The following is a 121,896-nucleotide window of genomic DNA, read 5'->3' as shown; positions in this document are numbered from 1 at the left end:
CCAGGCCAGGCCACTGCCGCCGGTCCCAGTCAGCCGAAAAAGCCCACGCGGGGAACCCCTGGAATGCCCAGGAGCCCTCAATCACTGAAGCCTGCCCTGACCAGAATCGCGCGGGCCCGCCCCTAACGTGCGGCCCCCAACGTGCGGCCATCCATTGGCCCGGAGGGCGCCGGGCGTGACGTCAGGCTCCGCCTCGCCGCTCCTCAGGCCCCGCCCCGCGAGGTGGCCTGGCGGTTTGGTCTGGAGCAGCTGAAACCGGTTTGAGCGGAGCCGCTTCCTGTAGCTTGGTGCCGCTGCGGGCTGCCTGAGGGAGCGCTGGCGAGGTGCTGACGGCCGGCACCCGGCACCTCGGCCTGCGACGCTGACTGTCGGGCGCGGCGTCGGTGGTGGCGCTGACCCGTGGACCCAGCAGGTGAGGTGGGAGGCCGGGCGGGCTGGGCGGGCTGGGCGCTCGGTGCAGGGGCCGTGGCGGTAGCTCACGTGGCGGCCGAGCTGTCAGGGCTATACGCGGCGGGGCGGGGGGCGAGTTGTGGGCAGGATCCCCCACCCCAGACGGGCAGCCGGTCGGGGAACAGCGGCCTGGCGGTTTGCTCCTGTAAATCGGTGGGTTACACATGTTTATTGTATTTATCGTTTGCTGCCGCGATTACGCTGTGCTGCCTAGTGCTTAGTTCCCGTATGAAAATTCTGTAGCGTTTTCGGTAATACCAGAATGCATAGAGGGTGAGACCACCTAAGTATTGGAAGAACAATTTAGGGAACGAAGAAACGTAAATGCAGCAGAACTCGCTCACCGCCAGTCTCTGACTTCATCCATAAGTAATTCGTAGTGTTTTGACAACTGCTGCTTTTCTGAAATTGCTTATCCAAGTAGTCTAGGGCGTGCTTGTATAATTCAGTTATTCCAAGAAACCGAAGTGCCTTGCTTTTTTAGGAAAAGGTTCTAGTAATAGACATCAATGCCCTTGATACAATTTTAAGACAGCTGCCCCTTTTTCTAAAGCTCTACTTTTTCCAAGCTCTAAAGATTACCTTGTGGTAGAAAACCTAGTTCATCGACCCCCCTCTTTCCCCCTCGCCCGGATATAAAGGAAATCAGGCATGAATCATGAATTCAGTCACGAAGTGTGGAGATCTTTCACCATTGAGACAGCAGTCTAGTCTGATGTAACACATAGAGGAACTGGTTGGATGTTTGGGCTTGATGTACTTTTCTGTTGCCCTTCCTATTTCTGCTCAATTTTTATCCACTACTCCCCTCCCGGCCGCTTCTCCACCCCCCCCCCCCCCCCTCGCCTTACCTCGCTACATTTCTGATAGTTGTGGCTTAACAGAAATAAATACAAGCTATCAGTCCTTTTTCCAACGCCTAACATTCTGGGTACAAGTAAGTAACATAAGGTAAAACAAACAGGTAAAACTGCACATGGTTCGGTCCTGTTCTTCACATCACTAGCGAGAACTAATACTCTAGTAAAGATGAGATTAGAAAGTGAAATCGCTCAGTCGTTGTCCGACCCTTTGCGACCCTGTGGACTGTAGCCCACCAGGAGTAGTCCTCCGTCCATGGGATTCTCCAGGCAAGAATACTGGAGTGGGTTGCCATTTCCTTCTCCAGGGGATCTTCCCGATGTAGGGATCGAACCTGGGTCTCCCGCATTGCAGGCAGACACTCTAACCTCTGAGCCACCAGGGAAAGGTCGACTCAAATAGTGAGCACAAATGATATTTCAGTGGCAGAGTGAGTAAAATTTGGTATGTACAAAAGTAAGTTGATGAATCAAGTCTTTGTGTATAATTTAAACCAGGAAAAAAAAATATAAAAATAATATCTAGACGTAATGAAAAAAATTTGGAATGGTTTTCTGGCATTGTGTAGAAAGATGATTAATGAGTTTACTGGCTTTATGAAATCTTCAGAACTGCTTTCTTAATAAAAACCCATCATGTCTATGTACACTTGATTAAAGTATTGACTCAGTATACTGGGGTTGGACTAGAGGGGGATCATAATGATCCTCCACCAGGAAGAGCAGAAGTTAGCTCAGGAAAGTATAGGCATTTCATATATTGCTTTCTAATATGCACTGAGGAGGCAAAGCTGTTGGAGCCTAGAGAATTGGAAACAGCTTTTTTCTTTGAAAAAATATTTGAAGGAAAACAGTGCAATACGTATTTTTGGCTAGGAAAAAAATACAATTTTGCTGAAAATACCTGTGACTTCAGTTTAGCTCTAAATTGTACCTCTGTTTGTTTAAATCTCTCTTTTGTTCCCTAAGCTGGCAAGCTAGTAAAGGAATATGTTAGGATAGTTTATTTGATAAAAAGAATAAAGTAAAACTTACTTTGCCAGGTAGTATTTTTGAAGTATTTTTAAAATGTACATTACAGTGTCATTTTGCAAATTATTTGAGTCCTTAAAAAAGTGTTAAAATAGTGTTAAACGCAACTCAAAGTCTCAGATGAGAATGCTGTTTAATACTTAACCTTCAGAAAGCAAAAATGGAGGTTATGTTTAAAACCAAAGCAAAAACATAGCTCAGGAAGCATGTTTTGTACTTGAGGGTATAGGTGAATTAGTTAAATTACATATTCAGTCAGCTCATGTATGTAAAATGACTAGCATTTTCCATCTTATTCTTGTTGTATGTATCTAGAAGACCTGTCCCTGTTCAAGTTTAGATTTCCTTTGCATGTTTGGAAGAAGAGGAAATTTTGGTTGTGTAAATTTTTTGTTCCATAACAAAACAATATTTTACTTTGGTGGTAGCAGGGTGCCAAAATGGTACACTTCAGTCCTGCACCAGAATTTTGGCCTCTGTCCACCGTCAAGTAAACTGCTGTAGGAGCAGCTCTGCAGGCTTTTGTTTGGAATGGCCTTAAATTTGGGCATTGCGGGGAGTGGAACTTAAACAGATTATATGACTTTTTTGGCAGTCCAAGTTGGAGATGATGCTTTGTTCACACCTGGTGAGTTTTTTTTGGAGGGGTGGGGTTAATTTTGTGCTTGTGTATGCAGCTTTGGTATATAGTACATAATGTAAACTGCAGCTGTTTCCTGCCAAGTTACTATAGCCACTCTTACAAGCAACCTTAATAATGAGAGGCTCAACTGTAATCAGCTAATTTCCTTTTCATAAAATTTAATGCAGTAGAAATTCAGAGATTTTTTTTTACTAGGTGTTGATTTTAATACATAGGAATAATTACATTTGTTTCCCTAAAATTGGTTAAAACAGTTACTTAAAATTGATCAACAAATAACCAAGTACCAATTTTAAATTATATATATGAGATTGTTCTTAGTAATTGTGGCAGTAAGCATTGGGTGAAAGTTCAGGTTATATGTGAGATTGGTTATTCAGCAGTTTGCTGGATGATAGAGCTTTTTGCTTTGTCTCACTTCAGTAACTTAAAAAGTCTAGTTTTTTAGATAGCCTTAAGGTTTCTGCTTGATATGATTGATGTAGATAAGTGTAAGATAGATAAATTAAAAGTAGATTGCAGGGCTTCAATGAATCATTTATTTATTAGGAAAGGAAATCGTTAAAACATTATTTGGCGGTGCTCGAACTGGATGTATTAATATATGTTTTAAATAGATCAGGTTTACTCTTAGACATAGAAAGTAGATTAGCATATGTGGTTTGATCAAGGACAGGCTTTTTTCCCCTCCAGTGTGGAATCTTGGGTTTTCTTACTGAATGGAGTTGCTAAATAGGGATTTCTTGAGCCAAGTGACGTGAAACCACGTTGACTGATGGTCTTCCTGGTGGCTTAGATGGTAAAGAACCTGCCTGCAATGTGGGAGACCTGGATTCGATCACTGGGTTGGGAGTATGCCCTGGAGAAGGGAACAGCTACCCACTCCTAGCCTGGAGAATTCCATGGACAGAGGAGCCTGGCGGGCTACAGTCTGTGTTGTCACCAAGAGTCCAACACGACTGAGTGACTTTCACTTCACTTGATTATTTACTATATTTACATTTTATAATTGATGTAGGTGAGGTGGTGCATAGTGACTCTTGATTTTCATTGCAGCCCCCACTAGGGTTAGTTATTAGAGATTCCTCATCCTTAGCCCTCTTGATACTTGGAGCTGGATAATTATTTGTGGAGAGCTGTTCTATGCATTATATGGTGTTGAGCAGCACCACTAGATGCCAGGAGCATCACCTACAGTTGTGGCAACCAGAAATGTCTCCTGACATTGCCAGATACCCTTAGAGGACAAAATTGCTTCCAGTGGCAACTGCTGCTTTAGATTTATCTGCTTTGACTTGAAAGTGTGGTTAACTGTGGGTGTTCACTTCAGTTCAGTCGCTCAGTCGTGTCCGACTCCTTGTGACTCCGTGAATTGCAGCACGCCAGGCCTCCCTGTCCGCCACAGACTCCCGGAATTAGTGTTCATTAAATGACCATTGTGGAGTTGTGCATGTGTTCCCAGGGAGGGGAACGGAGCATAGCAAAAATGGAAAAATGAATAGCTGAGAAAGGTACTTCAGGATTTTTTTGGAATAAAATGTGTAAATGCAAATAAACAATATTTAAGCTGGAAAATTAATTGATATGACATAAAGACATTGGAGTTCTCTTAGGAACATTGATGGATTGAGGGTACAAAAGTTTTATTGGAGGTGTTGGGATAGGTTATGTACAATATGATGTGGCCTTTCGTGTGCAGTATGTGTTCTTTCTATATTTAAATTCTATAAACTGCGTGAGAATTGATGTACATTAAAGTCTTTAAAAATTTCTTATCTTAAGTACTTAAATAAAAAGATGGTAAGGTGAATAAGTTGGTTAGGCTGGGAAAAACAGCAAAGAAATTGAAAGCAAGCTGGAGCGAAGATGTGGCTAAAGGAGTAAAGGACACCAAGAGCTTAGGGGTTTAGATTTCTGTAAAATAATGGAAGTGATTCTAAGCCAGGGATGCGAGAAACATTCTAATTGACATAAAAATGTATTGTTGGAGAGCGATTGGAAGACAAAATATAAGTAGGAGGCTTGAGTTTTTAAAGAAGTTTAAACTTAGAAAGGCGTGTATGTAAGATAAATTCATATCTACAGGGTTTGGTAATAGATTGCAGAGTTGAGACTTCGGGACTGTAGTAATGATGGCCCTATAGTTAATAAAGAGAAACTCAAAAAGTGATTTGTGGGGGAATGGGTTTTGTCTTTTTTAAGCCATCAGGTCATTTAGAAGCAGATTCTCAAACTTGTTACAAAACATAACCAGTTTGTTTCAGTGGATGGTCCTTAAGTTCTTTGGTTGTTTTCTTGTTATTAAAATTGGAACCTTCTTAATTAAAGTAAAAATACTCTTGAGCCAAGCTTTTTTCTGTCTGTAGTTGTGTGTATGTATATTTCCCTCCACTGCAAACATGAGCCTGGTCAGGAAAGATAGGTGGAGTTCAAAACAGCTGCTTATTGAGGAGTAACTGTGTGATAAGATAGTTTTGAATTCTAAAAAAAAAAGCTTGGACACACTTGTTTTGAAGCTTTTTCTGGTCCATGCATTCTTACAGAATAGGTTTGTAACATTAGGCCCTAAGACTTGCCAGGTGATTCCCAAATAATTCAATCTCTCTATATAAAGTCTCTGAAATCTTCATTTTTGTTTTGTGCTTTTTAGCTTATTTCTTGGTGGTAGCTATCTAGATATACTATAAATGACATCATCTTTTTCTTTATAGCACGACATCCTAAAATAAATCCATCAGAATGACACCTTCTCAGGTTACCTTTGAAATAAGAGGAACTCTTTTACCAGGTATTGTAAAGCTTTACTTTTAAACATTTTTAAAAATTGCATTTTTCTCATCTGGATTATCTTAAATATAGAGTTGTTACTAGAGTGGACCTAATTTTTACTTGTTTTTTAAATATCTTTCTAATTTTTAGATGAAAGTATCTTCAGGGCATGCCTGATAACTGAAATGTGCTTGGAGCATAGTAAGCTCAAGGAAAAAAACAAAAAGCCGTCTCAAATAATGTCTTGTTCTCATATTTTCCAGGAAAGCTGTGAATTTTGCATAGGATAAAGATATTTGAGCCATGTTTTTTTTGGTCACACCCACAGCTTGTGGGATCTTAGTTGTTCCCTGACAAGGGATTGAACTTGGGCCCTCAGCAGTGAGACAGGTTTTAAGTTGCATGAAAATGATGGAAATGTTTCTAGTGTGAAAAGTTGGTTAAATATTTGGCTAAGATAAATTTGTTCCTTACTTGTACATCTATTTTTTAAAACTTCATTGTATTTTTTGCTGTCTACTAAAGCAGTGTGAAATAATTTTAGTATAAGGTGGCACATCACAGCAATCACACCTTGGGACTTCCCTGGTAGTACAGTGGTTGAGACTCCTTCCTGGCTTCCATTGCACAGGGCGTGAATTCTATTCTTTTTCAATCTCTGGTCAGGGAACTAAGATCCTACATGCCTGCATAGTGTAGCCCCAAAAATGAATAACAGAAAAATACAGTATCATGCCTGGGTTATATACTTCCTTGTTTAATGCACTCTGGTTATTCTGGCCAGTCCTCAAATCTGTTGCATTCCTTTCTCCTTTGGAGCTTTCTCAAATTGTTTCCTTTGTTTAGATCTGTGCCCCTTCCCACCACCTCTTAACTCACTCATTCTGTATATCAAGCATCTTTGATCCAGTAGCTATTATAGCACCTGATAGTGTGTGTTTGTCTAACACACATTCTTAGCCAAGATGATCTTGTACAGCTCCATCTCTGGGCAAGATTCTGCAGGTTGAAGATTGCTGGTCCTTTCGGTCCAGTACTCACCTCTTATCTAGTGTGTAACCTCCTTTGTGGAGAGAAGACTGCAGACCTGTATCTTTTATTGACTTTTGTTCATAGGCAGTTTAAGCTAGAAGGGGCTGACCATGTCAGACAAATAGGATAACCGCAGAATTAGCTCTAGAGGAGTCAGCTTGACAAGGTGTAATTCCTGAAGGACTAGAGGGAAGATAGTGGTAGATGTAAATGTAGGTGAATCTAAGTGGGAGGAAAGGAGGTGGAGGGACAAGAAGGACTCTCACCTTCTGCCTAAATATTGTGTTACCTTAATTTCCTCCCCAAAGCAATAAGGAAGTATTCTCTGCTAAATGTGGAGAGAGTGCAGAGAGGGGTGAAGTTAGAGGGAACAAGTTAAAAAGAGTATGTGGCAGTACTGTTTGAAATTCCTTTAGTTAGCATTCAAGTCTCTTGATAAATGAAAGCCAATGAAAGAAAGCGGTCTATTCTAGTAAAAAGTTTCCCTTTTTTCCCTCATAGAAGCCATATTCAAAGGCAATCAGCAGAAAGAGTAACATTGTAGGAGGGTGTTGGTAAAATGCAGGAGCTTTTATATAGAAGGAAAGTAACCAGGTTTGTCCAAGTTTCACTTTTTTCTATGTCTGATACATGTTCTTTCCAGAGCAGAGAGTAGCTACTGTTTTATGTGGGAATAGGAAATAAATGAGTCCATGAAAAAGTTTGCTGAGACGCTCCTTTATAAAAGAAGTATAACAGGCCTGAGCCAGTGATTTTACGGTAATCTATACTTTGAGCTAGGAACCATCTCATATGCTATACATATGCATAGCAGCATATGTGATCTTGAGAATAAATATTTGTGCCTTGTATTTAACAAAAGTGTTTATCTTTCTTTAAATCAGAAAAGGTAGTGATAAGCTAAGTTAATTGCAAAAAAAAAAATCTGATTACTTTAAGGATTGGTGAATATTTTAACATGAAATCTTTATGTATAACCACCATATGCCTTTATAGACATGTATTTAGAACCCTGAAAACTTCTGAATGACTACCACACTTGTGATTTTAGTTAAGTTTTAGACAGTCCAAGTATACAAAATGCTCATGCAGGTCGCTAAAGCCAAGTATAGCTTCAGTCTTACTAGAATAGTGTCCAAAGCTTGGAAGCCAGGCTACACAGAGTGTGAAGGAGTTTGTCCTGAAGTTTTGTTCATTTGGGCTCAGTTCATTGTCTTTTTCTTCATGGATTTTAATTACAGTAATTCAGAATGTGTTGATACATAAGTTAAAGACTTCTGCATACTTATATTCAAGAATTTGTAGACTTTTCCTAAATGTATGAAATTAGCAAATATAGGTGATGTTGGTTTGTGTGTTGAGAAGTGTTCAGATCAAGTGTGATAGTCTTATTTTTTTTTTTTTTTAGTAAGGAATACTAGATTTTTTGCTAGTCTTGTATTGAGGGTTTTTTTTTTTTTTTTTTTTTTAAGTGATGGTTACATTGCTCATGTCCCATTGATAATTTTCTTGATCTTTAACTTCTTGATAGCCACTGTTTGAGTTCCTGGAAAATATCAATTATTTTTTCTCTAAGATACTTATATGTCTTTAGTGTTTGCCCCTTTAAGTTGGAAGCTGCCTTGAAGACAAGGACTGTGGTTTGATCACTTTGTCTTCTTGGTGCTCATTATTGGCTCAGTAAGTAGTTGAAAAATGAAGAAAATTCTGTCCCTGTACAACCTTCTTTTTCTCTGCCTTTGGTTCTGTAGAGGTGGGTCAGATTAATACTGCAGGTGTAATCAAAACAGAACCCCACCCCCCCCCCCCCAGCCAAAAAAAAAAAAACCCACACACTAGTGTGTGTGCCACCTGGGTTTAAACCCATTTCTCCAGTGAAGCCCTTTCATCTCTGTTAAAGGGGACTCTGTAGCCTGTTAAACCAGTGCAACATCCTAAACAAAATGAGATGTTCGTACTTAACCCATTATGTTTTTTTAGGAGAGGTTTTTGCAATATGTGGAAGCTGTGATGCTTTGGGAAACTGGAATCCTCAAAAAGCTGTGGCTCTTCTTCCAGAGAATGAAACAGGTGAAAGGTAAGCATGGACATGTCATAGTACCAAATAATTGTGACATTCAGATTATAAACTTGTTTTTTTTTTTTTTAAGGTATCTTGGTGTATTTTTCTTTTAATTTTTAGCAAACTTATCACATATGCATAGAGAGTAAAGTCATTTTACAAACTTTGCTGTGAAAAACAAGTTCCTTTGTTTCTCAGTTTTGACCTCTCAAATAATTTCAGGTCTTGGCTGTTAGCTGTATCTTTTGGTACTAATACCATGTTTCTAAACAGGCTCATATTGTTGTTTCTTATTTTAAAAATCTTTTTAAGACATTGTCTTTGGCTTCTTGTTACATAGTCTTTTTAAAGATCTAATTTTTGCTTTAGTGTAAGAAATAATTTTCTTGAGACATGTATACTATTAAAAGCAGAGAGTGGAACACATCATTAGAATTTTTAGCTAATGAAATGAGTTCACTACTGACATTAATTGCAGCACTAAACTTAGCATGGGTGTGTTGGTGCATTGGAGTGGAGAAAGGAGGGCCTGGGTGCCAGTTTCAGTTCTGTAGTTAACAGTGATTTGGGGCAGATTCTGTATCTCTTAAGCCTCAGTTCCCTCATCCACATGGTTAAGAGGTTAGGATAGAATCAGTGATTTCAACAATGGTAATCCTTCACTTGCAGATATTTTGAAGTGTTACTGATTGTCAAGATGTATGTGTGGCGGTAAAGGAGAGATGAGATTATAAGTAGTGTACAAATACATGCAGTGCCCCCAGGGAGAAACATCAGATTAGATGATTATTAAGCAGTTCTACTAAAACTGTGGCCTGTAGACACAGTGTTAGACAAAAAACATTTTTTATTAGTGCATGATGTGAGAAATGCACAAATTGAGAGCAAGTGTTTTGAAATGCTTAACGGCAATTTGACATTGCTAGGACACCGATACATGTAATGGACTTATTGAACTGGATATGTTGTTGTAGACGAAGTATTGGTAGGGTACCACAAACAAACAGAAACTGGTCCTTCACAGCAGATAGTTTGAGGAGCACAGGGAAATAACAGGGAAAGTAGAACAAGACCATAATGTTAGCTTAGGAAAAGAAAACAAACACATAGAATACCATTTTCTCTGTCATTTGTGTGACACGTTTTCTCAGCCAGTTCTCTTCTGTTTATATATATAAGTTAAATTCTGTTGACAAATGATACTGGGATCACAGACAAACGAAATATTTATTCTCTTCAAGTGGCTATTTTTTCCTTGATTTGTGGATCCGTCACTCTTGTCTGAGGTGAAACCTCATGTCCTTTTAAACTTGTTTACCTCTGCTCTGAATTCCTGAGCTGCCCCATTATCTGTATTCTCATTGCAGTGCCTTCTCTTGTTGTGAAGCAGGGCGCTAGGGCCTCAGGGCTTCAGTAATTGTAGCGTGTGGGTGCCATTGTTGTGCATGGGCTTAGTTGCTCCCTGGCATTTGGGATCTTTTAGGACCAGGGTCTGAACCCATGTCTCCTGCATTGGCAGGCAAATTCTTAACCACTAGACCCAGGAAGGTCCTGAAACCACTTAAAAAATTATTTAAAAAGATGATGATTTAAAGCACTTTTAAAAGAGGCTTTTAAAAAAAAGTACATATGCTTAGGCCCTACTCCTGGAAGATGGATAAACAGTGCACGGGAGAGGGACCCCAACACATTTCTAAAGCTTCATATTAATTCTCCTGTGCACATCTAGGGCAAGTTTCACTTAATCTGGTTGATTCTATGTATGAAATAATACTGGACATTTGCTATAATTTTGGTAGCAGAGATGGGAGCTAAGTTTCACCCCAGAGTTGGTAGAATCTGTCAGAGCCCTGTGTTGAAGAGGATTCTGAGGCTTATCAGGGAGAAGTCGTCAGGGCACATGTGCTGAGCATTCGATCTACCCTTGCTGTGCAGCAGTGCTTCTCAGCCAACCGTATGCATCCAGTGTATCGAGCTCCATGTGACCAGGCTTCACCCCAGACCTATGAAACCAGTCTCCCAAGGTGGAGCCAAGACATATATTTTATTATTGCCAGGTTAATCTGATAGTTGTAGCTGGAGACCAGGGGTGACAGCTGGTTGTGGATATTTGTTAGAGACCAGAATTGAGTCAGAGTAAGGGTAATGCCTTAAGTCTGTCTTGGCAGAGCCAGGTGGGGAGCAGGGCTGACCATCTGGTGTCATGGAAGAACACTCGGAGCTCCTGTTTAGTCACTGAACTATTCATGCTGAATTAATGTTTGAGTAATGACCGATGATTTGGACTCTCAAACTCAAGTGTTCATCATCAGAGTCTGGAGGCCTGTTAAATTATAGAGTGCTTGGACCCTCCCCGGGAGTTTCCAATTCAATAGTTCTAGATGTATTCTGAGATTTTGCATTTGTACAAGCTCCCAGGTGATATGATCGTCCTGAGACCACACTTTAAATGCTATTGGTCTATGATTTGAGGTTAAGAATGACTTGTAATCTTGAATTGTAGTGAATTCTTTCACTATTGAGTCCAAACTTTAGAAATAGCATTTAGAATATGTTAGAATAGCATAGTTCAAAGGAAGACATTAAGTTGTAAGACTTACTTACAAAACAAGTAAGACACAGACTCTGCTTGACTAGGGGGTAATAGCTAGAGGCTGGGCAGGAGAATAAGAGACAGTGGAAACAGTTGGTTAAGTCAGTGACCTTAGCCTCAAAGCCTCTTAGCAGCCATGTAACATCACTAGCTAAGTGAAAAGTGAAGAGATGCAGAAGTCTGCAGTGCTTCTTGCCTTTTTTTGTTTGGAATATTTCTGGTTTCTTTGTATGACTCACTGTTTTGGTCTCAGCTCAGATGGCTCTTGTTGAGGTCTCCCTCCAAAATTTGTCCCCTCAGATCACTTAGTCCTTCCTATGTTTGTTTGTCTACTCATGTAAGCAAGCAGTTCCCTTGAAGATAAGACTTTTTCTTCCTTACTCATCATTATGTTTGATGCCTAAAGCTCAGCTTCTCTGTATATCAGTGCCAAAATGAATCTTGGAGACAGTTTTGGTTGAAGTAGAAAGGGACAGCTTTATTGCTTTGCTAGGCAAAGCAGGTCACAGTGGGCTAATCCCCTCAAAACTATGTGTCCCAAATTGGGAAAGATAGCCAAAAGTTTTACAGTAATTGCCCAAAGAAAGTGTGATCAACTCTGTGGACATTTCTTCTGATGGGTGAGATAAATGGGAGTCATCTTCATCAACCTTCAGGTCTAACGGGATTGGGGTCTTCATGCTTGTGGGCTGCATGTCATTAACTTCTCCCACCTGGAGGGGATTTCAGTATCTGTAAAATAGCTCAAAGATAACTGTTGTATGTATCCTTAATAGGGAAACAGGACCTTGCCACTAGGCTGCTCTTGACTGTTCCTTTCTCCTTGGTCTTCCATCCCCTCCATTCCCGAATTAAGAACTGCTGGGAAAAAGGAACCCTCTTACACTGTTGGTGGGAATGCAAACTAGTATAGCCGCTATGGAAAACAGTGTGGAGATTTCTTAAAAAACTGGAAATAGAACTGCCATATGACCCAGCAATACCACTTCTGGGCATACTCACCTAGGAAACCAGATCTGAAAGAGACACATGCACCCCAATGTTCATCGCAGCACTGTTTATAATAGCCAGGACATGGAAGTAACCTAGATGCCCATCAGCAGACGAATGGATGAGGAAACTGTGGTACATATACACCATGGAATATTACTCAGCCATTAAAAAGAATTCATTTGAATCAGTTCTAATGAGATGGATGAAACTGGAGCCCATTATACAGAGCGAAGTAAGCCAGAAAGATAAAGACCATTACAGTATACTAACACATATATATGGAATTTAGAGAGATGGTAATGATAACCCTATATGTAAAACAGAAAAAGAGACACAGATGCATAGAACAGACTTTTGGACTCTGTGGGAGGAGGCGAGGGTGGGATGTTTCAAGAGAACAGCATCAAAACATGTATATTATCTAGGGTGAAACAGATCACCAGCCCAGGTTGGGTGCATGAGACAAGTGCTCGGACCTGGTGCACTGGGAAGAGCCAAAGGGATCGCGTCGAGAGGGAGGTGGGAGGGAGGACCGGGATGGGGAATACATGTAAATCCATGGCTAATTCATGTCAATGTATGACAAAAACCACTATAATATTGTAAAGTAATTAGCCTCCAACTAATAAAAATAAATGAACTGCTGGAATCTGTCCATTGGAACTCAGGGAAGGTCATGGAGACTGAATGAAGGTTGTTTCCTATTAATCAAAGAAATGGGGGACACAAAGGTCTTGTGCCCAGGAGCTCCCTGGGGCCTGGCATGGTATTATGTTCCCAGTTCCCAATTGATATCAGACCTCGAGTAAAAATTTTTGCAGGATAAATGGTATTGATTACACATCTTACTTGAAGGATTTTATGAATTAATGAAGTCTTGCATTTTAGTTTGATACTGATGCTGCTGCTTTCTTTTTTCTCACAGCATGTTATGGAAAGCAACCATTGTACTCAGTAGAGGAGTATCAGTTCAGTACCGCTATTTCAAAGGGTGCTTTTTAGAACCAAAGGTATGTTTTCTTTATCTAGTTTCCAGTTTCTTTAGAACACTTCTTTCAAAAGCAAATAACTTAAGTTTGGAAACATTAAAAGTAAAATGAGTTTGTTTTGATCAAATAAGGAAAAAAGAACTCTAGATTAATAATGTTTCAGTACCCAAAAGAAAGGAAATAGCCACTTCAGAGGCAGACAGTGTGTGCAGTGGAATTTTTTAAAGACTAATAGTAAGTATGTTCTGCAATATTCTTATCATGAAATTGGTTTTAATGATAAATGTTCTTGATAGGGGTGCATTTTCTATAACTTTTGTAAACTAGTTAGTAACCCAGTAGTAAGGGTTTTTCTGTTTGTTTCATGTTTTTAATTTGTCTGTGGTAAAATATATTTAGAGGAGTATATAGCCAACTCTTAAGTAACTGTTTTAAAAATTATTTCACTGCAGCCAACTCTTAGTGGCTGCATTAACTGCTATCAAAACTGAAGTCATTCTTTATAGATTTTTTTCAATGATGGTGTTGATAAATCAGGATCTTTTCTAAAGGCTTTGGAGTGTCAATTAGCTCTAAATCTGCTTGCTCACAATGGCTTATTATTTTGGGATCGTTTTCATGTTTAGAAAAGAAAATCGATTCTTATTTTAAAGATAGTTGCTTGCTGAAAGGATTCTTTTCTTTCAGATTTTTATCTGAGCACACATTGGGCTGCATGTGAAAAAGAGCTTAAGCAGGAGTCTAGGAAGCAGAATGTGGATTAGATCTTTTTAAAAATGTATTTCCCTGTGGGGTCCTTGAATACTAGTTACCTGTGAGAAAAAAAAATGCAAGCAGCCATTGTTTCCTCAGTCTCTTTAGCCACCATTATAAAAAAAAAAAAAAACACAAAAAAACTGACAAACCCACTTCAGCTGTCTTTTGCACCTATTACGTTTCTTATTCCAAAAATATATTGTGAATATATTCAGTAATTAAAATTAAATTACATTATAGTTGATCATTATGTTGGCTTATCTTGACAATAGTCTCACTTTAATGGCTTGGGAAAAGATCATTTATTTGGCTGAAGGGTTGTTCATTGTGGCAGAATTCTTTAGTATACAGTGAACATTTGTGCATAGAATGTTGATCATAGCTCTCATGACTAAGCTTATTTGAGGATCCTAGTATATGAAATCTGTAACATGTGAAATTAACTAAATTTTACTTAAGGGGGCATATGGACAAGAAAAATCATAATGAATCCTTTGGGCATAGTTTCCTAAAGTAAGACTGTTGGCAACACAGGTCAAATTAAGCCAATCTATTTTCTCTTTTCATTGAAGATGTAACCAAAAGCAGCAAATCAATCCAAAATGTCTTTTCAAAAAATTGGCAAGAATTCTGTTTACAGTAAGAAACAAGTTTTTCCCCTTGTAATACTTGCAAAAGTTTACAGTATGTGTTGGTGAGTGTGTTTCTTTAAGTAGGTGCTCTGTATCGTGTACACATGTACCGTGTGATGCAGGGGCTGCCATGGTAAGTATGTTTTTCATGGAATAGAGTAAATAGCCACATAATAAATTCCATGCATATGGCTAGAGATTTTTTCCCCCCACATGCCAGCTTAAAGTGACGCTTTTCTTTTTAAAGTTGGTGGCACTTTTTAAATGAATAATGATTTTAAATAGAAACTTTGTCTCAATTGTGCAATGATAGAAACAATGTGCAAGGAATCTTAAATTGTGAAATGATGTAAATCATTAGAGTATATATTTTATGAATATAAAGAATGATTGGAAAGAAAAATAATTATAAAAGCATTGAAAAACTGAAATGGGTAATAAGGTTAATTTTACTGAGTCAAAAGTTTTTGGTAGTCTATCCTGGCAGTTGTAGAACCTAAGCCAAAAATCTTGTAATGTTGTCACTTGACCTTCAGAATTCAGCTTCCTCATCTTTAAAATGAAGGGTTTGAACTGTAGATTTTTTAGGTTCCTTTCATTGCTAAAACTTTTCTATAGAACATTTTACCATTCATAGTTTCTCTTCATAATTTGCTCTTTCTGGCATATTCCTCTTAGTTTAGAAGAGTCTTGAGGTCCTTTTTCTCCTAATTTTTCATATTCTTATACTTTGTAGAATTAGAATAAGGTATTAATAATTGAATTTTAAAATAATTTTACAGGTAACATATATTTTATTTAAACATAACACACAAAAATAGTAGATATTCTTGGAATGGAAACATTGCTGTGAGTCTGCAGATAACCCATTATTTTCACATCTTTACCAAAGATAATTTTTGAATTAACATGTAACTTAAACATTTTAAAATCCATATTCACCCCTTTTTATTTGTGGCTGGAATTAAGGATTGTCTCATACTGAGATTATATTGTCTTTGAAATTTTTCATTCATTTCAGTGAAACAGCTCCTTATTTTACAGTAACATCTACTTTTAATTTTTACAGGTGTTAACATTCACTCATAATTAGATTCATTATAAATTCTTTTATCTTGTGGTTAATCTCCCTTGGTTTTTGTTTAAATCTTTTAATAGAAGAATCAATCATCTGAAAGGCACAGTTGTTTCTTACTGGTCTTATTAAAAATAGTGATTTTTAAATAATTATGTATCTGGCCTCTGACATAGATTAAAAATTCTTCAGAGCCCCTTTCTTTTTATTTTTCTTTTTTATGGAGACATCAATAGTTTAATGGATGGGGAAGCTTGCATATATGAAACAAATCTTGGAGCAACACCCGACTGTGTGCAAACCTTGGCAGGCAGGACATGGTAGCAGTCTTCACTGTGGGTGGGGAATGGGGGAATTACCAGTTGCAGGGAAATTGACTTCAGGTGTGAGCTCCTTTCACATGGGCATTTGTTTCAAAATTGTAGAAAGAAAACAGTGAAATTTCTAAACACTTAACAGTTTTTATGATATTTGAAAGCAGTGATATTACATGATAGTGGTAATTTTGCTTGGTGGTTTGTTAAAAGCAAAAACTGCACTCTATATGTTATATAACCTTTCTTGTTTCTTAGTGCTTGATGTAGCTGAATGATGTCAATCAATAACTTTAAGAAAGCAGTCAATATGATGTTTTTCTGGAAACTTTTTTTTTTTGTATTTTTGTTAACATCCATTTTGAAAAGTGTTCCAGCAATCATCTGATTTGATAACATGCTAAGATGGGCTTCCCTGATAACTCAGTTGATAAAGAATCCACTGGCAATGTAGGAGACCCTGGTTTGATTCCTGGGTTGGGAAGATCCCTTCGAGAAGGGAAAGGCTACCCACTCCAGTATTCTGGCCTGGAGAAATCAAATCTATGGACTGTATAGTCCATGGGGTTGCAAAGAGTCGGACACAACTGAGTGACTTTCAATAATAATAATAAAAATAAGATGTGGAATAACTCTAACAGTACTGTTACTAGAATACTGTCTTGGACTAATAGTTACTTTTTTTCTCCAAAGAGCCACCTTGCGTTTCACTCCAAAACACTTAACATTTTGATAGTCTTTTACAGAATGGAACTCTTGTTTTTTTCTAAGATCTTGAAGAATGACTTATTACATTTAGAGTATTAAAAAGGACTACATGTTTTGAAATTGTTATTGAGATCTTTAATTTCCCAGTGCCCAAGTATTTTAAGATTACCTTCTAAAGTTTAATAAAGTAGGCATTACAATTTTGGAAATTCAGTGTGTTTTAAGATTTGGTTCATTTGTCAACCAAATTGGTACATTTTATGTACCAATCATGAATTTTTAGTGTGAATGCTAGTAGACTCACTTACAAGCCATCTATTGAATTGGCCCTTTGGACTGCTCCTCAAAAGTCCATTCTATTCGAGCCTAGTTTGCTTTATGCTATGATTAGAGGGTTTGTTACTAAAACAGACAGGGGTGAGGTTTTTAAACTTAATCACTAAAATATGTTCACTTTCAAATGTTTAATCCATAGGGTTATTCTTAAATGATTATAGATACTGCAGTCAACACTTTGTGAAATTACCCTGATACCAGAATTAAAAAAAAACAGACTCTCTTCTACTCACTTTTAATGCCCACTGGTATTTACTGTTACATTCATGGCACCCTTTCAGGTCACATTTCATTAGTAACTTTTGTAACAATATGGATCTATACCATTTTTGTAGCAAAGAGGATTTTTTTTGAGGTGCTGCAGAGGACATGGGGGTTTGGAAGAAGGGAATAGGTTAGTTAGTTCTGGCTCCCCGTTATTGCGAAGAAACATTCCTATTTTTAATGCGTATATGCATCTTTTGAGATTATAAAGTTTTATCTGTGAAAATACAGAAAAATGACAGCAAAAAGTTTTAGTAAAAAATATCTAACAGATGCAGGATCAAATATCCCTTGTTTCTAAACATAATTCACTGTATTTTAAGATGAACACTTTCACATTACATTTTTTAAAAATGTCTACACAGTTTATTATCAATTCACAAGTGAACACTTACAACAAGGATGCATTCAGCCGGAGAAAATGAGTTCCTGAATTGTCCCAGGATTAAGGAATTGAATGTATATCTAATGCAATGTTAGTTTTCAAACTTTGAAAGTTTGCAAGTTTTGAATAAGGTTTTAGCCTCTGGATATTTTAAGTAGAAGAATTCTCTCTTGCCTAACTTGTTACATACTTACTCTCATTTGGCACATTTATTACATCAATAATGAAATCCTAGAAAAAGTTACAAAGAGTATTTAATGCCATCTGCAGATGTACTACAGGGAGAAATGTAAATGTTCCAGACTTAAGAGTATGTATAATACATACCTAGAAAAGAGTTTGAATATGTGAAAATAGTGATTGTCTGTAAGTGATGTGATAATGGGTGATTTTGTTTTCTTTTTGCTTTTTTGTATTTTATTAAATTTCTTTTTCAGGAGGAAAAAAATACCTTGTTAGATTATAGGTTGAAATTTTGCTTTTAAAATATGTAAAGGATTGTTTTTGGCACATACGTTTAATTAGTCAAGTTTTTTTTTGTTTTTTTTTAAATGAAAATTAGGAAGCACTTCATACTTTAGTTCCTTAGGAACACTCAAAGGCGTCTTTGTGGTAGTTCATTCTAGGTTTTAAATTGCTGTAGACATTATCAACAATACATAAGGCTGGGCTTTCGGTGGCTCAGATGGTAAAGAAACTGCCTGCAGTGTATAGGAGACCTGGGTTCGATCCCTGGGTTGGGAAGATACCCTGGGGAAGGGATTGGTTACCCACTCCAGTGTTCTTCCCTGGGAAATCCCATGGACAGAGGAGCCTGGCAGGCTACAGTCCATGGGGTTGGCAAGAGTCAGACATGACTGGACAACTAACACTTTTACTTTCACTTTCTTTTTAGTAAGACAACTTGATAACAGAAGACAAGTATTATAATTTTTCACACTGTATGAATTTATAAACTTCGAGGCATGAAGAGTAAAACTGGATGCCTACTCCCATTTAATTAAACTTGTTTTTCAGATTTACCCATGCATGTTTCCTTTCCTGAAGGAAAGGGCTTCTTGTGCTTCTTAAAAGCACTGGTTACTCTGATATGAGGATCTGATATTTTTCCTGTTACCTACTTACCTGTTTTTAAATACATGAAATGAAGAACTTTATGATGCCTTCTAGTTCCTTGCATACTTGCGATAATTGATCTTGCAGTATTTGTTCTTACTGTTTATTTCTCCCGGAGAGTTTCAGCTTTTTCCAAACCCTTGAAGAGTTACTTCAGATGAGATACTTCTTTCAGTAATCACATTGACTGCCAACATATGGAACATAATGTATATTTGCTGTTAATTTAACTCAGAACAGAGTATCAGTTAAAGACTAAACTGAGTATTGTAGGCAGATTAAAGAATGGGTTTAGAACGGTTTTATGTGCCAGTTCATCTCATTTTTCTTTGTTTACTGCCTCATCCTCATTTTCTTCCAGCATTCATCATGTTTTGTGACCTGTTACATTTCTGATTTGGGACAAATAATATTGATATTAACAGGATGAATCTCTTGGTTTCATGCTTAGTATAAGACTTAGGCCACAAACATCTAATGACATCATGGGTAGAAAATAAGATACAAAAAATTATTGCAGACGTTTAACTTTTAAATTGCAGACTATCGGTGGTCCATGTCAAGTCATAGTTCACAAGTGGGAGACTCATCTACAACCACGATCAATAACCCCTTTAGGTATGGGCATTAACTGCATCTGTTTGAGGCATATGCATAAAGTTACTAATATGCTGCACATTGGCTTAGTGGGATTTAATAAGTATTTATTTTAAAGTTTAAGGTAAATGCATTGTCAATACTACAAGTTTCACTTAGTCTTACTTTCAAAACTAAGCAGTTCTTAATTGCCTTTCTTCATAAACTTAATTAGAAACCTTTGCCTAGTTATTTTTAGTTTCTTGGATTAGATGACTTTATGGAATATATATTTCCATTTGGAGTAGTTAGAAAAGTTTGTAAAATAGCATTTTTCTTAACTGAGCATCCGTCTGTGGCTTTGATTACTTGCTCAGAGAACTTAAAGAACATTCAAGGAAAGAACTAACACAAAACAGTGGTTCTTTTAACTTTCAGTAGTATGTTATTTTATTTATTGTGTGTGTGTTTTTTTAAACTAGTGAATATTTGAATAAACTTGTATGAATGAATTCAAATTTCCTGGTTGTAGCAGACATTTTCCCCCAATACCCTGCTGCCTATGTTAAAGTTGCTATTCAGATAATTTTTTTTTGTTTGTTTAAATGTTATTTAGTTTTTGTATGCCTAACAGTGGCATTTCTCTTCATACAAGTATTTTTGAATTTCCTTTTCCATACTGAGATTGAAATTTGAAATTCTTTTCACATACATTAAATTACCCACTTGGTTTCGTGTATAAATTAGTGCTGAGAAATCTTTTAGTTTCTAGAGAAAATTATAATTTAAAGATAATAAATGGCTTGTTAGTTACTAGCTTAGATTAGAAAATAATGAGTGATTCTGCTTTACCCTGCATCAAGGACACATCTCTTTAAACAAATATCTTGTTCTATCCTCTGTTGGATTTTCTTTTTGCATGTTTTAATACATTTCTGATATTATATTTAGAATTGTTATGATAGTGTACTTTAGAATTATACTGAGTTTGGAAATTACTAGGAATTGCATATTTTAAAAATGCATTTTGAAGCATCCTGCAATTAAATATATTTTCTTTGAGAGTTAGGATGGTTTTGTTTCTGGTCTTTTTAATAAATTTATTTTAAGCTTTTGGGAAGTATAACTTCTGAACTTAAGAGCTGTGTGAAATATACCAGAGAATCTTTACTGAGAACTGTCAAACTTATTTTGACAACTACTTCAGATTTATGTTTAGAATAAACTGGGGAATGAAGTAGCAGGGAAGATAATCAGTATTTTACTTAGAGGGTGGGGATTAACAGTTTTTCTCATTTAGTTGACATTTCTGTTGTAAGGGAGCACTTACCTTTTGGTAGTTCCTCACAGCTCTATGTATACAGGTAAGTTTAGCTGTTTGAAAAGCTTTTAGCTGGCTGTAGAGAATGGTTGGGGTTTGAGGAGCATTATATTTTAGTTAAGATCAGAATAGGCACTATGTGAGAATAAGCATTTTAATTGTGCCAGTACCTTTCGTTTGAAAAAAACCAGGCAATATTGTTGTCCAGCAACTTGTCAGTCTCATACATTGGTTGTATAAACATTTGTCCCAGTGCCTCTAGTTTGGAACACCTCTCTGAGGAGTTTTCTTTTCTCTTCCTTGTAACATTGTGAATAATCACCATGAGTGTAAGAACTGTTACTGTCTGATAGCCTCCTTAAAAGGGGTTTCTTTATTGAGGGCTACAATAAATATGCTTATTCACTTTGGGATGCTTTTATATTTTTAATTAATTTTTAAAAAAATCCTTAAGGTGGGTAATTTCTCAGTTGTTCATTCAGTATGTACATCATGAATTTTAACTAAGTTTTCTATTTTCCTTCAATTTTAGAAAGTGAAATTATTATTGACGATGGACAATTTGGAATCCACAGTAAGTGAGACTGAGTTTTTAAAAATCTTCATTCACATGGTTGAGATCTTACATAACATTTCATTAGAAACAGCACAGAGACATAAGAGTATGATTTTTTTTTAGATTATTTGTCTATTTGGTTTTGGTTGTACTGGATCTTTGTCTAGTTAGGATGAGTGGGAGTTGCAATATGTGGGTTTCTCATTACAGTAGCTACTCTTGTTGCAGAGAACAGGGTCTAGGCACAAGGGCTTCAGTAGTTGCAGCTCAGGGACTCATTAGTTGTGGTGCATGAGCTTTAGTTGTCTGTGGCGTGTAGAATCTTCCTGGACCAGGGGTCAAACCTCTGTCCCCTGCATTGGCAGGTGGACTCTTAATCCACTGGATCACCAGGATCTACTGTATCACCATGCTGCTTGTGGAATCTTAGTTCCTCAATCTGGGGGATCAAACCTGTGTCCTCTGCAGTGGAAGTGCAGAGTCCTAACCATTGGACCACCAGGGAGTTCTCTCCAGTATAATTCTTATGCTTTATAATTTCATCTTTTTGATTTTTATTTGGCTGGTAACTTTAGGTGTATGAATTAATAGAATTAAAAGTATTATACTTAATGGTTACTATATCATCACTTAACACTACTGTGTTTGAGAATATTAATTGTTCTAAACTTTTAAATGTGAACCATTACTCATAAGCTGCATTTTTGCATTGTTTGTATGTGCATTTATACTAAAATCCAGATTAAGGAGAATGTTCTAGTCATTCTGGCTGAGTAAACAATTTACAGTGGAGTACAGTCTCTAGGCTGGTGGGCTCTAGTTGTGGTGCCAGGGCTTAGTTGCTCTGTGGCATGTGAAATCTTATAACCAGGCCAGCAAACGAGCCTATGTTCCCTTCATTGGTGGATGGACTCCCATCCACTGAGCCATCAGGGAAGTCTGCTGCTGCTGCTGCTGCTAAGTCACTTCAGTCTGACTCTGTGTGACCCCATAGACGGCAGCCCACTAGGCTCCTCTGTCCCTGGGATTCTCCAGGCAAGAATACTGGAGTGGGTTGCCATTTCCTTCTCCAATGCATGAAAGTGAAAAGTGAAAGTGAAGTTGCTCAGTAGTATCAGACTCTTAGCGACTCCATGGACTGCAGCCTATCAGGCTCCTCCATCCATGAGATTTTCCAGGCAAGAGTACTGGAGTGGGGTGCCATTGCCTTCTCCGTAGGGAAGTCTGGGCCTGAGTGTATTGATTGTGGTTTTACTAGGTACATATGTTTATCCACTTTAGAGATGTATATGCTTTTGCAGTGTTTGGACAGTAATTTAACTTATTTTCTTGATTTTGTTTGGGATTATTTATATTACATCATAAAGTAGTCTAACACTTGAGATGGTAGTGGTTTCTCTTTATATATAAATTTTGATAGTTAGGAAATCAGACCTAAGGAGAAAATTTCCTTGATTTTTTTTTTTTTTTAAATCCTGTTGATGGAAAACTTAGGTCCAAAACAGTTCGCAGCTCCCTGGTATTTATGACAATGTTATTACTTTTATTAGTAAGAAACTTCAAATTAAACAGTGCTAGCAGTGTTAGCACAATCATGCAGTTTATCAATGACAGACTATGTAGGTGGATAGTACTTTTTTTTTTTCACTTAAAACATTTATTTTTCATCGAAGGATAATTGCTTTACAGAATTTTGCTGTTTTCTGTCCGATCCCAACAATGAATCAGCCATAGATACACATATATCCCCTCCCTTTTAAACCTCCCTCCCATCTCCCTCCCATCCCATCCATCTAGGTTGATACAAAGCCCCTGTTTGAGTTTCCCAAGTCATATAGAAATTCCCTTTGGCTATCTATTTTACATATGATCATGGAGGTTTCTGTATTACTCCTTCCATACATCTCATCCTCTCCTCCCCTCTCCCCATGTCCATAAGTCTATTCTCTATGTGTTTCTCCATTGCTGCCCTGTAAATAAATTCTTCAGCACGATTTTTCTAGATTCCGTATATATGCATTAGAATACTATATTTATCTGTATCTTTCTGACTCACTTCACTCTGTGTAATAGGTTCTAGATTCATCCACCTCATTAAAACGGACTGAGATGCATTCCTTTTTATGGCTGAGTAATATTCCATTGTGTATGTGTTCCACAACTTCTTTATCCATTCATCTGTCGATGGACATCTAGGTTGCTTTCATGTTCTAGCTACTGTAAATAGTGCTGCAGTAAGCAATGGGATACATGTGTCTCTTTCAATTTTGGTTTCCCCAAGTTATATGCCTAGGAGTGGGATTGCTGAGTCCTATGGTAGTGTTATTCCTAGTTTTTGAGGAAATCTCCGTACTGTCTTCCATAGGGGCTGGATCAATTTACATTCCCACTAACAGTGCAAGAGTGTTCCCTTTTCTCCACACCCTCTCCAGCATTTGTTGTTTGTAGACTTTTTGATGATGGTTGTTCTGACCAGTGTGAGGTGATATCTCATTGTAATTTTGATTTGCATTTCTCTAATAATGAGTGATATTGAGCATCTTTTCATGTGTTTGTTAGCCATCTGTATGTCTTCTTTGGAGAAATGTCTGTTTAGGTCTTTTCCCCACTTTTTGATTGGGTAGTTTGTTTTTCTGGTATTGAGTTGTATGGGCTGCTTATATATTTTGAAAATTAATCCTTTGTCAGTTGTTTCATTTGCTACTATTTTCCCCCATTCCGAGGCTTGTCTTTTCACCTTGCTTATAATTTCCTTTGCTGTGCAAGAGCTTTTAAGTTTAATCATGTCTCACTTGTTTACTTTTGTTTCTATTTCCATTACTCTAGGAGGTGGGTCATAGAAAATCTTGGTTTGATTTATGTCATCGAGGGTTCTGCCTATGTTTTCCTCTAAGATTTTTGTAGTTTCTGGTCTTACATTTCGGTCTTTAAGCCATTTTGAGTTTATCTTTGTGTATGGTGTTAGGAAGTGTTCTAATTCCATTCTTTTACATGTAGCTGTCCAGTTTTCCCAATACCATTTATTGAAGACGCTGTCTTTGCCCCATTGTATATTCTTGCCTCCTTTGTCAAAAATAAAGTACCCACAGGTGCATGGGTTTATTTCTGGGCTTTCTATCTTGTTCCATTGGTCTATATTTCTGTTTTCATGCCAGCACCATACTGTTCTGATGCCTGTAACTTTGTAGTATAACCTGAAGTCAGGAAGGTTAATTGCTCCAGCTCCATTCTTCTTTGTCAAGACTGCTTTGGCTATTTGGGGTCTTTTGTGTTTCCGTGTGAATTGTGAAATTTTTTGTTCTAGTTCTGTGGAAAATGCCATTGATAATTTGACAGGGATCACATTAAATCCATAATTGCATTTGGTAGTATACTCATTTTCACAATATTGATTCTTCCTACCCAGGAACATGGAATATCTTTCCATCTGTTTATGTCATCTTTGATTTCTTTCACTAGTGTCTTATAATTTTCTTTGTACAGTTCTTTTGTCTCCTTAGGTAAATTTATTCCTAGATATTTAATTCTTTTTGTTGTAATGGTGAATGGAATTGATTCCTTAATCGCTGTTTCTGATTTTTCATTGTTAGTATATAAAAATGCAAGTGATTTCTGTATATTGGTTTTGTATCTTGCAACTTTGCTAAATTCACTGGTTAGCTCTAGTAATTTTCTGGTACTATCTTTAGGGTTTTCTATGTCCAGTGTCATGTCATCTGCAAACAGTGAGAGCTTTACTTCTTTTCCAACCAGGTTCCTTTCTTTTTTTTTTTTTTCTTTGATTGCTGTAGCTAGGACTTCCAAAGCTGCATTGAATAATAGTGGTGAAAATAGACACTCTTGTCTTGTTCCTGATCTTAGGGGGAATGCTTTCAGTTTTTCACCATTGAGAATAATGTTTGCTGTAGGCTTATCATATATGGCCTTTACTGTGTTGAGGTAGGTTCCTTCTGTGCCTATTTTATGAAGAGTTTTAGTCATAAATAGGTGCTGAATTTTGTCAAAGGCTTTTTCTGCATCTATATGGATGATTATATAGTTTTAATCTTCGAATTTGTTAATGTGGGGTATCACATTGATTGATTTGCGTATACTGAAGAATCCTTGCATCCCTGGAATAAACCTAACTTGATCATGATGTATGAGCTTTTTGATGTGTTGCTGAATTCTGTTTGCTAACATTTTGTTGAAGATTTTTGCATCTATGTTCATCAGTGATATTGGCCTGTAGTTTTCTTTTTTGTGTGTTGTCTTTGTCCGATTTTGGTATCAGGGTGATGGTGGCCTCATAGAATGAGTTAGGAAGTGTTCCTTCCTCTGCAATTTTTTGAAAGATTTTTAGAAGGATAGGCATTAGCTCTTCTCTTAAATGTTTGATAGAATTCTCCTGTGAAGCCATCTGGTCCTGGGCTTTTGTTTTTTGGGAGATTTTTGATCACAGCTTCAATTTCAGTGCTTACAATTGGATTGTTCACAATTTCTATTTCTTCCTGGTTCAGTCTTGGAAGATTGAACTTTTCTAAGAATCTGTCCATTTCTTCCAGGTTATCTATTTTATTGCCATATAGTTGTTCATAATAGTCTCTTATAATCCTTTGTATTTCTGCATTGTCTGCTGTGACCTCTCCTTTTTCATTTCTAATTTTGTTGATTTCATTCTCTCTTTTTTCTTGATGAGTCTGGCTAAAGGTTTGTCAGTTTTATTTATCTTCTCAAAGAACCAGCTTTTAGTTTTATTAATCTTTACTGTTTCTTTCATTTCTTTTTCATTTATTTCTGCTCAAATTTTATGATTTATTTCCTTCTACTAATTTGGGGGTTTCTTTCTTCTTCTTTTCCTAGTTGTTTTAGGTGTAAAGTTAGGTTGTCTATTGACTGTTTTTCTTGTTTCTTGAGGTAGGATTGTATTGCTATAAACTTCCCTCTTAGAACTGCTTTTGCTGCATCCCATACATTTTGAGTTGTGTTTTCATTGTCACTTGTTTCTAGAAATTTTTTTGATTTCCCTTTTGCTTTCTTCAGCAGCCTGTTGGTTATTTAGAAATGTATTGTTTAATCTCCATGTGTTTATGTCAAATCTGTTTTTTTACAGTTTTTCTTGAAATTGACATCTAGTCTCATAGTGTTGTGGTCTGAGAAGATGCTTGATATGATTTCAGTTTTCTTAAATTTACTGAGGTTTGATTTGTGACCCAAGATGTGGTCTGTCCTGGGTAATGTTCCATGTGCACTTGAAAAGAAGGTGTATTCTTCTGCATTTGGATGGAATGTCCTGGAGATATCAATGAGATCCATCTCATCTAATGTATCATTTAAGACTGTGTTTCCTTATTAATTTCTGTTTTGATGATCTGTCCATTGGTGTGAGTGGGGTGTTAAAGTGTCCTACTGTTACTGTGTTACTGTCAATTTCTCCTTCCATGTCTGTTAGTGTTTCTCTTATGTATTGAGGTATTCCTATGTTGGATGCATAGTTACTTAAAATTCTTATGTCTTCCTCTTGGATTGATCCCCTTAATCATTATTAGTGTCCTTCCTTATCTCTTCTAATCTTCTTTATTTTAAGGTATAATTTGTCTGATATGAGGATTGCTACTCCAGCCTTCTTTTGCTTCCCATTTGCATGAAATATATTTTTCCATCCTCTCAGTTTCAGTCTATATGTGTCTTGAGGTCTGAAGTGGGTTTCTTGTAGACAGCATATTATATGTGTGTTCTTTTTGTAATTCAGCCTGTCTGTATCTTTTGGTTGGAGCATTTAATCCATTTACATTTAAATTAATTATTGATATGTATGTCCCTATTGTCATTTTCTTTATTGTTTGGGGTTGATTTTGTAGATCTCTTTTCTTCTGTTGTATTTCCTGACTATATAAGTCCATTTAACATTTGTTGTAAAACTGGTTTGGTTGTACAATTCTCTTAACTTTTGCCTTCTGAAAAGCTTTTCATTTCTCTGTCAATTTTGAATGAGATCCTTGCCGGGTACAGTAATCTTAGTTGTAGATTTTTCCCTTTCAGTACTTTAAATATATCCTGCCACTCTCTTCTGGCCTGCAGTTTCTGCTGAAAGATAAGCTATTAAATGTATGGGGTTTCCCTTGTATGTTACTTGTTGCCTCTCCCTTGCTGCTTTTCAGTCTAATGCTCTCCTAACTGAGCTATTCCGGCTAGCTCCTTGCTGCTTTTAATATTCTTTCTTTGTGTTTAGTTTTTGTTACTGTCCTGGTGTTTCTCCTTGGGTTTATCCTGTCTGGGACTCTTTGTGCCTCTTGGACTTGATGACTCTTTCCTTTTCCATGTTGGGGAAATTTTCAACTATAATTGCTTCAAAAATTTTCTCATATCCTTTCTTTTTCTCTTCTTTTGGGACCCCTATAATTGGAATGTTGGTGCATTTGATATGGTCCCAGAGGTCTCTGAGACTGTCCTCAGCTCTTTTCATTCTTTTTACTTTATTCTGCTCTTCAGAAGAATTTCTGCCATTTTATCTTCCAGCTCACTGATTTTTCCTTCTGCTTCAAATATTCAGATATTGATTCCTTCTAGAGTATTTTTAATTTCAGTAATTGTGTTTGTCTCTGTATGTTTATTACGTAATTCTTCTAGGTCTTTATTTATTGATTGTTGCATTTTCTCCATTTTACTTTCAAGATTTTTGATCATCTTTATTATCATTATTCTGAATTCTTTTTCAGGTAGTTTGCCTATTTCCTCTTCATTTATTTGGACTTCTGTATTTCTAGTTTGTTACTTCATTTGTGCATTATTTCTCTACCTTTTCATTTTTTTTTTCATTTATTTTTATTAGTTGGAGGCTAAATACTTTCTGTTTGAGGTCTCCTTTTCTCAGGCTTCAAGGAAAGTTGAATTCTTTCCTTGAAGAAGGTTGACTTCTTTCTTCCTTTTGGTTTCTGCCCTCTTAAGGTTGGTCTGGTGGTTTGTGTGACCTTCCTATAGGATGAGATTTGTGCTGAATTTTTGTGTTTTTCTTCTGATGCGAAAGGCTGAATGAGGTGGTACTCCTGTCTGCTGATGATTGGGTTTGTATTTTTGTTTTATTTGTTGTTTAAATGAGGTGTCCTATACAGGATGCTACTGGTGGTTGGGTGATAGTGGGTCTTGTATTCAGGTGGTTTCTTTTGTGTTAGTTCTCACTATTTGGTACTCCCTAGGGTTAGTCTAGGGTCTTGGAAGAGGCAGTGCTCCCACTCCAAAGGCTCAGGGCTTAATCTCGTTGGAGTCATGAACTATTTCATGGCTCAGGAGACAAACAGCTCCAGAAATGGGTGGGTGTTGTTACTCGATAAAATCTTTCAGCAAATATTTGTTTAGTACTTGGTGTATGTCAGGCTCTGTTCCAAACCCCTTTGCCTGTTAGGCCTCGGCTACCCTCTGGGTGGAAACCACCTCTTCCCTGCCCCTAGCATCTCCCAGTACATTTAGTTTGTTTGATTCTTACCTCCTGGTATCTCCACTGCCAGCACTAGTGGAATAACTAGTTTTCAGCTGAGTATCTCATGTGACACTTTGGAAGTGTAACCATGGTCACCAGTGGAACAACTGCTAGGTTATAAGCCTTCTTGGGATATGTATTTTTTCTGAGATAGATTTGTATTACTTTGATAATATATTCAATAAAAGTATTTTAATTTATTTAGTTCTTAATGTTCATTTAGTTTTTTCGCCCTTCATATGTATATACTTCATATAAAAGTTTTCTTTTAATGACAAATTTAAGACTACTTGTATATTTGCTCTGAAGAGAAATACCAGTGATAGTTAACCTGAGTGTATCAAACTGTGAATGTGAATTGGAACTGTCAATGTGTCTTGTAGTTATTGGATTGTTTTTTAAAATGTGTATATTAATTAGTGTTCTTCATACTTTTTCTAGATGGTATTGAGACTCTGGATTCTGGATGGCTGACATGTCAGACCGAAATCAGATTACGTTTGCATTATTCCGAAAAACCTCCTGTCTCAATAACCAAGAAAAAATTTAAAAAATCTAGATTTAGGTAGGACCATGTGTATTTGTTACTTGACTTATTTATTTTAATCATTGCTGTAGATTTCTGATCCATCTGGTTATAGGCTTTAAGTGTATCAACTGAGGAAATAGCATACTTGTATTCTAACAAACAACAGGGTCTTGTAAAAGTGAATTTGTTTCCTTTCATGAAGATTACTACAGTTAAATGTACTTACGTTAGTCTTTATCTCCAAGTGTGAAACCAGAACATCTTTTTTTTTAACCTTACATAAGTGATTTCTAGGCTGACATGTCTTTGTAGTTCCTACCATTTGAAATTTCTTTAGTGTAGCAATAAGTATTTGTTTTAAAATTGATGTGATGAAATGATTTTGTGTTAAATGAGGGGAGAATGTCATAAACAGAAAAATGGTCATTGGAAATATACTTCAGTGTCCTAAATTTTTCTGTGTCTTAAAAACAAAAAACCTTTTCATTAAGGAAAGGTCGCAGTTACCATAGCAGTTCCAAATTAGTGCAATTTTAATCTTAATTTAAGAAATAGATGTCAAGCTTTGTATAAATAACTAAATAGTAACTTAAATTTTTGTAATGTCACCATGTATATCTTTGAATGAACTGATTTCTTAGGAAACCAGGCAGCCTTATCATTTGAATTTTTTTAACTTTGGGACCGAGAATTCTAAGTATGCTATTATGTAATGCAGCTTTTTCTAACAAAATGTCAGGACTGGGTTGAAAGGGTCATTTCCAGTAACTAAAGTAGTTAGTAATAATAGTTAATATCTATTTTCATGATAAAATTAATAATGTTTCAGTTTGTAAATCCATAAATGCTTTACAGTAACTGCTGAAAATATTATATTATTTATCCTAGTCATAAAATACATATGGGAAAGGGTGGGTGACACTTCTCAACCCTTTCCATTGGCGTGTTCTGAGAGTGAGTAAAGTGTTTTGGGTGTACCTTGTCTCTGTTCATTAGCTCTTTTAGGCCTCTGCTTTGCTTCTGAGAAACCTAGGTAATTGGACCACATAACTGATCTGCTCGGTCAGTTTGATTGAAAAGATTTTCTAACCAGATAGTCATAAGTAATTAGATATTTTATTTACATGTTAAAAGAAGCATATAAGTTGTGTTACAGCTATTAAGTGTCTTTGTTTTATGACCTTGAAATAATGATGGTAGGACTTCTTGTTTCCACTGTAAGGGATGTGGTTCCATCCTTGTTGGTGAACTAAGATCCTGCATGCTGCGATGCAGCCAAAAAAATTAATAGATAATTAATTGTGTTCTGATTGGCTTGCTTATGTATACTGAGTCCTATGTTTTTCTTGTTTATATAGAAGTTGAGTGGTTGTATATATTGCTGTGTTGCTTAGGCTTAAATTGGAATATTTTTATAACCATACTTATTTGGACACTACAAATTAACTGATTCTTACTGAAATAATTGTGCATAGCTTGCAATTGATGTCTGTTTTGACAATCTCTTTCCCCCAAATTCATAGTATTGATAGGTTAAGCCTTCATTTGCTAGAAAATAATTTATCTGCAAATTTATCATGACTATTTTAAAAGCTTAGCAACAGTGTTTGCATTTTAAATAAAACACTTGACATGATTTTTTTATCTCCTTAGCACCACATTTTATTTATTTTTAAAGACACATTTATTCAGTGTCATGATCAGACTGTTACATGTAGCAATCAACAGCATGGGTGCAAAAGAAAGTCTAGCTTTTAAAACTCTCTCCTGGAATGCTTTACACAGAACAAACTTGAATAATCTGTTACACAATTAGTCACAAATACAGTCCTCAAGTTTTTTACCTATACAGATGAGTATTGTCTAAAACATCTTTCTTCATGGCTGCTGGGCCCTGCCACCACTGTGCTTGGTTGAGTTCACAACTCTGTTGCAACCTGTGGCTTCCCTGTCACTTCTCTGGCTCTCCTCTCCTGCTAAGCTTTGTTTCCTGGCAGTAATTAAAACCTTCTGCCACTGCCATAGCTACTGCTGCTGCTGGAACCACCAGAGTCACCTTGCTTTTGTGTTTTGGCAAGGTATTGGCCTTCAGTACCATATGAGCCAGAACTTCTCCCTCCAAAAGTTTCATCCTTTCATGAGTCCAGAATTTGAAGATTGATGTTGTAATTGCCAAAATAATTGTAGCTTCTGCCACCTCCAAAATTGTTTCCATTATTATCAAATCCATAGTCATCCTCACTGCCACCATATCCACCACCACCAATGGCTATCACCAAAGCCACCTGAAGTTTCCTCCACAACCAGAGTTGTCATCCTCACCACAGCAACCTCGTTGATTACCACCAAAGTTTCCAGAACTACTTCTACCTCTTTGGCTGGATGAAGCACTAGCTATCTCTTGCTTAGATAGGGCTTTCCTGACTTCACAGTTGTTGCCATTCACAGTATGGTATTTCTGAACGGCAGTCTTATCTACAGAGTCATGGTCATCAGAGGTTACAAAAGCAAAGCTGCTCTTTTTGCTACTGCCTCAGTGATTCGTGATTTCGATCACTTCATTTTTCCCATACTGTTCAAATTAATCTCTTAGGTGTTGTTCTTCAGTGTCTCCTTTAATGCTACCAACACAAATCTTTTTCACATTTAAGTGAGCAGTTTGAGAATCTTCTCTTGATACAACCCTCTTTGGTTCCACAACTCTTCCACCCATCTTGTGTGGTCTTGCATTCATGGCCACATCTGCCTCTTCCACTGTGACTTACGTGACAAACCCATGCCTCTAGAGCGCTTGGTATTTGTACCCCTCATGACCACAATGTCTGTGAGCATTCCCCAGTGCTCAGAATGGCTTCTCAGACTCTCCTCGGTTGTTTCAAAGCTCACTCCTGATGAAGAGCTTCTGCAGCTGTTCGGGCTTTCTGGGAGACTCTGAGTTGGACTTGCCTTCAGCACTGCTTACTTAGCGATTTCCACAAACCAAAAGCAGTAATCTAACAAGCAAATCTCACCACCACATTTTAAATACAAGTTTTTCTTTCACTTGATTCCACCAGAACTTGGAAGGCAGTGTTACTTTACTATAACATTTATATATTCATTCAAATTCCAAAGAAAGGCAACATCAAGGAATGTTCAAACAACCACACAGTTGCACTCATCTCACGCACTAGCAAAGGGAATGCTCAAAATTCTTCAAGCTAGGCTTCAGCAGTACGTGAACCGTGAATTTCCAGATGTTCAAGCTGGATTTAGAAAAGGCAGAGGAATCAAGAGATCAAATTGCCAACATCTGTTGGATCATAGAAAAAGCAAGAGGATTCCAGAAAAATGTCTACTTCTGCTTTATTGACTATGCCAAAGCCTTTGACTGTGTGGATCACAACAAACTGTGGAAAATTGTTGAAGAGATGGGAATACCAGACCACCTTACCTGCCTCCTGTATGCAGGTCCTATATGCATACCTGTATCTGTATGCAAGTCAAGAAGCAACAGTTATAGGTAGATATGGAACAACAGACTGGTTCCAAATTGGGAAAGGAGTATGTCAAGGCTATTGTGCTTATTTAACCTATATGCAGAGTATATCATGCAAAATGCCAGCCTTGATGAAGCACAAGCTGGAATCAAGATTGCTGGGAGAAGTATCAGTAATCTCAGATATGCAAATGACACTACCCTTCTGGCAGAAAGCAAAGAACTCAAGAGCCTCTTGATGAAAGTGAAAAAAGAGTGAAAAAGCTGGCTTAAAACTCAACATTCAGAAAATGAAGATCATGGCATCTGGTCCCATCATGTCATGACAACTAGATGGAGAAACAATGGAAACAGTGAGAAACTTTATTTTTTTGCACTCCAAAATCATTGCAGGTGGTGACTGCAACCATGAATTTAAAAGACACTTGCTCCTTGGAAGAAAGGCTATGACTAACCTAGACAGTGTATGAAAAGGCATAGACATTACTTTATCAACAAAGGTCTGTCTAGTCAAAGCTATGGTTTTTCCAGTAATCATGTATGGATGAGAGAGTTGGACCATAAAGAAGGCTGAGCACCAAAGAATTGATGCTTTTGAACTGTGGTGCTGGAGAAGATTCTTGAGAGTCTCTTGGACTGCAAGGAGATCCAACCAGTGAATCCTAAAGGAAATCAGTCCAGAATATTCATTGGAAGGACTGATGCTGAAGCTGAATCTCCAGTACTTTGGCCACCTGATACAAAGAACTGACTCCTTGGAAAAGACCCTGATGCTGGGAAAGATTGAGGTGGGAGGACAAGTGCATGAATGACAGAGGATGAGATGGTTGAATGGCATCACCGACTCAATGAGAACATGAGCTTGAGCAAGTTCCAGGAGTTGGTGATGGACAAGGAAGCCTGGTGTGCTGCAGTCCATGGGGTTGCAAAGAGTCAGACACAACTGAGTGAATGAACTGAACTGATAACATTTATATAGCTATTTGAAGAAAACCTTTAATATAAATGAACTAAATTCTTTCACTGATCCCTTTAAACTTGTTTTTTGGGGGGGAAGAGAGAGAGGTAGGTAGTTGTACACTGCTATTTGTAGACTAGCTTTTTTTTTTTTTTTTTTTTTGGTCACAGCATGCAGCATCCTAGTTTCCTGACCAGGGATCAAACCCCTGTTGCCTATGTTGGGATCTTGGAGTCTTAAACCACTGGACCACCAGGAAGTCCTGAAAATAGTCATACTTAATCTTCTATGCCTTCCTTGCCAATTCATCACAGTCCATTTGTGGTCGTTTTTTATATGTCCTGGTAGAGAATGTTTGTTCCTTCAGGCTCACCAGCAAAATCAGTTGTTCAGAACTATTCCTAAGGGTTTGGAGAGAAGAAAGAATCTTTTTTGTTTGGATTATCAAAGTGGTGCTACTTTTGATTTTACAGTATGACTATGGCACATTATTACTAATTGAATAATCATGTCCCCTCTGGGATACCTTGGAATATGTGCCTGTAAGATAAGTCTGCACAGTTGTTGGAGGCAGCAGGTCATTTAGAGAGAACAGGCCTCACTAATGTAGTTCTATTACTTGTATTATTAAGTGGATCACATTTAAATCTAGAATGAAAAGCTTTCCTAGCTCAACTGCATTTTATACAATAACACTGCTCCTACATCATTGGTATTAAAGTTATTTGATCTAGGTACATTCCAGTTGGTGCAAGAAATATTCTAGAATTGAGTTAACTTATTGGCATTACAAGTGTTCTCTGCAGCTGATTGCTTCTCATTGGGAGTAAATTAGTCTTTGTGACCCAGTGGCTTTTATTTTCATTGCTGTGGGAGTTATGACTCTTGGCTTCTTATTTTCTTCCTTTGTTTCATGAAAAAGTACATATATGTAAATACATAAAAGCCATGCATACATGCAAATGTATATATGATACTTTTAAAACCATTAATACCATAGTTTTCTTTAATAATCTGTTCACAAAGTACCTGGTCTCACTGTAGTGAGGAGAAGTAGGGGAAAGTAAAGAATTTACGACCTGGAAGTGTGCTCTTCGGCCCCGCGGATCTTTCTCTTGCTTCAACAGTGCTTGGACGGAACAGACCTGGGGACGCCCCTTTCTCCAGCCTCCGACTACCCTCCAACCTTTTTTTCCAGTCGCAACCTCCGGAATCAGTCACTCAGCAGTCTGCGATCACCGGGACCAGCCACCATTTTTTAACTCCTTATTACCGACCAATCATGAGCTCCCAGATTCGTCATAATTATTCTACCGAGGTGGAGGCCGCCATCAACCGCCTGGTTAACATGCAACTGTGGGCCTCCTATACCTACCTCTCTCTGGGCTTCTATTTCGACTGCGACGATGTGGCTCTGGAGGGTGTGGGTCACTTTTTTCGTGAATTGGCCAAGGAGAAGCGCGAGGGTTCAGAGTGTCTTGAAACTGCAAAACCAGCGTGGCGGCCGTGCCCTCTTCCTGGACATGCAGAAGCCATCTCGAAATGAGTGGGGTAAAACCCAGGACGCTATGGAAGCCGCCCTTCTTGTAGAGAAGAACCTGAATCAAGCCCTGTTGGATCTGCATGGCCTGGCTTCTGCCCACGGAGACCCCCACATCTGTGATTTCCTGGAGAACCACTTCCTAGATGAGGAAGTGAAACTCATTAAGAAGATGGGTGACCACCTGACCAACCTCCACAGGCTGTCTGGTCCCCAGGCTGGGTTGGCAGTTTCTCTTCCAGAGGCTCACCCCTAAGCATGACTAGGAGCTTCTGGAGACCAGTGTCGTTTGAAGAACCCACCTAACATCAGGGCTGCCTGAAGCCCCTCCCTGCAGCCACTAGGCAGCTTTTTAACATGTTGGAGTCCTCTCTCAAGCCTTGGACCAAATGGAAACAATAAAGCTTTTTGCAGCATAACAACAACAACAACAAAAATTTACGACCTCCAACTCTTAACAGGCTTTTTTTTTTTAATGTTTATTTGGCTGCATCAGGTTTTAGTTACAACATTCAAGATCTGGTGGCATGTGGTCTTTTCTAGTTGAGGCATGAGGGCTTTTCTCTAGTTGTGGTGCTCAGGTTCTAAGGCCCGTGGGCTCAGTAGTTGTGGTGTGAGCTTAATTGCTCTGCGGCATGTGGGATCTTAGTTCTCCAACTAGGGATCCAACCTACAAACCATGCATTGGTACGTGGTTCCCCACTGGACCACTGGGGAAGTCCCTGTCTAACAGTCTTTTAATGCACATTGACAGAATATGGTTCAAAATTTTGCTTGTTATATATATATTTGTGAAACTTCTCATAAGAAATTGAGATAGCCAGTTATAAATGAATAATAGTAAATGCCTCTTTAGATTTCACTTTAAAAAACTCAAAGAATAATGAAAATAGGCTTAGGCATAATGAGCATTGATCTCATTTTAATACTTGGCAAAAATGTGTGGAGATAAAAACACCACTATTTTATAAAATATAGCTAATGCCTTAACCTGTAGTATGTATAGTTCTTTTGTTATTTGAGGGTTTAGCATATAAAGGGAACACTTTTAAATATACTGTTTAGATAGCATATATATGGATTTTCTTTCTTCACTTTTTGCATTTCATCATTTTTTCCTTTCATTTAGGGTAAAGCTGACATTAGAGGGTCTGGAGGAAGATGACGATGATAGAGTATCTCCCACTGTTCTTCACAAAATGTCAAATAGCCTGGAGATATCCTTAATAAGTGACAATGAATTCAAGTGTAGACATTCACAGCCAGAGTGTGGGTATGGCTTACAGCCTGACCGTTGGACAGAGTATAGTATACAGACAATGGAACCAGATAACCTAGAACTAATATTTGATTTTTTTGAGGTGAGTATATTTCACTGAAGAGGGTGAGAGACAATGTAGACATGAGTTTATTTTTACATGTGTTTTGATTTTTATTGTAGCCTAATTTATGTAAACGTGTGATTCATACAACTTTTTAGATGTTTACTCCTCTGTTCGTGTTAGCAGACTTTTAAAAACTTAGAGTTGGCAGACTCATATTATTAAGAATATAATTGAGAACTTCAGAATTGCATTCAAATTATGACCGAATGTCTTGATGTCTGTGTGTATTTTAAACATAAATGAATGTATCTAAAGGCACTTTGAAGAATAGAGGCTGTTACTTAATAGGCAGGCTGATGTAACAAGCATGATTGAGCCTTCTTCATGATTGAAGTTTTGTTTATTGAAGCATTTTATAAGAATCCATTGTAATAGTGAACTCATTTTTCCAACTTTACTTGATATTATAAATATGTAAGACAAGATAGTTGCTGTGAAAATTGTGCCAAGTTATTCAGACTCTGTGCTGACAACTTTCTAGAGCTGCTTGTGATGCTTATCTTGGTTTTTGAGCTGTTCAGCTGCTCCTCACAAAAAAAACTGGGTCCTCCCCTAAGGTCCTGGCTCTTTGATATTTCCACTCACATTTACACTAGATTAGAGTTTGACTGTTTGAGGGTGGGGAATAAACCTTCCCCAACAGTAGCACCTAGCCACTGTTTCTGAAAAGAGCAAAATTCAGGATGGATTAGAACCCGAGTAATTCTTATAGCTTTATAATATAAAGTTATATTGCCTAATTAATAAGATCTGTGAGACATTTACTATAAAAATATGAAGTTTTGGTTGAACATTTCCTTTTTCTTTTGGTACCTACCTATTAATCTCTTGAACAGCCTGACTTCTCTTTCATTTGGTTAGCAGTTTTGGAAATACTAATTTATTCATAGACTAGGTGGATAAAACACACTATATAATATCAAGTATTCAGTGTCCTAGAGGTTACTATCCCTCTGTGTCATCTGTGTAGATGCATTTGTAAAGAACAAAATATACATTAAAAGTGAAAATCGCTCAGTCGTGTTTAACTCTTTGTGACCCCATGATATAGTCCATGGAATTCTCCAGGCCAGAATACTGGAGTGGGTAGCCTTTCCCTTCTCCAGGGGATCTTCCCAGCCCAGGAATCAAACCTCGGTCTCCCTCATTGCAAGCAGATTCTTCACCAGCTGAGCCACAAGGAAAATAATTACAGGTATATCTTGGGCTTCCCTAGTGCTCAGTGGTAACGAATCTGCCTGCCAAGCAGGAGACGCAGGTTTAACCCCTGGGTCAGAAAGATCCCTTGGAGAAAGAAATGGCAACCCACTCCAGTATTCTTGCCAGGGAAATCCTATGGTCAGAGGAGCCTGGCAGGCTTTAGTCCATAACAACAACAGGTATATCTTAGTCTTTGAATGAAAAAGTACTTAGAAACATTCAGTTGATACTTTGTTTGCATAATATATGTTAGAGGATCAGAAATGCAAATCAAAAGTTATGATTAATGAACATAAAATCTTAAATATACTGTGTATTAAATATCTTTGCATACTAAAAGAATATATGTTACTTGTTACAACAAATCTATCTAAATTACCTGAATATAAATTTGGTTGTATTTCTTATTAATTTTCTTCCATAGATTCCAAGTTGGTTTTAAGGGTGTCTTTTTTGATCTTTTAATGGAGAATATTGAATTATAAGAATCTGGGTTATTCTTATTCTTATTTTTCAGGAAGATCTCAGTGAACATGTAGTTCAGGGTGATGCTTTTCCTGGACATGTAGGTACAGCATGTCTCTTATCGTCCACCATTGCAGAGAGTGGGAAGAGTGCTGGAATCCTTACTCTTCCCATCATGAGCAGAAATTCCAGGAAAACAATAGGCAAAGTAAGAGGTAAGCTTAGACAAGCATGGTGACCCTTTACAAATAAGCAGAGGTTAAGTTAGGATTCTAATTAGTTTCAAATTGTGCTTTTGAGAATGGTAAAGAATTAAATTAATAAGTTGTTGCAAAATATTAACATACATTCCCTGGTTGCTCACTGGTAAAGAATCTTTCTGCCAAGCAGGAAACATGGGTTCGATCCCTGGGTTGAGAAGATCCCCTGGAGAAGGAAATGTCAACCCACTGTAGTATTATTGCCTGGTAAATCCCATGGACAGAGGATCCTGGGGGCTGATAGTCCATGGGGTCTCGAAAGAGTTGGATATGACTTAGTGACTGAGCAACAGCAATTTACTGGAAGCTTTACTTTGAATGGACATTGACTTGATTTCTCTCTGTTTGATCAGTTGATAAAGCTGGTTTGAGTGATATTTAAGTGTAATTGAGTTCATCATAGACTTTTAATTGTCTTTTCTTTTCCCCTTCCCCCTTTTTTCCTTTGAAAGTTGACTATATAATTATTAAGCCGTTACCAGGATACAGTTGTGACATGAAATCTTCATTTTCCAAGTATTGGAAACCAAGAATACCATTGGATGTTGGACATCGAGGTGCAGGGAATTCTACAACAACTGCTCAGTAGGTTGAATATTTGAGTAGTACTGCCATTTGGTAGGAGAAGGCAATGGCAACCCACTCCAGTACTCTTGCCTGGTGAATCCCATGGACGGAGGAGCCTGGTAGGCTACAGTTCATGGGGTCTCGGAGGGTCGGACACGACTGAGCGACTTCACTTTCACTTTTCACTTTCATGCATTGGAGAAGGAAATGGCAACCCACTCTGGTGTTCTTGCCTGGAGACTCCCAGGGACGGGGGAGCCTGGTGGGCTGTTGTCTATGGGGTTGCACAGAGCTGGACACGACTGAAGCGACTTAGCAGCAGCAGCAGCAGCAGCATTTGGTAGCTTATGCTTGATGATAAGGTTTAACCAAGTAAAGGTCAAAGGATCCTTTTAATTATTACCCTGGATTTAAATGTAATTTGGTAATTGGGCTTTAAATTGGCTTGTAAATACCTATGATTATTAGAGCTTGATTTAAGGAATGCACACACCAACCAAGTAATGGTCAGTCTTATTTTGGGGATGGTAAAGTTAGCCTCAAAATAGAGAATAAGTACTGAGGCCATTATTGAAAATATAGTTTACTAAATATTACTAAATTTGTCTTTTCTTTATTAATGATAACTATATTTCTATATGTTTTCTTTCAGGCTTGCTAAAGTTCAAGAAAATACTATTGCTTCTTTAAGAAATGCTGCTAGTCATGTAAGTGAACCTGTCTTTAAAACAACTTTGGACTGGTGGTCCACAGGTAGAAAAGTAGAGAGTTATAGGTCGGGGCAGCCTCCTCCATTTACATTAATAGGGTAAAAGGGAGAATATTTCTGCTTTTTCTAAATATATTTCTAAGTGAAGATAAAATATCTCTAGGCATTTTAATTTCATTTCATGGTACAGATTGGAATTAAAGCAATGGAATCCTAATCATCCTCTTAAATGTTAATTAGGTGATTTGTAGTATGGTTGATGTATATTATTATAAATTACAGATATACAGTATAATGATTCACAATTTTTAAAGATTATGCTCCATTTATAGTTACTGTAAAATGTTTGCTATATTCCCTGTGTTGTATCCTTGAAGCTTGTTTTAAACCTAATAGTCTTCACCACTTAATCCCCTATGCCTTTGTTGCCCCTCTTGCCTTCCCTCTCCACTGGTAACCACTGTTCCATGCAAGTGATGTCATATAGTATAGTCTCTGTCTGACTTAGTTCACTTAACATAATACTCTCTAAGTCCATCCATGTTGTTATAGATAGCAAAATTTCACTCTCTTTTATGGCTGAGCAGTACACACAGCTCATGTGTGTGTACATACATACACCATATCTTTATCCATTCACTTCAGTTTCTTTATATCTTGGCAGTTGCAAATAATGCTACTATGAACATTGAAGAGATATATGTTTTCAAATTAGTATTTTTCAGCTATGTATCTAGGAGTGGAATTGGTGGGTCATATAGTAGTTCTCTTTTTAGCTTTTTGAAAAACCTTCATAACTTTTTCACAGTGTCAATACCAGTTTCCTTTCCCACTAGCAGTGTAGGAGGGCTCCTTTCACATGCTTGCCAGCATTTATTTCTGTTCTTTTTGATGATAGCCATTCTTTTGATGATAGGTGATAACTCATTGTGGTTTTCTTGTTTTATATTTCTTTTCGGCTGTGCTTGGGTCTTTGTTGCTCTGCAAAGGCTTCTCTAGTTGTGGCAAATGGTGGCTACTCTTACTGCAGAGCAGGAGCTCTAAGGCATTCGAGTTTCAGTAGTTGTGGCAAGAAGGCTTAGTAGTTGTGGTGCACAGGCTTATTTGCCTCGCAGATCAGAGTTTGATCCCGTGTCCCCTGCATTGGTAGGTGGATTCTTAACCATTGGACCACCAGGAAGTCCAGTTCTTTGGTGGTTTTGATTTGCATTTCCCTCATGCTGAGTGTTATAACATTTCCTGTGTCTGTTGGTCATCTGCATTTATGCTTTGGAAAAATGTTTATTCAGTTGTTCTAACATTTTAAATAATTGGATAGTTTGGGTTTTTTTTTTTTTTTTTTGATGCTGAGTTGTAAATTTTTATATGTTGGATATTAACTCCTTATTAGTCATATCTCTTGGAAATATTTCCTCCTATTCAGTAGCTTGTCTTTTTGTTTCATTGATGGTTTGCTTTGCTGTCAGAAGGTTTTTGAGTTTAATTCGGTCCCATTTGTTTAATTTTTAAGTATCCTCCCCCTTTTTTTTGAGATAATGTTTTAAGTCTTTGACACATGCAAAAATGTTCCCCATGAAACATTGCATTTCATCAATTGAATTACTCTGTAAATATTGCTTACAGAAGGATTTGATAGTGATTTTATGTAACACTTGGGCTTCCCTGTGGCTCAGATGGTAAAGAATCTGCCTGGAATGCAGGAGACCCAGGTTTAATCCCTGAGTTGGGAAGATCCCCTGGAGAAGGGAATGGCTACCCACTGCCAGTATTCTTGCCTGGAGAATTCTGTGGAGAGAGGAGCCTGATGGGGGTCACAAAGAAAGACACTTAGTATGTCCGTTTGCCTCCTGTATACCAACCTGATTATGTTGAACTTCTTAACTTTTTATAGTACTGTGTGTGTGTGTGTATAAAACTCCTTATATATATATTATGTATATATTATACCTATATATATACAACTCCATGTATATATGGATATATATATATCCATACTGTATACCATCCTGATTCTAACCTGATTATGTTGAATTTCTTAACTTTTTTTATATCGTTATTCAGTTAGTGTTTTTTTTTTTTTTTTTTAGCTTTTAGTTTTTTCAGTACCTGAAGTTTGACATTTTAAATCAAGAGCCTGTGTGTTTCCTCCTCCCTCACCTTCTACTGTACCTCAAGTTAAGTTTCATGTTCTGAAAAAAACTGAGAAACTCTAATTATATTTCAGTTTTTTCCCATTGTCCTCCACATACATGCCTTAAGCTTTGCCTTTTTAAAAATAGTTCAGCAAATAAACTTGATTTGTTAGATTTTAATTTTGTCACTTATATGAAGCAAACAACTATTCTAAGACGTAGTTTTCCCATATTTTAAGGTCTCTAAAATTGGGATATGGTTTACAACTGTCTTAACTTGTCATGGTTTGATTGGCATTGTTTTTTCTCCCTCTTAGTGGTGTATAAAATAATGATGCATTTTGTATTGACATCTTCAGTTCAGTTCAGTCACTCAGTTGTGTCCGACTCTGCGACCCAATGAATCGCAGCATGCCAGGCCTCCCTGTCCATCACCAACTCCTGGAGTTTGTTTACTCAAACTCATGTCCATAGAGTCGGTGATGCTATCCAGCCATCTCATCTTCTGTCGTCCCTGTCTCCTCCTGCCCCCAGTCCATCCCAGCATCAGGGTCTTTTCCAGTGAGTCAACTCTTTTCATGAGGTAGCCAAAGTGTTGGAGTTTCAGCTTCAGCATCAGTCCTTCCGGTGAACACCCAGGACTGATCTCCTTTAGGATGGACTGGTTGGATCTCCTTGCAGTCCAAGAGACTCTCAAGAGTCTTCTCCAACACCACAGTTCAAAAGCATCAATTTTTTGGCACTCAGCTTTCTTGACAGTCCAACTCTCACATCCATACATCACCACTGGAAAAACCATAACCTTGACGAGACGGACCTTTGTTGGCAAAGTAATGTCTCTGCTTTTCAGTATGCTATCTAGGTTGGTCATAACTTGCCTTCCAAGGAGTAAGCATCTTTTAATTTCATGGCTGCAATCACCATCTGCAGTGATTTTGGAGCCCCCCAAAATAAAGTCTGACATTGTTTCCACTGTCTCCCCATCTATTTCCCATGCAGTGATGGGACCAGATGCTATGATCTTAGTTTTCTGAATGTTGAGCTTTAAGCCAACTTTTTCACTCTCCTCTTTCACTTTCATCAAGAGGCTTTTTAGTTCCTCTTACTTTTCTACCATAAGGGTGGTGTCATCTGCATATCTGAGGTTATTGATATTTCTCCTGGCAGTCTTGATTCCAGCTTGTGCTTCTTCCAGCCCAGCATTTCTCATGATGTACTCTGCATTTGAGTTAAATAAGCAGGGTGACAATATATAGCCTTGACATACTCCTTTTCCTATTTGGAACCAATCTGTTGTTCCATGTCTAGTTCTAACTGTTGCTTCCTGAACTGCATACAGGTTTCGCAAGAGGCAGGTCAGGTGGCCTGGTATTCCCATCTCTTTCAGAATTTTCCACAGTTTATTGTAATCCACAGAGTCAAAGGCTTTGGTATAGTCAGTAAAGCAGAAATAGATATTTTTTTTGGAACTCTCTTGCTTTTTCGATGATCCAGTGGATGTTGGCAATTTGATCTCTGGTTCCTCTGCCTTTTCTAAAAGCAGCTTGAACCTCTGGAAGTTCACAGTTCACTTGATGTTTTAATTTATCATAATTATTTATTTTAATGTTTAAAAATGTTTAGTTGATAATTTTGTGTTGAAAGGATGTTAAGTATACAAGTATGCTGTGCTGTAGGTCATTATTTGTAACCAGTTTCAGTTCCTCATAGTTAAGTAATCTAAACATGGTTTTATTAACTGTGAACACATGAAGATCCCTAATAGATAGAGCTTTCAGGGTGTCTGCTTTTTGAGGGAAGATTCTATTGAGCCCCTTTCTGTTGAAACTTTTTACTCTTAGGGATCACATTATAGAATGTCTTACGTTAGTTATGAAAGGCTGGTTTGGTTTCATGTTAAAGACATCCTTGAAAAGGTTTCAGTTATTATTGGCTTATTTCTTAAAGCATCCTCACATTAATTTTTTCTTTTTCTTTTTTTCCTTTTTAATTTTTGGCCACGCTACACTGCATGTGGTATCTTAGTTTCCTGGCTAGGGCTTGAACCTGGGCCCCCTGCAGTGAAATGGGGAGTCTTAATAACTGGACCACCAGGAAAGTGGTGATCAGATTTTATCCCTTAGTAAATTTATCTTCCTAAAGGATGGTGATCATGTAAAACTTTAAAACTGGAAAGCTATACTTTATGTATAATTGTTTTAACTCTTTAAGGGGGTATAGGTTTTTTTTCTCTTTGGTAAAAATGATTTGTGTTATTTTCTTGTTGACAATGGAAGGAGCTAGGCTTATTTCCTGCTTCAGAAGTTACAGAGGAAGCAGGCTCCTTTGGTTCTAGCCTATGATCCATATGTACTGATAAGTTAAGCATCTTTCTTGACTAAAGCTAGGGTAAGGGATGGAAACATGTCCATCAGTTCTTACATAGCACTTCTCTGGGCCATGGATACCCTCAGACCTTGTATCCTTTGATCCCAGCTGGTTTTCTTTTAGTGATCACACAAATTTGTATGTCAGTTTATGTTTTTAGCCTTTATTTGGATTAATTCACAAGTCATGATGGATCTGACTTAAGTCTAATTGGTGTACATATTTCTTCTGTTTAGGCTTCTATTAGGAAATTTGGTGTATATATCATTCTTGTTATCCATTTCTGTTTTCTATCTTCAGCAGAAGTTGTAGTTTCCTCTTTAATCTGATTATTGAGGTTTTATTAAGAAAGGCTGTCAAGTGTGTTGTTCAAATGCACCAAGTAGCAAAGCTAAGAGCTTGCAGCTTTTCTTGTTCCCACCTCACCTTTGAGGTTTGACTGTCGAACTGAGGTGTGCAGGGGGCAGCAAGATGGGGGAGGTAGCCATGCCCCAGACTCCTCATCGGCTCCATTTCTGCTGATAGCAGTAGCAGAGGCGACACTGGTGGAGGCTGTCCACTGCCACAGAAAGGCCCTGGAGTGTGTTTGAGTGGGGTCAGTGCCAAATTTTTTGCCAGGAAAAATTGTTGTGCTGTTACAAAAAAGAACTTATAATTGTTTTAAAAGATTACCTTTTAGAAAAAACTTGAAGTATAGCATTAAGTAATTCATGAGGAAGTTTTTGTGTGTATAGGTCTATACTTTTACAGTAAACAATAAATTTGTTATGTTCTTAGAGTTTTAGATGTATTGTGGGCTAGATAATATTTTTTAATTTTCTTTTCCTCTCAGGGTGCAGCCTTTGTAGAATTTGATGTACATCTTTCAAAAGATTTTGTGCCTGTGGTGTATCATGATCTGACTTGTTGTTTGACTATGAAAAAGGTATGTAGAAATTCCTTTAACTCTTATAGTTAGACAAAAGTTTAAAAACTAGCAAGTTTTATATACACATGCCATTATACATAAGAGACTTGAGCCTCTGTAGATTTGGTATCCATGAGGGGTCCTGGAACCAATCCCCAGCAGATACTAATGTGTGTGTGCTCAGTTGCTTTAGTCATGTCTGACTCTTTACAACCGCTTGGACTGTAGCCTGCCAGGCTTCTCTGTCCATGTGATTCTCCAGGCAAGAATACTGGACTGGATGGCCATGCCCTCCTCTGGGGGATCTTCCTGACCCAGGGATGGAACCCACGTCTCCTGGCATTTTCTTTAAAACTGTGATGGATATCATTTTCAATTGAGTTGATCTGAAATTAAGACTGAGAAAACTGGAGAACTACATGGAAAAGAATGAAGTTAGAGCATTCTCTAACACCATATAGAAGAATAAACTCAGGGCTTCCCTGTGACTCAGTGGTGAAGAATCCATCTGCCAGTGTGGGAGACACAGGCTTGATCCCTGATCCAGGAAGATCCCACTTGCTGTGGAGCAGCTAAGCCCATGTGCTACCATCTATTGAGCCTATGCTCTAGAGCCTGGAAGCCACAACTACTGAACTGAAGTCTTTGTGCCCTTGATTCATGCTTTGCATCAAGAGAAGCTGTCTCTTACTGAACTAGAGAAAAGCCCATGCAGCAGGGAAGACCCAACACAGCCAAAAATAAATAAAATTATTTTAAAAAAACAAAAACCCTCCCAAGTGGATTAAAAACCTAAATGTAAGACTGGACAGTAAGTATAAAGCTTAGAGGAAACAGAACACTCTTTGATATAAATTGCAGCAATATTTTTTTGGATCTGTCTCCTAGAGTAATGCAAATAAAAAACAAAGGGGATCTAATTAAACTCTGAAGCTTTTTCACAACAAAGAAAACCACAGACAGCACAAAGACAGCCTACTGACTCGGAGAAAATATTTGCAAATGATGCTACTGACAGTGGATTAATTTCCAAACTATACAAACAGCTCTTATAATTCAATATTAAAAAAAAAATCAAAAAATGGGCTGAAGACCTGAATATACTTGTCTCCAAAGAAGACATACAGGTGGCTAACAGGCATGTGAAAGATACTCAATATTACTGTTAGAGAAATGCAGATCCAAACTTTAGTGAGGTACCACCTCTTACTGCTCAGATTGGCCGTTATCAGAAAGTTGAGAAATAATAAATGCTGGAGAGACGATATAGAGAAAAAGGAACCCTCCTGCACTGTTGGTGGGAATAAATTGGTGCAGCCACAATGGAGAACAGCATGGAGATTCCTCAAAAACAAAGTGAGTCTATATGATCCTGCAATACCACTCTTGGGATTTCCAGAGGAAATTCTAATTTGAAAAAATACACACACCTTAATGTTCATTGCAGCACTATTTAGAGTATCTCACACATGGCAGCATCCTGAATGTCCATCAACAGATGAATGTGTTAAGATATATACATGTACAATGGAATACTACTCAGTCATAAAAAAGAATAAAATAATGGCACTTAGAGTGACATTGAATGGACCTAGAGATTATCATACTAAGTGAAGTAAGTCAGAAAATGAAAGACACTTATGTGGAATCTAAGATATAATACAAATGAACTTACAAAATAGAGACTTGGAAAACAAAATTATGGTTACCAAAGGGGGAAAGGGATTGTTTCATATAAATTTGGAGTTTGAGATTAGCAGATACAAACTGCAATATATAAAATAGATAAACAACATGGTCCTACTCTATATCACAGGGAACATTATCTTAATTCAATATCTTAAAATAACCTATAATGGAAAAGACTAGATATTTATATATATATATATGTTTGTGTGTGTATGTGTGTGTGTGTGTGTGTAACTGAATCACTCTGCTCTACACCTGAAACTGATACAGCATTGTAAATTAACTATACTTTACGATAAATAAAGTTTGCTTTGCTACCATGTACCAGACGCTGCATAATGTAGTATAAATCTGTGACAAGTCACTTGACTCTGCCTGCTGGTGGATTCTGTTATAATCAGTCATATGGGTTTGGATTATTTTCATTTATAGAAAAGGATCCTTTCCTTTTTGTGAAATGGTATTAGGAGAAGGAAGGAGATGCACCTGTTTATTTAAATTATTTGGGGAGGGCACCATGCTGTGTGGCTCAGGGACTCTTGCTTCCCTGACTAAGGGTTGAACCCAGTCCCTCAGCAGTGAGAGTGCTGAGTACTAACCACTGGATCGCCAGGGACTTCCCAAGATGCACCTATTTAGATGAAAGAAGTAGAATTACTTAGATTTAGGGCAGGTTGTTTTTGCTGTGGGGGAAATGTTAATGGAAAGTGAAACAAAAAACGGATGGAATGGTAAAGGAACTCACTAACCAAGATTGAGATTAGTGACTAGCTGTTATTTCTTAAAATCCATGAGGGTTAGTTGAAGAGTATAAACTGATCCCTCATTTTTACCAGACTTTGATTGTTCTTATATTGAACCTGATTGAGTTAATTGCAGAATGAAAACAGTGAATTGGTTTTTTTTTTAGTATTCATTTTTAAGTTGGTATTTTCCTTATAAAACAATTTATGTTCCTTTATAAAATTACCAGTAGTTCAGAAGATTATGAAATGGGTCTTCACTGGTGGTCCAGTGGTTAAGAATTTCTCCCTGCCAGTGCAGGGGATTAGTGTTCAATGCCTGGTCCAGGAATATTCCACATACTATAGGGCAACTAAACCCACTTGCCATAGCTACTGAGCCCACTGGCCACAACTCTGAAGCCTGTGCTCTCCCATAAGAAGCCACAGCAGTGAGAAGCCTGAGCACCATAAGAAAGTCTGCACTCGCCACAACTAGAGAAAGCCTGGGCATAGCAATGAGGACCCAGTGCAGCCAAAAATAATAAATAAAAATTTTAAAAAGTAAAAAGATTATGAAATGAAAAGTAAATCTTCCTTTTTCTCCTTGGTTGTACTCTCTTCTCTACTTAGTAGTTTCTTTTGTATCCTTCCAGAAAAATGTACATAGACTCATACTATATGTACTTGGTGTGAAAATAAATAGACATACACTGGATTTTAATTTATTTGTTGGATTGATGATTTACTGGTGGTACATTAACTCATTTCCTTAAGATAGAAGTGCCTGAATAGTGTGACTTTTGATTTATTAAAATCTAATGAAACAGATTTGCTTATTGTGAAAACACCTATTATACAGTTCTTATTAAATATTACTCCTTAGAGGTCATCAATTTTTTTCATGACACTTGATTTCTGTGGCTGTTTTTAACCAAACTTAAGTTTGAAAGGTTTTGAAATGTTTAGAAACTTGACAGAAACTAATCCATGCTTGGATCATGCTTGCCTGTTGATTTCCTAGTCATGTAGCATGGATATATGTCAAATAAATGTATATAGCCTGGCAGGAAACTGGAGAAATTACTGATGTATGGCTTGGTTCTCAGTGTGTCTTCAGTGCTACAGCTTCTTCCCAGCTGTTTTTTTTTTTTCACTAAAAAAAAAAAAAATGTTTTATCTACATTGAAAACAAATAAGCCAGAATTTTAGGAGCTGGAAGGTGGTGTTAGGTAGAAAGAGCTCCCCTTCATGGGCTCACTGTGGCCACCAAACAATTATTCTTATCGGTAAATTGAGACACAGGGACTGTCTAGAGTAAATATTCAGTAATAATTTATGGCCCATTTTTCTTCTTTTTAGAAATTTGATGCTGATCCAGTTGAATTATTTGAAATTCCAGTGAAAGAATTAACATTTGACCAACTCCAGTTGTTAAAGGTAATAATAGTGTGAAATGTTAATCTTTCTGGTTTTACATTTATCACTTAGTTTTAGTACTATTTGTACTTGTCTGTATATGCTAATGTTCTCTTTGCCCGTGGGGATGACTATATATACAGCATGTGTAGAGTTTATGCTTTGGTTTTCTGTTCTATTAGGAAGAATGGGTTTGTGCTCATCCATCTGTCATCTTTAACAGTTTCCGTGCATCCCATCGGTTTTTGCTTTCATGAAGGAGACTGGGCTATAAGTCTTTATAGGCCATGGGGACTAGCTATAATTTTAGGTTGTCTCTGGTCTGTTTTAGCTCTTTTTATTTCATACTTGATCTTCTATGCTGTTGTTGATTTTTATACTTATGTTACTAAGATCCTTCTCTATTTTATTGATACCATATAATTTTACATGGTGATCCTTCCTGTTCTCATTAGATATCTTAAATAAATAAATGCTTGTTTGAGTGTAAACGGTTTCCTAATCTATTGATTTATATATTCTCCCCTCGGTTATTTGATCATGATCTTTTGTGTATGTGTGTAAATATAAAATATATACACTGATAAGTGCTTATTCTTATTAAAATAATAATTCTACATTTTATAAATTTTTTCTAACTTGCTAGCTTTTCAAACTATAGTTCTGTTAGCCATATCTTCATAAGCTAAGGCCTATTTTTAATGATTGCGTTTTGTATGTGTGTGTGTGTGTTTTCCAGCTCACTCATGTGACTGCACTGAAATCTAAAGATCTGAAAGGTATGTACCAATATGAAAACTTTGTTTTCATTTCACAATTAGCATAATGAATTTTGTTATCCATTTTAATGTACTCTTTGTGACCTTAATATAATACTCAGTTATATAAATGTAATGTTATAGATGCGAAGGCTTTACATATAATACTTGTCATATGCATATTTGTCATGTGTACAGAAAGCATGATTTTTTATTTTATGAGTTTTTTTAGCTTGATGATCAAAAATCTTTATTATTTTGTACCTACCAATCTTTCCACACATTCTTAAGCATTACAGAGTAAATATAGAATCTAGCCCTATATAGGTGTTTCAGACTAGCTCTATTTACCAGCTATGACCTCCATCTTTGTGTTTAACCATTCTGTGCTTCACTTTCCTCAAAGGATTATAAAATCCCTTTGTAATTCCACTTTGCTTTCTGCCCCCATAGAACTTAATAGTGAATGGCATTCATCTCAGTCTCAATATGTCCTTTTTTAACCCTTTATTTTTGCACATGTCTTATCTTTTCCACCAGAATGTAAACTTCTCAAGGATGTGAAAATATTTTTATATTCCCTGAAAAATTTATAAGTGGTTATAGTAGGTATTCATTAAATGTTTATCTGCAATTAGGATAACAAGATAGTTGTAATGCCTTTATAAAGACATTTTGAGGTACCACAAACTCCAGAGATACCCCCGGAGCATAAATATGACTTTGCAAGTTTGTAAATGTTTCATAACTATTAATAGTGAATGAATTTACTTTTAACTTATTTTACTGGAAAATTTTATATGACTTAGTTTTTGAATTTGTATTGCACAGGATTAGTTACTTGTTGGTTTTGTTTTGCTTTTTGTTAGTTGGGAGGTTTAAATCTTGATTTAAAAATTTTTTCTCTAGGAAAAAATTCTGCGTACCTTGACATAATTGATTTTGAATTAAATGATAATGCTAACAAAGACAATGGTACTTGTAGAATCTCTTAATTTTTAAGTTGATATTTCAAGTAGAAGTATTAGCAAGATTACATAGCCCTTAATCTCATTGAGATATAAAAAATAATTGCTTGTAACTTCTTTTTTTAACTATAATTTTTATAAGAAAATAATCACTGTTGAGGTCATAAACTTAGATGTTCTTATTAAATGTTGTAAAGTGGTCTTCATAAAGGATGCTTATTTTGAAAATGGGGGTTTTATTGGTTAAAATTACTAAATACAAGAGCCTTCAAAAATACTGTATGTGAAAGGATCTCATGGCTACTTCCTAAAGAATTTAGGGGAAGGTCTTAGTGATAAAGTGTCATTAATCTACTGAGTTTTTATAATTTAAAATTTCAGAATCTATGGTTGAAGAAGAAAATTCCTTTTCTGAAAATCAGCCATTTCCTTCTCTTAAGATGGTAAGTTCTTTAGATAAACTTAGGGTAATGCTATCATTAATTCTTTTATATCTGAATAATTTATTTTGTTCTTTTAAATTGCCACTAAAAATGCTGTGTAATGTAAACTAATGTTTGATGCTTTTTAGAGAAGATACAGTCTTGTGTATTTCTGCACCTTTTTTTTAAATGAGAAACTGATTTGCTCAGATGAATAAATTTCCTACCTCATTGGATTAGTTTGGTAAGAACAGGAAATTCACATATTTCTGTATATAAACAGAGAGAAAAGGACATAGAAAAGGGGGTGCAGGGGGAAGTGTGATGATGGGAGAGGCATTTTTACAAAATTTAAGGCTGGTCTTTGGCTTTTAGAGAGAAATTCTCCAACCAAAGAATATAGGTACCCTGGTTACTTAAAATGAGATACAAATTTCAAGAATTCACTCCGAAAAAATGTAACAAAAACTGGCATGAAGATTTAAAACTAGACAATTCATAGAGGAATTCCCTTGACAGGCAGGTCAAATACCCTCTTTGATCATGCTGAATCTCCTTTTGTTCTTGTTGGCTCCATTTCCTATTTTTTCCTCTTCTCTGCTGTCTTTCTGGTTATGTGTCAGCTACAGTATTTTTCTTAGGCAAAAAATAGGTAATACCAGTTTATCATGATTATTTACCCTCTAAAAAAGGATGCTACAAGAGAACTCCTATAATAGTCATTGTCCTAATGCCTTTAGGTCATGGTTTGAATAATTTTTCAGATATTTATGAAGCCTAGCTAGAATCATTTGGTTCTTAGGAATTTCATTTCTGGAAATGATTTCATAGAACAGAAAAACAGATTTTTAAAAAATTGTGTATTAAAGGGTTGTCATTACTTTTCTGATTGTGCATTAGTCCAGTAAAAATATGGCAGATATATTAAGTATGGCTGAACATATGAGAGGACAAAGTAAAAAAACCCCCCAGGAGATTGAGTACAGCTTGTTTTAGGTATTATATTTTTCATGCAGCAGGTTAATGGAGACCAGGGCTATATCCAAGGTCACCAGAATTCCAGGCTATATTCTTTTTCTGTTAGCATTCTTCTACTTGCTATTATAAAATTAAATACCATATAAGCTATCCATATTAAGTGGTTTCTAAACTTTGAAATAAATTGTTCTAAATTCATTTTCTGCTTTAGTGTGCTTGAGTATTTGACAAAGCAAATTGGTATTTGAATAAACAGACAAGCTGCTTGTAGGTTATAAACAAGCTTCATATTTTATTGTTTTTTTTCTTTTTTAAATTTGGCTGTGCTGGGTCTTCATTGCAGCCCATGTACATTTCATTGAGGTGTGCAGGCTTCTCTAATAACTGTAGAGCCTGCAGGCTCAGTAGTTCTCTAGTTGCTCCATGGCATGTGGGAAGTTAGTTTCCTGACCAGCGATTGAACCCACATCCCCTGCATTGGAAGGCGGATTCTTAACCACTGGACCACCAGAGAAGTCTCAAGCTTCATATTTTAGATTATATTTTCTAGTTATGCTGGCCAAGTGGTATTACTGCATAGTGTCTAGATAATTGAGGTAAGTTGATACTCTATTATATAAAGACTTTTTTATTTATGAGCCTCATTAACTTTGGAGATAACATCTTTCCAGGGAGTTATCACTGTGGTACAAGTTAAGTATCACCACCTTCAAAACAAGCTAGAAATTATGTTTTTTTTTGTATAACTATATCTTAGTAGATTGACATGCCTGGATGCGATTCAGAAAATATGACAGATGTCTTTTTTTAAATTCATGAGGCTGCTTGTCTGTTATTACTGCTCACTTTAGTTGTTTAGTAACTGTGAAAAGGATTTTAGGTTAGGATCATCTCTATGGTTAGTAGTAATCAATTATCACATGCTAAAGACTGCTGTCTTTGCTATTTAATTTGTTTTGACTTTCTTATTCAGTTTAATTGTTATTTTCCATTGGAGTATAAGAAAGATAGTGGTTTTTCCCAACGGCACAAAGCACTTTATCCTTACTAGTGATATGTTTTCTTACAGATTGCTTTTTGTAATACATTTTTCTTTTTTTCCTTCTTATTCTACCATTCATCTCACCAAAAATGAAACAATTTACCACCAACAAACGCAACTCTAGGTTTTAGAATCTTTGCCAGAAGATGTAGGCTTTAACATAGAAATTAAATGGATCTGCCAACAAAGGGTAAGCCCTTCCTCATGTGACCCATTCTTCTTTCCTCCCTCTTGCTTCTTTAAATGCATTGATTCTTGTCTCTTTGTTTTAGTGGAATAAGTGAAACTGAAGTCTTATGGCTTCTACCAGCAGGCACAATGCTTGTTAGACCTTTTAAATAAAGCATAATTTACACTTACTTATTTGAGTTCTTAAAAGTAGTTATGGAGTGGTAGCCTTTCCCATCTCCAGGGGATCTTCCTAACCCCGGGGCTGAACCTAGGTCTCCCGGATTGTAGGCGGATTCTTTACCAGCTGAGCTACCAGGGAAGCCCAAGAATACTGGAGTGGGTAGCCTATCCCTTCTCCAGTGGATCTTCCTGACCCAGGAATCGAACCGGAATCTTCTGCCTTGGAGGCAGATTCTTTCCAACTGAGCTATCAGTTATGACGAAGCCCAGTTGTGATTACATTATAGTAGAAATTCCAATTTACATGCATCATGCGCACAGTAATATGGACAATTTCTAGGACTTGTAAAAGGAACAGTGAGAAATCTAACAAGTCAGAACTTTGTAACTGATTAGTTTTTGTTTTTTTACCGCTATCTCAATATATACCTTAAATAATTGCCAAAGTAGTTTTCTGTTAAGTGGCAGTAGCTAGTAGTAATTAATTAGGAAAAGAAATTTCTGCACACGTATCTAAAATTTAGTCATTCTTTTGTTCAATAAAGAATTATTTATTGAAAAGCTGCTATGGGCCAGACATTTTCTGTGCTTAAATGGTGAAAAAAAGCCTTGACTTTGTGGAGCCTGGTAGTGTTCTACTCCAGGAAGAAAGTCTTGGATGTATCAGATGGGGCTGCATGCTAAGAGCACTGGTTGGGGTGGGGGACATTGGAAGTAGTTAATCCAGGCAATCCTGGTATTTGTTTTGGTCAGATTAATCAAAACTGTCCTCATTGCTATTTATGATAAGCTGGTCCCGGCTAACATATTTTTCTTAGTACTTGATTTTTAGTTTTCAGAAGCTTTAGAATAACTGTAATGACTAATATTTTAAATTTTTAGTACTTGGGTATCAACAGGGCTCTTAGTATTTTAGCTATATTTAGAAAATTATTTTTTGCAGGTACTTAATATGCCTAACACTCAAGACTGAGATTTTTAACTGGTAATTCTTAATTATCAGGGATTCTTGGCTAGTGAGTTAACAAATAAAATGGAGTCTTTTTGTCTACTTACAGTTTATGAAGATTATATAAAAATAAAGTCACAGTAGATTTCAGATTTCCAGAATTTTAGCTTTTATTTTGTTAAACTTTATTAAAGCAAAAGTCAATTGATGTTATAACCACTTTGTATGTAAGTGTCTATATCTAATTATAATAATTGACATAGGGCTTTGCTTTTCTTATCTGTAAAATACTAGTTGGACCATTCTCAAGAATTTTTCTTAGTACTGTGATTCTAGGGTATTTAATGACTTTTGTTTTCCTTTTCTTCCATAGGATGGAATGTGGGATGGTAACTTATCAACATATTTTGACATGAATCTGTTTTTGGATATAATTTTAAAAACTGTCTTAGAAAATTCTGGAAAGAGGAGAATAGTATTTTCTTCATTTGATGCAGATATTTGCACAATGTGAGTAGTTCAGGTTTTTTCTCCTATATACTTAGACTATAGCTAGGATTTAAGAGTAGGATTACTGCAGCAGGAAGTAAGGAAGTTGTCAGACTTCACCCTTGATTTGTCTTCTGTATGGCCTTTTATATATTCTCTACTGAGATGCCTTGTACACCACTGGTTGGAACACCTCATACCCTGTGTTTCATTTTACAGGCGTATAAAATCCTCCTCACGGAATTGTGACCCCCTCAGGGGCTTTCTTTCTGCCCATTTCTGAGAGCACTTTGATTCTTGTATAGAATAATTTTTTCTTTTTTTTTTTTAACTTAAAGGCAATATATGTTAATGTTTGTTATACCTCTGTAACGAGTATGCCTTTAATTTTTTTTGTTTATATTTTAGTATTTTCTCAAATTTAAAAGCAATATGTTATGGTTATCTGCCCAGTGAAAAATATTTTTTAAATTGCCTTTTTTTAGGGTTCGGCAAAAGCAGAACAAATATCCCATATTATTTTTGACTCAGGGGAAATCTGATATTTACCCTGAACTCATGGACCTCAGATCTCGGACAACCCCCATTGCAATGAGCTTTGCACAATTTGAAAATCTACTGGTAAGCTATGCTTGAATTTTTTTTTAATATTTATTTTTTGAAACATGTTTTAGAGTAATAGTAAGTAAAATTATATATTAATTTAACATCTGAGTCGTTAGTTTTGACCTATGTGTAATGAGCAGATAGCTCTATGTAAAATGAGAATATTAAATCACAGACTGAAAAGCAGTTAAGTGACCACCATGACAAAAATTTTCTTGCAGGCTTTGGTTAAGTATGTTTTGTAGTTTAGTGTTCTGAGTGGGTTTTATGAATCATCTAAAATGGTTACATTTGTAAACTGGTTTGATTTATTAAATTTTAAGAAAAAATTCTAACGTTTTCTTTCCCTGTCCATTCTGCTTTACAGAATACTAATATAGAGTATGACCATTTAGAATTTGTAGTTAATAAATTACTTTTTCATGAATAACTTATTTTTCATCTTTTAGGGGATAAATGCACATACTGAAGACCTACTCAGAAATCCGTCCTATATTCAAGAGGCAAAAGCTAAGGGACTGGTCATATTCTGCTGGGGTGATGATACCAACGATCCTGAAAACAGAAAGAAATTAAAGGAATTTGGAGTTAATGGTCTAATTTATGATAGGTATTTGTTTTTTATGAAAAATTTTCATGGATTGTTAGAAGAAGAAAAGTAGTAAAATTATCTTAACATTTATTTGTCAGTGAAATTTTTTCAAACTTTGGAGTATACCACAGTCAATTGGAAAGTTTGTTAAAAATTCAGATGATTGGTCGCTAACCTAGATATATTGACTCATCTTGCAGGGGGAGATGGCTGTTTGCCCTAAACCTCTTCTCTGTCTGCACCAACTTTCTTGGTGGTCTCATCCAGTTCTGTGGCTTTTCATACTTTGTACATCCCCAAATATTTATCTCTAAGTCAGTCCTTTCCCTCCATGAGGGTAACGCTTTGCCTGTTTTGTTCACTTTGGTATTGTCATATTTTTGAACAATACAATAGCTTAAATAATTTGTTTTTAAATAAATTCTCTGGTTGTTTAAAATGTAAGTCTGAGATCTCTGAGAGATGAAAAGGTTGCTTAGTGTAAAGAAATCTGGGGTTAGAAGGTTTACTCTGCTGAGGGGGTTTAGTGGGCTTACTAATACTTGAATAACATCAAGTAAGTGGTAAAATTTGTTACTGGACCTGCTTTAAAAAAATACAGTCCTTGGATTTAGTTCATATTATTACTGTTTGTTTTATAGTTATATCGCTTGTTTAATAAAGCTTTCCCCACCCCCGCTATTTTGTCTGAATTAGTCTTGTCTTAAAACTACAACATGGATGCCTGCCTTTTAAAGTATTTGGTTAATATTTCTTTAAGCTGCATGATTCATGATTCTTTCTATTAGATATTTCCATCTAATTAAAAGAAAATTAAAATTTTTAAATTACAATATGATAAAAGTGCTTTATTTAGCAAATTTTGAGGGACTATTTCTTTGAGGAGGAGGAAGGAATGATTGCAAACATTTTCAGGTAAGAAAAGTATATTGTGAGATTATACTATGTACAGCTATTGTAGAATGTAGAAATTTTAGTCAGATCCTTCATCTGAAGGGCCCTACTTGGTTGTAGCCAAACACTGACCTTGCAAGGAAAACAGGAAGATACTGTGTGATTCATATATATCATATATAAGGCCAAAAGAAAGTGAGTGCTTTCTGGCACAGGGTCAACAAAAATAATTTTAAAGAGGAAGCAAGGGATAGATTTGCGTATGGGTGGTGGTGGTTAAATTTGCTCTGACTGATTTTGCATTTTAGGCAGAGGTGGGAGCAGGCACCAGGGCAGGACTGTTGAGGGTGTGTGTGGAGGATGTTGAGGTGGCCCAGCACTGGGCTTCTGCTTGGGCCCAGTGAGTGGTGAGATATGGACTGGGTTAGTCAATTTTTATTATTCTTGGAAGTTTTTTCTTCTTTTTTTAAAAATTTTAGTCAAAGTATTACATGTATATATATAATCAACCATACTTATATATATATGAAAACTACATGTATGTCTTCTCTGTGTGTGTGTGTGTGTGTACGTACGTCAAATAGTTTGAGACTAATAATAAAAACTTAACAGTCCCAGGAATTACCTTGCACTCTGTAGTTAGGAGTTAGTGCTTTCATTGCCAATGGCTTAGGTTCAGTTCCTGGTTGGGCAACTAAGATCCTTCAAGCAATGAGGTGCAACCAAGAAAAACCTAGCAATCTTTCCTATCTCTTTCATTGTCCCTGAGTCCCTGTGTAAATTTTTTTTTTAACTGTTTCTTATGGTATTTAATGTGTTTATTGCTATTATTTTTTCATTATCAAATTTAAACATATTGAAGATTTAAAATGATTCAGACCCTTTGTTTCATTTTACACGGGGAGAATTGTGATGTGTTTTAATTTATCAAAAACCAGTTCTCTTTTTACAAAGGCATTAACACAGATTTTAGATTTAATCATGGTTTTGTGATTTATTATCTTATACAAGCTGCTGTGCTTAATTTGCTGATATTTGGAATTTCTGCATTTGTAGTAATGAGTGAGATGGCCTTTAATTTACCTTTATCAGATGATTGTCTTATTTTGACATGAGGATAATACTCACCTCATACAGTAAATTGAGCAATGTTTCCTCTTTGTATACTGTGCCTGCTCAAATGATTTAAAAGAATTCAGTAACAGAACCCACATTTAAAGAAGATTATTATAGATATGAACTCCCTTGTCTGCCCCTCTCTAATTCTATTCCCTTACTCCCTCCCTCAGGTATAACTGATTATCAGATTATTCTCTTAAAATTTTTTAAATTCTTATTTTTATTGCTAGACAATATAGCATTTAGTTTTTCATGACTAAACTTTATTTGTACTCTTTCCCTACTTGTTACATTCTTAAAGTCAACCCATTTGTTGCATGTTATAATTTGTTTCTCTTCATGGCTCTATGATTCTACCACAATTTATTCTACTATTGGAGAATGTTGAGGTGGTTGAGGAGTTTGGGCTACTTTTAACTCTCCCTTTTCATTTTTTCAACTACTAGCTTGTGGTTTGGACTTTTTTATTCTGCTAACTGAAGTACTTTATTACTTATCCATCTGTTTTCCAGCTTCCAAAATTTTGTTGCTGTGTCTCTTTGGTTTTTCTCATATTCAGTGAATTTTCTCTCAATACCCTTATTTTATTTCTAACAGGATATAAGGACTGAACTTAGATGCTTCTATTCAGTCTGATACCTTGATCCAGAGGTCGCTTTTCATTATTTTATATATGCCTTTAATTAAGTCTTTGTGTTAGAATAGTTAAATATTTAATAAAATCAGTACTTGAAAAATCTTGTTTAAGAAAATTTTCCCTTTTCTGATGTCATAGTAGCTTCCCAGGTGGCTCAGTGGTAGAGAATCCACCTGCCAATGCAAGACATAGGAGATTTGGGTTTGGTCCCTGGGTTGGGAATATCCCCTGGAGGACCGTATTCTTGCCTGGAAAATCCCATGAACAGAGAAGCCTGGCAGGCTACAGTCCATGGTGTTGCAAAGAGTCTGAGCACTGGTGAGTGGCTTGATGTCATAAAGAGTTAGTGCCTCACGTAAATTGTCTGGTTTTTTATATTTAAACAGTGAAAGGCCTTCCTTGCTGTGCCAGTGGGCAGTGCTAGTACTGTCATTGTCACTTGGGGCTCTCAACTCTAGGTACATCTGTTAGTACTACATAGCTTTAGCATAATTTTCACACTGGCGAGTAATCTTTTTTTAAATTTTAATGTTTTGGCTGCATCGTGTGGCATGTGGATCTTAGTTCCCCAACCAGGGCTGGAACCCATGTACCCTGCAGTGGAAATCTGGGTTCTTAACTACAGAACTGCCAGGGAAGTCCTGAGTAGTCATCTTGATCTTTTGTGCTTTGAAGTCAGAACCGGGTATGAATTCCAACTCTGTGCACTGTAACCTACCAGGCTCCTCAGTCCATGGAATTTTCCAGGCAAGAGTCCTGGAATGGGTTGCCATTTCCTTCTCCAGGGGATCTTCCCAACCCAGGGATCGAACTGGGGTCTCCCACACTACAGGCAGACGCTTTACCATCTGAGCCACCAGGGAAGCCCAATTCCAATTCTACCTTGTAGTAACTTCCCATCTGTCAGATAAGGCATTGCTGATTGATGAACTTGGAGAAAAGATACTTGAAGAATCACTAGTAAGCTACAAATTTCATTTTCTGATTCAATTTATAATCAGCTCTTTTGCGTCAGGGTTGCAAAAAGGTAGTAAATAGACTGGAAAAAGAGAAATATTTTTAAATAGAACTGATGCTTATATCTTTTAAAGAAAAAATTACGACTTTGTAGTATAGGTATTTTAGGCATTCTGTAGGTTGTCAGATCCTAAGTAAGCCATAAAATTACCTATGTTATGTTTTGTGTTTGTCTCATCATAGGATATATGATTGGATGCCTGAACAGCCAAATATATTCCAAGTGGAGCAGTTGGAACGCCTGAAGCAAGAATTACCAGAGCTTAAGAGCTGTTTGTGTCCCACTGTTAGCCGCTTTGTTCCCTCATCTTTGTGTGGGGAGCCTGACATTCATGTGGATGCCAATGGCATTGACAATGTGGAGAGTGCTTAGCATTTACTGGGTGGAGACCATTTGGGGCATGCACCGCTATTCTGGGTATTCACTTTTCATCACTAAGCACTGTTATCTATGCCTTTTAGGTTTTCAGTCCAATGAAGCAATAATGAAGTATTTTCTATTTCATTACAGTTCTTGCTAGAATTTCAAGTATGCTATTTAAATCACTTGGCCAGGTATAATTACCAGTCAATCTCTTTACAATGAGAATATTTATTGGTTGGTAAATATTTTAAACTAAATATGTAAATGTATAATGTTAAACATAGGATTTTGGAATTAACTATATAAATATCTCATATTTACACTTACTACAGCTTTTTATTTGATCAGGTTGGAAATACTTAGCATTTGGAAGAACATGACTATGCATAATTATACCTGACCATGGGAAAAATAAGTACCTCAAATGCATGTATTTGCACTGGTGATTCCAACTGCACAAACCTTTGTGCCATCTGTGTGTATATGTATTTTTCACATGAATTGACATGCACACCATTTTCATTCAGTATGAACCTTGAGGCTGCTGCCATTTTCCCATTTAACCAAACCAGTACCTGTGTAAATAGCCTAAAGGTGATCCTTGAAAACTTGTTTCATAAATCTTTCAGAAGTTATTTTGCATAAATATTAAAATTCAAAAAAGCTGCAGGGTAACTTAATGTACAAAATATTACAAGTATGGGTTGCAGACTTCATACAATAGATGATAATGTATAAATTCTATTGAATGCATGCTTTCTGTTTTAAGCATGAGACTGTACACGTTTACTGTAAGTCCTTGCATCTGTGGTGCTAGGTGAGTATGAAAAGGTGTCAAGGACTGAAAAAATACTTTGTTGCTTAAAAAGAAAAAAAAGAAAAAAAAAGGTCTGTAGGCATGTTAAATATGCTTAAGTGTGTCTCTCACTACCTATTACACACCATTGCTTTGTGAATTTGTTTCGTGTATGTGTGTGTTGTACAGTAGATAAAACCCTGTGTAAAAAATAAATGTCCTGAATTCTCATTGGTATTCTTTATTGGTTAATGAATATCATGCTTGTAATTTATTTAGAAATGTAGATGATTCTACTAAATGTATGCATATTATTATGATTATACAAAGGTATCTTTCATTAGAAGCAGATTTTTTTGGCATAACTAACTTATGAGTGAATATTAAATAAAATACACAGATTTATTTTCTTCATTATAAAATGAAATTTCAAGATGTTACTTTTGCAGAATTGGTCTTTTATTATTATTATGAAATATTGGAATTTAGTGTCCACCCTGAAAGGATGGCTTATTTGCATATAGCTTTTACTGCATGTAGGCAGTTTATTCATTACTGATATGATTTGGTAGTAGCTGAGAACCTAAAACTTGGGTTGTATGTTGTATCTTTACTTTTTTAAGCTGAGTAATGTGGTTTTGGTCAGATCTTAATTGTGTGAAGATAGGCTTTAAAATCCTATGGTACTGTGTTTGTAACCCTGATACTTAATGGAAAATAGTTTAGGAAATGGAGTTTTCTGCAGGGATTTTATATACTTTTCTCATGTTGAAAGAGATTTTGGAACACTGTGTGTGGAAATTAACTTGGTGTGAATTAGGCACTTTTAGAAAACTTCTGAAAAAGAATTACTTTTTTTGATCTATAGACCTGGTATAATACAGTTACCATTACTTTATGGTAACTTGATTAGCCATATGTGTATTTCTAGTCCTCTTTGTTTGCTCCTCCCCTGTGCCTTTTTAGTTCCAGCTCCATTTTGAAGACTTGCAGATCATGAATGGACAGAAGAGAAACAGGAAAGGAAGTGATGTAGGGGTCAGTTTCCTCAACAGTGTAATTTGCTGAGTAGAGCTTACAGCCACTGCTTATGACAAGGACAGAACCTCACTGCTCACTTTCTCCTGTCTCTGATCTTATAAACACCAGGGTTAGTAGATGATTAACTCATAGCAAGTAGTAGCTTCCCTTTTTATAGGACTAAGTCCTGGCTTCCATATCACTAGCTGTTGCCCCATACACTCTGCTCTAGCTACACTGTGCCTGTATTAGGCCCTAGCCATGCCGTATTCCTACACTGCTCCCTGTGTCTAGCCATGTGCCTTGCCTGGAAGCCTTTTCTGCCCCTGATACATTTTCCCTGCTCACACTCATTTCTCCTTTAGCCCTTCATCGACCTCTCTGCTGCACCCTTGCCAAAACTTAGGAAGGGATGAATCCACCTTTTTTTTACTCCATGGCCGAATGTTCATTCCTTTATCATGTCATTCATCATGGTACATTCTTGGTAGACACAGTTAATTTTGCCTCACCACACTGCAGGCTCTTCAAGGGTAGGGACCTTGTTTGACAAATTTTTATTTCCACAGTACATGGGAACATAGTAGAAAAGAAGTGTTGGAATTTTGAGGATAATATAATTTGTATCAAATGTACTTTTGAGTTAAGAGATTTAATTTACTAAGAACGTAAACTTTGAGTTGGTTTACATTTTGGCAGTGAATTGGTTTACATTTTGGCAGTTGGGATAGTTTATTAATGTCAATTTTAAATGTAGAAGTGTAATGTTAAATTATTTTATATTTTTTGGAAATCGAGTGAAATGTTTGATAAAATGCTGCCGTTGTTCTTTGATTTTTCCATTATCTGGGATTATGTACTGTAACTGACTGTAAATATGAGGAGCACAGTTCATTCCTGTGTCAGTGGTGCCGGAGGGCTGCCACCGCCACCTGTTTACCTCACTCCCGTTGCTCCTTGTGACATTTGTCTTTCTTCTCCCCTCCGAAGCCCATGCTTAGGCCTACCTCAGCACCGCTTTCCTTGACTTCCTTCTGCGTTCAGCTCAGGTGCCACCTCCTCAAAAACCATTCCTCTGCTTTTGATCAGAATCATGATGCAAACAAGTACAGAGAGCCTCTAAATCTCACTATTTTGCAGCTGGGGTAGTAAACCCAGACAGGTTAACTGACTTACTGGGTTGGGACTAGAACTGGACTTTGTGACTCCTAGCCCTGTGTTCTTGAACAGTGCTGCCCTCTGAATTTTTGTGGCATTTGTTGGCATATGCTTTCTTGTAGTCCCACTTTTTATGTGCCTGTTCTATTTCCCTTATAAGATTGTAAGCCCCCTAAGGGCAAGGACTTCTTTGCATTTCTAGCACTACCATAGTGTTCTATACTTAGATATGAACTAGATAAATAAATGGTGGAGACTACAATCCTAGTTTCCTAACTCAGATTGTTTCACAGTATACATATGTTTTTGTATGGTGTGCAGCCATGTTGTCTGGAGTGTGTGTGCTCACATGTGCATGCATGTGCATGTATGTTGGCATGTTTAAACATGGAGTTCTCACTCCACCCCCAGTTTCTTGGGGTCACTTAGTTTAGGGGTTACTATAACTAATTTTTTCCTTCATGCTGAATGAGGACAGTCGTGGGAATGAGTGGCAGATAAGGTAGTTTTCTCCCAGGCCTCTCCCTTCCTAGGGCAGTATACCTATATCCTACAGCGGGTGGCTGAATCAGGAACTGCCTTGGGTAGGACTTGCATGACCTGTGGGGCCAGTGTTCATGAGTCTTGAAGGACCATCATTATCCTTTGTTCCTTGACTCTCCATACCCTGACTGCATTCCTCCCCCTACCCTGTGTGCGCGTGCATGTGCACACACACACACAATCACTGGCTTGGTACTCTAGGTTAGAGAGTGGAGTTCTATTCATTTAGATTTGAATACAAGTGCTTTACTCTGTTTTAGGTTTGGATCATGTACTTTAGGGGTAGAAAGAAAGTATACATTCTAGAAGTAATGTATTATTTGGTGTTCATGAGTGGAAGTTTATCAAAATCTCTTAGTGGGTCTATATGGAGAAATGGATTTGAAATGTTTAAGCATATGGTTAAGATCCAGAAGTATGTATTGGAGGAGAGCTCATGGATTGGAAGAGTTTTCATGAGGCTCTCAAGCCCTTGCAGAATGGAGTGGCAGTCAGTTTGGGGCACAGCCTTTGTAAGTATGGCCAAAGTAGTAGTATGTTCAGAGAGGATCATGGAGCCATCCCAACAATGGAAAAGGATTTAGGGATGTCAGAGTATGTTCAGTATGTTCAGTAGTGTGTTCACTATGGCCTTACTTTGTAAGGCCAAAGTAGTAGTATGTTCAGAGAGGATCATGGAGCCATCTCAACAATGGACAAGGATTTAGGGATGTCAGAGGCCTTGCATCCTTGTAGGAGATAAAAGTTTATTGATGATTTTTAAGGAAAATGACGTGAAGGTGAGATGAATTTTTAAATAATGAAGAAAGTAATGTTAGTGTAGAAATAATAAACCACTGATGGCTCAGCGGTAGGGAATCTGCCTGGCAACGCAGGAGATGCAGGTTTGACCCTTGGGTTGGGAAGCTCTAGAGAAGGAAATGGCAACCAACTCCGGTATTCTTGCCTGAGAAATTCCATCAACAGTCCATGGAGTTGCAGAAGAGTTGGACATAATTTGGCAATGAATGGAAATTGTCTACTCCTACTAAATTGATCCAAACATACCTCTGCCTTTTCCCTCAGAAAACAAATACATATGGGATGAATGAACTTCTGAAGCTTACTTGCAGAACTAAATAATTCCATGGGAATTATTTACATAATTACTTAATTTACATAATCACATAATTCCATGGGAAAGAAACCAAACCTTCGTAACAGTTCCATGTTATCCCATGATTTCAAATGTATTTCTCTGTAGCCCAGACCTCTCTAAGTCCCAGATTCATATATCCAGTTGTCAATTTGCATCTTCAGTTGGAGATATAATAATGGGCATCTCACATTTAACACACCTCTACAAAGATTTTTCCTTTCACCAAACCTGCTACCATCTCACTCCCTTCAGTGTTCTGTCCAACACTATGGACCATACACTGTCCAACAATGTATGGTCCAAATCACAGCACATTAAGCAAAGAATACTTTTTGCTGACCAAGGTCCATGTAGTCCAAACTATGGTTTTTCCAGTAGTCATGTACATATGTGAGAGTTGGGCCATAAGACTGAGTGCTGGAGAACTGATGCCTTTGGATTCTGCTGCTGGAGAAGACTCTTAAGAGAGTCTATGGGACTGTGAGGAGATCAAACCAGTCAACTTTAAAGGAAATAACCCTGAATATTAATTGAAAGGACTGAAGCTGATGCTGCAATGTTCTCAATAAGCTGATAACTTCACAGATTTGTGTCACGTGATGGTAAGAGCTGGTTCATTGGAAAAGACCCTGATGCTGGAAAAAATTGAAGACAAAAGGAGAACGGGGCAGCAGAAGTAGAAACGGTTAGGTCAAATTATGAACTCAATGACATGAATTTGAGAAAACTCCAGGAGATAGTGGAGGACACAAGCCTGGCATGCTGCAGTCCATGGGGTCACAAAGAGTTGGGACACAACCTTGTGACTGAACAACAAAGCAATCACAGAGTACGTACACTTTTGCCCAGGGTACCAACTTTTCTCCCCTCTGCCTCTTGTACTTCCCAATACAACTAAAACCCCTGACATCATATGAACAATTATATGCAAAACAAGCATAAGAAGACAGATGGAGAGAAGACAGATTTAGCAATGGACTTTAGGAATCAAGGAAAAACGTGAATTCTCTGGGTTTTCTTATTTTCCTTATCTAAGACAATTTTGGTGAAGTTGGCTACCAGGGTTTCCTGAAGAAGATGTAGGCAAAAATGAAAAAACACCAAAACCCAGTAAAAGCCTGCTCTCTTCACCCAAAGGACCAGGAAAAGGGCAACTTAAGTCAGAAATCCTTTAGACAGTAACTTCTCTATTCTAATCAAATAGCTCATGAAAGATTGCAATTGTATTCTCACCCTCACCAGTTAAGGCCAAAGGGATGGCCTAGATTCCACCCCAGGAGGCTTAAACTTATTACTTCAACCCTCTGCCAGAATGGTGTCAGAGAAGGTCTAGTGAGGAACCTGGACTCCAACCTCCTTGCTTTCTGGGATGGAAACAGGGTACTCAAAGAAGAATCAGGGTTTTTACCACTGCACAGTGGCAAAGAGATGGCCTGCACGACAGTGTCGGTGGAGACTGCACAAGGAGCCTAGACTTCATCCTTAGTAACAGGTGCTTCTCACCCTGTGGTGTCAGAGGAGGTCTAGTGTAAAGCTTGAACTCCCAGCCCTTCTGTCCTCAGGTGTCAACAGGAACCTTCTACCTGGCAGTAATGAGGCAATGCTGTGGCAGAGGGGACCTGTTAAAGATTTAAGTAAAATTTAGTAAGAGTCTTATAATACCAAAAACGTCCAGGTTTCAATCAATAACCACTTGTCATACCAAGAACCAGGAAGATCTCAAACCATGTGAGAAAAGACAATACAGATGACACATATTATAATTATCTGACAAGGATTTTAAAGCAGATGTCAGCAGATGCTTTGGCAAGCAGTTAGAAACATGGAACAAATGGAAACAATTTGAAACAAATGGAAAAATGGCCTCAGCAAAGAAACAGAAGATATAATGAACCACGCGAAAGTTTTAGAACGAACAAATTTAAATAAATGACCCAATCAAAAGATGAGCCAAAGAACTAAACAGACATCTCTCCAAAGAAGAAATACAGATGGCTAACAAACACATGAAAAGATGCTCAACATCACTTATTATCAGAGAAATGCAAATCAAAACCACAATGAGGTACCACTACACGCCAGTCAGGATGGCTGCTATCCAAAAGTCTACAAGCAATAAATGCTGGACAGGGTGTGGAGAAAAGGGAACCCTCTTACACTGTTGGTGGGAATGCAAACTAGTACAGCCACTATGGAGAACAGTGTGATTTCTTAAAAAACTGGAAATAGAACTGCCATATGACCCAGCAATCCTGCTCCTGGACATACACACTGAGGAAACCAGATCTGAAAGAGACACGTGTACCCAGAATAGGACAGAGGGTAAAATCAGAGAACTTAAAGATAAAATAAAAATTACCTAATCTAAACAGAAAGTAGACTGATAAAAAATGAGCATGACCTCAGAAACACATGGGACTAAAACAAAAATCTTAACATCATCAGAGTCCCAGAAGAAGAGGGAAAAGAGGGTGGGGCTGAAAAAATGGTTGTAAATGCCCCAAATTTGGGGGAAAAACTAACTTGTAAACCTAGAGATTTAAGCTGAGCAAACCACAATCAAAGCCAATGAAATCCACACCAAGACATTGTAAGCAAACTTCTGAAAATTAATGACAAACTTGAAAACAATTAGATGGTCCATTACCTACTGGGGAAAAACAAACAGCACATTTCCCTTCAGAAACCATGGAGACTAGAAGGACCTGATATTTTTCAAGTGCTGGCTGAAAGGAAAGTACCGACAACCCAGAGTTTTATATCCTGCAGAAATAATACTCCTAGATGTGAAGAGGAAAACAAGGATAAAGGAAAACTAAGAATTTGTTGCCAGTGAACCTACACTGAAGGAATAGCTAAAGTGGAGTTCTCTAAAGAGAAAATGGTAAGAGGAAGGTTAGGGAAAATATTAGGAAGGAAAAAAAGCTTGGTAATAGCAAAAATGCAGACAAATGTAATAGAATTTCCTTATCCTATTGAGTCTTCTAAATTATGTTTGGTGCTTACAGCAAAAATTATAATACTGCTTAATGTGGTTCTCAGTGTATGTAGGGGGAGTTTTTGGGAGAGGGAAAAGCATGCAAATGGAGGTGTTTCTATACTCAAATTGGTAAAATGGTACCAATGGACTTTGATAAGTTTTGGGTTTTTGTGTCTGTGCTGGGTCTTTGATGCTTTGTGTGGGCTTTCCCTAGTTCTGGTGAGCAGGGGCTACTCTGTGTGGGGCACAGGTTCCTTGTTGCACTGTCTTCTGTTGCGTACATAGACTCTAGGCTTGTGGGCTCAGTACTGGCGGTGCACATGCTCAGTTGCCCAGCAGCATGTGGAATCTTCCTGGACTGAGAATCAAACCCATGTCCCTGCATTGGCTTGTGGATTTTTAACACTGGATCAGCAGGGAAGTCCAGACTTTGATAAATTATATATATAAAATGTTGAGTAAACACTCAAAATGCTACACAAGGAAATACACTCAAGATATATAAGTAAAAATGCAATTGTAAAAAATGTCTAATTAACCCACAGGATGTCAGGGAAAAGAAAACAAAACATCAGAACCAGTAGGAAAAAAATAGCACATTTAAGCCTTTACATCAGTAATTACATTAAAATTAACTTGTCTAAGTGTACCAGTTAAAAGATTCATAGAGTGAACATGCTATTGATAAGAAACTCAAGTACAGTGATAAAGGTAGACTGAAAGTAAAAGAATGGGAAAAATATGGCATGCAAAAAAAACCCAAGACAAGTACAGCTATTAATATCAAATAAGGTAGACATTAGAGCAAAAGTTACCAGAGACAGAGAGGGACATTGCATAATGATGAAAGTGTCAGTTCAGCAAGAAAACAGCAGTTTAAAGGTGTCTATCTCCAAAACTCCCCCCAAAACAAAAAGCAAAGCCATAAAATAGGTGAAGCAAAAACTGCTAGAACTGAAAGAAGAAAGATACACAACTATAGTTGAAGATTACAATATCCTCTCAAAAACTGATAGAACAAGACCATCCACCAACAGGATGTAGGTGACATTCCAAAATTTGTGGGATACAACTAAAGCAGGGCTAAGAAGGAAATTTATAGCACCCAAATGCATATGTTAGAAAAGAGGAAATATCTCAAACCAATAACCTAAGTTTGCGTCTCAAGAAATTAGAAAGGAAAGATCAAAATAAACCTAAAGGAAGCAGAAAAAAAGGAAAAAAATTAGATTATAAATGAGTAGATTTGGAGACAAAAAGAACAGAGAAAAATCAATGACATAAAAAGCTGGCTATTTTTAAAGATCAATAATTCTGACAGACCACTAGCAAGATTGGCAAAAAATAAAAAAAGGAAAATTATTATCAGGAAGAAAGCAGGTCCTGTTAACAGACATCAAAAGGATAATCAGGCAATATTATGAAAAACTACACACAAAATCAACAACTTACATGAAATTGGCCAATTTCTTGGAAGATGCAAGCTATTAAAACACCCAAAATGAAGCATATATTGAACAACCCTATAACTATTAAGGAAATTAAATTTTAAAACCTGAAAAATAAATCTCCAGAACTTCCCTGGTGTTCCAGTGGTTAATAATCCACCTTCCAATGCGGGGGACCAGGGTTCAGTCTCTGGGCAAGGAACTAACATCCCACGTGGCATGCCCCAAGTGCCATGGGGCAACTAGAGAGCCCGTGCTCTGCAACAAGAGAAGCCTGTGCACCATAATGGAAAATCCTGTGTGCTGCAACAAAGACCCAAAGCAACCAAAATAAAAAGAAGTCTTCAGGCTCAGGTGTTTCCAATGGAGAGTTCTACCACATGTTTAAATAAGAATTAGGACCAACTTTTACAAAACCTCTTCTAGAAAATAGAAGAGAAGGGAGCATTTCCCATCTCATTCTTGGAAGCTAGTTGTTAGTTATTACTCTGGAACCAAAACCAAATGAAGAGTACCAATAATAATAATAATAATAATAATTTTTAAAGCAAAAAGCAAGAAAAGAAAACTGTAGACCAACATTCCTTATGGATGTAGATGCAAAAATTCTTTTGAAATGTTAGCAAACATAATTCAGCAATATATAATAACATTGTATACCAGGAACAAGTGGAATTTGTTTTAGGGATGAAAAAATGATATAATATTTGAAAGTTAAACTGTAATTCACCATATTAACAGGCTAACTTAGAAAAATAACATGAAGATATCAATGGATGTGGAAAAAGCTTTCGACAGAATTCAACACTTTTTCTGATGAAAACTCTCAAAAGAAAAGGAATAGAGGATAACTTCTTCAAGCTGATAAAGAATATCTACAAAAAACCTACATCTGAAATCATGGTGATATATTGAATACTTTCCCCCAACACTGGGAACAGGACAACGATGTCCACTATCCAATGCTATTCAGTGTAGTACTGGAAGTTCTTCTAGTGCAATAGATTTAAAAAGGAAAATGCATACAGATTGGAAAGGAAGAAATCAAAGTATCCCTATTTGCAGATTATAGGATATTAATCTACATAGAAAAACTACAAACTATGATAGCTAGTGACTCAGCAAGGTCAGAGGATCAACATAAAAAAAATCAAAAACAATTTTTTAATCAGTATATAGAAACTATATATTCTGTATATTTCTGTATACTAGCAATGTACAAATGGACACCAAACTTTAAAATACAGCGTCATTTACATGGAGTTGCAAAGAGTCAGACATGACTTAGCGACTGAACTACAACAAGCCATTTACAAGTGCTAGGTGCAAATACAACAAAGAGGTGATTTACCCCACACTGATACACAGTTTTAATGCAATTCATATTGTACTCTTTCAGCAAAACATTTTGTAGATATACACATTATTCTAAAATTTATATGGAAAGGCAAAGGACCTAGAGTATTTAAGAACAGTTTTGAAAAAGAATGAAGTGGGAGGAATCACTGTCTGAGTTCAAAACTTAATGTAGTTTCAAGAATCGATTCTGTATGGTACTGTGAAAGGGTAGACACATATATCAGTGAAACAGTAGAGAATCTACAGAAGTACATACAGCTGACTGATTTTTGACATGGGTGTAAAAGCAAATCAGTGGAGAAATGTCTTTTCAACAAATGATGCAGGAACAATTGGACATCCATTTGCAAGAAAAAAGCAAAAACTTCACCTAAATTGCCAACATCCGCTGGATCATTGAAAAAGCAAGAGAGTTCCAGAAAAACATCTATTTCTGCTTTATTGACTATGCCAAAGCCTTTGACTCTGTGGATCACAACAAACTGTGGAAAATTCTGAAAGAGATGGGAATACCAGACCACCTGACCTGCCTCTTGAGAAACCTATATGCAGGTCAGGAAGCAACAGTTAGAACTGGACATGGAACAGCAGACTGGCTCCAAATAGGAAAAGAAGTACGTCAAGGCTGTGTATTGTCACCCTGCTTATTTAACTTACATGCAGAATACATCATGAGAAAGGCTGGGCTGGAGGAAGCACAAGCTGGAATCAAGATTGCCGGGAGAAATATCAATAACCTCAGATATGCAGATGACACCACCCTTATGCAGAAAGTGAAGAACTAAAGAGCCTTTTAATGAAAGTGAAAGTGAAGAGTGAAAAAGTTGGCTGAAAACTCAACATTCAGAAAACTAAGATCACAGAATCCGGTCCCATCACTTGGCAGCAAATAGATGGGGAAACAGTGGCTGATTTTATTTTTTGGGGGGAGGGGGGCTCCAAAATCACTGCGGATGGTGATTGTAGCCATGAAATTAAGAGACACTTACTCCTTGAAAGGAAAGTTATGACCAACCTAGACAGCATATTAAAAAGCAGAGACATTACTTTGCCAACAAAGGTCCATCTAGTCAAAGCTATGGTTTTTCCAGTGGTCATGTATGGATGTGAGAGTTGGACTATAAAGAAAGCTGAGTGTCAAAGAATTGATGCTTTCCAACTGTGGTATTGGAGAAGACTCTTGAGAGTCCCTTGGACTGCAAGGAGATCCAACCAGTCCATCCTAAAGGAGATCAGTCCTGGGTGTTCATTGGAAGGACTGATGTTGAAGCTGAAACTCCAACACTTTGGCCACCTGATGCACAGAGCTGACTCATTTGAAAAGCCCCTGATTCTGGGAAAGATTGAAGGCAGGAGGAGAAGGGGACGACAGAAGATGAGATGGTTGGATGGCATCACTGGCTCAATGGGCATGAGTTTGGGTAAACTCTGGGAGTTGGTGATGGACGGGGAGGCCTGGTGTGCTGCGGTTCATGGGGTCGCAAAGAGTGGGACAGTACCGAGTGACTGAACTGAACTGAAATTTCATATCTTATGCAAAAGGTAACTCAAGATGGATCATGGGTTGAAATGCAAAATTCTAGATCTTTTGAAAGATAACATTGGAAAAAATCTTCGATCTTAGGGGCTTAAAAAAAATTAGTTCCTAGAAAATCTTTAGGTCTTTTTAATTGCTAAGCAGGATTTTATCAAAATGAAAAACTATTGCTCTGCAAAGACCCTGTTAAGAGTATCAAAAGAGAGATTACAGACTGGGAGAAGATATTTGCAAACTATATATCTGGCAAAGGGCTCTCAAAACTCAACAGTAAATAAAATTCAATTAGAAAACAGTCAAAAGACATGAAGAGACATTTACACTGAAGAGTATATATAGGCATTAAATAAATACTTGAAAAGATATTCAATGTCACTAGCCATTAAGGAAATGCAAAGTAACATGATATATCACTACACTCTCATTATAAATCAGAACAGCTACAATACAAATCTATTAGACTAACTACAATCTATTAGAATAGCCACAATGCAAAATTGTGCAATACCAAGTGCTGGTGGGGGCATGGAGAAAGTAGATTTCTCATACTGGTGGGAAAATTAATACAAAGTTAGTTTTGCATTAAATGGTACATCTACTTTAGAAAATAGTTAGGCAGTGTTTTTAAAATGAAATATATACTTAACATATGACCCAGGTATGCACTCCTGAGGTTTTAACCTAGAGAAATGTAAACTTTTGTCCACACAGAAACCTATACATAATTGTTTCCAACAGCTTTATTTGTAATAGCCCCAAACTGGAAACAATCAAAATGCTCCTCAATAGGTGAATTGTTGGACAATCTGTGATACATTTATACCATGGAAAACTATTAAGTAATAAAAAGGAACCAACTATTGGCCCAAACAACAGTTTGGATGGATCATGGGGGCATTATGCTGAGTGAAAAAACCAGTATCAAGAGATCACATACTGTATGATTTCATCTGGGCTTCCCCGGTGGCTCAGATGATAAAGAATCTGCCTGCAATGTGGGAGACCTAGATTCTATTCCTGGGTTAGGTAGATCCCCTGGAGAAGGAAATAGCAACCCACTCCAGTATTCTTGCCTAGGAAATCCTATGGACAGAGGAGTCTGGTAGGCCCCAGTCCATGGAGTTGCAAAAAGTTGGACATTACTGAGCAAACACATGGTACATTCTTGAAGTAATAAAATTAGAAGGGTGGAAAGCAGATCAGAGGTTGTCAGGTAGTAGGGATAATGGGGGGCTTCGCAGGTGGCTCAGTGGTAAAGAATCAACCTGCCAAATGCAGGAGATGTGGGTTCAATCCCTGGGTTGGGAAGATTCCCTGAAGGAGGAAATGGTAACCCATTCCAGTATTTTTGCCTGGGAAATCCCATGAACAGAGGAGCCTGGCTAGAGTCAATGGAGTCACAAGAGTCAGACATAACTTTGTGACTAAACAACAACAAAAGGAATAATGGGAGATCTTCACAGTGATGTAGTGGTTCTTTATCTTAAAAAAATTTTTTTTGGATGTAACTTTTTAATTTATTTTTTGCTCACTGGGTCTTATTTGCGGCACTTGGCATCTTCAGTCTTCACTGCTGCATGTGCGATCTTAGGTGGCAGCATGTAAACTCTTAGTTGCAGCATGTGGGATCTGGTTCCCTGACCAGGGATTGTACCTGGGCCCCCTGCTTTGGGAACGCAGAGTCTTAGCCACTGGACCACTAGGGAAGTCCCCTGGTTCTTTATCTTTACTTCAGTGGTGGTTACGTGAATCTAAATATGTGATGCACTGAACTATATGCACACATTGTACCAATGTCAATTACCTGATTTTGATACTTAAACAATAATTACTTAAGACATAATCATTGGGGGAAACTAGGTGAAAGGTATGAGGGAATTCTCTATTTTCTTTGCAAAGTCCTCGGAAATTTTAATTATTTCAAAATAAAAAGTTTAAAATGTACATATATAGAATTTAAAATGTCCATGCCACTCTACATTTTACAACTTCATTTTTAATGGTTACATAGGGACTCTGACACTACTGATCATTATTTAAAACATTCTGAGTGCACTGCTATCTTTTAAATGGCTTGGTAGTAGCAGTAGCCAACAATCTATCCTGGGAAAAGTGGGTTATGAGTGAGGCTCTGAGAAGTCTAAGTCCTACATTCTGATAGAGGAGTTCCCCATGGCTTCAGTAACTGTTCTTGGGGGCTCTGAATGGCTCAGACCATCTTTTTTCCTGCCTTTTTCCAAAAATTTTGAATATACTTATTCAAAGATAAAAATTGGGGACTGCCTCCTTCTATCTGGTAATGCATTCTTTTTCAGTCTCTGCTGATGTCAGTTACCAAAACACCAGTAATTCTAGAGGTATGGAGGAAAACATCTGTCTTTGTCTCTCTCTTGTCTCTTAGTGCTTTACCTTCTCTTATTCATTGAATTAATGTCCAACGTCATGGCTGCTCACCGTCACTGAGTCAAACCTGCTTCTCTGAACCGAGGTGGTCTCTGTTGTCTTTGATGCTAGAGAGAGTGGCCACTCAGCACTGTCCAGAGCAGCTGTCTCTGTCTCCACTGGCTCCTCCTGAACTAGCTGGAGGCCATTGTCTGTCTTTCTGGAAGCCAATTCCAGGAAAAGAAGGTTCTGTGCAGCTGAGCAAGTACCATTGTCTTTTGTAGGGCAGAAAAGAGCTGGTTGCATTTCTCCAGTGTTCCACACACATCTTTCCAGCTCTGTGCCATATCAGCTCCCGTGCCATGCTGAGGACTAATGTTGGATGTGGGCCAGGCCCTGCTCAGTCAGTACATACTTTGGGTCACCTGTGGTAAGGACTGAGAGTAGCAGTCTGGTCAGATATCGGAGGTGCCCAATGCCACGAAAATTGTTTCTGTTTGTTTGACAGATTTAAGGCAACCCAGGTTCACAACACAAAAAACAACTTGATCAAAAAGAAGTAAGCATGCATTAATTCCCTAGCATCAAATAAGCAGGCTTAAAATACAGAATTTTCTATAGATGATTACATCACAATGAATTCAGAAGCTTGTTTACCTAGATTTTCTTTTTTCTTCTGAGTTTTTTTTTTTTTTAAACGATGTTCACATGTGACAGAAAATTCAAACATATAAATTTTGTATTAGACAGCAGTTTGGAATTGTAATACCAGGTATTTTTCTCTGCTTCATAAGTGATATTCCCTGACAACTGTTCTGCCACATGGCCTTAGGCAAGGGGGCAAGTCAGGGACACTGGAGAAGAAGCAGCAGGGGACATCCCATCCCGACAAGAAAGAAAAGTTAGGGGAAGCACTTCCAAGCCAGCCACATGTGGGAAAAAAGAGAGAGGAGGAGTGAGCAGGTGAGATTCCAGAGTTCTTGGAATCCCATTTCCTTCCCTTGAGGCAAAGTTGGGAGGGTTGCTGAACAAGCCCCCTGATAAGCAGGGAGGACTGGGGAACATCAGTGGCTCCATCACTGCACATGCACTGGATTGAGGCAGGGGCAGCAGGGAACTTGGTGAAAGCAGGGGCTTCATTAGACGACCTGGGCTACGCTGACTGCTGAGGATGTAGCGAGCTCCTGGCTGCCGCACAAGCCTGCCCTGGTTTTGCTTTATGTTTATTAAGTGTTTTATTCTTCACAGCCAACCAGTGAGGCAGGTACCATTATTACTCCAATTGTCCAGAGGAGAGACTGCTGGTCAATCAGGAGAGAAGTAATGAAGTTCTCAACACCAGCATTAGCAGGAGTGATGGGGGTAGAAGGGAGCTTCAGATCTGGAAGACAGTGAGCAGAGGAAGCTGAAGGCCTTGACTGCATGGTGTGACAGAAAGGGAGGTGTCCATCATGACTCCTAGGTTTCTGTCTTGAGTAACTGGGTGAATAATCCTGCCATGTGCTGACATGAGGGCATATACTGATTTTCCCTTTGGGACTGTCTGGTCTGAAGTGTCTGAGCAACACCCAACAGGAAAAGTCCCATGAGCGTCTGGATATATTGGTCTGGGCCTGAGCAAGATGTCAGGTGGAGAATTCAGAGTCATCATCACATAGATCTGCCTGCTTACACACACACACAAGCCAGGAAAGTTCTTTAACTCATTGTTACACAGTCAGACATTTCAGTAGCAGTTAATTAGTGTCATAGGCCTATTTTTAAAATGCGATAGTGCCTACTGTGGAATTCTGTGGAATTCTGGAGCCAAAGGGAAGATGTAAGAGGTGTTACACAAAAAAAGCGTTCTCTAGGTAAAAGGTTAGGGACATGTTAGGTCAGAAATTCTGACCAAGAGCATATTGGAAGCTCTGGAGAATTAGTAATAAAGGAATATGTCTAACTTAAAAAAAATTTCTTGTCTACACACTCATTCTGGGAAATGCTCTAGTAATCAATCAATCAATCACTGATTGGTCCAATCAGTGACTTACATCTCAGTGTGGATTCACTTCTGATTCGTGTTGAGGGAGTGGATGCTCTGATTGGCTAGGAGTACAGGCAGATAATTTTGGAATACAGGATGAATGGGTCTTATTCTGCCCTCTATGCAGCATTTAAATACAGGATACAGGATTTAGAGGAGGGTTGAGATGATGCCAAAGAGAAGAGAAACAAATAACACTTTGCCTAGCTTTGGCCCCATACCAGGGAAGGACAAGTTTCTTGACTTCCTCTCCTCTCTTCCCTCCGTGACAGGAAACCCAGACTGAGTATGGCCCACAGTCCAGAAGCATGCCTGTATGTTGGGTTAGCCTGGGATCCTGAACACAAAGTTCCCTCCCCTTCCATCTGTAAACCCACCCACTTCTGTGCAGATTTCTCTGTACTATGTGGCGTGATCTTCCAGGCCAGCTCTGTCTCTGCTCCAGGGCACTGGGTAGCTAGCAGAAGAGCAGGCTAGAACTTTCTGGCCATCACCCTACCTACAGCACTTAAGACATTGCTTTGTACTTCTGATTTATGTGCCCTTTGTTTTAGTCTGTTCAGGCTGCCATGACAAAACACCACAAACAGAGGTGGCATAAATAATAGAAATTGATTTTGCACAGTTCTGGAGGCTGGAGATTCAAGATCAGAGTGCCAGCATGGTCAGTTCCTGGTGAAGACTCTCTTCCTGGCTTGCAGATGGCCACCTTCTCTCTGGGTCCTTAGCCTTTTCTGGATGTGTGCTCTTGGAGACAGAATGAGCTGCTTTTCTTATAAGGGCACCAATCCCATGGTGGGCATCTCACCCTCATGACCTCATCCAAACTTAATTACTTCCCAAAGGTCCCATCTCCAAATACAATCACAGTGAGGACTAGGGCTTCAACATGTGGTTTGGGGCGCCACAATTCAGTACCTAACACCTTTCTCTTCACCAGGACAGAATTTAACCCTAACACTTGATTCAGAGCCTAGCACTCATTAGGCCCCAAGTGATACATGGACAAAAAAATAAAAAGGACTGAAGTATAACACCTCATGTCTGTTCCCTGTCAGAGGGGTCAGGTCAGGGCCCACATGCTCCTGAATGCCTGGAGTGGGCCCCAGAGAACTTGGCAAGGCTGAGTGATGGAGTGAGGGCTCTCAGGCTTTTCAGAAAACTACGTGTTAGTGTTGAATGAATGGTATATTATGAGATACAATCTCATTTTGTTTCTTATCTTCAAAATGATGGAAAACAACAACATTCTGTAAAGGAATTATCCTTCAATTAAAAAATAAGTGAATTTTTATTTTATTTTATTTTTATTTTTATTTTTTAATTTTTTTCCATTTATTTTTATTAGTTGGAGGCTAATTACTTTACATCATTGCAGTGGTTTTTGTCATACATTGAAATGAATTAGCCATGGATTTACATGTATTCCCCATCCCGGTCCCCCCTCCCACCTCCCTCTCCACCCGATCCCTCTGGGTCTTCCCAATGCACCAAGTCCGAGCACTTGTCTCATGCACCCAACCTGGGCTGGTGATCTGTTTCACCCTAGATAATATACATGTTTCGATGCTGTTCTCTTGAAACATCCCACCCTCGCCTCCTCCCAGAGTCCATAAGTCTGTTCTATACATCTGAGTCTCTTTTTCTGTTTTGCATATAGGGTTATCGTTACCATCTTTCTAAATTCCATATATATGTGTTAGTATACTGTAATGGTCTTTATCTTTCTGGCTTACTTCGCTCTGTATAATGGGCTCCAGTTTCATCCATCTCATTAGAACTGATTCAAATGAATTCTTTTTAATGGCTGAGTAATATTCCATGGTGTATATGTACCACAGCTTCCTCATCCATTCGTCTGCTGATGGGCATCTGGGTTGCTTCCATGTCCTGGCTATTATAAACAGTGCTGCGATGAACATTGGGGTGCACGTGTCTCTTTCAGATCTGGTTTCCTTAGTGTGTATGCCCACAAGTGGGATTGCTGGGTCATATGGCAGTTCTTTTTAAGAAATCTCCACACTGTTCTCCATAGTGGCTGTACTAGTTTGCATTCCCACCAACAGTGTAAGAAGGTTCCCTTTTCTCCACACCCTCTCCAGCATTTATTGCTTGTAGACTTTTGGATAGCAGCCATCCTGACTGGCGTATAATGGTACCTCATTGTGGTTTTGATTTGCAATAAATGAATTTTTAAAATGTCTTTTTAATCTGAAGCTTCATTACTTTAAGGAAATTTAGAATATAGATAAACAAAAATGTACGAAATAAAAGTAAAGGCCATAATAATCGCCGAGAGGCAACACTGATCTGGTTAGGCTATTTCAGGCCTTTCTCTGAACAGAAGCATGTATATTATGCTCACATAGTATGTATTGCTTATAATCTGCCTATTTCCACTGAATTTCACATTTCAGGAATAACTGTACTGCTCCAGTAGACTTTTCAGCATCATTTAAAAGGGCCACTTGGTACTTGGTCTTTGTTGCTCAAGGAGAGCTGGGATGTTGCCTCAGTGTATAAAGGTTGCGGCTCTCCCTCCATTCCCCTGCCAGCACTGGCTCTGTTTCTCACTTGGTGAGAAACTAGGCAAGCTCTGGGGAGGCAACCTGGGGAATCAGGCAACTGACAGAGCGCATCTCTTCATCTATGGATACTTTGTCCGAACTGCCTGCTGGCCTGTGTCTAACCTGTAGCCAGTTCGAAACCTTGTGGGTGAGGGAAACACTTCTGTTTGGATTCTCCTTAAACAAGAAGGAGAGGTGGGATAGTGAGGACAAACGTAAAGGTCCAGACACTTTCTGCTTATACTCAGAGGACTGTCTTCAGCTCCTGCTTCTGCCAAGAATACATTGTTTAGGCACTCATTCATTTGTTCCACAAACCTTTACTGAGTTCCTAGTATGGTGGAGGTGACACAAACTAAACACATCTCATCTATCTTTTAAGGGTCCTTGACCATCATCACAGTGTAAAGTTGAGATGCCTCAGGGGTAGTGAGAGCCCTTACCTTCATGAGATGGGATGCTTCACCAACTGCCTTTTTTTTTTTTTTTTCCTAACAGTTATTTATTTGGCTGCATCAGGTCTTAGTTTTGGCTCGTGGGCTTAGTTGCCCTACAGTTTAGGGTATCTTATTTCCCTGACCAGGGATCAAACCCATGTCCCCTGCACTGGAAGAAGGATTCTTAACCACTGGACATTCAGGGAAAGCCCCCAGCTGCCCTTTTGAACAAGATGACCTTCAAAGCTAACATTGAAATTTTTTTTTTCTAACATTGAAATTTAATGAGTGCTGTAAACACCCACTGGTGCTGTTCTGACCTCATAAACTAGTCAACTTCTTCCATAGTGTTATGACAAACTCTGGGCTTCTTTCCACAGCTGGGTGAGCAGTGAGAGGGAGTGAGGAGAGAATTTATCAGTCTGGGGCCAGTGACTTCCTAGACGGTCTGGTGGCATCACCCAGCCCTGTGGTGAGTCACCACTGGAATATCCGAGTCCTGGCTGCTGCCCTGTCATGGGCCACAGCCCTACAGCCTCTGCCTAACTCTACATCCTACTCATCTTCTCAAGCTGAGCCTGTCATCCTTCCTTTGGTGGGCACGTCATGTCTCCCTTGGTTATCCTGAACTGAGATCATGAGGGCTGGTGCCATTTGGAGATGTGGATATTTTGATATGCAAATGAGAATGGATGTAATCTGAGTCCTGAGCAATCTCAGAACAAAAGGGTTTCACAACCACTTCATCTTGCTAAATAAACAAAGCACTGAACAACAACAACAACAAACAGCTATTCAACAGAACTTCCAGCTGGTGTATGGACAGCAGGTAATTTCACTCCACCCTTGAGTCTCACTCTGCCCCACTTTACCTCCCCTCCTCTTCCCCAGCTTCCTTGATGCCCCATATCCCTAAACCACACCCAGCAGTGAGCCCTGGGCCCCTGCTCCCACCTGGAGCTCCAGTCTATCACTGCTTCTGCAGCTCCACTCACTGCTAACTGTCCCACTTTATCTCTGACCTCAGAGATGGAGGAAGAATCAGAAGTGGATAATAGCAAGTGGGAATTTGTTCTTTGGATGTTAGATGTCAAATGCCCATTCCAGAAGTTGCCTCAGCCAAGCCATCCATTCTGGCCAAGGGAAGCAGTGATTGGAGAGGAAGGAGGTAGGCAGTGCTTGAATTAAAACTGGATTCTTTCAAAGGCCAACCTGGCCCTCCAGAATGTTCTTCTTTCTCCTGCTTTTCCTCTGTATCTGCCTATGTGGCTGTGAAGCAGTCATGTTAAGAGGAAAAACAAAACAAAAAGCAAAGCATGAGATCTGGGCATGCAAAGAGCTTCAGGGGCCTTATAAAGAAAAGGTTATATAAACCCACAGAGTAAACTTTCCAAGGTATCTTGCCAAGTGAAAAGCAGATTCTCATGATCACAACTGTTAGCTAAAGGAAAGGCCCAGATATGCCCTAAGGAACAGGCAGTATCAAGAAAGCCTGTGGATTGCCACTGGACCAGCAGAAGATAGATTTCAGCAGGTGTAGGGCAGGGCTTGAAGGACAGGAGCACTGGATACCTTATTATGCCTAAAAAAGGGAAGGTATTCGAGAAGTAAAAGAGCGCACAAGCCAACCTGAAGGGATTTTCACTCACCTAAGATTGAACAGTTTAGCACCAAAACAGATAATAGACTGAAACACATTATAATGATACAAGTAAAAAATGAAAGAACAAAAGCCCTGCATTTGTTACCACTAGAAGTTACCAGGGTAAAATTCAGTTCTTGACAACTGGTAAATAAATGGACAGAATCAAACTTTATCCTTGATAAGATCAACTACATAGCAGGAAAGGTGGTGTGTGCACAGCTGTGTCTGACTTTTTACTGCCTCATGGACTATACAGTTCACCAGTTTCCTCTGTCCATGGAATTTTCCAGGCAAGATTACTGGAGTGGTTGCCATTTCCTATTCTAGGGGATCTTCCTGACCCAGGGATGGAGCCTACATTTCCTGCATCATCTGCCTTGCCAGGTGGGTTCCTTATCACTGTACCACCAGGGAAGTCCCATAGCAGGAAAACCAAGTAGTTAATAAAGAACAATTTCCCTTTATAGAAGAATTCCAGCTAATAGAAGCAAAAGAAATGATAGAGAAATTGCCATCTTGCAAGCATTAATGATGGAAAGGAAATGGCAATCCACTACAGTCCATAGGGTCACAAAATCAGACACGACTTAGTGACTCAACTTCAGTTCAGTTCAGTCGCTTAGTCGTGTCCGACTATTTGCGACCCCATGAACCACAGCACGCCAGGCCTCCCTGTCCATTACCAACTCCCGGAGTTCACCCAAACCCACATCCATCAAGTCGGTGATGTCATCCAGCCATCTCATCCTCCGTCGTCCCCGTCTCCTCCTGCCCCCAACCCCTCCCAGCATCAGGGTCTTTTCCAATGAGTCAACTCTTTGCATGAAGTGGCCAAAGTGTTGGAGTTTCAGCTTCAGCATCAGTCCTTCCAGTGAACACCCAGGACTGATCTCCTTTAGGATGGACTGGTTGGATCTCCTTGCAGTCCAAGGGACTCTCAAGAGTCTTCTCCAACACCACAGTTCAAAAGCATCAATTCTTCGGCGCTCAGCTTTCTTGACAGTCCAACTCTCACATCCATACATCACCACTGGAAAAACCACAGCCTTGACAATATGGACCTCTGTTGGCAAAGCAATGTCTCTGCTTTTTAATATGCTATCTAGGTCGGTCATAACTTTCCCTCCAAGGAGTAAGCGTCTTTTAATTTCTTGGCTGCAATCACCATCCGCAGTGATTTTGGAGCCCCCCAAAATAAAGTCAGTCATTGTTTCCACTGTTTCCCCATCAATTTCCCATGAAGTGATGGGACTGGATGCCATGATCTTAGTTTTCTGAATGTTGAGCTTTAAGCCAACTTTTTCACTCTCCTCTTTCACTTTCATCAAGAGGCTTTTTAGTTCCTTTTCACTTTTCTGCCATAAGGGTGGTGTCATCTGCATATCTGAGGTGATTGATATTTCTCCCAGCAATCTTGATTCCAGCTTGTGCTTCCTCCAGCCCAGCGTTTCTCATGACATACTCTGCATATAAGTTAAATAAGCAGGGTGACAATATACAGTCTTGACATACTCCTTTCCTGATTTGGAACCAGTCTGTTGTTCCATGTCCAGTTCTAACTGTTGCTTCCTGACCTGCATATAGGTTTCTCAAGAGGCAGGTCAGATGATCTGGTATTCCCATCTCTTTCAGAATTTTCCAGTTTATTGTGATCCACAGAGTCAAAGGCTTTGGCATAGTCAATAAAGCAGAAATAGATGTTTTTCTGGAACTCTCTTGCTTTTTTGATGATCCAGCAGATGTTGGCAATTTGATCTCTGGCTCCTCTGCCTTTTCTAAAACCAGCTTGAACATCTGCAAGTTCATGGTTCACATATTGCTGAAGCCTGGCTTGGAGAATTTTGAGCATTACTTTACTAGCATGTGAGATGAGTGCAATTGTGTGGTAGTTTGAGCGTTCTTTGGGATTGCCTTTCTTTGGGATTGGAATAAAAACTGACCTTTTCCAGTCCTGTGGCCACTGCTGAGTTTTTCAAATTTGCTGGCATATTGAGTGCATCACTTTCACAGCATCATCTTTCAGGATTTGAAGTAGCTCAATTGGAATTCCATCACCTCTACTAACTTTTTTCATAGTGATGCTTTCTAAGGCCTACTTGACTTCACATTCTAGGATGTCTGGCTCTAGATGAGTGCTCACACCATCATGATTATCTGGGTCGTGAAAATTTTTTTTGTACTGTTCTTCTGTGTATTCTTGCCACCTCTTCTTAATATCTTCTGCTTCTGTTAGGTCCATACCATTTCTGTCCTTTATTGTGCCCATCTTTGCATGAAATATTCCCTCGGTATCTCCAATTTTCTTGAAGAGATCTCTAGTCTTTCCCATTCTTCCTCTATTTCTCTGCATTGATCACTGAGGAAGGCTTTCTTATCTCTCCTTGCTATTTTTTGGAACTCTGGGTATATCTTTCCTTTTCTCCTTTGCTTTTCACTTCTCTTCTTTTCACAGCTATTTGTAAGTCCTCCTCAGACAGCCATTTTGCTTTTTTGCATTTCTTTTTCTTGGGGATGGTCTTGATTCCTGTCTCCTATACAATGTCACAAACCTCCATCTATAGGTCATCAGGCACTCTGTCTATCACATCTAGTCCCTTAAATCTATTTCTCACTTCCACTGAGTAATCCTAAGGGATTTGATTTAGGTCATACTGAATGGTCTAGTGGTTTTCCCTACTTTCTTCAATTTAAGTCTGAATTTGCCAATAAGGAGTTCATGATGTGAGCCACAGTCAGCTCCTGGTCTTGTTTTTGCTGACTGTATAGAGCTTCTCCATCTTTGGCTGCAAAGAATATAATCAATCTGATTTCGGTGTTGACCATCTGGTGATGTCCATGTGTAGAGTCTTCTTTTGTGTTGTTGGAAGAGGGTGTTTGCTATGACCACTGTGTTCTCTTGGCAAAACTCTATTAGCCTTTGCCCTGCTTCATTCCGTACTCTTAGGCCAAATTTGCCTGTTACTCCAGGTGTTTCTTGACTTCCTACTTTTGCATTCCAGTCCCCTATAATGAAAAGGACATCTTTTTGGGTGTTAGTTCTAAAAGGTCTTGTAGGTCTTCATAGAACCGTTCAACTTTGGCTTCTTCAGCGTTACTGGTTGGGGCATAGGCTTGGATTACTGTGATATTGAATGGTTTGCCTTGGAAACAGAGATCATTCTGTCGTTTTTGAGATTGCATCCAAGTACTGCATTTCAGACTCTTTTGTTGACCATCATGGCTACTCCATTTCTTCTAAGGGATTCCTGCCCATAGTAGTAGACACAATGGTCATCTGAGTTAAATTCACCCATTCCAGTCCATTTTAGTTCGCTGATTCCTATAATGTTGACATCCACTCTTGCCATGTCCTGTTTGACCACTTCCAATTTGCCTTGATTCATGGACCTAACATTCCAGGTTCCTATGCAATATTGCTCTTTACAGCATTGGACCTTGCTTCTATCACCAGTCCCATCCACAACTAGGTATTGTTTTTGCTTTGGCTCCATCCCTTCATTCTTTCTGGAGTTGTTTCTCCACTGATCTGCAGTAGTATATTGGGAACCTACCGACCTGGGGAGTTCATCTTTCAGTGTCCTATCTTTTTGCCTTTTCATACTGTTCATGGGGTTCTCAAGGCAAGAATGCTGAAGTGGTTTGCCATTCCCTTCTCCAGTGGACCACATTCTGTCAGACCTCTCACCATGACCCGGCCCCACATGGCAAGGCTTGGTTTCACTGAGTTAGACAAGGCTGGTCCTGTGATCAGACTGGCTAGTTTTCCGTGATTATGGTTTCAGTGTGCCTGCCCTTTGATGCCCTCTGGCAACACCTACCGTCTTACTTAGGCTTCTCTTACCTTGGACGTCGAGTATCTCTTTACTGCTGCTCCAGTGAAGCACAGCCGCTGCTCCTTACGTTGGACGAGGGGTATCTCCTCATGGCCGCCCCTCCTGACCTTGAACGTGGAGCAGCTCCTCTTGGCCCTCCTGCGCCTGTGCAGCCACCGCTCCCTGGACGTGGGATAGCTCCTCTCAGTCGCCGCCCAAACAGTAACAAACAACCGGAGAAGGCAATGGCAGCCCACTCCAGTACTCTTGCCTGGAAAATCCCATGGACGGAGGAGCCTGGTGGGCTGCAGTCCATGGGGTCACGGAGAGTCTGACACGACTGAGCGATGTCACTTTCACTTTTCACTTTCATCCATTGGAGAAGGAAATGGCAACCCACTCCAGTGTTCTTGCCTGGAGAATCCCAGGGACAGAGGAGCCTGGTGGGCTGCCGTCTATGGGGTCGCACAGAGTCGGAGATGACTGGAGTGACTTAGCAGCAGCAGCAATAACAAACAACAGCAACAAGCATTAATGAAGCAATGAACGTATCTTCATGTGATGCTAGAACCACAATGTGAAAGTTGATAGGAAGGTCATTTTATTTGTTTGTTTTTTGGCCGTGCTGGGTCTTTGTTGCTGCGTGCGCTACTCTCTAGTTGCGGTACCTGGACTTCTCATTGCTGTGGCTTCTCTTGTTGCTGAGCACAAGCCCCAGAGCGCCCGAGCTTCCTCAGCTGAGGTTGCCAGGCTCTAGAGCACAGGTTGATTTGTTGTGTTGCACAGGCTTAGTTGCTCCACCGCATGCGAGATCCTCGTGGACTGGGGATGGAATGCACATTGGCAGGTGGATTCTTCACCACTGAGCCATCAGAGAAGCCCTGATAGGAAACTTCATAATGGAGGGATCAGGCCAGTACCCCCTGGACCTGGTAAACAGCTTTAGCATCACCAGAAACAGCCAGGAGCTCTGTATGATATGCCTCTGGTGGATAGTCATAGCAAATGCACAAACCCTCCTATCTATTTTTCATGCCTAAAAAGTTGAATCTGAACGTGAGTAAGGCTCTAGGCCTGACTTCTGGTGTACAGGGGCTACAAGTAACAGGACAGCGCCATGCGACACAGACATCCCTGCAGGAAGCCAAAAGCCAAACTCAGAGCAAGGAACATCCTGGATGCTAATTGGTCCACTCTCCTGAAGAAATCAATGGCATTAAACCACAAACAGCAGTAAGATTGCCACATCCTTCAAGGGACTTAAGAGACATACAACCAAATGCAATGTATGCATTTTTAAAATCCTGATTCCAATGACTGAACTACAAAGGCACCTTTAATAATCAGGGAAATGAATATGGACAGGTATTAGATGATACTAAAGGAGCTATTGTTAGCTTTACTGAATGTTTAATGGCATGTGTTTTTCTTTTTTAAACTATTTTTATCAGTTAGAGAGGCATGCTAGAGTAGTTACAAGAGAAATGACATTGTATTTTGGATTTTATTTATGACAATTCAGTACAAATAGAAGAGGGGATGAATAAAGCAATATACTGGCAAAATGTTGATGAAAGAAAGTGAAAGTGTTAGTTGCTCAGTCATATCTGACTCTTTGTGACCCCATGGATGAGGCTCCTCTGTCCATGGAATTCTCCAGGTAAGAATACTGGAGTGGGTGGCCATTCCCTTCTCCAAGGGATCTTCCCAACTCAGAGATCAAACCTGAGTCTTCCACATTGCAGGTGGATTATTAACCATCTGAGCCTCCAGGGAATTTTATGGGTATGTATGGAATCATTATACTATTCTGCATACTTTCGTATGTGTTTTTAATTGTCTGTAATAAGCTAAAAGAGAAGGCAGAAAAGGGAGTAAGGGCTGTGGTTCTGATTCTGTCAATTTTAAGCTTCAGTTCCTCAGCAAATTGGTAATTGAAATGATAAGCTTGCAGTCTGTCCTCTGTGGTTTTTTTAATTCTCTCTTCAACTTGGAAGCCACTTTTAAAATACCTTCCCAGTTATGTCCATGAGGGGAGACATCTGTACTACAAGTTGTGTGGGAAGGGGGATGGGATGCCAGGTGGTGGTGGGGTGCTTCCAGAAGGAAGTAGAGTGCAAAACCAAATCAGGGTTAAATGGTGACAATTAAGAGTTTTTGTTTTGTTTCAGCTAACCAAGGAGCCACGAAAGGAAAGACAGATTTATCTGATGCAATTTCCTTCTCTTCCCCCTGCCCCACTTTTTTCTCTTCCTTCCTCCCTCTCTCTTTTGCTTCTATATGCTCTTGTTTAATTACTGTGCAGAAAGCTCTATTCTAAGGATCTGGACAGGAGAACTGCTTATTCACCAGTTGGCCTAATGCAAAGAGAATGACTTTTCGTCAGTTGAGGTAATATAGCGAGTTCAGTTCAAAAGACTCTCACCAAGCATTTAATTTTTTGTAAACAAATTTCAGGCATGTAGGGAAACATTTGCAATGAGGCAGGAGCAACTTGTAAGCATGGTGAGCAGCAGTTAGGAGGCTCTCAATGTGTCAGTGGTAATAGGTCCTCTTTGTTATGAAATGTAGAAACACAAGTCTGGCTTCTGGACCCTTGTACCCCCTATCAGCAGGTGTTCAGTGTAATATATGATTGAGTTAAATACTAATAGGGAGATACATCAGGGGAAAAAATAAGCTAACAAATGAATTAAGGGTTATTTATTTCACAGTTATTCAGCAAACTAATGGGAAATAGCTGTAATGATCTAGAACTTTTTGACCTCAAAATTCATATTGTTGTTTTTGTCATTGTTTAATTACTAAGTCATGTCTGACTCTTTGAGGCCCCATTGACTGTAGTCCACCAAGCTCCTCCGTCCATGAGATTTCCCAGCTGGAAATCCAATGGGAGTGGGTTGGCATTTCCTTCACAAGGGGATCTTCCCAACCCAGAGATCAAACCTGCATCTCCTGTACTGGCAGGTGGATTCTTTACTGCTGCGTCACTACAGAGGTCTCAGACTTCATGTTCCATAGCTTTAAATACAATCTAGATGTTGAAGACTCTGAGATTATCTCTAGCTTCAACTTTTCTGTGAACTGCAGACTCCTACAACTGATTGCCTCTTCAGGATCTCTCCTTGGAAGTCTAAGAGAATCTTTGAACCTAGCGTGTCCCGGTGTGAATCCATGCTGTTCATCACCACCACCCCAACTTTGATTTGCAGTCTTCCCTTTTTGATAAAAGGCAACTCCACCCTTCCAGTTGCCAAATCTTCGAGTCACCCCTGACTCCTCCTTTACTTTCATACCTTGAAGAATAGGTTTCCTTCAAAAGAGTTGTTTTCCCTGCCTCCTTTGGCAGAGTGAGTTAGGGTTCCCAACTAGACATGGCTCATCTTCTTACCTCCAGTCATGGCTTCACCACTGGTTCTTGCTTTGAGAAAATCAAGACACCTCTTTATATTTGTCTGTGTTTTCTCCAGGCACCACAAGAGGCCCAGGACTTTCTGGAGGTCCCTCAGTTCCAAGACACCCACAATCATGAGTGTGCTTCTGCCTCTCTGACCCTTTCTGGCCTTTCTACTGTGCCTTTTGGAACATTTGGTCAGTTGTCAGCTAAGTGCCCATTTCTTTTCTAGGAGCTTCTTTCATCATCTTTCCCTAAGCTGGCATTGCCCAATAGAAATGTAAAGTAAGCCATACATGTAATTCTAAGTTTTTTAGTAGTCACATTAAAATAAGTAAAGGAGTTTCCCTGGTTATCCAGTGGCTAAGACTTTGCACTCCCAACTCAGGGGGCCTGGGTTCGATCCCTTGTCAGGGAACTAGATCCTACAGGCCACAGTGAAGATCAAAGATCCTGTATGCTGCAAGTAAAACCTGGTGCAGCCAAATAAACCAAATTAAAAAAAAAAAAACCAAAGTAAGTAGAAAGAGGCAGACAAAACTAATTTTGATAATTTATTTTCTCAAACAAAACAAATCCAACATGCAAAAATGTATATATGTAACCTGTTAATAATATACTTATCACGCAAAAGTATAAAAATATTAATAAACTTAAAATATTTAAAATATTGATATATTTAAACTTAAAATACTGTCTTTGAAATATGCTGTGTATTTTGTACTTAGAGCATATTTCAGTTTGGATTTTCAACAGTTAAAGTGACATGTCGTCCTACCAAAACAATAGATCTGTGATTAACAGAAAAAATTTTTATATAGCTTCAGCTTTTAACCTGATTGGAATTAAATTCAAGTAAAGATTCTGTTCCTCAGCCACACCAGTCACATTTCAAGTGCTCATGGCCACACATGCCTGGCAGCTGGCATGCTAGATCACCTTTCCCCTCTGCTTTCTCAGGTGTGGATATTTTCTGAACTTTTTGTACCTCTGTGGACCTGAAGGTGGGGAGAAGGGGCTGTTTCCTCCCCCACTCACTGTTGCTTTCCTGGAACATGCTCCCTCCTTCTCACCAGGAATTGTTTCTCCTACCATCATTGTGGTGACAGTGATCTACCAAATTCTGGGGGGGTGTGTGTATACTCAGTTGTGTTTGACTCTTTGCAACCACAAGGACCCCGCCAGACTCCTCTGCTCATGGAATTTTCCAGGTAAGAATACTGGAGTAGGTTGTCATTTCCTTTTCCAGGGAAAGTCTGGGTAGATGAGTTTATTCCTTGAAGTTTCACTTCCTGAATCACTGAAACTTTCTCTAATACTGCCTAGTCATATTCCTTGGTAAGATCAATATCTTGGTAGATAATATTAACATTTCCAGCACACTGGCCTCCCAACTCTCCATCACTGATCTTGTCTCCTCAGTGGTGTGTTCCCACAGTCACATCTCAAAGATGTCCTGTCCAGTATTGACACCCTCATAAACCCATGTGGGCTTAGTTGCCCCATGGCACGTGGGATCTTAGTTTCCAGACCAGGGCTTGAACCCTCATTCCCTGCATTGGAAAGCAGATTCTTAACCACTGAACCACTAAGGAAGTCCCTCTGGCCATCTCTTGGATCTATGTGTTTACCTAAATTTCTTCGTGTTTGCAACACATTGTCATAAAAGGATACCATAAAGGATGTCATAAAGGTTCATCATAAACCTTCAGTGTAGAGTTTTCCAGGATGGCAGGGGTATTAACAGGGGACAGTTTAATTACACTGTTCTCTGGATGACTTCCCTGGGGGCTCAGACAGTAAAGTGTCTGCCTACAGTGCGGGAGACCTGGGTTCGATCCCTGGGTCGGGAAGATCCCTTGGAGAAGGAAATGGCAACCCACTCCAGTACTCTTGCCTGGAAAATCCCGTGGATGGAGGAGCCTTGTGGGCTACAGTCCATGGGGTCGCAAAGAGTCGGACTTGACTGACTTGACTATATTTACACTTTTCTGGATGAAGGCAGTTCAAATGTTGTGTGCATGTGCTGCCATCTTGTGGTATTTTGAGGAACATGTCTCTGATGTAGTCTGGTGCTGTTTGCTCACTTGGTGAGGTCCTGACTATTCATTGGAAGAACTGATGCTGAAGCTGAAGGTCCGATATTTAGCCACCTAATGCGAAGAGCCCCGACTCACTGGAAAAGACCCTAAGGCTAAGGAAGTTCAGTTCAGTTCAGTCACTCAGTCATGTCTGACTCTTTGCGACCCCATGGACTGCAGCACACCAGGCCTCCCTGTCCAACACCAACTCCTGGAGTATGCCTATTGAGTCAGTGATGCTATCCAACCATCTCATCCTCTGTCATCCCCTTCTCCTCCCACCTTCAATCTTTTCCAGCATCAGGGTCTTTTCCAATGAGTCAGTTTTTCACATCAGGTGGCCAAAGTAGTGGAGTTTCAGCTTCAACATCTGTCCTTTCAATGAGTATTCAGGGATGATTTGTTTCCTTTAGGATTGACTGGTTGGATCTCTTTGCAGTCCAAGGGACTCTCAAGAGTCTTCTCCAACACCACAGTTCAAAAGCATCCATTCTTTGGCACTCAGCTTTCTTTATAGTCCAAATCTCACATCCATACATGACTACTGGGAAAACCACAGCCTTGACGAGACGGACCTTTATTGGCAAAGTAATGTCTCTGCGTTTTAATATGCTGTCTAGCATAACTTTTCTTCCAAGGATCAAGCGTCTTTTAATTTCACGGCTGCAGTTACCATCTGCAGTGATTTTTGGAGCCCCCCAAAATAAAGTCAGCCACTGTTTCTGCTGTTTCCCCATCTATTTGCCATGAAGTGATGGGACCAGATGCCATGATCTTAATTTTATGAATGTTGAGTTTTAAGCCAGTTTTTTCACTCTCCTCTTTCACTTTCTTCAACAACAACTTTCATCTTTAGCTCTTCTTTGCATGCTGCCATAAGGGTGGTGTCATCTGTATATCTGAGTTTATTGATACCTCTCCCGGCAGTCTTGATTCCAGCTTGTGCTTCTTCCAGCCCAGTGTTTCTCATGACGTAGTATATAAGTTCAATAAGCAGGGTGACAATATACAGCCTTGATGTACTCCTTTTCCTATTTGAAACCAGTCTGTTGTTCCATGTCCAGTTCTAACTGCTGCTTCCTGACCTGTATACAGATTTCTCAAGAGGCAGGTCAGGTGGTCTGATATTCCTATCTCTTTAAGAATTTTCCAGAATTTGTTGTGGTCTACACAGTCAAAGGCTTTGGTGTAGTCAATAAAGCAGACGTAGATGTTTTTCTGGAACTCTGTTGCTTTTCTGATGATCCAGCGGATGTTGGCAATTTGATCTCTGGTTCCTCTGCCTTTTCTAAATCTGGCTTGAACAGTTGGAAGTTCAAGGTTCACATACTGTTGAAGCCTGGCTTGGAGAATTTTGAGCATTATGTTACTAGCATGTGAGATAAGTGCAATTGCGTGGTAGTTTGAGCATTCGTTGGCATTGCCTTTCTTTGGATTGGAATGAAAACTGACCTTTTCCAGTCCTGTGGCCACTACTGCTGGGGAAGACCGAAGGCAAGAGGAGAAGAGGGCGGCAGAGGATGAGATGGTTAGATAGCATCACTGACTCAATGACATGAATTTAAACAAACTCTGGGAGACAGTGAAGGACAGGGAAGCCTGACATGCTGCTGTCCAAGGGGTTTCAAAGAGTTTTACATAGCTTAGTGACTTAACAACAACCTTTATGAGGATTGCAAATGGCATATTACATACACATACATCTTACACAAACACCCATAAATCCACACACAAAACTTGTGTTCCACAAAGTGGGTCACTTTGCCCATGAAGTCATTCACCGCCGCCGCCACCAAGTCACTTCAGTTGTGTCCGACTCTGTGCGACCCCATAGACGGCAGCCCACCAGGCTCTTGCTGTCCCTGGGATTCTCCAGGCAAGAATACTGGAGTGGGTTGCCATTTCCTTCTCCGAAATTATTCACAGGTTGTTCTAAATGTAGGAGAACGGATGACAAGGCTCATCCCTGCCGAAGAAGGAAAAACACATGCTGCTCGGTAAGCCTAGGAGGTTGCCCTACTGAATCTGTATTTCCTAAGTGTTTTGGACTGAAGCAGATCTGGAAACCTTCAAGCCTTACAGATGCAGTTCAATATTTACCAATTATAGACTGAATTATTCTGTTCTGCTAGTGTGTCATCATTTTTCTTTCCGAGCCTCTCAGCATACATCCTGACTCTGCCCTAATCATACATTCATTCTCTGGAAAGTCACAAATAGTCTGAGTCTAAACTGAAGCATCTGTCCTCACATTTCTGTGAACATTCACCCACTGAAGGGCACCTAAATTGCGCCTGCTGCTCCTGCTGCTAAGTCACTTCAGTGGTGTCCGACCCTGTGCGACCCCATAGACGGAAGCCCACCAGGCTCCCCCGTCCCTGGGATTCTCCAGGCAAGAACACTGGAGTGGGTTGCCATTTCCTTCTCCAATGTGTGAAAGTGAAAGTGAAGTCGCTCAGTCATGTCTGACTCGTAGTGACCTGATGGACTGCAGCCTACCAGGCTCCTCTGTCCTAGGTTGGAGCTATTATGAATAAGGCTACTATCAACATCTGTGCACAGGTTTTTGTGTAAATTTGAGTCTTATTTCTTTTGGGGCCATAGCTTTGTAGTAAACCCTGAAGTCAGCAAGCTTGATACCTCCTGCTTTGTTCTTTTGTCTCACGATTGCTTTGGCTATTCAATCTCTTTTTTGATTCCATAGAAATTTTAAGATTATTTTAGTTTTGTGAAAAGTATCATGGATATTTTGATAGGTATTACATTAAATATGCAGATTTCTTTGGGTAGTATGGTTTATATTCTAACAATATTAATTCTTCCAACCCATGAACACAGGATATCTTTACCTTTTTTTCGGTATAATTTTCAATTTTCTTCATCAATGTTTTACAATTTTTAGAGTATAGGTGTTTCACCTTCCTGGTTAAGTTTATTTCTAGGTATTTTATTCTTTGTGACATGATTTTAAATTGTTTTCTTGCCTTCTCTTTTCAATAGTTCATTACTAGTGTATAGAAAAACATTTCCATATATTAATCCCTTATCCCAAGACTTTACTGAATTCATTTATTAGTTCTAATAGTTTTTTGGCTTACAGACTTTAGGGTTTTCTATATATAGCATGTTACTGCAAATAGTGACAGTTTTACTGTCACTTCTAACCTGGATGCCTGTTATTTCTTTTTGTTGTCTAATTGCTGGCTAGGAGTTTTAACACTGTGTCAAATAGAAGTGGCAAGAATGCGCTTCTTTGTCTTGTTCCCAAGTTTGAAAGAAAAGCTTTCAGCTTCTCACATTGAGTATGATGTTAGCTATGGTTTTGTCATATTAATCTCCCTCTTTGATGGGAGGTTTTTTAAAAATCATGAATGGATGTCAAAGTTTTTGAAATGCTCTTTAAATCTGTTGAGATGATCATGTGATTTAATCTCTCCCTAATTAGTGTGATGGATCACTTTGATTGATTTGCAGATATCAAACTATTCTTGCATCCCTGGAATAAATTTCACTGATTGTGGTGTATAATCCTTTTAATATATTATTGAATTTGGTTTGTTAATATTTTAATGAGAATTCTTGTGTCTGTAGACATCAGAGGTATTGGCCTGTAATTTCCTTTTTTTTCTTTTTGGTGGTATCTTTTTCTGGTTTTGTTATCAGGGTAATGGTGGCATCATAGAATGAATTTGGGAGTGTTCCTTTCTCTTCAGTTTGTTTTTTTTTTTAATACTTTGAGAAGGATAAGCTTTAGTTTTTATTATGTTTGTTAGACTTATCCTGTGAAGGTTTTTGGTCCTCAATTTTTGTTTGCTGGGAATTTTTTTGTTTTATTTTGCTTTGTTTGAAGAAAGAAATGGCAACCCACTCCAGTACTCTTGCCTGGAAAATCCCATGGATGGAGGAGCCTGGTGGGCTCCAGTCCATGGGGTCACAAAGAGTCAGATACAACTGAGTGACTAAAGTTTTTGTTTTTGCTAATTCAGTTTCACTACTAATGATTGATCTGTTCAGATTGTCTATTTCTCCCAATTCAGTTTTGGAAGACCATATGTTTCTGGAAATTTATCCATTTCTTCTAGGTTGTTGAATTTGTTGGCATATAATTGTTTGCAGTATCCTTTTTATTTATTTAATCTGTTCGGCTGCATTGGGTCTTGGTTGTAGCACACGGGTCTTTATTTCATCATGCAGGGTCTTTCCCTGTGGTTTGTGGACTTTCTAGTAGTGGTACATGAGCTTCAGTAGTTGTAGCATGCAGGCTCTCTAGTTGCAGCACATGGGCCCTGGAGCATGTGGACTCAGTAATTGTGGTACATGGACTTAGTTGCTCTGTGGCATGTGGGATCTTTGTTCCTTGACCAGGGGTTGAGCCCATTTCTCTTGCAGTGCAAGGTGGATTCCTAACCATCAGACCATTTATCATTTTTTCATTCCCTGTGATGTTGATTATAATTTCTCCTCTTTCATTTTTCATTTGTTTATTTGGGTCCCCTTCCCTTCTTTTCTCTTGTCTTTCTCTTTTTTAGAGTTTGGAATGCATCCAAATGTGCATATCATTTTGCACAGGGGCCATGCTAATCTTCTCCATATCATTCCAATTTTAGTATATGTACTGCTGAAGCCAGCACTCTCTTCTTTTTTTCTTAATGAGCCTGTCTAAGATTATGTTTATCTTTTCGAAAGACTAGCCCTTTGTTTTGTTGATCTTATCTATTATTTTTGGCCTCTATATTATTTTTTTCTGCTCTGATATTTTATTATTTCCTACCTTTTACTGATCTGGGACATTGTTTTTTCTTCTTTCTCTAATTTCTTTGGATGATAGGTTAGGTTATTTGAGATTTTACATGTTTTTTGAGGTAAGCGTGTATAACAAACTTCCCTTTAGAACTGCTTTTGCTTCTTCCTGCAAACTTTGGAAAGATTTATTTTCATTTTTCTCGAAGTATTTTCTGATTTACTTGTTGATCCTTTTTTTTTTTAAGTAACATGTTGTTTAGTCTCCCCATATTTGTGTTTTCCCCATTTTTCTTTCTGTAATTGATATCCAGTTTCCCTTGTGGTTGGAAAAGCTGCTTAATGTAATCTTTATCCCTTTAAGTTTATTGAGACTTGTTTTGTGACCTAGCACATGATCTATCCTGGAGAATATTCCATGTATATTTTAAAAGAATGTGTATTCTGCTGTTTTGGATGGAATGTTCTATAGATATCAATTAAGTTCAATTGGTCTGATGTGTTAGTTAAGACCACCTTTTCCTTATTGATTTCTGTCTGGATGATCAGTCTGTTGATGTAAGTGGGTGTTAAAGCCCCCAATTATTATTGGGGATTTCAATTATTGTCCACTTCTTCCTTCATGTCTATTACTGTTTGCTTTATATATTTAGGTACTCCTAGATTAGATGCATGTATGTTAATGAATGTTATGTCCTCTTCTTATATTGATCTTTCAATCATTATATAATGCCCTTTTTGTCTTTTGTTGTATTTTAAAGTCTTCTTTGTCTGATATGAGCATTGCTACCTTAGCTTTCTTGTCATTTTTATTTGCATGAAATATCCTTTCTATCTCCCTCACCTGCAGTATGTATGTGTCTTCACCTCTAAAGTGAGTATCTTGTAAGCAGCATATAGATGGATCTTTTCAACTGAGATACAGTTGATACATAATATTATATAAGTTACAAGTATACAACATAGTAATTACAATTTTAAAAGTTATACTCCATTTATAGTTATAAAATATTGGCTGTATTTCCTACTCATTGGAAAAGATGCTGATGCTGGGAAAAGATTGAATGTAGTAGGAGAAGGGGGTGACAGAGGATGAAATGGTTGGATGGCATCACTGACTCAATGGACATGAGTTAGAGCAAACTCTGGGAGACAGTGAAGGACAGGGAAACCTGACATGCAGCCTTCCATGGGGTCACAAAGAGTCAGATGTGACTTAGCGACTGAACAACAACATATTTCCTACATTGTACAATATATCCTTGTAGCTTATTTCATACATAATAGTTTGTATGTACCTTTTAATTCCCTTCCCCTATCTTGTAGTCCTTCCATATTGTTACAAATGGCAAGATTTTTTTTTTAATCCTAAAAAATTGTTTATTTATTTTTGGTTGTCCTGGGTCTTTGTTGCTGCATGCAGCCTTCCTCTAGTTGTGGTGAGCGGGCTACTCTCTGGTTGTGGTCCACAGGCTCCTCATTGTGGTGGCTTCTCTTGTTGTGGAGCACAGGCTCTAGAGTGTGTGGGCTTCAGTAGTTGTGGCACATGAGCTCTAGAGTGTGTGGGCTTCAGTAGCTGTGACGCACAGGCTTGGTTGTCCCACAGCCTGTGGAATCTTCCCAGATCAGGGATTAAACCTGTGTCCTAGGCATTGGCAGAAGGGTTCTTAATTACTAGATCACCAAGGAAGCCCAGAAAATGTCATTACTTTTTAATTAATAATCCATTTTGTGTGTGTGTTTGTGTGCACAAAATTTGTTGATGGATATTTAAATTGTTTTCATATCTTGGCAATTGTAAATATGCTGCCATGAATGTTGGGGTGCATGTATCTTAGTATTTTTGCTTTTAAAAATACTTATCCAGGAGTGGAATTGCTGGGTCACACTGTAGTTCTTTTTAATATCTTGAGGAACCTGTATACTATTTTCCACAGTGGCTGCACCAGTGAACATTCCCACCAGCAGTATGTGAGGGTTCCCATTTTTTCCACATCCTCCACAATATTTGTTGTGTTCTTTTCGATGGTAACCATTGTGACAGGTATGAAATGATATCTCATTGCAGTTTTGATTTGCATTTTTCTAATGATTAGTGATGTTGAATATCTTTTCATGTGCCTGTTAGCCGTATGTATGTCTTCTTTGGAAAAATGTATATTCAGGTCTTCTGGCCATTTTTTAATGCATTGTTTGTTTTCTTGATGTTGAATTGTATGAACTGTTTATGTCTTTTGTATATTAACCCCTTATTGGTCCTATCATTAAGAAATATTTTCTTCCATTTTGTAGGTTGTCTTTTTGTTTTGTCACTGGTTTCCTTTGTTGTGCGAAAGCTTTTTAACTTGAAATAGATCCCACTTATTTTTGCTTTTGTTTCCTTTGTTTTAGAAGATAGATCCAAAAATATATTGCTATTATTTATGTCAAAGAGTTTTCTGCCTATGTTTTCTTCTAGGAATTTTGTGGCTTTGAATTTTATATTTAGGTATTTAGTTTATTTATTTTTGTATGTGGTGTTATAGAGCGTTCTGATTTCTTTTTTTAATATGTAGCTGTCCAGTTTTCCCAGCACCACTTATCAAAGAGATTGCTTTTTCTCCATTGTGTATTCTTGTCTCCTTTGTTGTAGATTAATTGTCTACAAGTGTGTGTGTTTATTTCTGGGTTCTCTTCTGTTCCATTGATCTATGTGTCTATTTTTGTGCCAGTACTGGGTCTTCTTTTCTTAAATTAGATCAGCCATCCTACATCTTTTACTTGGGGCATTCAGCCAACTGACATTTAAAGGGATTATTGATAAGTGTGTACCTATTGCCATTTTATTATTTGTTTTCCAGCTGTTCTTGTAGTTCTTCATTCTTTTCTTCTCCTTTTCATTTCTTCTATGTAGTTTGATGACTTTGTTTAGTGGTATGTTTGTGTTCCTATCTCTAGTTTTTGTGCATCTATTGTAGATTTTTGATGCGTAGTTACCATGGAGTATATATTTGTTGACTACATCTGCTTGTTTTAAACTGATAATCATTTCAATTCAAACACATTCTAAAAGATCTACATTTTTAAATCCCCTTCCTAATATTTTGTGTTTTAAATGTCTTATTTTATTTCTTCATGTTTATTCTTTGACTGTTTATTGCAGTTATAGTTGATTTTACTATTTTTATTTTTAATCTTTGTACTAACTTATTTAAATGGGTGATGGCCTTTATCATATAGTTGCTTTTACTTGTGGAATTTTTCATTTCCTATAAATTGTATATCTTGTAGCCTTTTCATTTCCATTTAGAGAGCCTTTTTGACAGTTCCTTTAGGGTCAGTTTAGTATTTAAAATTTTTTTAAAAATATTATTTATTTATATATTTTGGCTGCTGTGTGTAGACTTAGAGAAAGTGTGGTGTGTAGGCTTCTCATGGTGGCTTCTCTTGTTACAGAGCACAAGCTCTAGGGCATGTGGGCTTCAGTAGTTTGTGGCACACAGGCCCAGCAGTTGCAGCTCACAGGCTCTAGAGCAAGGGCGCTTGGACTTAGTTGCCCAGTGGCATGTGGAATCTTCCCATGCCAGGGCTCAAATCCATGTTCCCTGCATTGGAAGGTGGATTCTTAACCACTGAACCACCAGGAAAGTCCAGGGTCAGTTTAATATTAACAAACTATTTTAGTTTTTACTTGTCTGAGGAATTCTTTGCCTCCTCTTCAATTCTGAATTATAATCTTTCTCAGTAGAGTATTCTAGGCTGTAGATTTTTCCCTTTCAGCACTTAAAATTACCACTCCCTTCTCGCTGCAAAGTTTCTGCAGAAAAATCAGCGGATAAGCTTATAGGAGTTCCCTTGTATGTGACTCATTGTTTTTCTCTTGTTGCCTTAAGAATTGTCTATCTTTAACTTTTGCTTTTTTAATTATATTTTATCTTGATTTCATCTTGTTTGTGATTCTCTGTGCTTCATAAGCCTGGGTATCTGTTTTGTGTTTTTTTCCAGGTTCAGTTAATTTTCAGCCATAATTTCATCAAATAAATGTTTGACCCCTTTCTCTAATCTCCTCTGGGACCTCTGTAATGTCCTAGAAGCCTCTTAAGATGTTCTCATTAAAGAAAATTGTTTGTTGCTCTTTGTCTGGTTGTGGTGAGTAGAGGCTATTCTTCAGCTGCCGTGCAAGGGCTTCTCATTGTGGTGGCTTCTCTTGCTGCAGAACACAGGCTCTGGGGCGCCTGGGCTTCAGTGGTTGCAGGGTGTGGGTTCAGTAGTTGTGACTAGAAGGCTCTAGAATGCTGGCTCAGTAGTTGCAGTGCAACAAATTAGTTGCCCCATGGCAAGTGGAATCTTCCCAGACCAGGAATCGAGCCAGTGTCCCCTGTATTGCAAGGCAGAACCTTAATCACGGAACCATCAGGGAAACTCTATTTTCATTTTAAACATTTCTTTTTTACCTTGCTGTTCTGATTGGATGTTTTCCACTATTCTGTATTCCAGGTCTCTTATGCATTTTCTATATCACCTAGTCTACTATTAATTCTTTCTATTGTTTTTCAACTTAGTCATTGTATTCTTCAGCTCTGACTGATTCTTTTTATATTTTCTAATTTCCTGGGCAGTTTCAATCTTTTACCTGGGAGTAATCAAGCAGGGTTACACTGCAGATGATGACTGCAACCATGAAATTAAAAGACGCTTACTCCTGGGAAGGAAACTTATGACCAAGCTAGACAGCATATTAAAAAGCAGAGACATTACTTTGCCAACAAAGGTCCATCTAGTCAAGGCTATGGTTTTTCCAGTAGTCATGTATGGATGTAAGAGTTAGACTATAAAGAAAGCTGAGCGCAGAAGAATTGATGCTTTTGAACTGTGGTATTGGAGAAGACTCTTGAGAGTCCCTTGGACTGCAAGGAGATAGAACCAGCCAGTCCTAAAGGAAATCAGTTCTGAATATTCATTGGAAGGACTGATGCTGAAGCTCTAATATTTTGGCCACCTGATGTGAAGAACTGACTCATTCGAAAAGACCCTGATGCTGGGAAAGGTTGAAGGCAGGGGGAGATGGGGATGACAGTGGATGAGATGGTTGGAGGGCATCACTGACTCAGTGGGCATGAGTTTGGGTAAACTCTGGGATTTTGTGATGGACAGGGAGGCCTGGCGTGCTGCGATTCATGGGGTCGCAAAGAGTCAGACATGACTGAGCAACTGAACTGAACTGAACTGAATCAAGCAGGTGCATGAACTTCATGAGCAAAGTCTAAATTTCTTACAGCCTTCTTCTAAACCCCACTGGTTTTCTTAGCAGCTAAGGGGAATTATCTTCTGGGTGTTGGCCCTCAGGCCTGAGGTTTCCAATATGTGGTTCTAACTACTGACTCCGCAGGGAGGATCTCCAAGCTCATGTAATCCCCCTCCTCTTCTGTGTCTGCTGCTTGGAGCTCAAGTCCTAACCTGATCCTTCCTGTACAACTCCATGTGGAAGCCTCAGTTGTAGAAGAGTCTTTCTGACAGTCTCTAGTTTGTTTTCAGTGAGAATTGTAGAGATACTCTTTATATGTTCATGGGGAGGTGAGCTCAGTTTCCCCCTACTGCATCATCTTGGTCTCTTCCTGCCACTATATTTGTTTTAACCACTATCATCATAGTTATATAGTAATATCTCACTGTGGTCTTAATTTTCATTTCCCTAATGTTTCATCATGTTGAACTTCCCACATGTCAATTTGCTATCCGTATATCCCCTTCAGCAAAAGTCTCTTCTGCCCATTTTGTAACTGATTTGGTTTTTTTCAAGCTATTGAGATTTAAGTATTCTTTATATACTCTGGTTATATCATTTTTTTTCAAATATGTAGTTTGCAAATATTTTCTCCCTGTCTAGAGATGCTCATCCTCTTTAAAAGATCTCTTATACTGAAAAAGTTTTTGGTTATGATGAAAATAAATTTATTATTTTTGCCTTTTATTTATCAGGATTTTGGTATAAAATTTAGCAACTCTTTTCTAGCCCTAGAACATAAACATTTTCTCTTGTATGTTTGTTCTTGAAAGGTTTATAGTTTTGCATTTTACATTAAAGTTCATGATCCATTTCAAGTTAATTGTACAAGGTGTGAGAATTGGGTCAGGGTTCATTCTCTGCCTATAAATGCCCAATTGCTGCATCACCATTTCTTGAGAAGGCTATCCTTCCAATATTAAATTGCTTTTGCACCTTTGTAAAAAACGCATTCACTATACTTGGGTGATTTCTGGGTTTTCTATTCTGTTTCTTTGATCTGTATCTTTATCCCTCTGCCAAAACCACACAGTCTTAATGATAGCTATATAATAAGCTCTATAATCAGACTGATTCCTCCCTCCTTTATTCTTATTTTTCATTGTTTTAACTGTCGTAACGCCTTTGCCTTGCCTTATACATTTTGTAACAATATTTTCTAAACCTACAAAAAAGTCCTGCTGATACTTCGCAGTGATTTGCTAAACCTGTATTCCAATTTGGAAATAATTGACCTCTTTTCCATATTGGGTTTTCAATCCATGAACATAGTATGTCCCTCCATTTTTATGATCTCTTTAGATTTCTTTGATCTGTGTTTTGTAGTTTTTAGCATATAAGTTTTGTATGAGTTATGTTACATTTGCATGTAAGCATATCTTTTTAAGTAACTGTAAACAGTTTTGTATTTTCAAATTTAGTGTCCATATATTTGTTGATAGTGTAGGTTGATTTTGTATGCTGAACTTATTAGTTCTGGGTGGGGTTTATTATTTTTTTTTAATATTATTTGGGATTTTCTAAGTAGAAGATCATGTCATCTACAAAGAGGACCTATTTATTTTGCTAGGAAATTTCTGATATATTTATGTGACTTTTTTCCGAATAGCCTGTTAATTTGCATATTATGTAGTTTAATTGGTTTTCAAATAAACCTACTTGTTTATGATATATAGTTCTTCCTATATATTGCTGAATTTCTATTTGTCATTGTTTTGTTAAGAATTTTTGCATCTATACTCATGAGAAATATTGGTCCATAGTTTTCTTTCTTTTTTTTTGTACTCTCTTTAACTGGTTTTGGTACAGGGTAATACTAGTTTCCTAGTTTATTAGTTGGGAAGTATTCATTCCTCTTATTCTATTTTGGAAAAGATTTTGTAGAATCAATTTTAATTATTTTGTAAATGTTTGCTAGAATTCTCCAATGAAACTGTCTGAGGGTTAATTATAAATTCATATTCCTTAATAGCTATTTGGCTATTCAGATTATCTACTTAAATTGTGTGAGTTGTGGTAAGTTTGTGCTTTTATAGTACAGTGAGTCCCCTACATATGAACCTCCAAGTTGTGAGCTTTCAAAGATGCAAATGTGCATTTACATGTCCAAACATGTAAGTTAGTTCATGTGTCTGGTGTACATTGTCACCTACACACATCTTCTACAAGGAATTGGGCTTTTGTGTACTTTACTGTACAGTGCTGTACAGAATACAGTAGTACAACATCTTTATTTCAAGCCCAGGATGTCCAGAAGCAAGTGTAAAAGCAATGGTGATGAAGCTGGCACTGCTAAGAAGTCTGAGCTGTTGTATCGTACTACTGTACTTTTCAAGGTACAATAAGATTATATAGTAAGATTAAAAATGTTTATTTTTTGTTGTTTATATATTACTTGTATGAAAAGGATTATAAACCTATTACAGTAGAGTACTATATAGCCTATTGTGTTAGTTAGGTTACATAGGCTAAATTTGTTGGGCTTATTAACACATTGGACTTACAAACATGCTGTGGGAATGGAACTTGTTTGCGTGTAGGAGACTTACGGTAGTTGTTGCTAAATCTATGTTTATAGAGTTGTTTGCAGTACGGCATGATTATCTTTTGATGTCTGCATGGTCTTCAGTGATGTAATAGGGGCAGAGCAGGCACACAGCTGTTAGTGAGAGAACAGTAGCAGTCCTGCCTAGCTATTGGTTGGCACTGAAGTGGGCCCCTTCCTCAGGTGAGCGACCGTTAGTGAGCAACTGTTAGGGAGACGCTGTTATCAAGCAACCATTAGCAGTCCCATTCAGCCATTGGTTGGAATCACAGTGGGCTTCCTACTCTTCCCAATCCTCTGTATAAAAGAAGCCTGAATTCAGACTGAGTGAAGATGTGTTACCAAGTCCAAGCTTGTTCTTGTCCCCAAAACCATCTTGTTCCAGTTCAAATTCAGGCTTTTTTATACAGAGGTGGGGGAGTGGGTGGGGCACATGTCAGCACTGACCAATGGCTGAGCAGGCCTGCCATATAAGTCATGCCTGCCCCACCCCATTACAGATATTTTTTTGAGACACTAGTCTACCATCTTTTTAGCCTGCTAACTTTCAGGTTAAAGTCACTATTTCTTGCCTCAACAGCTTGTCTCTTGACTTACTGGCCTGTTATGTGGTGAGTAGAGCAAGCCCGGACTTGGTACCAGCTGTGACAAAGTCAGTCAGGAGCCTTGCTTCTTGTGGCCTGCTCCTCTGATTGGGGAATTTTGGGGTCAGGCCCTAACAGCTGCTAAGACCACTTTTCCTGAGGATCTTCCCCTGAAAATTTCCTGAAGTGGAATTAGCTGCCTCAGCACTTGGCAGTTGGAAAAAAGAATTGACATTTGGGAGTTGACAGGCTCTATATAGTAGCGTGTTTGGGCTTTTCCTTAGGGGGAAAAGCCAATCTGTTTTGCATTTGTTTGGGGGTACCCTGTTGGAGAGGGGAATTGTTGTTGGATTCTACCTGATTTGTGAACTGTTTCATTGCTTTAATTTTGTGTTTATTCATGATGGAATCTGTGCTTTTGATATTGGTATATGCTTATGATTTTTGTGTTTTGTTGCTTTTAAATTTAAATATGGAAATGCTCCACCTGTCCATAAGGAAGGTCCTTGGGAGCATATCTTAAATAAAAGAGCAAAATATAGCTGTGGGCTTGTGACTAAGAAAGAGATGATATTCTATTGTAATAGTGTGTTGTCCCAATATATGTTAGGATCAGCAGAGCAAATGGCCTTTGAATGCCTCACTTAATTATTATTATTATCATTTAGAATTGCAATTAGAATTGTTTTGTGAAAGAGCAGGTAATGATGATATTCCATATGTAGAAACATTTATGCTATTGCATCAGAAGAAAAAAGTCAGATGGCTGCTGCCTTATGGTACAGCAGTCTAAAGGGAAAACCTGTTCCACAAGAGGGAGAGGGAGAAAATGAGACTGAAGACATGTTATTTCAAAATTTAACCCCCTTCCAGCCAACCCCACTCCCCCACTGGCCAAGAAGGTTACACCCACAGTTGTTCTGACAATCCCCATGCCACCAACATTTTCATTCCTTTCACTGCCTCCTGTTTCCCCTACTTATGGGGATCAATTAGAACTTTCTATGTTAACCCTCTGGCTTGGCCAGTGGCTCAGCAGTAAAGAATCCACCTGTAATGCAGGAGCCACAGGAGGCAAAGGACTGAAGTGACTTAGAACACACACATATTAACCCTCAGAGCACAGGGGCCAGGGTCCTGGGGCCTGGGGCCTGGTTTAGTGTCATTATCTAAGATCCAACAGGGCACCCAATTTGGAATGGGAGTCACTTTGGGAGCAGGGCAATTTCCCTTGTGCTGATATCTCATAGGAGGCCTTAAATTAATACAGACGGCCAACCAGCTGAGTTTCTATGGATGCACAAGCCATTCTTAACTTTGTGTGTGCATGCTAAATTGCTTCAGTCATGTCTGACTCTTTGCGATCCTGTGGACTATAGCCTGCCAGGCTCCTCTGTCCATGGAATTTTCCAGGCAAGAATACTGGAGCAGGTTGCCATGCTGTTCTCCAGGGGATTTTCCCAAGCCAAGGATCAAACCTGTGTCTCTTCCATCTCCTCCATTGACAGACAGGTTCTTTACTACTAGCACCACCTGGGAAGCCCATTCTCAACTTCAACATTTGCTTATTGGAAAAACTGTGCTCATTGAGAGGACCCCCTCTACATGCCTGAACTTTTCACTTCTGTCTTTGTTACTCACCATCCCTCTTGGGCAGACATTCACACTCTCACGAGCATAATGTTTACTGAAAGGAGGGTGGACATTGACAAGGCTAGAGAGGAAGAGCACCAGCTTCATCTAGCAGATCCAGATGGAACTCCAGAAGCAAATCTGGAAGTTCTGGACTTCCCTGGTGGTCCAGTGGTTAAGAATCCACTTGCCAGTGCAGAGGACACGGGTTCAATCACTGGTCCAGGAAGGTTCCGCATGCTGTGGGGCAACTAAGCCTGTGTGCCACAGCTATTGAGCCCGTGTGCCGCAACTACTGAAGCTCACGTGCCCTAGAGCCCATGCTCCACCACAAGAGAAGTCAATGCAATGAGAAGCCTGCACACCACAACTGGAGAGTAAACCTAACTCACTGTGAATAGAGAACAGTAACAACCAGGTATAGCAATGAACACTCAGCACAGCCAATAAATAAATAAAAATTAAAAAAAAAAACCCCAACCTGGCAATTCCCCTTGCTGAACCTGGCTGGGATTCTAATAATGGAGATATGCCACTCCTAAAGCATTTTAGGAAGTGTATCTTAGTAGGTCTTTGAAAGGGAGTTCAGTTCAGTTCAGTTCAGTCACTCAGTTGTGTCCGACTCTTTGTGACCCCATGAACTGCAGCACACCAGGCCTCCCTGTCCATCGCTAACTACCGGAGTTTACCCAAACTCATGTCCATTGAGTCAGTGATGCCATCCAACCATCTCATCCTCTGTCGTCCCCTTCTCCTCCTGCTCTCAATCTTCCCCAACATCAGAGGTTTTTCAAATAAGTCAGCACTTTGCATCAGGTGGCCAAACTATTGGAGTTTCAGCTTCAACATCAGTCCTTCCAATGAACACCCAGGACTGATCTCCTTTAGGATGGACTGGTGGGATCTCTTTGCAATCCAAGGGACTCTCAAGAGTCTTCTCCAACACCACAGTTCAAAAGCATCAATTTTCAGCTTTCTTTATAGTCCAACTCTCATATCCATACATGACTACTGGAAAAACCAAGTCTTGACTAGATGGACCTTTGTTGGCAAAGCAATGTCTCTGCTTTTTAATATGCTGTCTAGGTTGGTCATAACTTTTCTTCCAAGGAGTAAGGGTCTTTTAACTTCATGGCTGCAGTCACCATCTGCAGTGATTTTGGAGCCCCGAAAAAGAAAATCAGCTACTGTTTCCACTGTTTCCCCACCTATCTGCCATGAAGTGATGGGATCAGATGCCATGATCTTAGTTTTCTGAATGTTGAGCTTTAAGCCAACTTTTTCACTCTCCTCTTTCACTTTCATCAAAGGCTCTTTAGTTCTTCTTCCTTTTCTGCTATAAGAGTGGTGTCACCTGCATATCTGAGGTTATTGATATTTCTCCCAGCAATCTTGATTCCAGCTTGTGCTTCATCCAGCCCAGCCTTTCTCATGATGTACTCTGCACATAAGTTCAATAAGCAGGGTGACAATATACAGCCTTGATGTACTCCTTTTCCTATTTGGAACCAGTCTGTTGTTCCATGTCCAGTTCTACCTGTTGCTTCCTGACCTGCATACAGGTTTCTCAAGAGGCAGGTCAGGTGGTCTGGTATTCCCATTTCTTTAGAATTTTCAACAGTTGATTGTGATCCACAGAGTCAAAGGCTTTGGCATAGTCAATAGAGCAGAAATAGATGTTTTTCTGGAACTCTCTTGCTTTTTCGATGATCCAGTGGATGTTGGCAATTTGATCTCTGGTTCCTCTGCCTTTTCTAAAACCAGCTTGAAAATCTGGAAGTTCATGGTTCATGTATTGCTGAAGCCTGGCTTGGAGAATTTTGAGCGTTACTTTCCTAGCACGTGAGATGCATGCAATTGTGCGGTAGTTTGAGCATTCTTTGGCATTACGTAGGCCAAAGAGTAAAAAAAACCCAAATGTTTAGGGTTCCTAGAAAGAATTTACCAAGCTTATAGGCACTGCATGGATGCAGACTCTGAGGCTCCTTAAAATATAAGGATGGTAAATATGATCTTCATTGGCAAAAGCACACCAGATATAAGAAGCAAATTACAAAAGTTATATGTTGTATTTGGAATGAACCCTTCTCAATTAGTAGACATTGCCTTTAAGGTGTTGAACAGCAGGGAACAAAGACAGAACCAAGATGATCGAGAAGTAACACCACTTTCCTGGCAGCAGCATTGAATTCCCAGAAGGTGAGTAACCTGAAGAGAGGTTAGCCATACCACTGGGGGAGGAACAATGTGCTTACTGCAAGGAGGAAGGGCTTTGGAAAAGATATTGCCCTAGGCTACTGTGTGGATCACGATAAACTGTAGAAAATTCTGAAAAAGATGGGACTACCAGACCACCTGACCTGCCTCTTGAGAAACCTGTATGCAAGTCAGGAAGCAACAGGTAGAGCTGGACATGGAACAACAGACTGGTTCCAAATAGGAAAAGGAGTACGTCAAGGCTGTATATTGTCACCCTGCTTATTGAACTTATATGCAGAGTGCATCATGAGAAACACTGGACTGGATGAAGCACAAGCTGGAATCAAGATTCCTGGGAGGGATATCAATAACCTCAGATATGCAGATGACACCACCCTTATGGCAGAAAGTGAAGAAGAACTAAAGAGCCTCTTGATGAAAGTGAAAGAGGAGAGTGAAAAAGTGGCTTAAAGCTCAACATTCAGAAAACTAAGATCATGGCATCTGGTCCCATCACTTCATGGCAAATAGATTGGGAAACAGTGGAAACAGTGGCTGATTTTATTTTGGGGGGCTCCAAAATCACTGCAGATGGTAACTGCTGCTGTGAAATTAAAAGACCCTTACTCCTTGGAAGAAAAGTTATGACCAACCTAGACAGCATATTAAAAAACAGAGACATTACTCTGCCAACAAAGGTCTGTCTAGTCACGGCTATGGCTTTTCCAGTAGTCATGTATGGATGTGAGAGTTGGACTATAAAGAAAGTTGAGTGCCAAAGAATTGATGCTTTTGAACTGTGGTGTTGGAGAAGACTCTTGAGAGTCCCTTGGACTGCAAGGAGATCCAACCAGTTCATTTTAAAGGACATCAGTCCTGGGTGTTCATTGGAAGGATTGATGTTGAAGCTGAAACTCTAATACTTTGGCCACCTGATGTGAAGAACTGACTCATTTGAAAAGACCCTGATGCTGGGAAAGATTGAAGGCAGGAGGAGAAGGGGATGACAGAGGATGAGATGGTTGGATGTCATCACCAACTCAATTGACATGAGTTTGGGTAAACTCCGAGAGTTGGTGATGGATGGGGGGCTGGTGTGCTGCAGTCCACAGGGTCGCAAAGAGTCGGACATGACTGAGTGACTGAACTGAACTGAACTGAAGGAATAAGAAAGAAAACAATAAAAGGAAGACAGGAGCCTCTCATATGGTAGAAAGAGAGGAACCCTTTGATGGGGCCCCAACAGAAGCCCCAGGTAACTCTGATAGTGGGGGAAAAGTTGATTGAGTTTCTGATAGATATGGGTGCAACATACTCTGTGAACGGGGCTTCCCAGGTGGTGCTAATAGGAAAGAATCTGTCTGCCAGTGCAGAAGATATAAGAGACATGGGTTCAGTCCCTGGATTGGGAAGATCCCCTGGAGGAGGGAATGGCAACCCACTCTAGTATTCTTTTTTTTTCAATTGAAGGATAATTGCTTTACAGAATTTTTCTGTTTTCTGTCAAACCTCAACATGAATCAGCCATAGGTATACATATAACCCCTCTATTTTGAATCTACCTCCCGTCTCCCCCACTCTAGCATTGTTGTCTGAAGAATCCCATGGACAGTAGAGCCTGGCAGGCTACAGTTCATAGGGTCCCAAAGAGTTGGATACAACTGAAGAGACTTAGCATGCATGCATACTCTGTGGTAAATACCAAGATGGCACAGGAAACATTTCAATCCATCCTGGTTATGGGAATTTCTGGAGATGTACAAAATTGTTCTTTCTTACAACCTCTAGAATCCCAATAAGGGGACCTCACCCTGAAACTCAGTGTTTTATATATACCAGTGTTGGGCTGAGATCTCCTTTGTAAGTTAAACATGCAGGTAACTTTTTTGCCAGGACAGCTTAACATCAAGGTCCCAAGAAAGCATGCTGTAAGCCTGAAGGTGGCATTCATGCACACTCAGACAGAGCTCTTTCCGCTAAGGTCTACAAAAAGTAAAGCTGGAAAGGTGGGCTGATGGCATCCAGGGAAAAACACATGACCAATATAAATCCCATTTAAAAGGAACATTGGGACACCTAATCTAAAATAATATCCTCTGAGGCAAGAGGCTCAGAAGGAAATTCAGGCAATTCTCAAGAAGTTTTGAAAACAAGACTGATTAAACCTTGCAGTGTCCCCATATAATCACCTTATCCTCCCAGTCAAAAAGCCGAACTCAATAGAGTATTGCTTTGTCTGAGACTATTAATAACAGGACCCCCTTGCAGGTACAAGATTTGCACCCTGTGGAACCTGATCTATACATTCTGCTCACAACTATTACAGGAGAATACAACTAGTTCTCAGTTTTGGACTTGAAAACACTTTTTTCCTGCATTCCTACTGCATAAAAATCACAGCAGCTTGTGAATGGCAAGACCCAGAAATACAGTAGTGAAAAACTGAGAAAATGAATTATATGTTAAAGAGGAGCATTGACAAAATTTGTCAAGAGACTAACTTAACTTGGGATAAGGCATCGCCAGTTGCCCTGCTATAGATCAGAGTAGTTTCCAGAAGTAGACTTAAATTAAGCCCCTTTGAGCTATTGTATGGTATGCCATTATAGGTGTCTGCCAAGGTGGGAGGATCCATAAATGCTCTGAAATATCTAGCAGTTGCCAATTATCTTAAAACTCTGGGCACTATACTAACCTCTGTTCATGAGTTTTCCCTCAACAGGCCTGGTTAACCAAATGAGATAGCCTTACATTCTTACCAGTCTGGAGACCAAGTCCTTCTTAAAACCTGGAGAGAACAAGCTCCTGAGACCAGATGATTGCAAAGTGAAAGGAACACATGTGGTCCCACTTACCATGCACTCATCTTTGAAGTTAGCTGGAGTAAGGCCATAGATTCATCACACTCGGGTTAAAGCAGCCCCAATGTCATCAGAAAATGACCCAACTCCTGAGAGGACAGTGGGTTTGTGCACCCTTAAAAGGATTAAGCTCTTCAAAAAGTATAAGTATTGAGATTAAAATTTCATTGTAGAAGGAATTTTGTCAGATTCAAATAGTCGTAGATAAAGAAAAAGAATTGGATTACTTACTAAAAATTTTGAGGAGTATTCTGGACACAAAACTGACCAATTCTATTTCACCTCTTCATTACTCCTGTTTAGTAGGATGTAGCCAGAAATATTGTTGCTCCTTTTCCCACACAACTGTGGAATGGACATTGACAGTGGGGAATGGTGATATGGTCAGGGCAGGTGCATGGCTGTTATCAGTCCGGCTCAGGCATTGGTTGGAATCACAGTGGACTCCTCCCCCTCCCCTTCCTCTGTATAGGAGGAGTCCAAATTTCCACCGAGGGAAGATAATTTTTTTTAAGACAGTAGTCCATCTTCTAGGTCAGCTAGCTTTCCAATTGAAGTCATTATTCTTTGCCCCAACAGCTTCTCATTTATTGACCTGTTGTGCTAACAGCAGAGCAAATTTGGTGACAGCGTTTCACTCCAATATTAGTAATTTATGTATTACAGTTTCTAAGAACTATTATTGAAAAGGTACTAGTAGTCTTGGGCTTCCCTGGTAGCTCAGACAGTAAAAAATCAGCCTGCAGTGCAGGAGACCCGGGTTCGATCCCTGGGTTGGGAAGATGCCCTGGAGAAGAGAATGGCAACCCTCTCCAGTATTCTTGCCTGGAGAATCCCAAGGACAGAGGAGCCAGATGGGCTACAGTCCATGGGGTTGCAAAGACTGAGCAACTAACACTTTTTTTCCCCTTTGTCCCTTTGTCTTTGTTTCCCTTTGTCACTCTTGTGGTCTGTCAATTTTACCAGTCTTGTCAAAGAACAAACTCTTTGCTCCATTGATTTTCTCTCTTTTTATTTTGCAATTTCACTGATTCTGTTTTTCATTATTTCCTTCCTTGTGCTAGCTTTGGGTTTATTTTGCTCTTGTTTTCCTAGCATCATGAGGGAGCGATTGGGCAATTTGAGATACCTCTTTTCTCTGTGTACATTTATTGCTATAAATTCCCCTTTTAGTGCTGCTTTAACTGTGCCCCATAAATCTTGATATGTTTTGTTATCATTTTTATTTATTTCACTCTTAAAATTTTTTCCTTGGGATTTCCTTTTTTTGATCCATGGATTATTTAGAATGTATGGTTTAGTTTCCAAGTGTATTGGAGGTTTTCTTATTATTTATTATAGATTTCTAGTTTGATGGCTAGGCAAATGGTCTTTTATTCCTTTCTGTGCCCTCCCAGCCAATCATAGCTCCTCTCCTGGGTAGGTGTGATAGGTGTCACAGTGGAACTCTTGTGACATCACCACCCCTACCCAGTTACTTTATTCTGGGAATTGCCTCTTATCCTGCCCAGCCCAACTCCCAATCTGTGCTTCCCTTTTTCTAGCTTCTGTTTCCATCTCACCCCATCCTACCCCCATCCATCCAGAGTAAAGTTGATTATACATTTGCATAACACAAAAGTAACTGAGGTGCAAAGAGAATAATATTGCCACAGGTTGGTAGCCCAGATATGCAAATGCAATGAGCAGAAATACAGCGAAATGAAGCCTCAAGGAGAGTGCCAAGCCTTAGGGACTCAGACAACGAGGAGTGAGGCACTGAAGTCTGGGGCTGTGTACCCGGGAAACAGAGTGGCAGCCACGGGAAGCATAGCAATTCAGGGTCTCAGCAGCTCTGGGGAACATAAGTGAGGTTTGACTGAGGGAACCCAGATATTCCTGAGTCCATGGTGGCCAGCACTAGGACCAGCCTGAAGAAGATACACTGGGAGAGGTGGGGGATAACTCTGTCTTTGGAAGACCTTGGTGCTGATGGGGTTATGGTGGAAGGGACTGGGCAGGAGGGGCAGTGGGCATTCGGCTGTGTGAACAGAGGTCTGAGATTCCTCCTGCAGGGAACACCATCTGTGAATCAACCCTGGGTGATGGCCAGGAAAGAGTCTCATTTCTTTTCTTTTTTCTTTGGCCATGTTGTCTGGCTTGTAGGATCTTAGTTCCCTCACCAGGGATTGAACCTGAGCCTTTGGCAGTGAAATGGCAGAGTCCTAAACACGGGACAGCCAAGGAATTCCCAAAGTCTCCTTTTTATTATTTTCTATTTTTAAAATAAAATTTGCTCATTCAACATAGATTAAACAAATAACTTCTAACACGTTTTATTTCAGGAAACAGCCACCTCCTCCCCTGGCCTGTCCCCATTGTCTCCCTCCTTTAGAAACCCATTTTTCCTATTTGAACTAAGCCACAAAGATCTTCTCTAATATTCTCTCCCTCTCCCCATGCCCCAGCTCTGCCAGCTTTAGTCCAAGGCATCCTGCTGTCTCCCATCTGCTGTGTGAGCACTTAGATCTCACAATTGCCACATTGCCATTTGTTGCAATATTTTGGGTCATAGTGTCCTTGTTCTAAAGCAGTGTTGTTTTTTTTTTTTCTTTTTCTGGTGAGTGTTTTCAGTGAGCTTTGATTTGCTTTTTTTCCCCCAAGTATTCTTTTTGTAGTTTTTTATATATCTCCCCAGCTCTTTCTTATTTTTGTATGAGGTTAAGTTTTTCCCAAATAGGTTTTTAGCAGGAAGTTCATCCAGAGGAGCATTGAGTGCTGTGGCCCAGGTTCTCAGAATTTCTAGAAGCTGAGGTTTTTGTGGGTGTGTGTTTTTCTTTATATTAAGAAATGAAATACAGTAGCTAACATGAAAAAGGGCTTTGCTAGTGGCCTGGTGGTAAATAATCCACCTGCCAATGCAGGAGACATGGGTTTGGTCTGGAAAAGAAAATGGACCCACTCCTGTATTCTTGCCTGGGGAATTCCATGGACAGAGGAGCCTGGCAGGCTACAGTCCATGGGGTTGCAAGAGTTGGACATGACTTAGCAACTAAGCAACAACAACAACAGGAGAAAAAAAAAAACCAAATAAATTGCATATGTGAGGTAGAAAGAACTAATCATGGAAGCATTCCCAGTGTAGCTATCTCTCAGCTCTCGGATAGTTTAGTTCAGTTCAGTTGCTCATTCATGTCTGACTCTTTGTGATCCCATGGACTACAGCACACCAGGCCTCCCTGTCCATCCCCAGCTCCCGGAGTTTATTCAAACTTATATCCACTGAGTCAGCGATGCCATCCAACTCTCTCATTCTCTGTCATTCCTTCTTTGTTGTCCCACCTACAGTCTTGCCCAACATCAGGGTCTTTTCAAATGAGTCAATTCTTCGCATCACGTGGCCAAAGTACTGAAGTTTCAGCTTCAACATCAGTCCTTCCAGTGAACACTCAGGACTGATCTTCCTTAGGATGGACTGGTGGGATCTCCTTGCAAGTCCAAGGGACTCTCAAGAGTCTTCTCCAACAAAGGCATCAATTCTTCAGCCCTCAGCTTTCTTTATAGTTCAACTCTCATATCCATACATGACTACTGGAAAAACCATAGCCTTGACTAGACAGACCTTTCTGGCAAAGTAATGTCTCTGCTTTTAAATATGCTGTCTAGGTTGGTCATAACTTTCCTTCCAAGGAGTAAGGGTCTATTAATTTCATGGCTGCAGTCACCATCTGCAGTGATTTTGGAACCCCCCAAACTAAAGTCAACCACTGTTTCCACTGTTTCCCAATCTATTTGCCATGAAGTGATGGGACCAGATGCCATGATCTTAGTTTTCTGAATGTTGAGCTTTAAGCCACTTTTTCACTCTCCTCTTTCACTTTCATCAAGAGGCTCTTTAGTTCCTCTTCACTTTCTGCCATAAGAGTGGTGTCATCTGCATATCTGAGGTTATTGATATTTCTCCTGGCAATCTTGATTCCAGCTTGTGCTTCATCCAGCCCAGCATTTCTCATGATGCCCTCTGCATATAAGTTCAATAAGCAGGGTGACAATATACAGCCTTGACGTACTCCTTTTCCTATTTGGAAAAAGTCTGTTGTTTCATGTCCAGTTCTAACTGTTGCTTCCTGATCTGCATACAGGTTTCTCAAGAGGCAGGTCAGGTGGTCTGGTATTCCCATCTCTTTATAATTTCCCACAGTTTGTTGTGATCCATGCAGTCAAAGGCTTTGGCATAGTTAATAAAGCAGAAATAGATGCTTTTCTGGAACTCTCTTGCTTTTTCGATGATCCAGCAGATGTTGGCAATTTGATCTCTGGTTCCTCTACCCTTTATAAAACCAGCTTGAACATCTGGAAGTTCATGGTTCACATATTGTTGAAGCCTGGCTTGGAGAATTTTGAGCATTAGTTTACTAGCGTGTGAGATGAGTGCAATTGTGTGGTAGTTCAAGCATTCTTTGGCATTGTCTTTCTTTGGGATTGGAATGAAAACTGACCTTTTCCAGTCCTGTGGCCACTGCTGAGTTTTCCAAATTTGCTGGCATATTGAGTGCAGCACTTTGACAGCATCTTTTTTGATAATAGCTCAGATTTCAAATTGAGCTCTTGAACCGACCTCGTGCTAATTCTGCCGGCTCCATGCACCCACCATGAATCACATCCTTGGAAACCACTATCTGGAATTTTATGGTTCTCAATCGATTGCCTTTCTTTGTAGTTTGATCTCAGTTCTTTGCTTGGTCTTCTAATTCACTTTTAACTCACCATGTGTGTGACTTTCCTGCATCTAGTGCTGTAGACAAGTGATTTGTACATTTCTGCATCTGTGTAGTGTTCCATGTATGCAATGTCTCTACCACATGCAGTGTCTCTACCATAATTTATTTCTCCATTCTGTTAATGTACACTTGGATTGTTTTCCTTTTTGCTTCTTTGAACAAGATTTACCTGTCTTCTGGGACACACATGCCAAATTTTTTCTAGTTGTGGAGTTGTAGGTCCTAAGTTCACATTCAACTTCATTGGATAAAAAGCCAAACTCTTTTCCAAAGTGGTTGTATTGAGGTAGGAGATAATGGGCCTCTGGGCTGGACAGCTGGTGTTTGTCATGGAGTAAAATTGAAGCTTTGTTCTTACCTAGACACTCCAAGGACAAAGCTAGCAGTAAAAGCTGAGTTCTGCTAAAGTAGAGAGATAAGGTGCCCACTCTAGAGTTTAAGGAAACCTTCTCTGTCTGCATATGTGTGGGCAAGCTTCTTGGAGGTGGAAAAGGGAGGGGCCCCCACCATATAACGAGTGTGGATATATCCCCACAGGCCTCTGCAGTGGAATCCATCTTAGCAAAAAGTTGCACACGCATCTTTGGGGAGGGTCTGAGGAGTTTGTGATGGACAGGGAGGCCTGGCGTGCTGCGATTCATAGGGTCGCAAAGAGTCGGACACGACTGAGCGACTAAACTGAACTGAACTGAGGACAAAACAGGTGTGAAAAAAGAAACAGGATAATTGGCCAAATGTAAACAAAGACTTGGAAGGACTGTCCTATGTAAGTGATTTAAATCACCTCCTCACCATGCTCCTCATTCAGGATGCCCACACTCCTGATTGTTTATTTCTGCCTTGTTTCTGTCTTCAGTAAACAAACTGTTTCTCTATGTGCTCTCCCCACATGTTATGCTGTGTCTCTAACAATAAACCTTGTACCTATTTTTACAGTTTTTGCCTCCTTGAAATATCCTTGCTTTCAAACAGGGGAAAGAGTCAGGGTCACTTTGCTTCTAGCCTCTAATCGCTGGTTGTTTGATGGCTAGGATTCCTGGTTTTCATCCAGGCTACCCAGGTTTAATTCCTAGGCAGGAAATTAAGATCTCTCTTCAGGACTGCTCACTGCTGCTTCTCTGAGATCAGTGCCAGATCCAGTGTAAATGAATTCCTTCTATTCTACTTCCCAGCAAATACATGAATTTTTGCATTAAAATTAACCCTTCACTTTTCATCCAGCTGACAGTAACAGTAGGCTATTCATAAAAATAAGTCTCCACTTCCTCCTTTATCAAAATGTTTTTTAAGCTTCTCATGTGTCACTAGTGGTAAAGAACTCTCCTGCCAGTGCAGGAGATATGAGAGATGCTGTTTCAATTCCTTTGGTTGGGAAGATTCCTGGAGAAGGAAATGGCAACCCACTCCAAAATTTTTGCCTGGAGAACTCCATGGACAGAGGAGCCTGGCGGCCCACAGGTTGAAGCTGAAAAGAGTTGGATATGACTGAAATGTTTTAGTCATAGCAATTTTCACCACCCACTGTCACTATATTTATTGCTGTTTACTCCTTCCTCTTAAAATGGAAGTTCCAGGAGACAGGGGTTTCATTTGCCTTTTCAAAACTGTTCTTTGGGGGTCTAGAACTGTGTAAGGTACATAGTCAGTAAATATTTGTTAAGTGATTGAAGAAATATATGAAATGAATCAGAATTATTAAAGTAAAAACACTAAAATATGTATGACCTTAAAATTACACAGATGCTTGTGAAGAGTCCCAGCATCAGAAAGGAGTCTTCATAATTACATGGAAATTATGGCAAATTGGTTTTTGAGAACGGTGCCAAAACAATTACATAGGGAACAGATAGTCTTTTCAACCAATGGTTCTGGGACAAATGGATAGTCACAAGCAAAATATAAAGTTGGACCCCTATCCCATACCATTTATGAGAATTAACTCAAAGTGGATCAAAGACTTAAGTGTAGGAGCTAAACTATAAAACTTTTAGAAGAAGACATAGGAGTAAAACTTGGATTCTTTGGAATAGGGTATGATTTCTTAGCTATGATGCTGAAAGCACAAGTGACTAAAAAATTATGGACTTCATCAAAATTAAAAATTTTGTACTTCAAAGGACAATACCACAAAAGTGAGAAGATAGCTCACAGAATGGAAATAAATGTTTGCAAATTATACATCTAATAAGATAATTTTTATCTAGAACCTATAAAAGACTCTTACAACTCAACCTAATCCCCCCAAACCCAACTAAAATATGAGCAAAATTTTGAATAGACATATCTCCAAAGACTATATACAAAATAGCCAATGAGCATGAAAAGATGCTCAAAACCATTAGTCACCAGGGAAATGCAAAGTGAGAGCACAATAAGATTCCACTCCTCCAGGATGAATGGTAGCGTTCCACAAGGATCAGTCAGTCAGTCTGTTCAGTTGCTCAGTCGTGTCCGACTCTGCAACCCCATGAATTGCAGCATGCCATGCCTCCCTGTCCATCACCAGCTCCCGGAGTTTACTCAAACTTATGCCCATGGAGTCGGTGATGCCATCCACAAGGAGATCCAACCAGTCCACAAGGATGGCTATAGCTAAAAAGACAAACAGTAAGTGTTAGGATCGGGGAAAGGAATGCTTGAAGACTGCTGGTGAGAATCTAAAATGATGAAGGCACTTTTAAAAAAACCATTGGATGGTTCCTCAAAAGGTTGAAAACAGAGTTACACTTTGGATTTCACAGATGGCTCAGACAGTAAAGAATTCACCTTCAATGTGGGAGACCCAGGTTCAATATCTGCGTTGGGAAGAGTCCCTGGAGAAGGAAATGGCCATCCACTCCAGTATTCTTGTGTGGAGAATTCCATGGACAGAGGAGCCTGATGAGCTACAGTCCATGGAGTTGCAAAGAGTTGGAAACAATTGAGAGACTAACACACAGAACCACACTTTGAGAAATTTCACTTCTAGGTAAATATGCAAGAGAAATAAAAACCTACATCCAGGCTTACATGAATGTTCATAGCAGTTTACTTAGCATAGACCAAGGGTGGAAACAGTCCAAATACTCAGCCATTTATTTATGGGTAAATAAAATGTGGCTTATACATAAAATGGAATTTTTCAGTGATAAAGGAATGTGGTCCTGATACACGATTCAATAAGAACAAACTTTGAAAACATATGAAATAAAAGAAGACAGCTGCAGGAGACCACATGTTATAAAATTGCATTTATAAGAATGTTCAAGTTGGCAAATCTATAGAGAAAGTAGATAACCTAGACAGAGGTTGTTTAGGACTGGAGGCATCATGATGAATAGAAATGACTGCTAATAGGAACAGTTTTTCTTTGGGGTGATAAAAACATTCTAAAATTAGATTGTGATGATGGATGCGTACCTACGAATATACTAAAAACCAGTGTACATTTTAAATGATTATATGGTATATGAATTATATCTGAATAAATCTGTAAAATACGAAAAAGTAGTGATCAAAAGGGAGTTGCCTGGTCCCTGGGAAATGAGATGAGCCACCCACCCCGCCCACCATGGTTGATGTTGAAGATGAGAGTCTGAACCTTGATTTTTGGTTTTACCAGATTCCTCCTGGTGGGCACAGATGAAGGTGCCATGGGAACCATGACCTGAATGAGGCGGGACCCCTGATACTGAGTGCAAATTTGGCCTTAGGTGTCCATCCTTCCATCCTGTTGTCCCTTGGAGAGTGGGCTGCAGAGACCTGAATACAATGGGCTGCATACTGGTTCTGTCATGACCACAAGGCCACTCTGAGCAGGTGATGTCACCTTTTTGTGCCTCTGTTTCCTCACATTTATATGCCAGGAACAGCCCTTCCCTCAGGGGACAATGTGCATTCAGGACAGTCCCTTTCTGAGCAGCCAAGCCTGATCCTCCTGAGGGGGTTGCCTCAGGGGAGGGACACCCTCCTGCTGATCCATCGGGTCCCAGGGCTGGTGTATGATGCCCAAGAGTCCACCCCCTCTCCCCTGAGAGCCCTGGTGAGATGAAGGGTAGACCCAGGGCTGCCTCCTGCTCTCCCCTGGCTGTCAGCCAGATGCCCAGTTTCAGTTTGTTTTTACCAGAGAAAGACCCATAATTTAGAAAACACTGTCACTTTGGCCACTTCGGTCATTTCTTTCAGTTGAGAGAAAAACAGACCCAGTTGGGTATTTTCGTGGTGAAATACCACCCTCCAACTTCACCTGTCCATCTTAGCCTCTTATTCTGAACAGAAGATGAGGAAGGCAGGAAAGACCCACGGATGGAGCCCGCAGAGACTCAGTAGGGACCACAGAAGCCCTCCGGCCTTCCACACTCTCCTTTTGCCAATGCACAGGTGTTCAACCAGCTTGGATGCTGAGGGAGCTGAAGAGAGCTGCGTGGCTGGCTCCTTCCCGTGGCCTCAGGTCAGGCTCCCATGCCGAGGGCGGCTGTGGAGGGCCAGATGCTGCCTCCCACCTGGGACAGGACGGGACTTGGCTGATCCAGGGAGATTCTGCTCCTTCTGGTTTCCCCTGGAAACTTCTGCCCAGCAGGGCTGCCCTCTGTCGCCACTCTGGCCTTGGCCCTCACGTCTGCCAGGAAAGGGACTGGACTCAGAGAAATGTGGATTCTGAATGCAGCCCCTGCCCATTCTTGCTTGGTCCATTTCTGAGCTCTTCGGCCTCAGCCTTCTCCTCCTCCTCCTACGCCTCTGTGTCTTGAGGCCCAGGGACAGTCTGAGTGTGGGGCGGAGAGCTGACAGGGCAAGAAGCCTGAAGAACCAGCATTTACCAGATGCCGCTCATTAAATACTGACTTCAAAGGCCAGCTGGACCACCTGCTGGCTGTGTGCTCTTGGGCAAGTTTAACTAACCTCGTCATGCCTCTGTTCTCCTCCCCAGAAGGGTGATGAAATGCGCTGACTCCATTAATGAAATGTGCTGTGGTTGGTTGGGGGAGGGGATCTCTATTGATCTCCATGCAAAGACCCTGGAGAGTATTGGGGGTTCTGGGTGAGCTTCACTCCTCATTGCACCTTACTGCTGGGAAAAACTTGGACCAGAATGACTTCTCAGAGCTCGGCCATCACTGTACAGTTTGTGAGGGTCAAATGAAGTAAACATCAAATACCTTCTTCAACAGCCAGCCAGCTGGACATGTTTCATTCCTCCAGATTCTCCAAGGTGGAGTCCTTCTGATGTGGTCAGTGGGTCCATTTCCCAAATGAGAATCACCAAGTGAGGTTATTGGTGTGGTTGTTTGGGTTTGTTTTAATCACATGAAACAGATTCTGAATACATTCCATGTACACTCAAGTTGTAATCAAGTTATCATCAGCTGCATGTGAAGTGAGGCTTATCATCAAACCAAAGTTCCATTCTAAGCCCATCTTTTAAAAGGGGAGAAGGTCATTGTAGGTTGCACAGAATGGGGTGAGGGACCTTGCCACTGTCCGTCTTTGGTCTAAACAGTGAGTTTGGGTTTGAAGACCTCTCTCTGGAAGGGTTTCACGGTCAGATCATTCTGGGGAGATTATCACAGGCTTTGGGCTTTGAAATCTTCCTCTTGCTGAATCACAACTTTCATTTCATTTATTCTCTGTTCTCGTCCATTCCTATTGTCTTTGGCGTGTATTTGCTGGTTGTTCACAGGGTCCTACAGAGTGACTATCTTCCAGTGGCTCACCTCCCCTGAGAGCTTGTGCTTACCTCCTACCAATCTTTTCTGGAATCTGTTTATTTGCATGAGCCACAGTGGTGTTTCAAAAGATATCCTGCTAGTTCAGCTTCTTTTTATAATTTAATAATATTTTAATCCTTACTTGCACTCAAACATCTACTCATCAGTTTTAATTTAATACTTTTCTTTCATGATGAATTCTAGAAGAACAAATATGCAAAGAAATAGAGGAAAACAATAGAATGGGAAGACTAGCAATCTCTTCAAGAAAATTAGAGATACCAAGGGAACACTTCATGCAAAGATAGGCACAATAAAGGACAGAAATGGTATGGACCTAACAGAAGCAGAAAATATTAAGAAGAGGTGGAAAGAATACACAGAAGAACTATACAAAAGAGATCTTCATGACCCAGATAACCACGATGGTGTGGTCACTCACCAAGAGTCAGGCATTCTGGAATGTGAAGTGAAGTGGGCCTTAGGAAGCAGCACTACAATGCTAGTAGAGGATGGAATTCCAGTTGAGCTATTTCAAATCCTAAAAGATGATGCTGTAAAAGTATGCCAGCAAATTTGAAAAACTCAACAGTGGCTACAACCGGAAAAGGTCAGTTTTCATTCCAATCCTAAAGAAAGACAATGCTAAAGAATGTTCAAACTACTGCACAATTGTACTCATCTCACACACTGGCAAAGTAATGCTCAAAATTCTCCAAGCCAGGCTTCAACAGTACGTGAACCATGAACTTCCAGACATTCAAGCTGGATTTAGAAAAGACAGAGGAACCAGAGATCAAATTGCCAACATCCACTGGGTCATCGAAAAAGCAAGAGAGTTCCAGAAAAACATCTACTTCTGGTTTATTGACTA

The 121,896-nt window shown here is 39.0% G+C and overlaps 1 protein-coding gene and 1 non-coding gene across 3 annotated transcripts; one reads left to right on the top strand and one right to left on the bottom strand.

The window, feature by feature from the left end:
* The first annotated feature begins 232 nt into the window (after positions 1-232).
* GPCPD1 (glycerophosphocholine phosphodiesterase 1) lies at positions 233-61,458 on the top strand. Of its 2 annotated transcripts, XM_020883638.2 has the most exons (20): positions 233-412; positions 5,697-5,773; positions 8,767-8,863; positions 13,360-13,444; positions 19,552-19,627; positions 21,439-21,480; positions 29,360-29,483; positions 36,553-36,784; positions 38,526-38,688; positions 39,186-39,318; positions 39,953-40,007; positions 45,341-45,433; positions 49,189-49,266; positions 49,985-50,024; positions 51,353-51,414; positions 53,538-53,603; positions 55,087-55,223; positions 55,688-55,823; positions 56,258-56,418; positions 60,251-61,458. In XM_020883638.2, exons 2-20 carry the CDS (start codon positions 5,725-5,727, stop codon positions 60,438-60,440), a joined length of 2,019 nt encoding a protein of 672 aa, XP_020739297.1. In that variant the 5' UTR covers positions 233-412; positions 5,697-5,724; the 3' UTR covers positions 60,441-61,458. The 2 variants fall into 2 exon arrangements, with proteins under 2 accessions (XP_020739297.1, XP_070328401.1); XM_070472300.1 differs by lacking the exons at positions 233-412; positions 13,360-13,444; positions 19,552-19,627.
* Positions 61,459-95,280: 33,822 nt separating this feature from the next.
* On the bottom strand, positions 95,281-95,385 carry LOC139036825 (U6 spliceosomal RNA). Its single transcript, XR_011489692.1, has one exon. It is a non-coding gene; the product is annotated as a U6 spliceosomal RNA (small nuclear RNA).
* Between the last annotated feature and the right edge of the window lie 26,511 nt (positions 95,386-121,896).

Source organism: Odocoileus virginianus, chromosome 9, assembly GCF_023699985.2.
Source record: "Odocoileus virginianus isolate 20LAN1187 ecotype Illinois chromosome 9, Ovbor_1.2, whole genome shotgun sequence".
NCBI classification, from domain to species: domain Eukaryota; kingdom Metazoa; phylum Chordata; class Mammalia; order Artiodactyla; family Cervidae; genus Odocoileus; species Odocoileus virginianus.
Note: the sequence above shows the minus strand (reverse complement) of the source record. Positions and strands in the feature narration are given on the sequence as shown.

Coding starts and splice junctions, on each gene's coding strand:
- GPCPD1 (XM_020883638.2), top strand. CDS start 5,725: ATGACACCTTCTCAGGTTACCTTTGAAATAAGAGGAACTCTTTTACCA. Junction 8,864..13,359: donor GAGAATGAAACAGGTGAAAG/GTAAGCATGGAC, acceptor TTTTTCTCACAG/CATGTTATGGAAAGCAACCA. Junction 36,785..38,525: donor TAATATTTGATTTTTTTGAG/GTGAGTATATTT, acceptor CTTATTTTTCAG/GAAGATCTCAGTGAACATGT.